The 142,005-nt window shown below is 48.3% G+C and overlaps 3 protein-coding genes and 1 pseudogene across 3 annotated transcripts; 3 read left to right on the top strand and 1 right to left on the bottom strand.

The window, feature by feature from the left end:
- Window positions 1-20,816: 20,816 nt before the first annotated feature.
- Window positions 20,817-43,567, top strand: TNS4 (tensin 4). The gene is made up of 12 exons (XM_024235536.3): window positions 20,817-21,361; window positions 28,383-28,806; window positions 29,889-30,313; window positions 32,356-32,442; window positions 32,755-32,880; window positions 34,932-35,024; window positions 35,141-35,218; window positions 36,571-36,639; window positions 37,494-37,662; window positions 38,711-38,779; window positions 39,026-39,052; window positions 39,629-43,567. The coding sequence occupies exons 1-12, from the start codon at window positions 20,923-20,925 to the stop codon at window positions 39,768-39,770; spliced, it is 2,148 nt and encodes a 715-aa protein (XP_024091304.3). The 5' UTR covers window positions 20,817-20,922; the 3' UTR covers window positions 39,771-43,567.
- A 16,279-nt stretch (window positions 43,568-59,846) lies between these two features.
- Window positions 59,847-74,611, bottom strand: IGFBP4 (insulin like growth factor binding protein 4). The gene is made up of 4 exons (XM_002827599.5): window positions 73,551-74,611; window positions 64,592-64,749; window positions 63,667-63,801; window positions 59,847-61,132 (listed from the first exon to the last, which is right to left on the bottom strand). Exons 1-4 carry the CDS (start codon window positions 73,897-73,899, stop codon window positions 60,998-61,000), a joined length of 777 nt encoding a protein of 258 aa, XP_002827645.3. The 5' UTR covers window positions 73,900-74,611; the 3' UTR covers window positions 59,847-60,997.
- A 1,798-nt stretch (window positions 74,612-76,409) lies between these two features.
- Window positions 76,410-78,243, top strand: LOC129054938 (large ribosomal subunit protein uL23-like; annotated as a pseudogene).
- A 23,885-nt stretch (window positions 78,244-102,128) lies between these two features.
- Window positions 102,129-131,522, top strand: TOP2A (DNA topoisomerase II alpha). The gene is made up of 35 exons (XM_024234885.3): window positions 102,129-102,304; window positions 103,181-103,336; window positions 103,563-103,653; window positions 104,008-104,071; window positions 106,451-106,596; window positions 106,785-106,882; window positions 107,108-107,320; window positions 108,239-108,412; window positions 108,603-108,704; window positions 108,810-108,947; window positions 111,423-111,561; window positions 111,932-112,089; window positions 112,384-112,509; window positions 113,114-113,224; window positions 113,368-113,473; window positions 113,564-113,673; window positions 115,162-115,254; window positions 115,552-115,666; window positions 115,770-115,891; window positions 116,991-117,139; window positions 118,956-119,187; window positions 119,380-119,514; window positions 119,634-119,834; window positions 119,976-120,171; window positions 120,941-121,032; window positions 121,135-121,299; window positions 121,426-121,509; window positions 123,588-123,770; window positions 124,510-124,600; window positions 127,317-127,469; window positions 127,710-127,833; window positions 127,941-127,984; window positions 128,411-128,545; window positions 129,891-130,090; window positions 130,400-131,522. Exons 1-35 carry the CDS (start codon window positions 102,284-102,286, stop codon window positions 130,526-130,528), a joined length of 4,596 nt encoding a protein of 1,531 aa, XP_024090653.1. The 5' UTR covers window positions 102,129-102,283; the 3' UTR covers window positions 130,529-131,522.
- Window positions 131,523-142,005: the final 10,483 nt, after the last annotated feature.

Raw genomic sequence — 142,005 nt, 5'->3', positions numbered from 1 at the left:
AGACACTGTGCAGTGCCCTGGGGGACAGCAGTGAGTACAAGTGAATTAAGTCCCTACTCTCCTGAATTTGCAGGCATCTACCTTGTTGTCTAGACCTTTTTCCCAACTGCCAGCCTATAGTCCATTTAGTGAGTCACAGCCAGCATTTTTTAAATGCGATACAGAATGGGATAGAAAATATCAGTGTAGCCCAAGCAGTGAGGATAAGCATTCAGTTATACATGTATTATGTGAACTGGGTCCTGGCATAAAATGTATTTCTTCCTGTGGTTCATAATCAGAAAAGTTTGAGAAACATCATTCTAAGCATTATTTAAATAATTTCAAGGCTGGGCATGGTGGCTCACACCTGTAATCCCAGCACTTTGGGAGGCCGAGGCAGGTGGATCACCTGAGGTCAGTAGTACGAGGCAAGCCTGACCAACATGGTGAAATCCCATCTCTACTAAAAATACAAAAAAAAAATTAGCCGGGCGTGGTGGCGCATGCTGGTAATCCCAGCTACTGAGGAGGCTGAGGTAGGAGAATCGCTTGAACCCAGGAGGCGGAAGTTGCAGTGAGCCAAGATCGCGCCACTGCATTCCAGCCTGGTCAACAAGAGCGAAACTCCGTCTCAAAAAAAAAAAAAAAAAAAAAAATTCATAACCGGAGTCAATGATAGGGAGCATGAATAAATATACAGAGTGCTACAGGAGGTTAGAACAGTAGGGCCCCAACTGGTCTGGGCTGGGGACGGTGGTCAGGGATATCTTTGCTGCGGAGACGATGCCTGAGCAAGAAGGGGGCAGGGAGGGGGAAATGGAGGCGTGCTAAAGGAAGGATCGAGGAGGAGGTGTGAACTAGTACTGTGTCAAGAGGATGGCTTGGCGAAGGAGCAGTCAGGCAGAGACCCACATGTGCTGCACGCGCCATCGGGGAGGAAAGCACATGGAAAATTGAAGAGGAAGAGGAGGAGAGACCTGAGTGACTGCAGTTCACAGGGTAGAGGGGAGGGTGGCGGGACGTGGAGGTGGAGAGGTGGGGAGGAGCCTTGTGAAGCTTATTGAACAGTTGGGTCTCGATCCTAAAAGCAATGAGAAGCCACTGGTGGGTTTATTCATTCGTATATCCAACAACCGCTTGCTGAGGAATCCCTTCCCCCGGCATCCTGGTGCTGAAGACACAGAGACGAAAACACCCTGAAGCCACTTCCAGGCCAGTTGAGAGTCAAGACATGCTGGAAACATGAAGAAGCAATCAAGACAGGAAGCAGTCAATGCAGATGCGCATCCTACTGAAGGAAACCAGTGTTTTAGAATGGGTTCCCCAGAAGCAGACTCTGAGACAAGGACGAGCATGAGATTCATTGACTTGGCAGGTGATCCCAGGAAGCACTGTAGGGAAATGGAAGAGTGACGTAGAAAAGGGGAGGAAGCCAATAGAGGAGGACTGACAAGCATCTGTGGGCAACAGGGAACTCAAACGCAATCCCACTGGAAGCCCCTGAGAGATGGCAGAACACACCTACGGGAGGGGAAGATGGAGTTTTCATCATCCAGTTCGCATCTGTCACTGGCTGAAGGCTGCTCCTGGCGTCATCAGCTCCACGGCACTCCTAACCTGTCCCATGCAGAGGACAGACAGCCTGCTTCTGTCTTCAGAGAAGGCCTCTGGCAGAACTGCAGGGATGCAGGCAGAAGCCTCAGCATGTGGGGGAATGGCGAATGTCAACAGTGGATGCACAGGGCACCAAAGTCATCCTGTGCAGCTTCCAGAGCATTCTGTGGCCCCTTAACTCAACTGTATTTGATGTAGGATGATGAGCCCCAAATATCAAACTACAGCCCTAACTTTTCTTTTGGCCTCCAAATCTTTATATCAACTCTTCCTCAGACATCTCACTTTGAATGTCCCATGAGCACCTCAAATCATCAGGTCCCCAAACTTAATGCATATGCATCTCCATCCTCACCATTAAACCTACACACCTCCCTTTTCCCTACTGGGATGGATGGTGCCCCAATTATCCAGTCACTCAAGCCCAAACCAGCTAAGCACAATCCCTCAATCCTGTTACTTCTCTCACTGCCCAGCCTTAGGGTGCCTCCCCTACCCCACCCCATCTCATCCAGATCACGGTATCAGCTTTCCAGATGTCCTCCCCACCCCCATCATGCCCTCGGTGGGGCAGCCCAGGCAGACTTTCCAACACACAGATCTGGTTGTGTCCGTCCCCTGCTTGAAATCTTTCATGCTTCCCAATGCCTCGCCAGCCTAACATCCCCGCACCATCATTGCCACCATGCCACTTTGTATTATCCAACTCTTCCAAATTATTCCACATTTCCCTGCCACATGTTCATTCCTTTGCACTTGCTGAGTCTGCTGCTTTTTGTTTGTTTATTCAGACAGGATCTCACTCTGTCACCCAGGCTTGAGTGTAGTGGCACCATCATAGCTCATTGCAGCCTCAAATTCCTGGGCTCAAGGGATCCTCCTACCTCAGCCTCCCAAGTAGCTAGGACTACAGATGTGCACCACGGCACCCAACCTGAACCCACTTTCTAAACTCAATGACCTCTGCTTTTGTCCACCTGGCAAATAACCCTTCTCGTTGTATCTCAGCCCTGCCTCCTCTAGCAAGTGGGAGCACGGAGGTCCTGATTCCCTCCGTGCTCACACTGTGCTGCTCACCTCCTCCTCTGCAGAGCAAGGACATCATGAAATAGTCATTGTTAAACTGCAGGTCTGCCTTCTCCACTAGACTGTGAGCTCCTCCTTCAGAACAGGGACATTATTTTATTTTTGTTTCCAAAGCACCTTAGCACAGAGCCTGCCCCCAGGAATCCCTCCATATATGAAGTGACTAGGCTAAGGTGACCCCACTGGACAGTGTCTGAACCATGATGGCACTCATTCCCACCTTCTCTCCTTCTGCTGGATAGAGCCACCCAGTACAGGTGACATGTGCCTGTTAAGGTGAGGGACAAAATAGAGCAGTGCTTCGTCTACCAACATGGCACTCCTAAACCCTCCCAGCAGGGTTGTAATAGGGGGGACAGGGTGCACCAAACCATCAGTGACCTCTCAGGTTGGACGCAGGGTCACACCAACAGACAGGTGTGGAACCTGGGCAGAGCGAGGAGATTCTGTCCCACTGGGCACTAAAGACAGCCTTGGCCTCGGGGACCCTGCATTCTATCCATGTGGGCCAAATGGCCAGAGAGCATCTGGAGCTAGATCTGCTATCTTCCTGGGTGATAAAAGTCAGGAAGATCTTCTAGATCTTCACTTCAGGAGCCTATTTTTCAGGGCAGTTTAATTCCACATTGTTTGTTCTCTGCTCTGCAGATACCTAGGAATTCTGTGCCAGGAACCAAGCTGAGAAACTCAGCTGAGGAAACCATGGGAATCCCATTTGAAGATTCAAATGGAAAAGCTGCTTCTCCTCTCTGAGCCTCAATTTCCCCATTTGTAAAATGGTAACTTGTACCCAAGTCCATTCCAGCTCAAAAATACTATGATTCCTTTCTTAACTAGGAGGAGTTAAGGAGAAGAAAACTATTATTTCAACTGTGATCTCACCAAGGAACAAGTCTGAGGACTGAGTCGGGGGCCAGTGGCATGGTGTGGAGCACTCAGCATTCGGGGATGACCACCCTCTGCCCAGCCTCTCCCCTGGTACCTGTTACTCTAGGGGAGTCCCCTTCTCCTTTCTTGGTTTCCTTGTCTGTAAAAGATAATGATGCCAGCCACACCAGAGGACCACCGTAAGGAGAAATGCAATGTATTATATAAAGTGCCTGGAGCGGGCCCGGCACGGTGGCTCATGCTTGTAATCCCAGCACTTTGGGAGGCCCAGGCAAGTGGATCACGAGGTCAGGAGATTGAGACCATCCTGGCTAGCATGGTGAAACCCTGTATCTACTAAAAATACAAAAAAAAATTATCCGGGCATGGTGGCGGGCGCCTGTAGTCTCAGCTACTTGGGAGGCTGAGGCAGGAGAATGGCGTGAAACCCAGGAGGCAGAGCTTGCAGTGAGCCGAGATTGCACCACTGCACTCCAGCCAGGGTGACAGAGCAAGACTCCGTCTCAAAAAAAAAGTGCCTGGAGCAGTCCTTGACCCATAGCTGATAAACCATTATCGACGTAGTTTCCTTTCCCTGGGTAACAAGTGCTGGGTGCCTCCCCTGCTCAGCCTGCAGAGCCTGGAGACCAGAACACTCTACTCTCACTCACCGTCTCCGTCCACCCCAATCCGTGGCTTCCCTCCCCGTCAAGCTCAGCTCCTTGCCCGAGTTGGTCCAAAGGCCAGAGTGGACAGATGAGCGTGGTTAGCCACAGGCATGACCACCCAAGACCCCATGACCCGAGTGGCAAGCCTGAATCCACACCGAGGCCTGATCCACACCGAGGCCTGGGGACCAAGTCCAGTGCTTTTGTCACAAAATAGCAGACCCCATGCGATGCAGGCCCAAGGGCTCACTGCCTACTTGCTGTCCAGCCATCTCCCTCTGTCCCCAGGTGACCCCATTGCATTCCTGTGGTTTGGGGTTTGCTGGTGTGGCGGCGGCGACTGAAGTTTTGGCACCCTCCAACCAGTGAGTGGGGATGGGGCTCCAGGGGCCAAATTCCTCTTCAAATGAGATTCCCGTGGTTTCCTCAGCTGAGTTCCTCAGCTCGGTTCCTGGCACAGAACTCTGAAGCGTCTGCAGAGCAGAGAACAAACAATGTGGAATTAAATTTCTCTGGAAAATAGGCTCCGCAAGTGAAGAGCTAAGCATCTCTTTGGGCTTGGGTCCGATTGCTCTGCCCCGTGCGAGGATGGACTCCCTCCGCCCTCCAGGCACGGCGGTTGAGCAAGTCCAACTCCTTCCCCCCACCCACCACCTCTCCCCACTGTCGGACCTCAGAGCTGTCACCAGAGACGGGCTTTGGCTTTTGCCAGACTCTGCTGAGGCACCCTGACCAGAGACAGCTGGGATCCCCAAAATAGGAGCATCCTCCTGGGATGGGGTCACACCAACTCCAGCTCTGTCTGATGTTGTCGCCACTGCCAGGCAGGATTCAGGATCAGGTTGCAAAGACTAGGGGACATGGTGAGACAGGCTGTCTCCCTGGGTCCCCAAGCCTCAGCGGCATATTCTAAAGTGACAAACCCCAAGAGGCATGGAGGAGAAAAAGACAAAGAGGTAAAGTCACCAGCTGACCTCTCCCAAGCCCCAGCCCAATACCATCTTAGATCCTGGCAGGAAAGGCCCCTGGACATATGGTTTATCCGTGCAATGGAATGTTATTCTGCCTTAAAAAGGAATGAGCTGCTGAAATGCGCTCCAGCATGGAGGAACCTGAAGTCATTATACTAAGTGAAAAAAGCCAGACACAAAAGGCTGCATCGTGTGTGACTCCATTTATATCAACTATCCAGAATAGGTAAAGACATAAAGACAGAATGCAGATTAGTGGTTGCCAGGGCCTGGAGGAGAGGGAGATGGGAGTGACTGCTTAATGGGTATAGAGTTTCCTTTTGGGGCTATAAAAATGTTCTGGACTGAAATAGAGGTGGTGGTTGCACAACATTGTGAATATATTAAATTCACAATGGTGAATTTGATGTCATACATATTTTACTACAATAAAAGGACAAAATGAAAGGCCCTTGGCCTGGGTCCCCGGCTGTAGAGGAATTCTCCTCTGGTCACCCCCATGGAATGAAGAATCTGTGGGTCCAAGTGGATGTCACCAGAACCACAGCCTCCCTTCTAGACCATGCATTGCCCAGGGAGGACCATGATATTCCTGCCCAAACAGCCCTGAAACTCTTCTCCAGGTTAATTTCCCCAAGGCAAGTCACAACCTGGGCCCAAGGGATAGCTGTTTGAAGGAGAGCAGTTAGAATTTGGCTTCTCAGGGCTCTTCTGTCCCCCAACTTCTGGTGCAGGATGAAGCCAGGAATGAGAAGACAAGAAGGACCAGACCACCAGCGAGGGACTGGGATCCAGGGGCCAGCCCTCCCCAGGCAGCTACCTCCTGGCACAGAACTCCTAGTTGTCAGAGAATTATGAATTTGATCCTGGCCTTCACAGTCATTATAAAAAAAAAAAATCAAGCTAGATGGATAGAACATATTTTATTAACAGTTTGTAAGCTTGACTTATGACTTTTGAATATTTAGACTTATAGTATGTATTCATCTTCTACTTCTATATAAAAAATGACCACAGATTTAGTGGCTTAAAACAACACCCATTTATTAACTCACAGTTAACACGTGGCTCCAGGGATGCCGTGTGCAAAAGGGCTGCCCCATGTTGTCAGTGACAGTAAGCCAAACCCCAGAAGGGAAGACAAGGGTGGGCATGCCGCGGTGGGGCCAGGGAGGTGTGAGAGCACAGCATGTCCTCTTACTCAGCCACCGGGCTCAGCAGGAGGCTTGACTCATCCCATGAGCTCACCTTGGGCCTAGGGCCATGCAGGATCGCACACGAGCTGGCCGGGGATGTCCTTCTCCTGTCCAATGTCTGGACAGACGGTCCCGCAGCTTGGGTTATTGCTGCACAGGTACCGATGCCTCCAAGAGCAGCCCTGCACTTCCCCTCCTCCAAGGACAGTGAGAGGTCCAGGAGGGTAAGCCCAAGGACGGTAGCGCCCAGCCCCCCGCCTATCTGTTTCTGGGCACAGATGGCTGATTTTCTTTTCAGATCTAACTGAGGTGTACAAATCAGCAAATTATGTCCCAAAGCCAAGAACAAATTCCTTGGTTCTGAGAGGCCCACATAACTTACCCCTGGTCACAGTGATCTAGACTTGGTCTGAGAGGCCTGGCTCTGACGTGAGGAAGGAAGGGAGTAGGAAAACAAAGAGGCATTCTAATCAGAACCACACCTGTTCTTGGGCTTACCCGGTGCTGCTCCCCAGAGAGCACAGAGCAGAGCAGATGTTGAGGTTCCGGCCCTGAGTCCAGGGAGACAGGTATTCCTAGGGCCACAGGACCCTATACAGGGGTGGGGCTTGCACAGGCTACCCTGCATCACTTCCACATCCACACTGTCAGGGTCCAGGGAGGATCGTGGAAGGCAAGCACCTGAGTTTCAGTCTGGCATTATCACCCCATTGGCAATGGGGCCCATAGGCAACCCCCACACTAAGCCTCAGCTCACCTGTCAGTCCAATGAGGTTACACATACATACTCCAAAAGTACCGCGGAATGCGGAAAGAAAATTTTAGAATTCATATACATGTATTTGTATCTAAAAGTAAGAAAGAGGAAGGGTGCAGTGGCTCATGCCTGTGATCCCAACACTTTGGGAGGCCAAGGCAGGAGAATTGTTTGAGTCCAGGAGTTCAAGACCAGCCTGGGCACCATAGTGAGACCCCCATCTCTACAAAAATAAAAAAAGAATAAATTTTTTTTTAAAGAAAGAAAGAGGTGGGGCATGGTGGCTCAAGCCTGTAATCCCAGCACTTTGGGAGGCCAAGGAGGGCGGATCACCTGAGGTCAGGAGTTCAAGACCAGCCTGGTCAACATGGCAAAACCACATCTACTAAAAAATACAAAAATTAGCCAGGCGTTGTGGCAGATGCCTGTAATCCCAGCTACTCAGGAAGCTGAGGCAGGGAGAATTGCTTAAACCTGGGAGCTGGAGGTTGCAGTGAGTCAAGATCACACCACTGCACTCCAGCCTGGGTGACAGAGTGAGACTCTGTCTCAAAAAACAAAAACAAAGAAAGAGGGAGAGAAGGAAGGAAGGAGAGAAAGAGGAAGAAGGAAGGAAGGAAGGAAGAAAGGGAGAAAGAGGCTGGGCGCAGTGGTTCACGCCTGTAATCCCAGCACTTTGGGAGGCCAAGGTGGGTGGATCACGAGGTCAGGAGATCGAGACCATCCTGGCTAACACGGTGAAACCCCGTCTCTACTAAAAATACAAAAAATTAGCCAGGCGTGGTGGCGGGCGCCTGTAGTCCCAGCTACTCAGGAGGCTGAGGCAGGAGAATGGCATGAACCCGGGAGGCTGAGCTTGCAGTGAGCCGAGATCGCGCCACTGCACTCCGGCCTGGGCGACAGAGCAAGACTCCGTCTCAAAAAAAAAAAAAGAAAAGAAAAGAAAGATAGAAATAAATAAATAAATAAATTCAGGTCAACTAATATTTAACATACAGATTGACCTAGGCACCCTCACTCGGTCTGTTTGTCGGCCAATTGTATCCCCTGAATTAGTCACTCCGTCAGGCAGAGAACTTGAGGGCCATACTCTCACTCTGTTGCTCACTTTCAATGTATTGTGACACATTGATGTCTGCATATCCCAGTTTATACTGCCTGATTCAAACTAAATTAGCCCTCCTTCAAAAAAAAAAAAAGGATAAATGGCCTAAAAAGATTTCTGCAAAGAAACCGCAAGAAAATAGCAGAAGATCGCCTCATTTGCCATATCACAAAGGAAGAACAAGTATTGCCTATTGAGTGCTACAGTAGAGATTTCCAAAAATGAAATCTCTTTTCATCAGGATAAAGGTGAAGTTCAGCCAAGTTATCAAGGAAGCAACTGTGGGGGAAGGAAAAGAATATGACAGAGCATTTGAAAATAAGGTTTGAAAGTGTTCCTATTGTTACATGATTTTGTGGCTGAAAACCTCATGTGTTCCCAAGATCTTTCATATCTGCCCTTCAAACAACGAACTAAAAAAGAAATGTTTAATTTGCTTAAAAATCTTCTAAATGAAGAGTTTGAGTGGGTTTAAAATCCATTTGCTGAAAGTATTAAAATGCAACATATTCCAATTTCTTTGCAAGAACAACTGATTGACATGAGAGAAGATGGAAATTTGCAAGCCAATTTTGAACAAAACCTTTGCATAATTGGTGGATGAAATTGAAAATTGAAAATTAATGTCATGATTTAATGAGCTGAGCCCACAATGCACCCCATCCGTCTGGATCTAGGTATCTTCGTGAGGCCTTCTTTTCAGCTGTGACAACCATTAAAACTGAATATTGAAATAAACTGAATTTAGAATGAGACATTCAAATCACTGTTCCACAAAGTGTTTTCAGATTTCACAAACCAGGATTTTCAAAAATAAACAAGCATATTCAATCATGTTGCTCTCATTGTGAGAACAAAAGGGTTTTAATTAAATGAAATGCCATAAAATTACTTTTAAATATATCATTGAAAAAGATTCAATGTATTTTTTCTTCATCTTTATTTAAAATTTTAGAATGTATATAATATAGTTTATACATATACGTATAATGAGCATAACATATTTTATAATGTACATATATTTTTATAATGTAAATACTAATATATTTATGTATATAATTTGTAAAGTTCCATGTACGTAATGTTTTTGGTTTTTTTTTTGAGATGGAGTCTCGCTCTGTCATCCAGGCTAGAGTGCAGTGGCGTGATCTTGGCTCACTGCAACCTCCACCTCCTGGGTTCAAGCAATCCTCCCACCTCAGTCTCCCAAGTAGCTGGGATTACAAGCGTGCACCACCACATCCAGCTAATTCTTATATCTTTAGAAGAGATGGGGTTTCACCGTATTGGCCAGGCTGGTCTTGAACTCCTGACCTCAAGTGATCCACCCACCTCAGTCTCCCAAAGTGCTGGGATTATAGGCGTGAGCCACCACACCTGGCCTGTATATCTGTAATTTATAAACAAATAGTTATTAGGGTGCCTGGTCAACATTTTTTACTGATGGGATGTGTGAACAACAGAGTTTGAGTCTGAGGATGTGGCAGTGCCTGAGGGGCCCTCCAGTCTGGGGTTGGAGAATGCATGGAGCCACCCTGACCTGGATGTAAGCCTTCATAATAAAGATGGTCCTGAATTGGGCTTTACCTGCCCTGCAGAGGCAAGCCATTGACTAGAGCTTCAGGCATGTGCATGTTATTATTATTATTATTTTGAAATAGGGACTCACTCTGTCACCCAGGCTGGAATGCAGTGGCACCATCATGGCTCACTGCAGCCTCAGCCTACCTGGGTTCAGGAGATTCTCCCACCTCAGCCTCCCAAGTAGCTGGGACTACAGACAGGCACCACCATTCCCAGCTAATTTTTTTTAAGAGATACGAGAGTTTCACCATGTTGCCCAGGCAGGTCTCAAACTCCTGAGCTCAGATCCATCTGCCTCAGCCTCCCCAAGTATTGGAATTACAGGTGTGAACCACTGCGCCTGGCCAGACATGTGCATTTTATAGCTAGGGGGGTCAGAGGTCCAAAAGCGTAAGACCTGAGAGCAGCCCCACTGGAAAGACCATCATCTCCTCCCCTGGAAAAAGAAGGACCTCTCTCTCCACTGCTCCTCACCCCTCCTACGCAACAGGAGAAGGAAAACTTTCCTCCAGCTCAGAGGGACTTCACAGGCCCTAAAAGGGTAACTCTCTTTCCTGGAGTATCACAGTAAATTGGCAATGGAGACTAAGTGTGAATTCAGACACTCAGAGCACCAGTGCTGAGCTTTTACCTGCTCTGTTCTCTCTTGATCCCGAGCCCGGTTTTTGGTTACCAAAATTCTCACTATCCTCTGTACTGTAAAGTCCTCCCTGCTATTCATTTTAGATTTGCATGTTGCAAATAAAGCCTAGAATGCTCAGGAGGCTAAACACTCAAAGTCAATTATCTGCTCCACTGAGGCAAAGAACGTCTCTGTCCAATCTTTTGGGTCTGTCTTAACCCCAAAGAAGAGGGACTCCCAGAGAGCAGTAAAGTCTGCACCTCTGCTACCTTCTCAGGGGGCTCAGCACCTCCCTGAAGCAACAGGACCTCCCTAAGGCACACATATGTTCATGTCATTCCCTCCCTGGCCTTGCCCTGCTTAAAGGCTCCCCGTGTATCTCCACGGCCCACCACAGAAAATTCCCACTGCTCAGGCCAATCTCTACCCTGGCCCCACCCATTCGCATCAGTCACCTGCAGGAAACAGAAGCCACACTAGCTAGTGTAAGCAGAGAGGAATTTCATGCAGTATTCTGTCCTTAGAAAATGATCAAAAGGGCTAGAGGAGCAAGCTGCACTGCAGGAAAAGCTCCCAGAACACAGAGGCCGAGCAACCCACCTGGGAGTCTTGCCCTCTGGTACCATCAGGAGAGTAAGGAATCAGGAGTGGCCGGGCACAGTGGCCCACGCCTGTAATCCCAGCACTTTGGGAGGCCGAGGCAGACGGATCACTCGAGGTCAGGAGTTCCAGACTAGCCTGGCAACATGGCGAAACCCCGTCTCTACTAAAAATATTTAAAAAAAAATCCGGGCATGGTGGCGCACACCTGTAGTCCCAGCTACTCGAGAGGCTTGAGGAGAATTGCTTGAACCCAGGAGGTGGAGGTTGCAGTGTGAGCTGAGATCGCGCCACTGCACTCCAGCCTGGGCAACAGAGTAAGACTCTATCTCAGAAAAAAAAAAAAAAAAGAATCAGGAGCCGCTCAGGGTCTGTGGACTTCAAGAACCATCATCGTAACTGATTCAGGAAGTTGTTTCAGCAACGAGCTCTTCATGTCCACAAAGCTGAACACTGGATGTTAGAAAACAGCTGCTAAAAAAAATACCCAGTGTCGAGCTGGGCGCAGCGGCTCAGGCCTGTCATCACTGCAACTCGAGAGGCTGAGGTGGGAAGATCAGTTGAGGCCAAGAGTTTGAGACCAACCTGGACAACATAGCGAGACTTCCATCTCTACAGAAAAATTAAAAGCTTAGCTGGGTGTGGTGGCATGTGCCTATAGTCCCAGCTACTCAGGAGGCTGAAGCAAGAGGATTGCTTGAGCCTGGGAGTTCGAGGCTGCAGTGAGCCATGATGGTACCACTGCACTTCAGCCTGAGAAACAAAGCAAGACCCTCTCCCAAAATAAAAAAAGAAAATAAAAGGGAGGCAAAGGGAGATTAGACAGACAGAAGAGGAGAAGGAGATGTGAACACAGAGACTGAGACTGGAGTGATGCGGCCACAAGCCCAGGAATTCCAGGACGGCCACCAGAAATTTGAAGAGGCAAGGAATGGATTCTCCCTTTCAGTCCCTGAAAGGAGCATGGCTCTGTCCAATTTCAGGCTCCAGACTGTGACAGAATAAATGTTTGTTGTTTTAAGGCATCAGGTTTGTGGTAATTTGTTACGATAGTCTTGGGAAACTAATAAAACACATCTTAAAAAGTAAAAAGAAGCAGAGGAAATTAATTTTAATAATATTTTTATTTAACCCAGTATCTACAAAACAGCATCATTTCCACGCACAATCAATATAAAAAATTACCGAGCCAGCATGGCGGCTCACACCTGTAATCCCAGCCTTTTGGGAGGCCGAGGTGGGAGAATAGCTTGAAGCCAGGAGTTTGAGACCAGCCTGGGCAACATAATGTTACTGCATTTCTAAAAAAAAAAAAATTATTCAATTACTATTGAGATACTTCATATAATTTTTCATACTGACTCTTTAAAATCTGAATTGTATTTTGCACCCACAGCACATCTTTGTTTAGACTAGCCACATTTCAGGCGCTCGGTATCCACACGCGACTAACGCTGACAGAAGGTGGCTCAGCTCCAGCCTTTTGTAGGCCTCTTGGTTGCACCAGGCTGAGATTTGGGGGCCTTTCTGTCTATGAGTCATACTCTGCCACGAACAGTGTGCTCCTTGCAGGCAGGAGCCTTGTCCCATTCATCTCTATATCCTAACATCTGAATGCAGGGGCACTTAATAAATTGTTGTTTTTTGTTTGTTTGTTTGTTTGTTTGAGATGGAGTCACTCTGACACCCAAGCTGGAGTACAGTGGTGTAATCCCAGCTCACTGCAACCTCCACCTCCCAGGTTCAGAAGATTCTCCTGCCTCAGCCTCCCGAGTAGCTGGGATTACAGGTGCCCACCACCATGCCTGGCTAGTTTTTGTGGTTTTAGTAGAGACGGGATTTCACCATGTTGGCCAGGCTGGTCTCAAACTCCTGATCTCAGGCGATCTGCCCACCTCAGCAGTGTGCCCTCCCAAAGTGCTGGGATTACAGGCGTGAGCCACCACACCCAGCCAAATAAATGTATTTTGAATGAATGAGTAATGTGGGTTCTCTACAAGAAAAAAACTCAGTCAAAAATTACATTTCTTAGTTTCTTTTTTTTTTTTTTTTTTTTTGAGATGGAGTCTTGCTCTGTCACCCAGGCTGGAGTGCAATGTTGCGATCTCGGCTCACTGCAAGCTCCGCCTCCTGGGTTCACGCCATTCTCCTGCCTCAGCCTCCTGAGTAGCTGGGACTACCCTGTCACCACGCCTGGCTAATTTTTTGTATTTTTAGTAGAGATGGGGTTTCACCGTGTTAGCCAGGATGGTCTCGATCTCCTGACCTCATGATCCACCCACCTCGGCCTCCCAAAGTGCTGGGATTACAGGCGTGAGCCACTGCACCCGGCCATTTCTTAGTTTCTTTAACTGATTTTCCCTCTCCCTTAGTGAGAGACATGCAGAATACATCAAAATATAGGCTGGACTTTTTTTTTTAAATCTACTTGGAATCCCTTCTCTCAGAAGAGTAGATATAGGACAAGGTGCCCCCGTCAACTAGGGAAATAGTGTATTTTGAGGTTGAAAAGAAATGCTGTGAATAGGCTTATATCTAGCAAAGAAATTGAATTAATGATTAATAACCTTCCAAAACAGAAAGCACCAGGACCAGACAGTTTTACTGGTGAAATCTACCAAACATTTGAGGAAGAAATAGGACCACTTCTCTACAACCTCTTTCAGAAGATACAAGCAGAAGGAACACTTCCCAACTCATTTTATGAGGCCAGCATTGCTGAAACCAGAGATATTACAAAAGAAAACTAGACACCAATATCACTCATGAACATAGATGCAAAAATCCTCAACAAAATGTTAGCAAATTGAACCCAACAATGTATTAGAAGAATTATACAGACCCAGGCATAGTGGTACATGTCTGTAATCCCAGCTACTCCAAAGTCTGAAGTGGGAAGATCACTTGAGTCCAGGAGGTTGAGACCAGCCTGGACAACACAGCAAGACCCCATCTCAAAAAAAAAAAAGAATTATATACCATGACCAGGGGGTTCATCCCAGGTATGCAAGGAGGGTTCAACATTCAAAAGTAAATTAATGTAATCTATCACATTCATAGGCTAAAGAAGAAATGTCATATCTATAGATGTATAAAGAAAAGTCATTCCATCCATCCCTTGATGATCATGGCAAAGGGCAGTGATGTGGTGTTGGGCAGGGTTTGTGAAGCAGCTGGGGCTAAAATCACTGTTCTGAGACCATCTTAAGCTAAAGGAAGCAGCTGGGTGTGAAACAAAACAGCCAATCTGCCAAGAAAGACCATAACCCCGAGGTATGGGTCTGTAAGGCTGGAGGGCCCCCTGGCCCTGAAGAACCACTGCAGAGGCTATCCATACCAGCCCCAGGGGAGATGGCCAGGGTTACCCCGGAGTTGCCTCAGTCTCAGCCCAACACTACGCCCTACCGTAACCTGCCCCTTCCACTCAAGAAACTCACCAGTTGCCCCGCCCACTCTCCCACAATCCTGAGCCTCAGCCTCATGGGGGAAGCCGCCATGTCCAGTGACATCCACTCCAGGGCAGGAGCACCACATTTTTCATCCAAAGACATAATTGCTCACCAAGCCATGTGCCAACAAGGCTGCATGGACACCTAGGGACACCTTTTATGTCACCATCAGGAAGGGGCACCTTATATAACTTTCCATAGCTTTGCTCACCGGCCTCCCATGCACTAGCTCACCACGCCTCAGTGAAACCCCAGGGCATCAAAAACTGTAAGGCCAGAAGCCCTTCCACTGGGCATAATGGGGGCATGGGGCAACCCACCCCTGAGATTAGCCTACTGGGATCACCATGAGTCCCTGGGCTGGAGACTTCGCCAGCTCCCTCACTTCAGACCAGCGCCCCCAGACCAGGCTCTGCCATCAACGCCCTCCCCTCACCATGTCTGAACACCCCCTTACAACATTCTAGGACCCCTGGCCCCTCTAGAACAGGGAGAGAGTTGGAACCATGGAGAAGGAGCTATTAGACCAGACTTCTGGGCTTCCTGGTCTCACCCTCCAATGTCCTCCCCTCAGGGAACTTCCACCCTGGGGCACAGACCAGACGAGGGACAGAGATAGCCCATGAGTGAAGGAACAGCTATAAGCCCCTTCTCAAAGCCCTCCAGACACTTCAGCCTCCTTTCCTTGAGTTAGAGGCCCCATCCCAGGCTAGAGTCATTACTGTAAAAGGAGAGAAAGAAGAAAAGACAAGCTCGTGCCTAGCCTTACTTCCAGTGGGCTCCTACCCTGTGTCTGTTGCAGCATGACCCAGCACAAAGGGGGGCTGCAGAGGGTCTCCTGCTCACTGGCATCCTGCTTTGTCAAGGCCCTCACTCTCTGCCAGCTCTGCCAACCCATGGCCTCTGCCCCAGCCAGCACCTGAGGAGTGCCCACTGCACACCTTGATCCTAGCTATGCCCTGTCCAAGCAAGGACTCCCTGGCCATGTGGTGCCACGAGAAGCCCAAGCAGGAACTTGGGAGCCCCTCACACACACCCAGACCCCAAACCCACCACCCATTGCTTCCCTTCCTGCTGCCTGTGCTAGCCCCACCTAAGCTCATTGGTCCCAGCAGGGGTGGGGCCTACTGCTGTCAGGGCCACGTGCAGGGCCCGCCCGGAGGGGAGGAGAGAGGGCGGGCAAGCTGCTTTTAAGGCAGGTCTGGAGGTGAACTGGCGCCTCTCCTGACTCTTCGCCTGGACTCTGAGTCATCTTGGTCCCAGGAGCCAGTAGTGAACGCAACAGTCTGCCCACCTGTGGACACCAGGTAGGTGCTTTTATTCTTTAAGAAAAGAGGAACACGGAGCACCTTTGCTGGCCCTGATTCATTTAACCATTTAATTTTTTTTTTTTTTTTTTTGAGACGGAGTCTTGCTCTGTCGCCCAGGCTGGAGTGCAGTGGCGCGATCTCAGCTCACTGCCAACATCTGCCTCCAGGGTTCAAGCGATTCTCCTGCCTCAGCCTCCCAAGTAACAGGGATTACAGGTGTTTGCCACCATGCCCAGCTAATTTTCTTATGTTTAGTAGAAACGGGGTTTCAACATGTTGGCCAGGCTGGTCTCGAACTCCTGACCTCAGGTGATCCTCCCACCTTAGCCTCCCAAAGTGCTGGAATTACAGGCGTTGAGCCTAGCCTCATTTAACCTTTTGTTCTCAGCTTCTCCATTTCTCAGGGCTCAGAGTGAAGGTGGGGAGAAATGGGGTGGAGAATATGGATGAGACAGAGATGGTCTCAGGATCACAGACCGCAGAGTTCAGCACTTCAAGGGAACTAAACCTGTGCCCCTCGGCGAATAGATGAGAGAGCTGATGGCCAGGGAGAAGAGGCTTGCCCGAGATCACGGAAAGGGACTGGACACAGAACCCAGGCCTCCTGCCTCCCAGCACTCTGGGAGCGCTCTGGGCACTTCAGAGATAGGCAGGAATGGGAGGTGGGGCGGCTGGCCTTCACTGGTCATGTGGGTCCCTGCCTGCGGTCCACGTCCTGCGTCACCGGGTCTGGGTGGAGGGATGGGAAGATCGGGAGCCAGTTTTCAAAAATAGGGGGTGCAGTGGAGATTCGGCTAATGAGGCAAAGTGCTTTGGGGGAGACTCAGGCTTTACCCTTGCCCCACCCTCTCCCTTCACTGACCTGGGCTGGTAGGGAGAGAGTAAGTCAGGAGAAGAGGTTGGCAATGACATGGAAGAGGGGATTTGCCAAGGCGCCAGGACTCCCCAGAGTCCTTGGGAACAAAGAAAGAGATCTGAGTCAGAATCAGAAGTGGGAGCGGGTAGGGGGCACCTACAAACAGGGCAGAGGTGGCTGGAGCCCTCCTTGCCCCCGCCCCGTGCCTCCCAACCACACAGAGCCCCGGGCCCAGGGACTCTCCCCACCACTTACAGCAAAAAAGAGCAAGTTAGAGGAGTGTGCAGGGCCGCGAAGGGGGCAGCATTCAGGAATACAGGAGTAAGATGGAGCCCTGCCCTGGGATATCCAAGGGCGACGCAGAGCCTTAAAAGTGAGGGGAGGCTGAAGAGGAGCGTAGGGGCTGCCTGCCCTTTGCTCAGCTCCAGGTCTGTCCCTCTTGGTTCCAGAATCCCAGAAGGGGCAGTGGTGGACAGGGTTCTTAAATATGCGAAGCAGCAGCAGAGGCTGAAAGTGTGGGACCGTGGAGCAAGACCACCTGGGTTTAAACCCCAATTCACAGTTGGGGTTGTATGACCTTGGGCAAATTCCTCAACCTCTCCAGCCCTGCAGCAATAGCACCCTCCTCAGAGAACTGTTGAGAAAATGCAAGGTGTTCAGTGTCTGTTATTATCATATCCCCATCACACAGATGGGACAACTGAGGTCTGCCCAGAGAGGAAAGGACGCTTGCCCAGTGTGGCACAAAAGCTGTGTCCAAATTAGTAAGCAGGTATACTGGGTCCTGTTTGCGAGGGGACACCCAGCCCTCCTTGAGCTCTGCAAAGTCAGCAGCCCCAGCCTCCTCTGCAGGACACAGCCAGAAAACCCTGCAGGGAGCACCCAGATCCTGTCCCAACAAACCCAGTCCACTTGGAGCCTGTGTGGAAAAAGCCACGGTTCCGGCTCTGTGTCCTCAGCTGTCCCGGGAGGGCGGGAGCGCAGAGGCCGGCTCCCTTCCACTTCCATTTATAGAAAGCTTCCCGTGCCCGGGATGCCCCGCCCCCTGCAGGACCTGGCCAAGGAAAAGTCTGGCATCAGACCTACTGGAGCTGCGGGGGTCGGGGGAGGCGGGAGAGGGGAAGGGGCCCTGGCTTTTCTCATGAAACCTGTGCGACCTTCAGCCAATCATGCCCCCTCTCTAGATCCCAGGTGTCCCTCTGCACTTGAATTCCATGTGGCCATTGTAGCAAGACAAGCTGCAGACAAAACTCCTCAGACACCGAGTTAAAGAAGGAAGGGGTTTATTCGGCTGGGGGCATCAGCAAGACTCCTGTCTCAAGAGCCGGGCTCCCCGAGTGAGCAATTCCTGTCCCTTTTAAGGGCTCACAACTCTAAGGGGGTGCGCGTGAGAGGGTTGTGATCCATTGAGCAAGCAGGGGGTACGTGACTAGGGGCTGCATGCACTGGTAATTAGATCGGAACAAAACAGGATAGGGATTTTCACAGTGCTTTTCTATACAATGTCTGTAATCTATAGATAACATAACCGATTAAGTCAAGGGTCGATCTTTAACTACCAGGCCCAGGGTGTGGCGCTGGGCTGTCTGCTTGTGGATTTCATTTCTGCCTTTTAGTTTTTACTTTTTCTTTCTTTGGAGGCAGAAATTGTGCATAAGACAATATGAAGGGTGGTCTCCTCCCTTAGCATAAGGAATTAAGATTCCAAAATCCCACACCTGGGTTTGAATTCCAGCTCCACCATTTTTCTGGATGTGAAGCGTGTTTCTTGACCTTTCCGAGTCTCAGTATCTTCATCTGTAAAATGGACTGACAACTCAAAATAAATAAATAAGGCCAGGCACAGCGGCCCACACCTGTAATCCTAGCACTTTGGGAGGCCAAGGAAGGAGGAGCACTTGAGCCCAGGAGTTCAAGACCAGCCTGGGCAACAAAGTGAGACTCTCTTTCTACAAAAAATTTGCTGGGTATAGGGCACAAGCCTGTAGTCCCAGCTACTCGGGAGGGTGAGCTGGGAGAATCGCTTGAGCCCCAGGAGGTCAAGGCTGCAGTAAGCCATGACTGTGCCACTGCACTCTAGCCTGGGCAACAGAGCGACACCTTGTCTCAAGAAAAAAAAACAAGAGGACTGACAATAGGGTGCAGTACTTCCTAGAGCTGTGAGAGGATTGAGTTACCAATGTGATTCGTATGTAAACTACTTGGCACATGGTCAGCGCTCAATAAATGGAAGCTACTATTATGAGGCTGTTATACTCCATAAGTCCTTATTTCTAAGTACTATTTAGAATTGCCTAACTACCTTCACAAGGACCACCTCACTGGTTCCATAACACTCTCTGGGAGGGTGCAGGAATTCTCATTCCCATCTCACAGATGAGGAAACTCAGGGTCAGAGTCACACCATAAGGAGCTATTTGAACTAGAAGTCAAATCTAAACCTTCGGATCCCAGAGTCCACTTTCTCTTCTCCCAGGCTAGTCTCAGATAACCTTTTCCAGTGCTAAGGTCTGACTCCAAAGCAGGACATAAAGGAGGCGTCTTGGCAATGAGAAGAAAGAGAGTTGGGGGTGTTGGTGGGGGCTGGGGACTGGCAGCAAAGCTCAGAGCAGGCAATGGGAGTGCAACCAGCACATTGCAGTTCTGTACAGTTTTCTCGGCAGCCTCAGTCCCAGAACCTCTTACCTCCTTACCAAGCCCCACCTACAAGAAATTAGCATGTGGCATTAAGGTTAGACAATGGAAAGGACTTTTCACAGTAAGCAAAATGAGGAGGTTGGGACATCTCTTTCCCAAATGAGCCCCAAGGAAATGAATATCATCTGATGATGTCACTCCCCAGCTCAAAACTTTTCAGAGCCTCCCTGTTGCCCTCAGGGTTGAGCTGGCAGTCCTGAGCCCAGCCTGCAAGGCCCTACGGGATCTGGCCAGCCTGCCACCCCCGCCCCATCTCCTCCACCCACCCCAGGTGCTCTGTTACTCAGGTGCTCAATAGTGTCTTGTGAGCTTCCCTGCCGGCCAGACTTTTGCACAAATGGTCCCCTCTACTTTGTTTATTTATTTGTTTATTTGTTTATTTAGAGCCAGAGTCTTGCTCTGTCGTCCAGGCTGCAGTGCATTGGCTCGATCTCGGCTCACTGCAACCTCTGCCTCCCAGCTTCAGGCAATTCTCCTGCCCCAGCCTCCTGAGTAGCTGGAATTACAGGCACATGCCATCATGCCAGCTAATTTTTATATTTTTAGTAAAGATGGGGTTTCACCGTGTTCGCCAGGCTGGTCTTGAACTCCTGACCTCAAGGGATCAGCCCACCTCAGACTCCCAAAGTGCTGGGATTACAGGTGTGAGCCATCACGCCCAGCCCATCCCCTCTAACTTAAACCTTCCTCTATGCCTCCTCATCCCTACCCACCTTGCGCAGCTACCTCTTGCTTTTCCTTCTTATCTCCCTTTGCATGTCCCTTCCTCCAGGAAGACCTCCCTAACCTCCCCACTAAACTAGAAAAGTCCACTGTCCCTTCCCCTCCTCCCTCATGACACTGCTTATAGTTGTTCACCCACTTACTTGTCTGTTTCACCAACCGGCCCAAGTGCAGGTGCTCGGACATCAGGCAGCCGGGGGCCCAGTCCTCTACACTTGTTGGCAGTGTGACCCTTGGGCAAGTTACCTACCTCTCTGTGCCTCAGTTCTCTCCCTATAAAATGGGATAATAATACCTACCTTATACAGTTGTTATAAGGATTTTTAAAGGCTTTATGTAAAAATACCAGAGCTTATGTGGATAATAATTACTCAGTAAACATTAGGTAGTATTTACTTAATAAACACACCTGGGATGTAGTAGATATTCAATAAACATCTACTAAAGTTATTTTATTGAATGATCACTTACTTAATGCTTATTATGTGCCAGGCACTGTTCTAAGCACATTACAATGATTAACTTGTTTTATAGACAAGGGAACTGAGGCACAGAGAAGTCAATTAACTTGCCCAAGGTTATACAGCTAGTAGGTGGTGGAGCCAGGCTGCACACCCAGGTGGTCTGGCTCCAGCATCCATGCTTTTAAATGAATGAATAAATTAGCCCTTTTATGGAGGGTGGGAGGCAGGGGCTTCACCTACAGAAGTTACTCCGTTCCCACTCTTGGACTCTTTCAGATCCTGGGAGCTCCTGGTTGGCAAGTGAGATCTCTGGGATGTCAGTGAGGCTGGTTGAAAACCAGAGGTAAACTGCAGAGGTCACCACCCCCACCATGTCCCAGGTGATGTCCAGCCCACTGCTGGCAGGAGGCCATGCTGTCAGCTTGGTGCCTTGTGATGAGCCCAGGAGGACCCTGCACCCAGCACCCACCCCCAGCCTGCCACCCCAGTGTTCTTACTACACCACGGAAGGCTGGGGAGCCCAGGCCCTGATGGCCCCCGTGCCCTGCATGGGGCCCCCTGGCCGACTCCAGCAAGCCCCACAGGCGGAGGCCAAAGCCACCTGCTTCCTGCCGTCCCCTGGTGAGCAGGCCTTGGGGACCCCAGAGGACCTTGACTCCTACATTGACTTCTCACTGGAGAGCCTCAATCAGATGATCCTGGAACTGGACCCCACCTTCCAGCTGCTTCCCCCAGGGACTGGGGGCTCCCAGGCTGAGCCGGCCCAGAGCACCATGTCAATGAGAAAGAAGGAGGAACCTGAAGCCTTGGGTAAGGATTTGGGGCACAGTACCAGGAGGGGGGCTTGGTGCCAGACCTCATGAGGAAGAACGATTTTCCTATGTACAGAGAAGGGGACCCTGTCCTGTTGGGAGATGCTGTGCAAATCTAACCAAGTTACTAACCCCTCTGTTTTCTGTGCTACACAAAGGGGATAAATACAAGTTTCCCTCACTAGCCAATTCTATTTGGTTCCTGAGTTTGGAAAGTGATAGATACCGATTTTCTATGATCTTATGAGGACTTAAATAAGCTCCTATAGAAAGTGTTTTGTGCAGTGCCATGCCCATAAGGAAGAGCTCAATAAATGTGGATCCCTGACCCCCACTGTCCTAGGGTGTCTCACTTCAGAGCCTAACCTGGGCCCCCCTGAAATTTTGGTAGGATTGCTATCGGGACCTCTGTCCTTGTTTAGGGGAGTATCTTTTTGGAGAGGCCCACGCTGGAAATGGTAGGATTGGGGCATCTGTTTAGGATAAGGACCCAGTAGTGTTCAAGCAGTGGTATGCTGGTGAATGTTTACCTGGCTCTCTGGTTGGGGAGCAGGGGCAGCGGGAGCTGATTTGAAGCTTCTGCCTATTTCCACAGTGTAAATTCTCCCACCATGGCCAGTTTCAAGCTACCAACATGATGTCACTGAATGAGGAGCTGGAGACATGTGGAGTAGCAGGCTGTTACACAGCGTTGCCACCACACCGACACAATAGATGTAAATAACCCTGAGAGCACAGATAATAGTATGGAGGGTGGGGAGACACTGTCGTAAAATAATTGGGATGTGACGAATTTTGAGTATTATTACCTTTGTTTTTAATGTAAGTTATTTCATTGTAAGCGTACATAATGTAATTATTCATAATGGCTGGGTTTAGTAACTAGCTGGACAAAATCCTGAAAATTTAACAATCAGCTCTTAACCAGCTGATACAAGCCAATTCCAGGGCAACGCCGAGTCCAAAGGGACCTGGAAATTCCTACATCTGGCTTCAGTTTCCTGAACAAAGAGTTTCAAGTATGCTCTTGATGAGGATCAAGGAGCAGCCCCATTAGACAGGTTGGAAGACTGAGGCCTCCAAAGCTTTAAACTACCAGCAAGGGTGAAGAGGTTCATGATTAGGATTAGAGATAGGAGCCATAAGATATTACACTTACTGGACACATATCAGGCACTGTGCTGAGCACTTTATGTAGAATCTTCAATCCTCTCAATCCACTCCCTGAGCTGAATTTTCTTTTTTTTTTTTTTTTTTTTTTTGCAATGGAGTCTCACTGTCACCCAGGCTGGAGTGCAACAGCATGATCTCAGCTCACTGCAACCTCCACCTCCCAGGTTCAAGTGATTCTCCTGCCTCAGCCTCCCCAGTAGCTGAAATTACAGGCATCTGCCACCATGCCCAGCTAATTTTTGTATTTTCAGGAGAGACAGGGTTTCACCATGTTGGCCAGGCTGGTCTCGAACTCCTGAGCTCAAGTGATCCACCCACCTCGGCCTCCCAAAGTGCTGAGATTACAGGCGTGAGCCACCACGCCCGGCCGAATATTTTATCTCCGTTTTGCAAATGAGAAAGCTGGGGTTGCTGGGGTTGAGTAAGGAGCCAGTCTAGCCTAATGGCTGGCGTCAGGCAGAGCTTTCACAAGCTGCTTGCTTTACTGCTATGTGTCACAGATTCCCCATCTGAGAAATGGAGATAATGAGAGTTCTTACCTCAAAGGGTGTTATGGGGATTGAAAGAAATTACATTTTTTGGCTGCTTATCACAAATCCTGGCACACTATATGCCACTCTAAATGGTAGCTGTTTTTATTAAACATTGGGGTTGCACGTTGGGCTAGCCCCAGGTTTGGGCTCTGAGGTAGAGGCCAGCCCAGCACCCAGGCCCTCTGGCACCCCGGGTTCCTGGGCTCCTGGGCTCCTGCCTGCTCTGTCCCCTCTCACCAAGCATTGCCTGCCAGGCCTGTTAAAGAAACTGTCCCTCAAGGGTCTTCCTATTTCTTCAGGCCAGTCATGGGCATGTCACTGCAGGAAAGGCGTCTTGGGCCTAATTACTGTTGGCAGGAGCAAGCCCAGGGTTTTACCGTTCATGCCCCAGGACTGGATTTCCACATGTCCAAGGCCAGCTGGGGCAAAACCAGTCCCTGTGGAATGTCCTCAAATGTTGGGTGGGGTTTGGTGACAACTAGGCCCTTCCTCCACGGAAGGGGCTCATGATCAGCTTAGGGCTGATGGCATGGGTCCACATCCACAGATGCCCTGGGCACCACATGCCATTGTGAACATGTGTCCACCCACCTCTGGGGAACAGGGAATGTAAGGCAGGCAGTGGCCAGAGGGTCCTGAGGAAGCTGCCTCTCTGTGCCCTGGCCCCTTCTGATGGAGAAAAAAAATCTCTTCCTCTAACATCTGCCTGGACACCTGCAATGCCTGGGAGCTCACTACCTCCTAAGACAGCCCAGCCAGGTCAGCTCCCCACTGGGAAGTTCTCCACCATCACTAAGAATAGCAGACACCTGCACCCAAAATCCTCCCCGCAGACCCTACTGCTGGTGACAAAGCTCTCACTGGCCCATAGAAGTGTACAACTCTGAGCGTTGTGGTGAGTTCTCTTACCTCGAAATGTATTCAGAGTGGAGGATCCCCTGCCATTTTACAATCTCATCCTTCCTACTTTTGGACTGTTCAAGGAAAGACACTCTGACATTACCGTGCTAGGAGATATTTACTGTTCCTCTTTGTCCTAACTTGGCAAAATTTAAAAATTAAACATTGGCAATTCTATATTGACATTTCCCCTAAATGTACATACATTTTTTTTGAGACAGGGTCTCGTTGTGTTGCCCAGCCTGGAGTGCAGCCTTGAATGCCTGGGCTCAAGCAATCCTCCCACCTCAGCATCCCCAGTAGCTGGGACTACAGGCACATGTCACCACGCCCAGCTAATTTCTTTCTTTTTTTTTTTTTCTTTGGTGGGTGATGGAGTTTTGTCTCCCAGGTTCAAGCAATTCTCATACCTCAGACTCCTGAGTAGCAGGGATTACAGGTGCCCACCACCATGCCCAGCTAATTTTTTTTGTATTTTGTAGAGATGGGGTTTCACCATGTTGGCCAGGCTGGTCTTGAACTCTTGACCTCGCCCACCTCGGTGATTCGCCCACCTTGGCCTCCCAAAGTGCTGGGATTACAGGTGTGAGCCACCATGCCCTGCCAACCCGGCTAATTTTTAAACTTTTTGTAGAGACGGAGTCTCGCCATGTTTCCCAGGCTACCTCAAGCAATCCTCCTTCCTCAGCCTCCCAAAGTTCTGGGATTACAGGCGTGAGCCATATCACCCAGCCCAGGCTTAAAAACAAAACAAAAAAACAAAAAAAAAAAACAGTCCATGTACCAGCCTGGCCAACATGGCAAAAACCCATCTCTACTAAAAATACAAAAATTAGTTGGGTGTGATGGTACGAACCTGTAGTCTCAACTATTGGGAGGCTGAGGTGGGAGAATCACTTGAGCCTTGGAGGTGGAGTCTGCAGTGAGCCGAGATCCCGCCACTGCAATCCAGCCTGGGCAACAGAGTGAGACCCTGTCTCAAAAAAAAAAAATAAGAGTCCATGTAATCCATGATCCCAGTGTCTGGCTTTTGAAGGAAATAGTGGAAACCTCCTTTCACAGATGAGGAAACTGAGGCTCGGGGTGAGTATGTGATGGCTCACAGTCACACAGCCAGGGAGAGATAGGTCAGGCCTCAAATCCCAGGTTCTGGGCTCCATAGGCCACTGTCCTTTCTCTCTTTCTAAAGTCTAGTCTTCTGCCCTCTGGGGCATCACGGAATGCATCCTTTTGGAGGCAGCCTGCAGGCTCCACTTCTGAGACTTGACCTCCTGGGCACTTCACAAACCTTCCCCAGGTTCCCTGCCCCTGCCTTCCTTTAAACTTGCCCTGGGGGCCCCCATCCCACAGGGAATGTGGTTCCTAGAAGCAAACACCATATCCCTTTCTTTATCCTCTCCAACACCCCCCACCCCATCTTTGGAACAAGCCCCCCACTTTCATTTTCCAACAATGTCTGCCAGGCAAGGCTGTTTACCAGCCCCAAGTGAAGGGTGTTTAATAACTGTCTCTCCACCCCTCACCCACACGCCCTCCCTCCACTCACCCGCCTGCCTGGGGCTGGCGCCGGCACCCACCCAACACTGCTCAGACTTGCCCCACAGGCCAGTAAACAGCGACTGCACCCCTGCAATGGGTAGAGGCCCCAACCCCAACCCCCAGCCACACCCACCTTGAGGTGAGCATGGGGCTCCTCCCTCCCCTCCCGCTCTCCTTACTCAGCGCCCCCAGCAAGGTCCCTGGTGGATGTTTCAATGGCCCAGTGAGTAGGGAGCCAAGAGCTTCACCGTGCCAAGAGACCCTCCCCAAAGCAGCCAAGCACCTTCTCACAGGGCAAGGCCTTGGAGCAGGGTCCCAAGGCGCCCCTCCTCATCCTGGAAGAAGCAGTCCCTAAACAGAGCTCAACAACACTCCCTGGCTGTGCAGCATTGGATAACTCACTTCACCTTTCTGAGCCTTCCAGATTTCCCATCTGTTATATGGGCATTAATAATATCCCCTGCTTCCATAGAGTTGTCATGAGGGTTAAAGGAGCTAATACAAGCAACATGTTCGTGGTGGTCCTGGCACATTGCACTCAATAAAGACCAGTCTCTATGAAACATCGTTGTACACTAAGTGTTAGCTCCATCCCCACTCTTCTCCAAGCCTCAGTTTCCTCCTCTGTAAAAAAATAATGCCTGCCCTGCTCAAGGGCTATTATAAGGTTCAGAGGAGATTATGGGTGTAAACACTATAAAGTCCTATAAAAATTGAAGTTGTGCTTTCCAGCCTTCCAGAAGAATCCAACCTATTTCAAGATCTCTTTTCTTCCAGAGCCCACAATACAGTGCCCCAAAGACTCTCATCTTGCAGTCATCTTTCTAAGCAGAGAGATCCCCACCTTAGCCAGAAAAGGGCTCCATTTGGCCAATACTGCCCCCAAAAAGCAGGCAGGTAGGAAATGCTCCTCTCTGGAGCCTCACCACGGGCCAGGCTCCAGGCTATTGTATTTCATCCTCATCACAACCTTGGAAGACTGGTTTCAGATCCTCACTTTGCAGATAAGGAAACTGAGGCTCAGAGACGTTAGGAAAGTTATACAATGCCCTTGGCTGAAAAGCAGCAAAGCCAGGACTCACCCCAGGTTTGTTTTGCCACAAAGCCAGGCTCTTCCTCCACCCACTGAGCAGCAAGCCCCAGTCAGCTGCCAGCCCTTGCTCATCTGCTGTAACTCCCCACCCCCACCGTGGCCCAAGCAGGCTCAGACAGAGGCAGTAACCGTGAGCAGGGCCAGATGGCCCTACCCAGGAGCGGGCTGGGGCAGGCTGGGGCTCCACAGTCATAATGGGGAGGAACAGTGCATGTGCCAGGGCCCCAGGCAGGTGGGAGCTGAGGGTGCACGTTCTCCCCAATTTCCCCAGCCTCCATCCCAGGAAGCCAGAGGCAAGACTCACACTCTTCAGAAAGGAGCAGCTCATTAACCCCCGCCTTCCTCCAGCTTTGCTGGAACAGCACCAAGGACAATTCCCTTCCCCCAGGTCAGGAGGAAGGGTGTTCATCCTCACCATGGGGAGAACCTCAGAGCAGCCCACTCCAAGGCCGACCTCAGGAGAGGAACAAGGCCTCAGAATCCCAAGAGTCCTGGGTGCCCCGACCGGGGAGTGAAAAGAGCGCTGGAGCGCGTCGGCAGCCTGGGGTGTGTTGGGTGACCCCTGTGTACCAGCTACGATCCCCAGGAGATCCATAGCTCAAGAATGCAGCAAGCCCTGTGCTCAGGGAGTGCCTGCTCCAAAGCAGGGTTCTCAGACTCCACAGCATATTCACATGCCCTGGGTGGCCTCGCTAAAATGCAGTTTATGTTTCTGTAGGGGTGGAGCCCAGGTGATATGGTCCTGCTGGGCCATTCATGTTCTACTGGACTCACCTGAAAAACTGGAAAACAAACAAAACTGAGGCCTGGGTTCACCCCCTGGAGAGTTTAATCTAATTGGCATGAGGCGCAGCCTGGGGTGAGTCTAATGTGTAACCAAGCTTGAGAATCCCTGCTTTCATTGCAGGTACAGAGAAAACACTTCCTTTTTTTTTTTTTTTTTTTTTTGGAGATAGGGCTTCACTCTTGTCACCCAGGCTGGAGTGCAGTGGTGCAATCTCGGCTCACTGCAACCTCTGCCTCCCGGGTTCAAGCGATTCTCGTACCTCAGCCTCCCAAGTAGCTGGGATTACAGGTGCCTGGCTAATTTTTGTATTTTTGGTAGAGATGGGGTTTGCCATGTTGGCCAGGCTGGTCTTGAACTCCTGACCTCAGGTGATCCACCCGCCTAGGCCTCCCAAAGTGCTGGGATTCCAGGTGTGAGCCACCACGCCCAGCCTCAGAGAAACCACTTTCACACTTCCTGAGTAGCAGAGGCATCAGAAAGTGTCACTGGTACAACCCATCAAGTGGCCATTTCAACCTAGGAACAGGGCACAGACAAAGGAGAGGGTTGCCCAGTTTTTAAGCACCTGCTCTGTGCCGGGAACAGTGCTGTGCTGCCTACATGAGTTTTACTTCATCCTTTTTGTAACACCAAGAGGCTGGATGCAGTTGCCCCACTTTACAGGTGTGGAATCTGAGGCCCTAGGTGGTGAAGTCTTTTGGCCAAACTCTCTCAGAAAATAAGTGGCAGAGCCAGATCTGAAGCCTGGGTCTGTCTGATTCCAAGGCCTGGGTCCTCTACTGCATCTCCTCATCCAAGGGAAGTTGTCACAGGGAGGGAGGGTGACTTTGGAACTGGGCCCTGAAGATGGAGTTGGGCTCTCCTCTCTGGGCCTTGGTTTCCTCATCTCTATAAAAGAGGGGGGACAGAATGGCCTTGAGGACACTTCCAGCCTCTCTGTTCTATGAGTCCAGGCTCCTGCATTTCACCAATGCTCTGCTTTTCTCCCCCAAAGACATAAAGTACATCGAGGTGACCTCCGCCAGATCAAGGTGCCACAATGGCCCCCAGTGCTGCTCCAGCCCCTCTGTCACCCCGCCCTTCGGCTCCCCTCGCAGTGGTGGCCTCCTCCTTTCCAGAGACGTCCCCCGAGAGACACGAAGCAGCAGTGAGAGCCTCATCTTCTCTGGGAACCAGGGCAGGGGGCACCAGCGCCCTCTGCCCCCCTCAGAGGGTCTCTCCCCTCAACCCCCAAATTCCCCCAGCATCTCAATCCCTTGCATGGGGAGCAAGGCTTTGAGCCCCCATGGCTTGGGCTCCCCGCTGGTGGCTTCTCCAAGACTGGAGAAGCGGCTGGGAGGCCTGGCCCCACAGCGGGGCAGCAGGATCTCTGTGCTGTCAGCCAGCCCAGTGTCTGATGTCAGCTATATGTTTGGAAGGTAGGTTCTGTAGCTTCTAACATTGCACACACACACACACACACACACACAGGCACACGCACACACGCACCCCCTAAAATCATTGAAAGGGACCCTGCTCTGTCTGAGCAAAATCTGGGCATGCAGAATGTTTGCTTTTACAGCCATTCAGATCTCCAGCTGTCCTCAAGCATTTAGAATACAATTCAATATAAAAAGTCTTGACTTACATCTACCTTTTGGGAAAAGAGCTCTTGCCTTAATGAGGCTCATCTATATCCTTTCCAGCCCTCATACAACCCATCTCAAGGAAGGTTTTTTAAAACCCCAAAACACAGGGCTATAAATAGAATTGGGGGGCCTGAGATGAACTATTTAGGAATAAAAAGGTTCCTTCCTCTGTTGCTGGCAAAACCTAGCAAAGGAGGGAGGCAGCCCTGCCTGGGAATCACAATCATCCCAGCTCAGTTCTCTATAGACCTCACAGCAGAACTGCAGGCACATGCACACCCATTCTGCCCCAGGAAGACCGAACCGCAGGACTCTGCTTCCCACTCCAACTCCAAAGCCACTGGCCAAGGCAGTCCCTGGCACAGAGGCTGGGGATTCCACAGCCGTGCCCACTGGCACAGGCCCCTGAGCTCAGGGAGAAGTCTGGCTGGATGTGAAGCTGGCCTTCTCCTGCAGCTGGGGAGTTCCCTCTGCTTCAGCCATGGTGTGGTCCAGGGTAGGTCCAGCCCATCTGCAGGGCTCCTGGGAGTCATGGGGGCCTGAGGGGGTCCTGATCTGACAGCTCAGTCAGAACAGCCTGGCTGGGAAGGCAGACGGAATGTGGGCCAGCCTATGCCCAAAGCCTGCAGGGGTCTGCTCGTTGGCTACTTTAAGTGACCAAAGACCCTACCATCCAAGGACATTTCTGTATCCTTACCATCCCTTGAGGATTAGGCGGGCGTGCACTTTGCTGTGGGCTATAGGGGGTGGGGTATGCAGTGTTCTATTTGGCCAAAGCCACGGGAACCCAGATCACCAGATCTGGAGCCTGGCTCTAGCCCCTGAGCCACCTGTTGCCCTAACACCCTGTCTGACTCTCTCTCCCGCTGCAGCAGCCAGTCCCTCCTGCACTCCAGCAACTCCAGCCATCAGTCATCTTCCAGATCCTTGGAAAGTCCAGCCAGCTCTTCCTCCAGCCTCCACAGCCTTGGCTCAGTGTCCCTGTGTACAAGACCCAGTGACTTCCAGGCTCCCAGAAACCCCACCCTAACCATGGGCCAACCCAGAGCACCCCACTCTCCACCACTGGCCAAAGAACATGCCAGCAGCTGCCCCCCATCCATCACCAACTCCATGGTGGACATACCTATTGTGCTGATCAACGGCTGCCCAGAACCAGGGTCTTCTCCACTCCAGCGGACCCCAGGACACCAGAACTCTGTTCAACCTGGAGCTGCTTCTCCCAGCAACCCCTATCCAGCCACCAGGAGCCACAGCCAGACCCTGTCAGATGCCCCCTTCACCACATGCCCAGAGGGTATGTCGTAAACCAATATTTGAAGCAATGTAAGGTTTGGCTCGGGGGAATAGACAAAGTGCCAGTGGGTTTCTACAACAGCTAGTCAACACATTTATTGAGCAATTATTGTGTGTCCGGCACTATGCCAGGTAGTGAGGACACACAGAGGGACACAGTTTAGAAAGAGACAAAAACAAATCATCATGGTAGGGTAGGATAAATGCGGAAGTAAAGAGATATTCTCAATCATATGGGCCAAAGCTGAAGGAATGATTCTTTCAGTCTGGAGAATAGAGGAAGCGACATCCGAGCTGGATCTGGGAAGTGGATCAGAAGTTTGTGGCCAGAGAAGGAGAGGAAAGGCATTCCCAGCAGAGAAAGCAGGGGGTCCACAGTCATGAAGGTGTGGAAGCGCATGGCATGTTCAGAAAATGCCGGAATGTTGGGTGCAGGTTCAAGTCATTGAGAGTAATTTGAAACCAGATTGTGAAAGGCCTTAAATGCCAAGCTAAAAAAAAAAAAAAAATGGAATTTGCCTTTTAAGCAATAGGGTACCATCAGAGAGCTTCACACAGGAGAGTGATGGGGTCAGAGGTGCACGCTCAATGGATCACCCTGGCAGCTCAACAGATAGCAGGAGCCTGAACCGGGGTGGGGCAGTGGGGGTGGAGGAGAGAGGACAGAACCAGGCGACCCTCAGGACGTGCTTGATGACTAACTCAAGGAGAGCAAGAGGGCGAGTCAGTTCTGACTCTGACGTTCGTGGATGATGAGAACACAGAGGGGGTGGATGGGGTAATAGAGACAATGCATTCCAGTTCAGACAGCTGAAAACCACAAAACAGCAAACACCCTCCTTCCCGGAGTCTGAGACCACAGGCGTCCAAGGAGAACAAAATCAACCAGAATCTACAGCAGTAAACCCAGAAGCTAAGCTCTAGCACCCTGTGGATGCCTCTCCCATGAGCAGAGTCCCCTGCCAACCCCCTGTTCCCCCTCCCTCGGCCATCGGGGGGCTTCTCAGCCCCCACTTGGCCATGACACTCACAGGCATCAAGGCGACTCCAGAGTGGGTGGGGGTGGAATGTTTACTATAGCCCACTGCTCACTCCCACTCACGAAGCCATGTGGAGGTAAGCAGGAGAAAATGACACTTCTGGCGTGCCTTTGCATCTGCCCTGATCGCTTTCCTAGGACAAATCATTTGCAGATTTCAGTACTTTTTTTGAATGAGTTACTTGGGAGTAACTGGTCACAACACTCCTTTTCAAGTCGCCAAGGTTGACAGCTACTGCTGTCTGCCTTAGGGACCCAGGGAAATGGCCATTTTGGCATCCCAAAGAGCACATTTACTTAGCCTAGTGATATTCCCATCCTGCTTTGGTCCCATAATATCACTAAGTATACCCCCAGATCTTATCAAATCCTGCAAAATATTCCTAAAACAAAATTCATTTTAATTCCATAGACTACTGGAACATTAAAGACCCTCAGAAGTTGTTTAGTCCTCTTGGTCCCCTCTGAGCTTCAGTTATCCCATATCAGAGTCAAGACCCAGGCTCCCACCTCCCAGGGGCATGTTTTTCTGCCCAGATCTGCTATTTTCCTCTCCTTCACATTTTCTGCCATTTTCTTTTCCAAGCTCAATATTCCCCTAAGGAATTCTTAGGATTCTGAAGACGGAGGAGAATGTGATATCAAACATGATGCATTTGAGAATTCCTTGTTTATCTCTTATTTCAGTCCTCACCAGGGGACTCAACACTAGATTTGAGAAACCATTTCTACTTAAACTGAGGTTGTATCTATTCATTTTTTATTCATTACCAAGGATACAAGGGCACTTCTGAGTTCTAGATGCACCAAATCCTGGCATCCTTCTGTTTGATTTTCCCTCATTGTAGGCAGTTTGGAGATACAATGGGGTTAGGGTCTGGGATGGTGGTTGAATGAAACCTTGGGGCAATAGAGTAGGGAACGGTCTCCAGCCTTCTCTGGTGAACATCCCTCAGCTCCCATCTGTCCAGCCTACAGGGTCCCCCTTCTCTGTCTGTCTCCAGGTCCCGCCAGGGACATGCAGCCCACCATGAAGTTCGTGATGGACACATCTAAATACTGGTTTAAGCCAAACATCACCCGAGAGCAAGGTAAAAGGAAGCACGAGTGACCCCAGAATAGGGTCTGCGTCTTGCACTTTGCGTCAGGCAGGGCCCTGGGTTACAGTTAAGGAATGGCAAATAGTGGGTCCTGGGAAGCAGGGGAGGGGGGTGTCCTGCTCACCTCATAAGCTCCCGAGGAAGTAGGGACCACAGCAAGAATGGTGGAGATTTGACAGTAGAAAGAACTTCCTGGGGACAAAAGGTGACTCTGTAACATCTGCTCTGTGAAGACCTACGGGGCTGGGGACAGAGGGTGTCCAGGTGGGGTGGTGTCCATCTCTGACTCAAGGATTGTTCCAGCAATCGAGCTGCTGAGGAAGGAGGAGCCAGGAACTTTTGTCATAAGGGACAGCTCTTCATACCGAGGCTCTTTCGGCCTGGCCCTGAAGGTGCAGGAGGTTCCTGCATCTGCCCAGAATCGACCAGGTATGCGTCTGTCTCTGTGCTCACTCAAGGTCTCACTGAGGCAGCAGGGTGTGGTAGGTTCCAGTCCTGGCTCTGGCACTAGCTTTCAGGGTGACATGGCGCCAGTCTTATAACAGCTCCTAGGAGGAGCGTCCACCCCAGTGTTCTCCCCAATGCCCTCCAGCCCCAAGGCACCCTGAAAAACGCTTTTCACAGCAAGCCTGCATGCTTCTGCCTTCCCGAGCCCCACCCCCACTTCCCTGCTTTTTCCTGGTGGTAGGAGAGAAGGAGGAGGGTCCTAGCCCCCTCTAGGCTGCTCTCTTTGGAGTCAAACTGGACTCATTTCCAGGGAACCTAATGTGTGATTACACACGTAGCTAGCTTATCTCACGGGTGATAGCTTACCACGTGTGTGTACTAGCTCAGCACGTGTGTGTGTAATAGTTTATATGCTTCCCCGTGGTCTCCCACGCTCATTTGATAGCAAACATCTATGGAGCATCACCACACACCAGGCACTGTGTGAGGCAGCAGAGATCCAGAGGCATCAGACACAGACGCCACCTCACTAGGGAGACAGATGAAAACAGATGATTACAGTACAAGGTACCTGGGTCATAGGCCTCACTCAGATCCCAGGATTGCACCCTCTTATTTAACGGATGAGGTAACGGAGGCTCCCAGAGTTACTTAATGACCCCAGAGCAATTAAGTGATGAAGGGAGGATGAAACACCCAGCCTTGTGTTCTTGACAGTATGCCTCACTGCCACAATAAGAAAGTGACCTCTGGGGAGGGTGTTACTTATAAAGGATGCCTTGCAAGAGGCAATGAGCCCAGACTGAGGAGGACACTGTGGACTGGTGGAAAGGAGTCAGAAGGTCATTTTTTACCTCCCCACCCCCGGGGCCAGCGTGGCTCCAGCAGAGATGACCTGGTGGGCAGGGGGAGACAGAAACCAGACCAAAGAGTCGACATTTATCTAAATAATTAAGAAGTGTCCTTGCCAGGCACAGTAGCTCACGCCAGTAATCCCAGAACTTTGGGAGGCCGAGGCAGGAGGATTGCTTGAGCCCAGGAATCTGAGACCAGCTTGAGCAACATGGCAAAACCCCGTCTCTACAAAAATTACCCAGGTGTGGTGGAGCACACCTATAGTCCCAGGTGCTTGGGAGCCTGAGGCAGGAGAATCACTTGAACCCAGGAGGTCTTTGAGGCTGCAGGGAGCCATGATCACACCACTGCACTCCTTCCTGGACCAAAGAATCAGACCCTGTCTAAAAAAAATAAAATAAAATAATCCCTAGGCCGAAGCAGGAGAACTGCTTGAGCTCAGGAGTTTGAGACCAGCCTGAGCAAAATAGTGAGACCTTGTCTCTACAAAAGAATTAGCCCGACATGATGGGGCACGCCTGTAGTCTCAGCAACTCAGGAAGCTGAGGTGGGAGGATTCCTTAAGCCCAGGAGGTTGAGGCCGCAGTAAGCCGAGATCATGCCGCTGCACTCCAGTCTAAGAGACAGAGCAAGACTCTGTCTAAAAAAAAAAAAAAAAAAAAAATCCCTGATAACTCTTGACCAACAGAAAATTTTCCCCACCCTACCCCCAAAAAAAGAAGAAGAGAAAGGTTTCCTGAAGAGGGTGTAGCTGGAGCCATTGAGCAGATGTGTTGGCACCTCCTCTGTGGGAGGGAGATGCAGGGGGATGGACAAGGTGGAATTTTTTTTTTTCTGGCGAGACAGAGTCTCACTCTGTCACCCAGGCTGGAGTGCAGTGGCACAATCTCGGCTCACTGCAACCTCTGCCTCCCAGGTTCAAGCGCTTCTCCTGCCTCAGCCTCCCGGGTAGCTGGGACTACAGACATGTGAACCACACCTGGCTTTTTTTTTTTTTTTTTTGTATCTTTAGTAGAGACCGGATTTTACCATGTCAGTCAGGCTGATCTCGAACTCCTGACTTCAAGTGATCTGCCCGCCTCGGCCTCCCAAAGTGCTGGGATTACAGGCGTGAGCCACCGTGCCCGGCCACGAGGTGGAATTCTATCCAAATGCACTCTTTCTTCTTCTCTGTCCAGGCGAGGACAGCAATGACCTTATCCGACACTTCCTCATCGAGTCGTCTGCCAAAGGAGTGCATGTCAAAGGAGCAGATGAGGAGCCCTACTTTGGTGAGACTCCCCAGCCTCCAGGCTCCCCCGGGATGGGGGCCAGCGAAGTCTCCGTTCTGAGCTCAGGGGTGGGCTAGGGAAGCTCTGCTCATGCAGGGCTGCTTGCTACCTTTCAGGAAGCCTCTCTGCCTTCGTGTGCCAGCATTCCATCATGGCCCTGGCCCTGCCCTGCAAACTCACCATCCCACAGAGAGGTGGGTCTGGGCCCCAAAGAGGCAATGCCAAGGTGGGGGACCTGTTTGTTCTCACTAGAAATGGGGTTCACTCCTACCCTGTTGGTGGATTATTTTAGTGTCATGTTTAAAACTGCCTGCACTGGAGTCGCTCAACATCTCCACCTCCTAGCTGTGAAAATTTGAGAATGTTGACCTCTCTGAGCCTCAGTTTCCTCATCGTACCTACTTATAGGATTGCTGTGCAGACTGAATGAGATAGCTCGGGCAAGGCTCTTAGCGCAATGCCTGGCATAGAATGGATGTTGGATACATAGCAGCCTGCTTTGAGAGGATGAAAGAGCCTAAATCAAATAGTTTGGAGAGGTTTTCTCTTTCCAGGTCCAGCATTTGTTGAGCACTCACTCACCATTCATGCTTCACTACAAGCTTGTGAAGTAGACTTTACTGTTATCATCCCCATTTCACAGATAAGAAAATAAGGGCTGGGTGCGGTGACTCACACCTGTAATCCCAGCACTTCGAGAGGCTGAGGTGGGCGGATCACTTGAGGTCAGGAGTTCGAGACCAGCCTGGCCAACATGGTGAAACCCCATCTCTACTAAAAATACAAAAATTTAGCCAGGCGTGGTGGTGGGCACCTGTAATCCCAGCTACTCAGGAGGCTGAGGCAGGAGAATCACTTGAGCCGGGGAGGCAGAGGTGGCAGTGAGCTAAGATCGCATTACTGTACTCTAGCCTGGGTGACAGAGCGACAGAGCGAGACTTCATCTAAGAAAGAAAGAAAGAGAGAAAGAAGGAAGGAAAGGAAGGAAAAGAAAATGAGCGTTCTAGATGTTAAGTAATTTGCCCAAAGGCCCACAGAGTCAGACCTTGAACCCAGATCAGCATGCCCTATCCAGAGCATACAGCCAGGTAGGGGGGCAGCTCAGATGGAATAGATCATCTCAGGGGTGTGCAGGAGAAGCTCGAGAAGGGCTGTTTCTGGGAAGGGCATCAGGGCAAGGGAGCCTCAGAGGAGCGATGGTGAGAGCCTCCTCGCTTTCTGCAAAGACAGGTCAGGGGTTGGGACAGGGTCCAAAAGAAGTGAGGAGGTCAGGGGCCTGTGAGGACAAGATCATGGCAGCCATCTAGGAGGTGGGGGGACGAGGAGGGGATGAAGAGATCAAAAGGGTTGCAAACTAAGCATTTAGGGAGCCCAAAGTGGCCTGTTTGCCTAATTACGGTAATCACACCTGGTTTGAGTCACTTCCTGGAGATGGGGGTGGAGGTGGGAGATCTTCAAAGGGATTCATGAGGCCTGTTCCTGTGAGAGGGGTCCATTCACTCCACCCCCGCCCCTTTGGGGGACCTGTTTCTTTGCCTTGGCTCAGAACTGGGAGGTGCAGATGGGGCCTCAGACTCTACAGACAGCCCAGCCTCCTGCCAGAAGAAATCTGCGGGTGAGTGGTACAGGAAGGGAGGCGCCAAGCTTGGCTGTGCCCCAAGAGGGCACCTCCCAACCCTGCACACACGCATGCATGCACGCACACACACACAGGCCCGCACGTGTTTCCCATCTCAGCTTTGTTTCTGCATCTTTAACAAGGTGCCACACCCCCTCCCCATCACCCCTGTAAAACAGAAGATGAGAGGCCAGCAGGGAAGTGGGGCGGGGTGGGGGGTGGGGGGAGCAGCAGAACTTACAGTCCCTCCTGCACACACACGGGCACATGCACACGTGCTAGGGTCTCTCTGGGTCTGAGAAACCTGCCCTGGAGGTGGTTCTGGGTCTGGGATCCTCTATGGGGTGTCAGGTCTGAGTCCTGGAGCCTTCACCAGAGGAAAGGTCCCTGACCCACACTCCCAGAGGCCAGCACACATCAGCACTTGTCTCAGTGACTGTTCCTGCTCTATGCCTTGAGCACGAATAATTTCCCTCCCCATTCTTGTCTTCTGTCCCTACCGTTGCCAATGAACCAAGACCTTGAAGGTGGAGGTGTGGGGAGGAGGGCAGCCGTTAAGTGTGGACAGAAGGACGTTTTCCTGGGCACCTCTACACACAGGGCAACTTCCCCTCCCCTGCCCCATGCTGGAGGGCCAGGGGCCAGGGCGATGCAAAGCCACAGAAGATCCCAAAGCCCTCTGGGGTTGGCCTCAAACTGTGATCACCCACACACCCACTTTCTGTTGGATGGCTCTAAGAGGAGCTCTACTGGATTCCTAAACAGGAGACTCACCCCCTCCCCTGGCCCTGGGCAGAGGGAGAACCTGGGCCCTGGGTCAGTGGCCCCAGCGCAATGTCTGCCTCCCACAGGCTGCCACACCCTGTATCTGAGCTCAGTGAGCGTGGAGACCCTGACCGGAACCCTCGCCGTGCAGAAGGCCATCTCCACCACCTTTGAGAGGGACGTCCTCCCCACACCCACCGTGGTCCACTTCAAAGTCACAGAGCAGGGCATCACCCTGACTGATGTCCAGAGGAAGTAAGGGCCTTCCCTTGCCCTGGGGCTGTGGGGATGGCGGAGTAGAGCTGGAAGGGATAGCCGAGACAGCCATGGATCAGGGATGAAGGTCGAGTTCAGGGTTCTGGATGACCCAGTGGGGCCAGTGATGTGCTGAGTGACTCCAGGCAGCTTCCCTGCCTCCTCCAGGCCTCACTCCACTGCCAAAGCCCCTGTTCATCGTGACTGATGAAAATAGAGTTAACGGGGGCCTGGTGTGGTGGCTCATGCCTGTAATCCCAGCACTTTGGGAGGCCAAGGCGGGCAGATCACCTGAGGTCAGGAGTTTGAGACCAGCCTGGTCAACATGGTGAAACCCCGTCTCTACTAAAAATACAAAATTAGCCGGGCATGGTGGCACGCACCTGTAATCCCAGCTACTTGGGGGGCTGAGGCAGGAGAATTGCTTGAACCCAGGAGGCGGAGGTTGTAGTGAGCTGAGATCACGCCATTGCACTCCAGCCTGGGTGACAGAGTGAAACTCCATCTCAAAAAAGAAAGGAAGGAAGGAAGGGAGGAAGGAAGGAAGGAAGGGAATGGAGTTAACTAGTATTCATGGGTGCTGATTATTCCCGCACCCATTGATGGAACATCTTCCCTAGGCCAGACTCTGGCTGACCACTGGGACCCAGAGAGGAATGAGATCATTCCTTCCCCAGGCTCGGATCTCACAGTCTAACAGGAGCCTGATCCAGGGCTGAGCACTTCACAGGGAGAAACAAGAGATGACCAAGACGTAATTCGTGTCCTCAGAAAGTTAGGGGCCAAAAAAAAGTTAAATGGCGTGGTAGGGATGTGATAGAAAACCCCAGAGTGTAAGACACAGGCAGACAAGCCCCATGAAAGGAGAAAGGCAGGAGCGGGGCGCCAGGGCCCCCAGTGGGAAAGGCCATAGCGGTCATCGAGGTCTAACCCAGAGACTTCTTGGAGGACAGGGCACCTGAGCTTGGGGGGAACGAGAGATGCTGGAGGCAGGGTGACACTGGGACAGGCTCTCATCGCTTCTCTTCTCTCCCCCCCCTCCTCCTAGGATGTTTTTCCGGCGCCATTACCCACTCACCACCCTCCGCTTCTGTGGTATGGACCCTGAGCAACGGAAGTAAGTTCAAGGCTGGGCTAAACTAAGAAGGCCGTCCAGGGCCCAGCTGCCCACCAAGGTGTCCTGCTGACTCTGGGACTGGGATCCCAGAGGGAGCCTGTGAACCTCAAGGGGTCAGGGTGACAGAATGAGGGTAGGGTGGGGCGTGGTGGGGCGGGGACGCAGCTGGCCAGTCCTGCTGCTCCTCCAGGGTCCTGTGGCACGGAGCGAAGCCTCATTACTCAGTATCATGTTCTTTTCCTACAGGTGGCAGAAGTACTGCAAACCCTCCTGGTAAGGCCTTCCTGTCTCAGGGCCCCAAACCCAACATGGGGAGGGAACTGCAGAAGGAAAGAGGCACCATTCTGACTTTAATAGTCCAAAGTGTTGATGAGGACACAGGCCCTGGTCCTCAGGGAGCTCCCATCTGATGGGAAAGACTTTGACTGCCCTCAGAGCCTCTGGGCTGATGGGGGTGACATGAGCCTGGGATCCCTCAATCTTCTGCAAGAGGCACAGGCTCTAACTTCAGGGAGCCTCAGGCTATTGGAATGTCCCAGTCTGATGATCAAGATGCATCCTTGCCCTCAGGGAGCTTCCACTCTAATGGGGAATGCACAGGTCCTGTCCTCAAGGAGCCCCCACTCAAAACAAAGGAAACCCAGAGCTTGAACTCGGAAATCTCCCAGTCTGATGGGAGAGGCATCTCCTTCCTCAGGGAGCCCCATCATAAGGAGGTGCTGGAGTCAACTGGCTAAGGGAGGGCAGGGAGGAATGAGGTGCAGGCTGAGGGCCTCCCACCACCCCATTCCCACCAGCCTGATGCCTCCCTGGGTCCCACCCCTTACTCAGACTGCCCTCCCCCACCAGGATCTTTGGGTTTGTGGCCAAGAGCCAGACAGAGCCTCAGGAGAACGTGTGCCACCTCTTTGCGGAGTATGACACGGTCCAGCCAGCCTCGCAGGTCATCAGCCTGGTGACTGCTCTGCTGCAGGACGCAGAAAGGATGTAGGGGAGAGACTGCCTGTGCACCTAACCAACACCTCCAGGGGCTCGCCAAGGAGCCCCCCTCCACCCCCTGAATGGGTGTGGCTTGTGGCCATATTGACAGACCAATCTATGAGACTAGGGGGATTGGCATCAAGCTGACACCCTTGAACCTGCTATGGCCTTCAGCAGTCACCATCATCCAGAGCCCCCGGGCCTCAGTTTGCTCAACCATAGAAGGAGACCAATAGACAAGATCAGCTGTTCTCAGATGCTGGTGGGCATTTGAACATGCTCCTCCATGATTCTGAAGCATGCACACCTCTGAAGACCCCTGCATGAAAATAACTTCCAAGGACCCTCTGACCCCATCGACCTGGGCTCTGCTGACACAACAGTCTGAGCGAGAGACCTGCAGCCCCTGCTTCATGGCAGACAGCAGGTGCCTGGCGGTGACCCACGGGGCTCCTGGCTTGCAGCTGGTGATGGTCAAGAATTGACTACAAAACGGGAATGGATAGACTCTATTTCCTTCCATATCTGTTCCTCTGTTCCTTTTCCCACTTTCTGGGTGGCTTTTTGGGTCCACCCAGCCAGGATGCTGCAGGCCAAGCTGGGTGTGGCATTTAGGGCAGCTCAGCAGGGGGAACTTGTCCCCATGGTCAGAGGAGACCCAGCTGTCCTGCACCCCTCTGCAGATGAGTATCACCCCATCTTTTCTTCCCACTTCTTTTTTATTTTTTATTTTTTTGAGATGGAGTCTCACTGTCACCCAGGCTGAACTGCAGTGGTGTGATCTAGGCTCACTGCAACCTCCACCTCCCAGGTTCAAGCAATTATCCTGCCTCAGGCTCCCGAGTAGCTGGGATTACAGGCATGTGCCACTCACCCAGCTAATTTTGTATTTTTAGTAGTGACAGGGTTTCACCATATTGGCCAGGCTGGTCTTGAACTCCTGACCTCAGGTAATCCACCTGCTTCAGCCTCCCAAAGTGCTGGGATTACAGGCGCAAGCCACCGGGCCCAGCTTCTTTCCATTCCTTGATAGGTGAGTATTCCAAAGCTGGTATCGTAGCTGCCCTAATGTTGCATATTAGGCGGTGGGGGCAGAGATAAGGGCCATCCCTCTGTGATTCTGCCTCAGCTCTTGTCTTGCTGAGCCCTCCCCCAACCCACGCTCCAACACACACACACACACACACACACACACACACACACACACACACACACACACACACACACACACACACACACACACACACACACACACACACACACACACACACACACGCCCCTCTACTGCTATGTGGCTTCAACCAGCCTCACAGCCACACGGGGGCAGCAGAGAGTCAAGAATGCAAAGAGGCCGCTTCCCTAAGAGGCTTGGAGGAGCTGGGCTCTATCCCACCCCCACCCCCACCCCCACCCAGCCTCCAGAAGCTGGAATCTTTTCTCCCGCAGGCCTGAGTTCCTAAGGAAACCACACTACCGGGGTGGAAGGGAGGGTCAGGGAAGAAACCCACTCTTGCTCTACGAGGAGCAAGTGCCTGCCCCCTCCCAGCAGCCAGCCCTGCCAAAGTTGCATTATCTTTGGCCAAGGCTGGGCCTGATGGTTATGATTTCAGCCCTGGGCCTGCGGGAGAGGCTGAGACCAGCCCTCCCAGCCGGTGGTCGAGCACTGCCCCGCCGCCAAAGTCTGCAGAATGTGAGATGAGGTTCTCAAGGTCACAGGCCCCAGTCCCAGCCTGGGGGCTGGCAGAGGCCCCCATATACTCCGCTACAGCTCCTATCATGAAAAATAAAATGTTTGTCTTTGCGAAACAGTCAGTTCTGAGGCAGTCAGGGCTGTGCCCTCGGAGATGCAGACCTGAACAGAGAAGGGGGCCTGACTTGGGAGGGCGTGACTGTGTCTTAGGGGAGACCAGGTGTGCCACACTCCCTCCCACACCCCTGGCCACGGCACTATGGGCTCAGCAGGCTTCCACTTTGTAAACCATTGCTTAAACCACTCTGTGTCCCCCACACGCCCAACATGCTTGTTCTTCTTTCTTCATCATCTCTTTCCTGCCACTCTGCCAGGGAAACAGAAGGATTGTGATTTCCCAGGGCCCAAAGTGAGTGTGTACGGTGCCCCTGACGGATTCCAAGGTCTCACTCAGCCCCCACTGAGAGGCAAGGAGAGGCGGGCAAAACATGAACTCCTCAAGAGGAGTCCGGAAGAGTCCCCGAACCCAGATGGCCCCAGAGCTGCCAGCTCCGCCCTGAAGAACTGGACTGTGGTCGGGTGTGGTGGCTCGCACCTGTAATCCCAGCACTTTGGGAGGCCAAAGTGGGAGGATGGATTGAGCCCAGGAGTTCGAGACCAGCCTGCGCAACATAGGGATACCCTGTCTCTGCAAAAAAATACAAAAAGTTAGCCAGACGTGGTGGCACATACCTGTAGCCCCAGCTACTCGGGAGGCTGAGGTGAGAGGATCCCTTGAGGCTGGGGGGTCAAGGCTGCAGTGAGCTGTGGTTGCGCCACTGTACTCCAGCCTGAGTGACAGAGTGAGACCCTGTCTCAAAAAAAAAAAAGAAAAGTAAAAGAACTGGACCATGGCCTCTTGATCCCACCCTGGGCCTGGGGAGTTCTACCCCTAGCTCCTTCCAGTGGCAGTCCTCCCCTAAACCAGTCCCAGAGGAATGCCCCCCTCCCAGACCTGCTCCAGACTTCACTGCAACGAGGGAGCCAAGGCTAGCATGCCCTGAGAAGGCCTCAGCAAGCGATGCAAGAGAGGCTATGGCACTTCTGTTCTCCTAAAGAGTTTTGGGAATGGGAGAGCCCCTCCTTCTCTCTGGGCTGAGCTATGTGACCCAGTGGCAGGGGCCTTGAACCACCACCGGTTAGCCCTTGCCTCCCTTTCCACCGCCCCAGTGCGGTTCCAGATGGAGACTCCTCTCAGTCTCCTCTCAGTCTCCTGCTGTGGCCCCGCTTGGCCCAGCATGGAACAGAGTTCGTGGAAGGCGATCATTTCTGCTGCATTTGCCACAGCTCATGTTTCCCCTAAGAAGATTTAGCGGAGAACTTGACTTAAGACTTTGCTCAGGGCAAAGCAGCCAGCCCGGCAGGGGTGGGAGGGCTGAACGGCAGAGGGGAGGCAGGATAACCACTGAGCCAGGAACCAGGAGGGGAGGAGCCATCGTATCCACCCAGGGACACCAGAGGAGTGTTCTCTCCAGGAGGCTCCAGGCCTTATAGCCCTGGGTCTTAACCCCTGCCACAGCCCCCGCTCCAGTGTCTCTCTCCCCAGTCTTTTCATCCCTCCCCATCCCTTTCTTGATCTCCGTACACACGCATACCTCCCACCCTCCCTCCCTCTCTTCTCCCACTTCTCCTCTCTCCTTTCTCATCATCTCTCCTCATTATGGCTTCTCTACTCGATCACCCCTTTGCAGAGAAACCTTTCCTCCTTCTTGCTCTTTTCCAGTTGAATTTCCTTGCCCCTTTGTCCCAGGTGGCTGGACATGCAGCAGAGTCCAGCTGCTGCTGGAGCTCATGAGAAGGGAAGTGGGGAGCCTCTCGCACTGCCAATCATTTCTCAAAACTCAGGTTCCAGTTTGAGACCCGCCTGGCCAACATGGTGAAACCCCATCTCTACAAAAAATACAAAAATTAGCCAGGCAAGGTAGCGCACCTGTAGTCCCAGGTACTCGGGAGACTGAGGCATGAGAATCCCTTGAACCTGGGAGGCGGAAGTTGCAGTGAGCTGTGATCGTGCCACTGCACTCCAGCCTGGTTGACAGAGCAAGATGCTGTCTCTAAAACAAACAAACAAACAAAAAAAAAAACTCAGGTTCCCACACCCACTAAACCCTGCCTCCTCTCAGGCTACAGGGACCTCTCCAGGAGGCTGAAGTGCCCTTACCCCGACCATCTGACCAGCCACCGCCCCATGCCTGTGCCCCACCGAGGGCTGAGGCTGCTTACTGCTCTGTTTTATCTCTGGCCTCTGATCCTTCACTCTTGTGCCAGGGCTTAGACCCAGGGCAGGGGTAGGGCTAAACGCTTTCAACCCAGGGGCCAATGCCTTAATTCATGCAACAAATATTTTCTGGCTGTGTGCTTTATTCATGTGAACCAGGAAAACAGAAAAATATGACAGTGTTTCTAACAGAGGTTTATAAGTGCTATGCAGGGCTGGTGGAAAGAGTAGAAACTGAGAAAGATAAACTTTACCCACTTGAAGAGAAGGAGGGCAATGTTACCAAGAAGGTAACATTTGAGTTGGGTCTTCAAGGATGAATAGGAGTTCAGCATGCAAAGAGAGAAACCAACTTTTAGGAGGGGGAGGGGCTCTCATGTGCTACATACAATCTGAGGCACATTATGTATGCCTAATCCCATTTTACAGATTAGAAAACTGGGGCTCAGAGGGTTAACTTGCCCACATTCACCTAACTGTAAATGGCAGAGAAACAGGATTTCAAGTCCATGCCCATTCTATTGCCCCAGCATTCACAAAAAGCAGATGGAGACGTTCGTGTGTGAAGCACACAGGTACGAAAAGAGGTACCGTGTTCGGTGTGGCTCAAGTACATGGTACCTAAGGGAGCAGGTGAGAGAGAAAGCAGAAGAAAAAGACAGCAACAGGACCCTCAAGACCCTTGGGTGCCAGCTGAGAATCGCTGGAGATTGAACACTTGCTGAATGAAGGAGATGGGACTCAGGCCTGCTGTGTATGATTTTGTGGGCTATGCAGTGCACGGTCATACATGGCACCCTGCTTGGGCTTTATCCCATAGGTAATGAGGATGAGGCAGGAAGCAGGACTGGATTCCAGAGGCAGGGCTTGGACACAGGTCCAAACTGAGGACTAGCTAAAACAGGGATGGGGTGGGAGGAGCTTTCCATAAGACACACCCACCAGTGTGACATGTCAGTTTACCATTGCCATGGCAACACCCAGAAATTACCACCCCTTTCCATGGCAGCAACAACCTAATGACCTAGAAGTTACCACCCTTTTTCTACAAATCTTTGCATAATCTGCCCCTTAATTTGCATGTGTTTAAAAGTGGGTGCAGGCCGGGTGCAGTGGCTCTCACCTGTAATCCCAGCACTTTGGGAGGCCGAGGCGGACGGATCATGAGGTCAGGAGATCAAGATCATCCTGGCTAACACGATGAAACCCTGTCTCTACTAAAAATGCAAAAAATTAGCCGGGCGTGGTGGCCGGCACCTGTAGTCCCAGCTACTCGGGAGGCTGAGCCGGAGAATAGTGTGAACCCCAGAGGTGGAGCTTGCAGTGAGCCGAGATCACACCACTGTACTCCAGCCTGGGTGACAGAGCAAGACTCCGTCTCAAAAAAAAAAAAAAAAAAAAAAAGTGGGTGCAAGTATGAGTGCGGAAGCTACTGAGCTGCAGCTCTCAGCACACTGGGGTAGCCCTGCTCTGCAGGAGCAGTCACGGGGCTGTGACACTGCCACCTCTAGAAAGCTGCTTTCTTCTACCACCGCTTGCCCTTGAATTATTCCCTGAATGAAGCCAAGAACCCTCCCAGGCTAAGCCCCAATGTGGGGCTTGCCTGCCCTGCATCAGGGAGACACTTCAGCTGAGGAGTAATTGACCAGATTTATGCTTTAGAAATATGGCAGTGGAGGCAGGAGACGGCATCTGAGGCCCAGGCTGGGGAGAAGGGTGCTGGGATGAGAACCTGGAGTTCAGACCAGGGAAGGGATGACAGCCTAAGAAGAGGAGCTCTCACCCTGAGACAGGCTGGTGCAGGAGCCTGCTCGATCCAGGCCTGGGTCCCTGGTTTTCTCTGAGCTTGGGAGGACTATGTGAGACAGAGCAGGACCAGGGGCCTGCATTCCCCCTTGTATTATTCATCTTCTCGGGCTGCCATAACAAAATACCATAGACTGGGCAGCTTACACAACAGAAATTTATTTTCTCATAGTTCTGGGGGCTGGAAGTCCAGGATCAGGGTGCCATGATGGCCAGGTATGGGTAAAGACTCTCTTCCTGGCTTGCAGATGGGCCGCCTTCTCCCTGTGTGCTCACATGGTCTTTCCTCAGTGTGTGTGCATGGAGAAAGAGATCTCTCTCCCTCTCTTCCCTTTCTTATAAAGCCACCATCCTGCCGGGTGCAGTGGCTCATGCCTGTAATCCCAGCACTTTGGGAGGCTGAGGCGGGTGGATCATGCGCTCCAGCCTGGGCAACAGAGAGAGACTCCATCTCAAAAAAAAAATAAATAAAATACAATAAAATAAAGCCACCATCCTATCTGGTTAGAATCTCACCCTTGTGGCCTCACTGAACCTTAATTACCTCAGAAAAGCCTTATTTCCAAATATAGTCACATTGGGAGTGAGAGCTTCAGCATGCGAATTTGACAGGACACAGCTCAATCCACAGCACCCATCCAGGCAGAGTCCTGCCCAGTCATGTTCCCCATCCCCACCAAGCTGCAGTCCTGGCCAGGCTGGAGCCCTCAGCCCCAGGAAAGGAGACCCTCGATTTCCCAGGCTCCCAGGGCCAGCCAGGGGCTTCTTTTGTAACTGTTTCCTGGAAGGCTTTTCAGTGTTCTCCTCTCCCCATCTGGACTAGCCAAGAAAGGCAAGTAGAGCTTGGCTGGAGCAGGCCTGGGGGTCAGGGAGACAAGCCGGGAAGGAGGGAACCACAGAGGAAGAATGAGGGGGGGTTAGGAGGGCGAGCAACACACACTCATTCATTCATGCATTCAAAAAATATGCGCTGCACTCCCAGTGCGGACGCAGAGCCAGGCGGACAGGGTTGGCCAGGAGCTGGGGGAGGGGCCTACATGTGCCCCAGGAAGCGATGTTCTCTCCTCCAAGAATTCAGACTTGACCCCCTGTGAACACTGACAAGGACATATCCTTAGTTCACTCCACTCCCATCTATGCATGCACACACACACACACACAGACACACACACACTTGCTTCTTCTGCATCAAGAACTGGAAGCCGGCCGGGTGTGATGGCTCGTGCCTGTAATCCCAGCACTTTGGGAGGCTGAGGCGGGCACATCACTTGAGGTCAGGAGTTCGAGACCAGCCTGGGAAACAAGGAAAAACCCCGTCTCTACCAAAAATACAAAAAGTATCCAGGGGCGGTGGTGCATGCCTCAGCTATTTGGGAGGCTGAGGCAGGAGAATTGCTTGAACCCAGAAGGCAGAGGCTGCAGTAAGCTGAGATCATGCCACTGCACTCCAGCCTGGGCAACACAGTGAGACTCTGTCTTAAAAAAGAAAAAAAAAAAAAGAAATGGAAACCTGGGTGGTCAGGCAGATCTGGTGGCAGGTCCCTTCTGCCACTGGTTAGCTGCACAGTTTGGGGCAAGTCACTTCTCTGGGCATTGAGCCTCAGTTTCCTCAACTGTAATACCCACCTCACAGAATGAAGGTTGTGGGAAGCCTTATAAATGCACCAGCCATGAATGCACTTCAGAGTCTCTGGGGTGCTGTATAAATGCTCCTTATGGGAAGGGCAGCATATCTGCAGCTCTCTCACTGAGCACTCAATGTGTGCTGAGTGCTGGGCCATGAGGAAAGAGACTCGTCTAGTTCACCACTGAATCCCCAGCGTCTAGAACAGTGCCTGGCACATGGTAGGTCTGTAGTATCTGTTAGAAGCTTTGCCATATGTTAGCTCATTTAATCTTGACAACAACACTACCTAAGTACTATTATTTATCCTCATTTGATGGACATGAAACTGTGGATTCAAAAATTAGGTAAATTTCCCAAGGCTCAACCATAAGTGGCAGAGTGGGATGTGAACACAGGCAATCTGGTCCCATGGGTGCTGATGATAATGATGACGATGGTGATGGAGATGAAAGCAGACATTTGGAGCTTATTGAGCCCAAGGTCATCAAATCCAATACCCTGCCTTCAGGCACACCAGGACAGGGTTGTCTGTCCCTCCTGGTGTCTCTGCCAAATGCCTCTGCTTCCACTGGGGGTTAGGCTCCCCCTCCCACCTTGATCCTTAGCCCCAGGCTACTCAGGAAATTGAAAAAGTCATGCCTCTCTCTTTCTGCCTGGAAGCCAGCACATCTCCCCTGTAATCCCCCACCCAGAACCTTCCATCAGGACCAAGGATCCAAACCAAATGCTACAAGCAAATTTACCTCCTCCTGCAGTGCTTGAAACCCACTCCTGCCAGAGCAAGTCTCCTTCGTGGATGCCCCATATGAGACCCAAGGATCCTGGCTGGGAAAGACAGAGACCCCCAGGAAACCACTCTACCCCCAGCTATTTGTGAGTAGATGGGATGGGGAGAAGGGAGGGAAGACAAGCAAAGAGAGAGGGAGACAAAAATAAAAAGACAGGGCCAGGCATGGTGGCTCACGCCTGTAATCCCAGCACGTTGGGAGGCTGAGGGGGATGGATCACCTGAGGTCAGAAATTCGAGACCAGCCTGGCCAACATGGTGAAACCCCATCTCTACAAAAATACAAAAATTAGCCTGGCGTGGTGGTACACACCTGTAATCCTAGCTACTCAGGAGGCTGAGGCAGGAGAATCGTTTGAACCAGGGAGGCAGAGGTTGCAGTGATCACGTCACTGCCCTCCAGCCTGGACAACAGAGAGAAACTCCTTTTTCAAGAAAATAAAAGACAGGAAAAAAAGAGAAATGGAGAAAGAGGAAAAAAAAAAAGAGGGCATGGAGAAACAGACCAGGAGGAGGGCAATCCGAAAAGAAGGAAACCCCAGAGCCAACAGGGCCAGAAGACAGGAGACCCAAATCAAGGCAATCTACAGAGACACATTCCCTCTTACAAAATGGAGAAATAAGTCAGGCCCAGTGGCTCACACCTATAATCCCAGCTCTTTGGAAGGCCAAGGAAGGCAGATCACTTGAGGTCAGGAGTTTGGGACCAGCCTGGCCAACATGGTGAAACCCCATCTCCACAAAAAAGTACAAAAATTAGCCAGGCGTGGTAGCACACGTCTGTAATCCCAGCTACTCAGGAGACTGAGGTGGGAGAATCCCTTGAACCCGGGAGGTGAGAGTTGCAGTGAGCTGAGGTCACACCACTGCACTTCAGCTTGTGACAAAGTGAGGGAGACTCCATCTGAAAAAAAAAAAATGAAGAAATAGGGCTACTAGGTGCCAAGGGTACAGAGCACAGGAGAAAAGCATCTATGGGCAGTAGGCATTGAAGAGACAGGCAGAAAGCCCCTTGCTACATTTATTCAGTAATCATTCAGTATCTGCCTCAGGCCTCCTGTGTATCTGGCACTGTGCTTAGCCCTTACAGATGGGGTTGAGACACACTTACGCTAAAAAATTATTTGTTCTTTATCTGAAATTCACACAGAACTAGATGGCCTGTGTTTTTTATTTTCTAAATATGTAGCCTGGAGCGACAGTGATGAATGAGGTTCCTGACCTCATGGAGCTTATAAAAATGAAGGATAGCCGGGCACGGTGGCTCATGCCTGTAATCCCAGCACTTTGGGAGGCTGAGGCGGGCAGATCATGAGGTCAGGAGTTCAAGACCAGCCTGACCAACATGGTGAAACCCCATCTCTACTAAAAATACAAAAATTAGCCGGGTGTGGTGGCGGGCGCCTGTAATCTCAGCTACTCAGGAGGCTAAGGCAGGAGAATCTCTTGAACTCGGGAGGCGGAGGTTGCAGTGAGCCAAGATAGCACCACTGCACTCCAGCCTGGGCAACAAAGCAAGACTCCGTCTCAAAAAAATAAAAAGAAGGCCAGGCGCGGTGGCTCACACCTGTAATCCCAGCACTTTGGGAGGCCAAGGCGGGTGGATCACGAGGTCAGGAGATCGAGACCATCCTGGCTAACACAGTGAAATCCCGTCTCTACTGAAAATACAAAAAAAACAGCTGGGTGTGGTGGAGGGCGCCTGTAGTCCCAGCTACTCAGGAGGCTGAGGCAGGAGAATGGCGTGAACCCGGGAGGCAGAACTTGCAGTGAGCCAAGATTGCACCACTGCACTCCAGCCTGGGCGACAGAGCAAGACTCCATCTCAAAAAATAGATAAATAAAATAAAAAATAAATAAATAAAAAGAAAAAGAAAAGAGGGACAAAGATGCAGAGTAATTGCACTGTGAATGCCTAACTAAATATTCTTCTGTTGAGAAGACGCGCAAGGTGCTCTGAAATGAATACTCGGGAGAATTGACTTGCTCAGGGAAGTCAGGGAGGGCTTCCCTGAGGAGGTGATGATGGCTGAGATGAGAGCTGAAAAAAATCCATTGTCAGGGGGTGTGGAGGAGGGGGCATTGGGAGCATTGAAAGCAGAGGGACCAGCATGTGCAAAGACCCTGTGGTGGAAGGGAATGCAATACAGCCAGTCTGGCTAGCAGCCCCAGAGAGCAAGGGGATGTGAGGGGCAGGGGGCCTGGTGAGGTGGGCAGGGGGCCTGGTGAGGTTGGCAGGGGCTAGGCCAAGCAGGACCTCCAGCCCATGTTAGGGGCTTTGGTCTTGACCCTTCCCTGAGAGTCCAGGGAAGCAAGAGGCTGACAGGACTCAATTTCCTGGTATTGTAGGAAGAACTGATTGGGGGCCAGGTGTGGTGGCTCATGCCTGCAATTTCAGCACTTTGGGAGGCCAAGATGGGTGGATCACCTGAGGTCAGGTGTTCAAGACCAGCCTGGCCAATATGGTGAAACCCCATCTGTAGTAAAAATATAAAAATTAGCCAGGCGTGGTGGCATACGCCTGTAATCCCAGCTACTTGGGAGGCTGAGGCAGGAGAATTGCCTGAACCCAGGAAGTGGAGGTTGCAGTGAGCCGAGATTGCACCACTGCACTCCAGCCTAGGCAACAGAGCGAGACTGTCAAAAAAAAAAAAAAAAAAAAAAACCTGGGGATTAATAAGCTGAGAATGGCTGTGGAGTAAGCAAGGGAAGCAATGGTGGAGGCTACGTCAAGGACCTGGATGGAGGCAGGACAGCAGGGATAGAGCAGAGAGATACTGAGAGTTAAAATCCACAGGACTTCAAGATGGAACAGGAGTGAGAAGTAGGGGAGGGGGTTATCTAGAAGGACTCCCAGGGTTCCAGCCTACAGGAATAACGATGGAACGCTCTCCTGAAATGGGAAGGGCCAGGAGGATCCAGCTTAAGATAGGGATGAAAACCTGAATTCTGAGTCAGAGCCCCGTCCCACCCCTCCCATCAGCCAGGCAGGACTCTCTGAGATACCCCCATGAGGACCATCCTCCCAGACAGGGCAGCCAATCTTTCTCCCAAATTGCCAAGATGGAAACCAATGCATGGTGGAGGAGAGGAGGAAGATGAACAGAGAACCACCCACTTTGCCCTGCCTGAAGGGTGGGGGCCGCCTGAGCCCTCAGACAATGTGTTTGGGGGCAGGTGTGTGGGGAGATCCCTGGCGCCTCACCCTCACTTCCTCCATCCACCTCCCCTCCCAAAAGCCGGGCAGCCTTGGCGTTATGAGAGAGCCTATCTCGCACTGAGGAGGGTCTTTTGTGGTGGCAGGAGAGGGCATGCCTCGGTTCCGGGCAGACCACGGAGTAGTGTTGGGGAGCGAGACGCAGAAAAACCCAGTGATGGGGCAGATTTAAGAGGTAGGGGGAGGCCAGGTGTGGTGGCTGATGCCTGTAATCCCAGCTCTTTGGGAGGCTGAGGCAGGTGGATCACCTGAGGTCAGGAATTCGAGACCAGCCTGGGCAACACAGTGAAACTCCATCTCTACTAAAAATACAAAAATTAGCCAGGTGTGGTGGCGTGTGCCTGTAATCTCAGCTACTCAGGAGGCTGAGGCAGGAGAATCACTTGAACAAGGGAGGAGGAGGATGCAGTGAGCTGAGATCACGCCACTGTACTCCAGCCTGGGTGACAAAGTGAGACTCCATCTCACAAACAAGCAAACAAAAAAAGAGGCAGTGGGAAAGGGAGATGGAGAGGGAGAAAAGGGACAGGAGCACAGGACAGCAAGACATGGAAAATGGAAAGATAAGAACCAAATAAGAGAACCAGGACCAGAGGCAAAGGAACCCACAGAAAGACAGAGGCATAGATAGAAAGACGGCTAGCTGGCTGGGGTGGCTCACGCCTGTTATCCCAAAACTTTGGGATGCCGAAGCAGGAGGATGGCTTGAGCCCAGGAGTTTGAGACCAGCCTGGGCAACATGTCGAAGCCCTGTCTCTACAAAAAAAATACAGAAATTAGTTGGGCGTGGTGGTGTACACCTGTGGTCCCAGCTATTCAAGAGGTGGGAGGATCTCTTGATCCCAGAGGTTGAGGCTGCAGTGAGCCATAATCACACCACTGTACTCTAGCCTGGGCGACAGAGTAAAACCCTGTCTCAAAACAAAAACAACAACAAAAAGAAAGATTTCCAAGTGCCAGCTTTCTTTTTTTTTTTTTTGAGACAGAGTTTTGCTCTTGTTGCCCAGGCTGGAGTGCAATGGTGCGATCTCAGCTCACCGCAACCTCCACCTCCCAGGTTCAAGCAATTCTCCTGCCTCAGCCTCCCGAGTAGCTGGGATTACAGGCATACGCCACCACGCCCAGCTAATTTTGTATTTTTAGTAGAGACAGGGTTTCTCCATGTTGGTCAGGCTGATCTCGAACTCCCGACCTCAGGTGATTCGCCCACCTCGGCCTCCCAAAGTCCTGGGATTACAGGCATGAGCCACCATGCCTGGCCTCAAGTGCCAGCTTTCTTGTTGCACTGAGCTCTCCTGTCCCAGGAAGGCTTCTGCCACCTGGGCTGTCCTTAAGGACCCCACGGGGCTAGGGCAGGAAGAGTGAAGAGAAAGGCAGAACTGAGCAGAGGACCCTGGTCCCTTTATAAGAAGCCTTCAGCCCTGCAGCCACCCAGGACTGCTTCCTGTTTCCTTTTTTATTCATTTATTCATTCAATAAGCATTCGTTGAGCACCTACTGTGCACCCAGCTCTGGAGATTCAAGTGTAATTAAATAAGACCAGCATGTGTTTTAGCAAAACAGGGGAACCCAAGGAACAATTGTGAAAAACATCATGCAGGAAATAAACAAGATGGTAGAAAAGTAAGGTTGAGGGAGATTCTTTATCTAGGATGGTCAGGGAAGGACTCTGACGGGAGGTGACATTTGGCTGAAGGCTGGAGGTAGAGGAGCCAGCCTTGTGAAGAGCAGGGGTTAGAGTGATTCGGCAGTGGGAACAGCACGTGCAAAGGCCCTGAGGCTGGCAGCGTCACACTAAAGGGGCTGGAGAAACTCAGAGAGAGCTGTACAGGCCAAGGAAGGTATTCAACAGGAGGCCTCTGGAGGGTGTTACACAGGGTCCTAACCAGATGCCTCTCCACTGCCTTCCTCTGCCCCTGAGCTCAGGTACATAAGGCCACCACATAAGTAGGACCTCACACACATCCGTCCCCCTCATGTAGGATCATGGCTCTTCTGCCCAGAAACTGCACCCCCTTCCTTCCTCCCAAATGAAAGCCCTAGCTTCACCTCTCTGGTGCCCGAAGTGCCCCTTCTTATTTAGGTTCCCCTTTCTATCCCACCAGGAGACACTGGGGGAAAGAATACTGCCCTGAGTTCTAATCTGCTTCCACCACCAGTTCATTTACACCTTCCGACAAGCGAGTTCAGGCCCATCGAGGCCTTGGTTTCCCATCTTCATTATAGACCTGCCAGAGAGGAACGTGCTGGTCCCAATCCTGCTCTTCTTGGGGATGACCTTTCTCAGCCACAAGATAGAGCCATCCCTTCCCTTCCCCCGACCATGTGCGCACATGCACGCGCGCACACGCACAGACACACACACGCACACACACCCCCTGCTCTCTCCTCTCCAGCCGTGACCCTGCCCTGCTCTCCCCAAAGCCTCCTGTGTGGTCTGCCCCCTCTCCTACCTCCCACCCCAGAACCTTGAGATCTGCCTCCTGGCAGCCTCTGCTGGTCCCCCTTTTACCCCCTCCCTGCCCACCTGCCACTTAGGATTGCACCGACCCTCCTGTCCTCTGCCAGTGTCCCAGGGCTGCTGACTGCAGACAGTGCAACTGGAGGCTGGCCCTTCCCTGGCCTGCAGGGCCTTCCCCACTCATTAGAGCCCTAAGAATATCCCCGTGGAGGGGTTTACAAGGCCCATTTGCATTCTTTTTTTTTTTTTTTTTTTTGAGACGGAGTCTCGCTCTGTCGCCCAGGCTGGAGTGCAGTGGCACGTTGTCAGCTCCCTGCAGCCTCCGCCTTCCAGGTTCAAGCGATTCTCCTGCCTCAGCCTCCCGAGTAGCTGGGAATACAGGTACGCACCGCCACACCCAGCTAATTTTTGTATTTTTAATGGAGACGGGGTTTCACCATGTTGGCCGGGATAGTCTTGATCTCCTGACCTCGTGATCCACCCACCTCGGCCTCCCAAAGTGCTGGGATTACAGGCGTGAGCCACTGTGCCCTGCCCCATTTGCATTCTTAAGACAACCTCCACTCCCAGCCCCAACCCTAAAAATAAGAAACTGTCTCAAAGTTGTTAAGGCCCCAGTTTACATTGTAACATAAATCCCTGTGGGCCTGGGCCTGGGCTGTAGGAATCACCCGCCCCTAAACTCTCCTCTCTTTTAGAGGCAGGTTTCTGTTTCCACCACAGCCCCTCCCTCGTTGTGAGGCGCTGGGGCTGCCCAGATCTGGTCCTGCGGGCCTTGTGTCCAGAACAGACCTCGGAGGGGTTTTGGGAGTGGGGGTGGTCACAGATTCTGGGAGCTCAAGTTCTGTGCTGGCCTGGCCTGACCCCTCACAGGGCCGGCGGCCGCGGCCGAGCGGACCAGGGTCACAGAGCAGTCACATGTCACTTTGAATGAGAAGTTTTGAACTGTGGCTGAGAAATGAAGTTGGAAAACAGCTCAGCCAAAGGCAACTGGAGTTTTTTTTTTTTTTTTGGGGGGGGAGGGGGGGAAATCCTCTATTGTCCGACTAGCCTTCCATGATGCTGGAAAATTGAATTTATTTCCTGGGCAGTCTGGTCTAATTTCCCCTGGGTGGGGTGGAGGCTGAGCTCCCCTCCCTGCTGCTCCAACTTAGAAGTTTCTGGTTCTGCTCAAGAGACCAGGACCCAGGAGGGAAGCAGAGACCCTGAGCTTTGGCCTTGCCAGGCAGCCCCTGCTCCCCGTCATCCTGCCTCGGGAAGCCCCCATCCCAACCCTTGCAAGTAGGGGAGGCTGTTTCAAGAACTTGGAGATTCCTCATCATTCTCACTCTCCCAGCAGCCTGGGTCTGCTGGGCGGCTCTCTGGGCTTGTCACCCACCCACCCTGGCTATCTACTTGTGCCCTCTGTCTCCTGGACTCCCCGCCTCTGTCTCAAGGCTCTCCAGGGCAAGCTGACCGAGGGACAGCTGCAAAACAATTGTGCTGGGGAGCCATTTGCAGCCGGGTAGCTGCCAGGCCTGAAATGATGGGAACCCTGGGCCCTAGCCCAGCCCCAGCCCTTCCACTCGAGGCCCAGTGCAGGAACCTCTCTGTCTGCCAAGACCAAGGAAGCCGAGGCGAAGGAAATGACCTTGAGGCTACTCCAGGAGACCAGGGGTCAGGCATGGTCAGCCCCCACTTGACAATCTGCAGCTGAGCTGAGCTCTGAGAATGGGAGGCAGGGCAGGGAGGCAAAGGCAGTGGGTACTGCTCCTAGAGGATGGCATCAGGCAAGGTAGCAAACTGCCCACCCACGCCTCAGTGAGAGGCTGTCCACAGCTGGCCACCCTCTGTGGGCTAATAGAAAGGTTTCCAGGCCACAAGAGAGACGGAGAAGGGAAGAAGGGCTCTCCCCCCCAGCCCCTGCGAAGAGGAACCCCACACACACCTCCACCACTTGCCCTTGGTCTACGCCCACCTCCTCTCCTGGGGGAGGACACGGAGTGAGTAGACAGCTTAGGCCTCCAGCCGCAGCAGACCCATCTGGTTCCAATCAGGAGAACAGGTTCCCAGATCATAGAGGACACATGGGGAGGGAGGCCACAGACAACGAGCAGCCCGCCCTTGCTGCAGGACCCCCAAGCCCCTCCCCGAGTGCAGCCCCTGTCGCATTTGGTCTCCTTTCACCCTCCAGATGGGCCTCACACACAGCCACCGGAGGGCCACGTGGGGCAGGGAAACCTTAGGGGGTGCAGACCTCCCTTTCCTACCCAATCGTCTGACCACAGACCCAGACTTCTGTCCATAGTTAGACATTCAACCCACAGAAGAAAGAAGGAAAGGGAAGGAAAGAAAGGAGCTAGAGGGAGGAAGAAGGGCTGCCAACATAAAAAGAGCAAGCGAAGCTTCTAAAAGCCATCAGATCCCAGCTGGATCTTGTTATAAATGAGGAAACTGAAGTCCAGAGAAGGAAGTCTAACAGAACTTAGTGAGCTCAGCCCCAAGCCTGTTCATGCATCATGCCCATATAACGGTCTCCACAACTCTAGATAGGAATTACTATTCCCATTTGACAGATGGGAAAACGGAGGCTCACAGGAGCAAAAGGTCTTACCTGCCCAACCTCAGCTGGTCAGCAGCCAGATCTGCCTGATTCCAGAGTCTGGGCTCCAGGCCGCCCACCAGAAGTGATGGCCGCCTCGACAGCCCAAACCCCAGGGCCATTTTCCCTTCCCCACTGTCTCCAGACTTTGACCAGGTGGGAATCTAGTTCTGGAGAAGTCTGCCCTCCCCATCCAGGGTCTGCCTTTGTTCTCACCCCTTATCCATGCAGCCCCAACCTCAACCTCTGTCTTCAGGCCCAAGGTCAAAGGACACAAGCGTGAGGGAAAAAAGCAGCCTCTCTAGTTATGGCTTAGTGCCAGAGTTTTAATCCTGGCTCTGAACGACCTTGGTGTCTGGGCCTTGACTTCCCCATCAGTAAATGTACTGGGTTCTCTAAAACTCGGTTGAACAGTGATTCTGTGATTCCCCAACCCTCTATTCCTATCCTCCTGAACAAACCTAGAGGCTTCCCCTTGGCTTGGGTGGTCTTCAGAAAAAGGGTTCTGACCCCAATTTCAGAATTTAGAGCTGGCAAGGGGACCAAGAGAAGGAGGGGACCCAGCCAGCCATGGAAGCCGCTAATCTCCATCTTTCCCTGGGGGACTGTACTGCCGCCTCCACTGAAAGCAATTTGTCATGCCCTGAATTAAGTGATTCCAACAAGGGTTTAATTTCAGTTTAATGGCTCTGTTTTTATGTGTAATTAAATACTATTGCATAGCAAAAATATGTTGTTTGCACTTTAGAGACTGTGTAAGGGCCTAGGAAGCCAATCCCACCGAGTTGCTGCTCCCAGGCTCCACCAGCGCCTCCCCCAGTTTGGCTGGAATTGTCCAGGTAGAAGGGAAGGGGGCTGGGGACCTAAGGAAAAGAGGTTGGGGGGTGGGGGTGAGGGGAGGGGTGGTCCTGGTGGCGCCTGCTCACTCAGTAGAGCATGTTTCTAATTATCTGCAGCTACTCCCTCCACGTATACTCCCTGACCCCACCCTCCCCAATCCTGGAGCTTCAGACATAAGAGGGGACAGGTCACTCTGGAAGTGAGGATCTAATTAGACCCTTGGTTGGCTGCAGCAGTGTCTGCTCCTCCACGAGTGTGCCCAAAAGTCTGCCCCACGGTCCTGACCCAACATCCCAGCGGCCAGCCTGCCTCCCAGCTCCATTCCACCACATCACCTTGACTTTCTCTTTCGAGGTCAGAGAGGCCTGGAATACAGGGGGAACCTCTGTCAGGGAACGTCTCAGGCCATTTACCATACAGCCACATAACAGACCCCCACACTGGGAAAGAAGAGTGAGCAGTCACCCCAAATCCTGCATGCCTCATAACATTCCTGGAGCAGCTTGGTGGCAAATGTGGCTCAGGGTACAGTGGGGTTAGGACAACCAGCCTTTTCCTGGAAAGAGGTGGGAGTCGGCAGTGGCTGGAACTTCAGGGCCTGAAGAGCAAGCAGGGCCCGGAGGCTTGGCCAGCTCTCCAGAGATTCCCCAACCTGAATCCAAGGCTGGAATCAGTTCAAGTCTCCATTTTTCCTCCCTACTCCCACCCCACCTTCTTGCCAGTGGAAAACCCAGCCCCCAACCCCCAGCCGACATCAGGGCTTGATCTCTACTAGTGAGCTGGGAAATGGAAACCAAATGCTTGATGTAGATCAGCTAGGGGTTGCTGGCAGGCGGGATGTCCCATCCCCTGCTCCAAGTCAGTGGGAGGGAATGACATGTCTCCAGGAGGCAGGGCAGAGCACTCAAGGACTTCAGTTCTCAAGTCCATCCAAGTTTAGTGGTGCCACCAGGACCTCCCTCCCACATCTCCCAGAGGTGCTGACACCCCTGTGGCAACTAGAGAGACCATTTGGGTATTCCCACCATTTCAAGGGTGGGAGGGCCTAGCTGCAAACACGAAGCTGCTTTTATTTGCTTTTTGGTACTTAGGACCTGGCTCCAGGATCCTGTGGACACGAAGCCTGGACAGGGCAGTGTTTCTGCGGGATGTGAAAGTCCTCTCCCAAAAGTACATGTTCACTCTCTAGTGGCAGACATCTCCCCACAAACCCTGAGGCGGGATCACCTAATGAGCGAGAGTCCAGTCATCCACAGCCAGGAGGGACATGTGTGCTCCGTGAATGTCTCACTCCCTCTCTCCTCACATCGCACACATATTCACATGCCACATATACACACCACACAAATGCACATGCCACATATACACACTACACAAATGGCACACCTTGCCTTCACACATCAAACAGGCATGCATACCACCAAAAAGCCCATACACTCACGTTTCAGGTGTCACTGTGTCGTACTCACTTACATGCATGCACACACCCATACTCCACAAATGCATGTATGTCACGAAGGTACACCCAGGACATGCACACAGCTACTTCCAAGCCGACTTGGCTTTTTTGGGAGGCCCATGAAAGAAAAAGGACCTCCTACCACCACTGCCAAGGGTGCAAGGCTAGAGCATCGGGAAGGGGACTAGAGACAAGGGGGGTTGAAAAAGATGCCTTAGGGAAAGAGATACTTTCCCTAAACTTGAAACCTAAAACTTAATCTTCAGCCTACACCACCTCCCATCCCCACAGGCCTTGGCCTGGGCTCCAGAAGGAGGGGACTCTGTGAAGAGTGGCTGGGGCTGAGGGGGCAACCCTCAACGCCACTTTGTTCTTTATCTCCTGCTGCTGGCAGCCGCCATGGTGCCTCAGGGAGACCAGATGGCTGCAGGACTTTGCTGCTGGGGCAGAGCTAGAGAGACAGAACTGCAGACCCAGCCTCAAGATGCAGACCGGACAGGTGCCAACAAAGTCGGGGCCCAGTGAAATCAGAAGCCTGGGAGCGCCTCTGGAGCTGGGGAGGGGGCTGCGAATCCAGGACACAGCTAGAAAAGAGGGAGCCCACGCAGTGGGCGGCAGGCTCAATGCAGCGTCTCCAGACTGCCTGCAACCTCCTGGAAAAAGGCCTCCACCGAGAGATCAGCTTCTGCTCCCGGACCCTCCACCCCCTGCCACACACATGCGTGCACACACACACACAAGGCACAGAGGTGTGGGAGGGGAGGGGCTTTTGGAGGATGGCCAAGAGTCCAGGCATACCATGTGAGCACAAACTCTGACGCTGTGGCTAGCACCGAGTCTACAGCAAAGTCAACCCTTCCCAACCTCAGAATCCAATCTCAGCACAATGCCCGAGTCAGAGATCTTGGCAGTCAGAGCTGTGGAATGTGCTGAAGCTTCTACCCCCTTTCCTCAAATGCAGGGCAGTGTCCCTGCCCCTCCCCAACAAATTAATAAATAAATCCAGATGCAAGCCCAGTCCACCCGATGCCCTAGGAAATGCCCCAGCTCCACATGCCAGCTGATCCCAGAGACAGCTCTGCCCCCACAGGGCTGTCCTTGGTCACGCCCCCCTTTCAGGAGCCATTGTTTGCCCACCAGGAGTCTAATTAAGACAGTGCAGACTTTGAAGCCAAGGAGTTCCCTAGGAAACTTCCCTTGCAGGGAAGAAGAAGGTGGATTGGCCGTCCTTCTGCAGTCCCTTACCATACAGGCAGGTCTGGGGACCACACAATGCTCACCTCCCAAAATCTGTCCCCCTCTCTCCACCCCTGGTGCATCCCTGTGTCTAACTGAGAATAAATCAATCAAACACAATCATCTGGACGTTTTTTGGTTTTGTTCTGTTTTGTTAAAAAAAAAAAAAGAAAAAGAAAAAGAAGAAAAGACATCACGGCCCACTGGTAGGTTCCTAAGTCTCCTTTCAACCAGTCAAGCCAGAAGATGCCCAGGGGAGTAGGGAGGAGTGGGGAGGGAGGTGTAGGGGAAGGAGATATGGAGAGGGAGGCAGAGCCACAGGGAGCGAGCCACTGGAAGGATAGGGTCATCCCAGTGACTTCATGGCTGTGACCACAAATGGGGCAGGGAACAGGACCCAGGAAGCCCCTCATCCCCTAGCACGTGGGTCTTCTCCATCAGGCACATTCAGTCCACTCTTGCATTCTTTCTTCGCACCCTGACTGCTCAGAGAAACGTACCCCACCTCCCTAGCCCTCTGTGCTTCAAGTCTTCCTTTGACCCCCTTCGCTCCCCCACAGCAGGGCTCTCAGCTGCCAGCCAACCAAGCAGATGGCGCAACAACCGGACCTAAAGGAAGGACCTGGGGAAGAAGAGAAAGGGAGCCTGGCAAGTCTGAGCTTTGGGAGTGGGTCTGGACCTCGTGACCATTACTCCATCTGCTACCCCACGCTTCCTTAGGCTCCCACCCTCTGGCTAGCTTGAGAGGAGGGACGATGGTCAAGGTACATGTCTCTTCTCCTCTGACTCTGGGAATGAGATTTTTCTTCTCCCACAGGCTTGAGCTCTCCTTATAGGAGTGTCTCCACATGCCATAATCAGAGGAAGTCAGAATAAAACCTCCCAAGGCTGAAAACTAGAGCTGGCACGTAGTACGTGGTCAGTAAATGTTTTTAGGTGGCTGGATGAATGAAGGAATGAGTGAGTGAGTGAATCCAGGATCGATCTGGAAACACACCAGGGCTCAGACCTCTTGGGCTAAGTGCCACTCTCAGTCCTCTTGGGCTGTGTAATACCAAAGAGAACACCCCAGGCTCTGGCTTACCCCAAGGGCACACCCATGCTCACAAACACACACACGCACGCACACGCACACGTGCACACACGCATTTGAGGGAAACTTCTGGGCCGCAGGCAGAGACAGGACTCAGACTCAGACTCCACTCCGGGTCAGCTCTGCAGCTTCCAGAGCACGGGAGTAGCAGGGGACGCTGAGCCCCTGGCCTGCTGGCAGGCCTCACTCTCGAAAGCTGTCAGCCAGCTGGTGGCAATCCAGCTCCCCCTTTGGCTCCAGGCCCCCCGGAAGCTTCACCCCCGTCTTCCGGTCCACACACCAGCACTTGCCACGCTGCCCATCCAGAGCTGGGTGACACTGCCAAGAGAAGGGCATGAGGGGTCAGTTCCGATGCAGGAAAAGAGACCCCAAGTGACCCACCCCAATCCCAGCCCAGCCCCCAAGTCAGACAGTCGCTGCTTCAAGATGGCCTCTGAGGGTGGTGACTCTTTTTTGAGCATGGGTCTTCTGAGCTCACTGGAGCAGGGAGAACATGGTCAAGAAGGAAAGGTCGAGAGAGTTCTGGAAGGCAGGACCTTAAGAAGGCCCGCGGGTTTAAAGGCACAGCTGGATTTGAAAGGCTGGGTTCAGGCTGGAGATGTTTTGGGTACATATTCTGATTGGGTTGGGACTTTAAGAATGGGATGATAGTTATGAGTAGGATCCAAGTTGGGATTAAGGTAGGACCAGGATAAGAGTTGCAGCTGAATTAGGAAATATGACTAAAAGTTGGGTTGGAAGAGTTGGGTGAGGGTTAAAGCCCAGGTAAAAACACAATTGGGATAAAGACAGAGGTCAAGGTCAGAATAACTAAAGTTAAGCTAAAGTTTGGGTCAAAATTAGATAGTAGGAGGTTCAGGGGGCGCAAATGTATATTTCAGTGTGAGAATTAAACTTGGAGTAAAGGATGGCTTAAGGATCAGAATTGGTCTGGGGATAAAGTTCAAGTGCCAGAACTTTCAGTGGGATAAAAATAAGAGGAAGAAGCTAGTGGCTCAAGCTGTAATCCCAGCACTTTGGGAGCCAGAGGCAGTGGATCGCTTGAACTCAGGAGTTCGAGACCAGCGTGGGCAACATAGAGAGACCCTTCCATCTCTACAAAAAAATTTTTTTTTAATTAGCCTGGCATGCAGGCATGGTGGCACATGCCTGTAATCCCAGCACTTTGGGAGGCCGAGGTGGGTGGATCACCTTAGGTCCAGAGTTCGAGACCAGCCTGGCCAACATGGCAAAACCCCATCTCTCCTAAAAATACAAAAAATTAGCCAGGCGTGGTGACAGGCACCTGTAATCCCAGCTACTCAGGAGCTGAGGCAGGAGAATCGCTTGAACCCGGGAGATGGAGGTTGCAGTGAGCTGAGATCCCGCCATTGCACTCCAGCCTTGGCAACAAGAGCCAAACTCTGTCTCAAAAAAAAAAAAATTAGCCTGACATAGTTGTGTGCCTGTGGTCCCAGCTACTCAGGAGACTGAGGTAGGAGGATCATGTGAGCCCAGGATGTGGAGGTTGCAGTGAGCTGTGATTGCACCCCTGCACTCCAGCCTGGGAGACTGAGATCCTGCCTTAAAAAAAAAAAAATCAGGAGAAGAAAATGCATAGAATTTTACAACACGAAAAGTGGACCCTAATATAAACCACTAATTAATAATAATATACTAATAATATTGGTTCATCAATTGCAACAAATGTAAGATGTTAATAATGAGGAAACTGGGGTGAGGATAGTATATTGAAACTCTGTACTCCTGCTCAAGTTTTCTGTAAACCTAAAACTACTCTAAAAAATATAGCTATTAATTGTTTTTTTTTAATTAAGAGAAAACGTTTTTTAAATTGGGACAAGGATAAAATTCGTGTTAGGATAAAGGTTAGAAATAGGCTGGGCATTGGTATTGGGGTGCCCTCTCTGGCCCTTCACTCATACCCTTTTCATGCCATCCTGGGATGCACAGACTCAGGGCAACCTTTGTCCTTCTATCTAGGCCTCCGCTGGCAGAGTGGCAGCTCGGATTGTGGATTTGTCTATAGCTCATGGAGCAGGGAAATGGGTCTGTCTACACCCACAAAGAGCTCCAGGCTAGGGTTCCCCAGGCAACACCCAGCAGGAGGCACACCAGAGCCCTGCCCAGACAGGTCACCCATTCTGATGGGCCAGAGGTAGGCTGGAAGAGGCTAACCCTGCTGACCATCCCAGCCTCCTGGAGGCTTGTCAGAGGACCCCAGCTTCCAAGGGCAGGAAGGAATAGGGAAGTTGCTGCCTTTATGTCTTCTCTCCTGCCCCACTCCTTCCTCTGCTTCTACCCAAAGTGCCTGTCTCCAACTGTCCAGTCTGGCTTTACCTCCACCCTTGCTGTATCCCACGTGGTTTTGCTGCTCGCCTTGCAGGGAGGGGTAGGCTGAGTTTCCTCCCTGACTCCTCATGACTTTGGCCCTCCATTCCCAGATGAAACCTCACTCAGTGGCAGGAGGAATTACTCATAGGAATAGAGTAGAGTGAATGAGAGAGTGTTGGGAGCCAGAGGTTGTCAGGGTTGCTAGGTCTGCACCACAGATGGTGAAATCCAGGGGTGAGGGAAATTGCCCTGGATAGGGAGGCAAGATCTGCTGTTAACTTGCTCTGTGACTCTGAACTAGCCCGGGTGCTTTTACTCCTCTCTGGATCACAGTCTCCTCGTCTCCAAAATGAGTGAGGTTCTGACGCTGAGGTAGGGTTTAGGGAGGCTCCAAGGGGTTGGGTTGGGGTTGAGGAGTTTCCCCTTCCTGAGATCTCCATCCTGGGCCATCCTGTGGAGAGGTCGGGAATGCCCCAGAGCTGAGTCCAGGGCCGAGCCAGTGGGAGACAGAGACCCACCTGCTTGGGGTGGAAGTTGCCGTTGCGGTCGCAGTTGGGGATAGGGATGATGTAGAGGTCCTCGTGGGTGCGGCTCTGTGAAGCGGCCAGCCGCTCCAGGGCCCGGTGCAGCTCGCTCTGGCAGGAGCCCTGGGGCTGGAGGAGGGGAAGACAAAATTGCTCAGCAGAAGGAAGAGAGGCAGGAGGCCCAGGCCTGGGGTCAGAGCTAAGTGGGAACTGAAGGCCCCGAAAGGAGGCCTGAGCCCCAGGGGCTGGGCAGGACCCAGTGAGGTGAAGAGAGAGGCCTGGGTCCAGAGGACACAGTGGGGAGGGTAGAGATGTGGAGGAAAGGGTCTCGAGCCAAAGAGCTTCTTCAAAGGAGGGGTGGGAAGTGAGGGGACACTGTGGGGAAAGGGGCTGTGGGAACCTATGCAGAAAGCCAGGGAGGGGGTGATTTCTATGCAGAAGGGACAGATAAAACTTCCAACTGACAACTTGTAAGACCTTCAGAAGGGACATTAGCCAGACCCTGGAGCAGGGTCCCCAGGCCCCGTGCTATGGCCAGCATTTACCCTTTGGTTACTGAGAAGGTCTGGGGTGGGGAATCCAAAAAAGGCCAAGAAACCCCAGGGCGCTTTGGGCAACTGCTTTTTACCAATCGGTATAGAAGTTTTTCAGTATTTAATAATCACTTAAGCTGCCCCAATGTACATAACTGATGGGCAGGAAAGGAATCCCAAGGAAGGGAATGAGTGCTTTCTCTGGGTCCTGACGATTCACACTAGTTGCACCTTGCACACAGTAGTCACCCTAGAATGTGTGCTGAATGAACACGCCCCAGATCTGGTGGTAATGGTGTGTGTGTGTGTGCGTGCATGTGGGGGGTGGGGGGCGTGTGTGTGTGTGTGTCTATGCGCATGCACATCTGTGCACTGGAGGTCCTTACCACAGGCCGAGCATCCTCCCGGGGCGCCCCATTGACCTTCATCTTGCCCCCACTGGTGCTCCGGTCTCGAATTTTGGCGAAGTGCTTCTGCAGGCACCTGCGGTCATGGGCACTACAGGGGCTGAAGCTGTTGTTGGGGTGGTCGCCCTCATCCTTGTCTGCATTCAGGTAGTGATAAGGAGAGGTCAGCACCGGAAGAGGTCAGAGCGTCACACCAACCCAGCCTCCCACCCACGTTCTCCTTCCTGGGGATTCTTCGGCTTGGCGCTGGAGAAGAGCAGGGGGCCTGGGGAGCGGGAAGAAACAAGAGCAGCCCCCCACCTCCTCCCGTCTCCCCTGGATCTCTCAGGAGAATATTCCTCTTGAAGTCCTTGACTTGTCCCTCACCCTACCCAGGCCAGCACTCAGATGAGTCACCAGCTGCAGCTGCCCAGATGGCAGGAGGGTCCCCTGGGCCCTGCAGGGAGGTCTGAGGCAGGCAGGGGGACCCCCTGCTGGATCCTGTCCCCTTTCCATTCAGCTCCTCCCACCATTCCCCTCTCCATCTGATCATTCTCCCTGTCGCCTTTCCTGATTTTTTCGGTGTCTGGCTGAGCCAGTCAGGGGATCCCCAGGGCTGTGGACTCTGCTCGCCCTCTTCCAAATGGCCTGAATCAGAGTTTCCATGAGCAATGAGAACTCTAGCCCAAAAGGCTCTCCCCATTGGCTGGGTGGGAGAGAAGTGGGAGTTAGTGTATCCGCCTGCATGAGGAAGAGTGAGTGTGTGTCTGTGTGAGTGTGTAACACAATCTGTGTGGCCCCAGGACCATAAGAACAGCCTCACACATTCCTTCAGTCCCCCACCTCGAAGTTTCCCATTCTTAGACTTCAGACACCATCCAGAGTCCATAGGGGTTGCCCAGAACCAGGGCACCAGGGATCTGGAGACGGGAGTGATGAGGCTGGACCTTCAACCCCTCTGTGGGATCTCCTGAAGGCTCTATCGGAGCTCAAGAAAAACTCCATCCAAATGGGGCATTGTGGCTCACGCCTGTAATCCCAACACTTTGGGAGGCCGAGGAGGGAAGATTACTTAAGGCCAGGAGTTCGAGACCAGCCTAGGCAACATGGCAAGACCCCATCTTCACAAAAAATTTAAAAATTAACCGGGTATGGTGGCATGTGCCTGTAGTCCTAGCTACTCAGGAGGCTGAGGCGGGAGCATCACTTGAACCCAGGAATTCGAGGTTAACAGTGAGCTATGATCACACCACTGCACTCCAGCCTGGGTGACAGAGCAAGACCCTGTCTCTAAAAAAATAAAATACAATACATTTTTTAAAAAAGAAAAACCCCATGCTCGAGTCCCAGAACTGTAACCACTGCTCTTCCCTCCAGGCAGTCAAAACCGGAATGCTGAGCTGGAGAAAGAGGTTGGAAGACCTCTCTGCAGATCAGAGCCACCTCTGAAATGCTCAGGCTTGGCAGCTCGCTGCCGGCCTGAGTGCAAAGCCCCTGCCAGCATTCCAGATGTTGGCAGCCGGACAGGAGGTTACATCTGGTTCGCGTCAGGGTTTTTTTTCCTGAGGAGTTAGCAGGTTCCTCCATGCGTGGCAGCGATCCCAGAGCTGCCTCTGGGTCAAATGGTATTTTTCTGCCTAGCCAAAGCTGGGGGGTTGGTTCTCTTTTTGTTCTCCTGGTTTGGGGGGTGTGGGGAGAAATAGGTGGATAAAGGCAAACCAGGCAAGGAGGAATCTAACCAGAAAGTCTTTGTCAATAAACTTCCACACCAAAGGTTATTAATAAAACTCACCAAGGATGGAAGAAGATTTTGTTACGGTGGAGGGCTGGCTTAGAAGGAGGAATAAAAGGGAAGAAATAAATAGAGTAGACAGATATAATCCATCCTTCTGCACATTTAAAATCCCAAGAAGGACAGTCCAGAGGGGACTCCAGTCCTACATCAAGTTCCTAAGGGTCAACCAAAGAGAAGACACTATAGCAAGACCCCCTGGCCAAGGTAGGCAGCAAAAGAAGAAACATAAACTTCAGAAGACGAGGACTGTGCCAAGGGGACCATAAGGAGATGGATCCTGAGCCCTCGGTTAGGAACCAGAGAAAGATCTGGGATCCAGGCCCTTCCTTTGAGACCCTCCCAAGGAATTCCTCCAGCCAAAGAAACCTAAGCTGGCCCAGTGATCACCTCCCTACACACCCCCACCTTGCACAAAGCCATAAGGCTTGAGGATGGAGTCACCGTGTTTCAGGGGTGTAAGCTGGAACTGGGGAGTGGAGAGAAAGAGGAAATGGAAGACCTCAAAGAATTAGAACCAGGCTGGGTGCTCACGCCTGTAATCCCAGTGCTTTGAGAGGCTGACGCGGGAGGATCACTTGAGGCCAGGAGTTCAAGACTAACCTGGGCAACATAGCAAGACCCTGTCTCTACCAAAAAAAAAAAATTAGTCAGATGTGGTGGCACATGCCTGTGGTCCTAACTTAGAAGACTAAGGTGGGAGGATTGCTTGACCCCAGTACATCAAGGCTACAGTGAGCTATGATTGTGCCACTGCACTCCAGCGTGGGTAACAGAACGAGACCCTGTCTCTTAAAACAAAAACAAAATTCAAGAATTAAAGAATTAGAACCAAATGTCAGAAGGACAGAGGCTGAGCTGAGATGTGGACGAAGGCCCCACCCTGTTACTTAGGTAGAGCTGGAGGAGATCACCTGGACTTGTTTGCCACAGCCCAGGACACTAACACCAGGGGGCACCCTTCCAACCTGGAAAGCCTTTGTTTTTCCTGAGTTTGCTTTCTTCTAATGACCATAAAAGAAAGTACTAGGGGCCAGCCAGAGTGGCTGACACCTGTAATCCCAACACTTTGGAAGGCCGAGATAGGTGGATTGCTTGAGCCCAGGAATTCAAGACCAGCCTAGGAAACATAGTGAAACCCTATCTCTACAAAAAATTAGCCTGGTGTGGTGACGCACACGTTTAGTCCCACTTACTTGGGAGGCTGAGGTGGGAGGATCACCTAAACCCAGGAGGTCGAGGCTGCAGTGAGCAGTGATCACACCACTGCACTCCAGCCTGTGCAACAAGTGAGACCCTGTCTCAAAATTTTAAAAAAGCAAGCACTATTTTGTACAATGATTCATTCCTCTCAGTAAATGAGTAGAATATTCTTTGGTTCAAGGAGTGAGGAAGGTTTTTCAGGAGTTCAAGGAGTGGGGAAGAGTTTTCAGGAGGTAGTGAGCTCCCACCCTGGAAGTGTGGAGAATTAGGGTGGTAGCAGCCTCAAAAATCTCAAGAGATATGGAATAGAAGCATGACCACAACTATGCTTTCCATGTTGAGTTTCTTTTTCTCTCTCTCTCTCTCTTTTTTTTTTTTTGAGACGGAGTCTCGCTCTGTCGCCCAGGCTGGAATGCAGTGGCGCGATCTCGGCTCAATGCAAGCTCCACCTCCCAGGTTCACGCCACTCTCCTGCCTCAGCCTCCCAAGTAGCTGGGACTACAGGCACCCGCTACCATGCCCGGCTAATTGTTTTGTATTTTTAGTAGAGACGAGGTTTCACCGTGTTAGCCAGGATGGTCTCGATCTCCTGACCTCATGATCTACCCGCCTCGGCCTCCCAAAGTGCTGGGATTACAGGCATGAGCCACCGCGCCCGGCTTTTTCTCTTTTTTTAAGAGACAGGGTCTCACTATGTTACCCAGGCTGGTCTCAAACTCCTGGCCTCAAGTGATCCACCTGCCTAGACTTCCCAAAGTGCTAGGATTACAGGCATGAGCCACAGTGCTGAGCTTTTATGAGTCAAAGTTCACAAACAACTAACCCTCAGAGGATTACTAATGGATATTTGGGATGTTTACCATTAAGGAGGATTAGGTATGCTCACTGAAGCCTAGGGCTGCATGGGGCACAGGGTGAGCCCAGAGGCATGGCTCATGCTCTTGGGTTGGTATGGCCCCATGTCACATCGGGGGGTTACCTAGGAAAAGCTAAGCCAGCAACCTGCCTGGCTTCTCCCTTGTTAGGTTCCCCACTAGCCATCCTACTTATCCCCAGTTCATGTCTACACGGAGTAGCACCCACCAGATAGGGAGAGTAGCTCCCTCCTTAGTCTCATGGGGACACAGGGTAAATCCGTATTTGCCTACTCACACAGACAGGCTCGGGCTCAAGAATCGCAAGTGTATACAAACAATCACGTGTCCAGACACACACTCATCCACATGTGCCTTACCCACATGCAATTGGGCACTCTGACCCTGCCCTGGTCAAAGACACAGAGCCAGGGCAGGGCACACTGACTTCAACAGCTTCTCTGCACCGCGGTTTGTTGACTTTCCATGTAATCTGTAACTTTTCCTTGCCCAACCCTGCTTAACTGGCAGACTGAAGAGCCACCCCAGGATCCACCCCTAAGCACCAGGTTTTTGTGGGGGTAAGGGTTATAGCATTGAGTCTCTTGATAACGTTAACCTTCTTATCTCCAAAACTGGCTTAATACTTGCTATTTCCCTGCTCACACAAGAGTTCCAGCCACCTGGTGCTACTCATCCTGGTAGTGCCCTCTGGAGAAATTCCAATGCCTGTGGGTTCCCCTCTGAGCAGGAGTGGAGTCAGACCTATTCCCCTGAAAAGTCTGACCTCCAAAAAGCTTGTTTGGGAGATGGGACTTCCAAGTAGGCTTGGTCCTCCTACAGCCCCCAGCTTGGAGCTAAGCTAGCTGACATCTGACTATAGGGGAAACCTCAGTCTTTGCTCCAGCAGCAGAGGAAGGGAAGGCGCCAGAGAGAGAAGAGGCCATACGGCTTTGGCACCACCGGCTGCAAAGTTTGTGGTGAAAGCCAGAGGATTTCCTCTTTCCTGTTGCCTGATTTCACCCTCACAATTTCTCCCCAATGCCAGCCCCTGGCCTTTGAGAGACACCTAGGCTATGAACTGAGTGGGCCCAGCCATCCCGACCAGAAGTTTCAGCTGTGATCCAGAGGGTCACCCACCTGTCCTGCTAGAAAGGTCTTTTCCCTCTTCCCCTAGACTCTGGCTGGAGAAGCCAAGACCACTGGTGCTGGGTACCAGGCCCTTTCTCTGAGGTCTGGCTCAAGGGGTATCACCCCCAACAGCTGTGTCATGCTGCCAGCCTCAGAATAGAAAACAGATAAGGCAACTTGGCCTGTTCTTCCCATGTTGACAGCAGCAAAATGCACCAAAGGCCACCCCACCCCTCTCAACTCCTCTGAATATTGCCCCAAATTTGCTTCCTTGTCCTACCATTTCCCTAAGTCCTAGCATCAGCTTCTTCATCACCGTCTTCATCATCACTTCAATTTATTGAGCTCTTACCCCATGCCAGACGCCCCAACCCTGTGAGGCAGGTCCTGTTGCTCTCCCCACTTTACAAATTAGGAAAATGAAGTAGACTGGGTGAAAGGGAAGGAGGAGAGACTTAGCTCTGCAGCACTCTGTCTTTAAGTGGAAAGACTCCTGATACCCGAGGCACCAATACTGCTAGCTTTGCCAGTACTAAACTAAAAATGGGAAGCGGCCATGCTCCTCCCTCCCCCTCCCCACAAGGCACAGAATTTCTGGGAATGCCCTTGTTCCCATGACATAACTGGATTCCCAGTACTGAAGTAGGGGGGCAGTATTTGCTGCATTGACTAAAAATTAACCCAGCCTGCCTGTTCCCTAACCCTGTCCCAAAGGGACTGAGAGCCCAGCTTAGGAACTCCCCGTCCAAATGCTGATCTTTCTGCTGTCCACTCCCCCAGATTCCATGAGTCTAGGATCAGTACCAGGATGCAGAGGTGTGGATTTTTGACGCACATGCCCCGCCTCATCTCTGGTGGCCTCAGTGGTGTTAAGCCACAACCTGGCCAGCTCATGGAAAGCTGTGACAGGAGGGCAGGCAGGGGTGGCTGGAGACAGAAAGGGGAGATCTGCCCCTGGGGCAAACAGGAGGCAGCTGGACCACAGCAGCCAAAGAAGGGGGCATGCCAAGTGGCCACCCTCCCCCAGCCATCTGCTGACACTCAGCCCTAAAAGGAAAAGGCAGAAAAAATAGACAGGTACCCTTGACCAAGCTATTTGCGGGCCAGTGGGCCCAAGCCTTGGGACCTAAAGCAGACAGTGGCCTACTGGCTGTGTAAGGCTAAAAAGATGGGTGGGTAGGGGCTTGGTTGTCTCTTCTCACCCACAGACCCCGCAGGGCTACAGCAGAACTCTAGAGAGTGCCTTTTACACGGTGCCATGTGGCCCAGGTCACAGCAAGGGATTACTTCTGTGATGAATAGGAGGTGTGGGAGGGCACAGGCATAGCTTGCTCAGTAGGTACCTCCAGGCTTCCCTTACCTCTCTCCAGATACCTGCATCCATTGCATGGCTGGAGGCTGGAGGACAAGGCAAGGAGGAAAGGGGAAGGGGCATTACAGACCTCGGCTGTGTCATCCAAAGGGGACCTAAAGCCGCCCCATTCCAAGACACCGTTTTTTGTTTTTTTTGTTTATTTGTTTTGTTTTTTTTTAGACAGAGTCTTGCTCTGTCACCCAGGCTAAAGCACAGTGGCACAATCTTGGTTCACTGCAACCTCCACCTCCCGGATTCAAGTGATTCTCCTGCCTCAGCCTCCCCAGTAGCTGGGACTACAGACGCGCACCACCACGCCCAGCTAATTTTTGTATTTTTAGTAGAGACGAGACGAGGTTTCACCATGTTGACCAGGCTGGTCTCAAACTCCTGACCTCAGGTGATTCACCCTCCTCAGCCTCCCAAAGTACTGAGATTACAGGCGTGAGCCACTGTGCCCAGCCCACTTTTTTTTTTTTTTTTTTTTTTACGAAATAGAGTCGCCCAGGCTGGAGTGCAATCATGTGATCATAGCTCATTGTAACCTTGAGTTTCTCATCTCAGACTCCCAAATAGCTGGGACTACAGGCATGACCCACTGCAGTGGCTAATTTTTTTTTTTTTTTTTTTTTTTTTTTTTTTTGTAGAGACGGGGGTCTGGCTATATTGCTCAGGCTGGTCTCGAACTCCTGGCCTCAAGCAACCCTCCCAAAGTACTGGGATTACAAGCATGAACCTCCACACCCAGCCCCTAGACACTCCTGGAGGCCAGTTTGCATTATATCCAGAGGACAACCACAAACTTTTCATGCCATGCCCTCCCCAAACCCCTAGGGGATCTTATTTTCCTCCACTACAGGATGGAGTATTCCTACCCAACCAGAGGATGAGGTATTCCTACCCAGCCCTTTGAGGGCTCTTCTGTCTTGCATTCAAAGTGCTGAGAGAGGAGGAGGCTACCAGCCATCCTTATCTGGTGCCAGATACCCTCTGACTGGTGGAGGATGGAGATTCAAAGGGAACGTGACTCTGTTGTACCCTGAGAACCCAAGGGCTCGGCCCTTGCTCCCTCCCAGTCTCAGTACCCCTCCTCTACCATTGCCACTGGCATCTCCACCCCAAGATTAGCGACTTTCTCCCCCAGGACCCCCCTTCCCAGATATGCTGGGTGCCAGGCTGGCATTTCTCCTAGAATGTTTTCTGCTGACCCATCTCTCCCTACCCAGGGGCAGGAAGGGCAGAGAGGCCCAAGGCCCAGACCCCTGGGGTCCACCTCCTTCCTGTTTTCCCTGCATCCTGCTCTCCTCCGCTGACAAGCTGCAGAGGATTGAGGAAGTGGAGGGTTTGGGACCCAGGACAGGAAGCTTGGGGCTGGAGTCCCAGCATCCGGACTGCAACAATGGAAGCTTCAAGCACCAGGAAAAGAGACAGAGACAGACAGAGGCACAGGAGAGCAAAACAGGGTCGGAGATGGAATGAGAAACAGAGGCATAAATACAGAAAGGCAGACAGAGAGATTCCCAAAGTAACAGAGAAAGACGAACAGTGACAGAGACACAGAGAAAGAGCAACAGAAAGAGAGGGAGAGAAGCAGAGCAACTGAAACAGAAACACAGAATAAGGTGGAGAAAGAAAGGCATCATGGGCAGAAGACACTGAGGAAAACAACTCGAGAGCATGACTAGTGAAACTAGAGGTTGAGAAACAAATCAGGAAGAACAAAAGAGCAAGAGAAAGAAGGAAAAGAGACTGAGAGTCTAAGGAGAAACTGAGAAACAAAAAAAGAAAGTGTAAAAATGAGGTTAGGGCAAGGGCCTTCTCAGAGTCTCTCTCTCTCTCTCTCTCTCTCTCTGTGTCTCTCCCCTGGCCCCCCCATCCCCTTCTCTATTCCCTATCCCACACACGAGGCTCCTGAAGCTCTGGGCTAGGAGCCAAGACTTTTCTGCCACCTCAAATCATACCTGCCTGGAGAAAAGAACAGGGGGCCTGTATACCAGGGCAGGCAGAGGTGTCCAGGCCTGGCAGAGGGATCCCTGTCTTCCCACTGCCTCTCAAACAACAAGGTGACCTGGCTCCGGGCTTTGGGGAAGGGCAAGTCTAATGCCCCTCACAGCCAAAGTCCCTCTAATTTGTATGTCCCACTCCACCACTGGACCATGTAAAAAAAAGTTCAGGCCCTGGCTCCTCAGACCACTGGGATTTCACCCTCGGCCTGGATCAGGAACAGAAAGCTTTCCCCCCTCCTCCATCCTCCCCAACACACACCCCCACCACCATCCTCCAGTTCTCTGGCCCCAGACAGCTGACTTAACTGGACCTTAATCTGCTACTCTTGCACCAGCAGCCAGGCCTCCCACCGGGACCCCCTTATCAAATAGACAACCTTTGGAGGTTTGAGATGGAGCGATGGGACGGTCTCCCTTGGTGGTGGCAACAGGCTGCTAGGGACTCGGTAGCAGTTTCCTTGGTGAGCCTGTCCCATGCCAGTCGGGCCCTGCCACGTACCTGCCTTCTCTTCAACTCACAGGGGATTTTTAAGGGCCTTCCAGGGCGGCTGGAATGGGGAAGAAGCCGCTGGGAAGGGAGCACACTCAGGAGGGAATTGGGAGGCCAGGGGTACCTTACCAGAGGGCTGCAGGCTTTCCTGGATGGCCTCGATCTCCGCCAGCTCCATGCACACGCCTTGCCCGTGCATCAGTGTGTGCAGGGGCTTCTCCACCCCCCGGGGCGGGTAGCAGCGCAGGCCCGAGCCGCAACGGGGGGTGTACACCCCGCAGGGCATCCCCAAACCCAGGGCGCAAGTGGCGCAACAGCCGCAGCCGGGCTCTCGCACCAGCTCCTCGCAGCCCACGGGGGGGCGGCAGCGCGCCAGCTTCTCCTCGGAGCAGGGCGGGCAGTGGATGGCTTCGTCGCCCAGGCTCGGCCCGGGCCCGGCGGCCAGCAGCAGGGCGGCCACGAGGCAGAGGGGCAGCATGACCGCGCGAGGACTGGGCGCGGGCGCGGGGCGCTGGGCGCAGGCGGGGAGCGCGGGCGCGCGGGCGGGCAGCGGAGGGCACACGGCGGCAGCGCCCGGCGCGCCTGGAGGACCCGACCCGGAGGACGCGGGGAGACGGGGCGGCCCGGCGGGCGAACGGGGACGGAGCGGGGGAAGTTAGCAGGCGGGCCGGAGGGGAGCAAGCCTGGCCGCCGAGGCGCTGCGCCGCATCCTCGGCCCGGCCCAGGCAGGCAGCGGGCGGCCAGGGGGCAGGGGGCTGAGCGGCTGCCCGGGACCGGCTCCCCCGGACTTTATACCGGTCCCTGGCCACACCCCCAGCGCCTTCCCAGAGGTGGGGGAGCCGGGGCGGGCGAGGGGGAGAGGGAGAGGCGGCCGTTAGGGGGAGGGGGCGCTGTCCTGAGTCGCCGCCGCCGCCGCCGCCGCCGCTACATCTGAAAGTCTTTTTCTGCCGAAGAAGGAAGCGGCGCAGTTTGGAAGCCGTGGCAGGCGCCCAAGATTGCCTCTGAACCGGAGCCCCGGAGGGGTGGCAAGGGAGAAGGGAAGCCAAGGGGCTGCTGCGGGGCCCCCTCTCCCGACCGCGGAGGAGCCTTGTCCCGCCCCGCCAAGGCGGCCTCAGTCTCCCACCGAGAAAGGGACCTCCTAGCCCGGACTCCCGGCTCTGCGGATCCGGTCTTCCTGGACAGAACCCTTTCCACCGCACCCCGGTGCTTCCAACCTCAACCGCTGGAGACCAAGCCTCCTGAGGTGGGGTAAAGCGTACAGGCACTTAGCCAGGGGCACAGAAAGGCCTGGTGGCCCTAAGACGTTAACAGGCTTCTTGCCACTTGCCCCTTGCAACCTCTCCCTCTCCCGCAATCTCCCCAGGGCTCATTTGGGCCCTGGTCCACCCTGCTTCCCCAAGATGGAATCAGCAGAACTCCCGGGGAGGGAGGTGCCGCCGAGCCTCTTCCTCCTTCTTGGATGTTTGCCTCTCAGGCCCATTCAGATCCACTCGTGGAGGGAGGCAGGCCTGGGAGATTACCACTTGCAATGTGCAAGTTTTGCGTTGAACAACTCCAGTGGAGCACCATTCCTTGTAGTCACTGTGTATTTGTAGAGCTGTTGTGATCATTTCCCAGATGGCAGTGAAGGATTTTGAGGGGCCTGCAGCAGTGGCTCACACCTGTAATGCCAGCACTTTTGGAGGCTGAGGTGGGAGGATCACTTGAGCCCAGGAGTTCAAGACCAGTCTGAGCAACATAGTGAGATCTTGTCTCTACAAAAAATTTTTAAAATTAGCCAGGTGTGGTGGCGTTCGCCTGTGGTCCCAGGTACTCGGGAGCCTGAGGCAAGAGGATCACTTGAGCCCAGGAGCTGAAGGCTGCAGTGAGCTAGAATTGTACCACTGCACACCAGCCTAGGTGAAAGAAGGAAACTCTGTCTCTAAGAAAGAAAGAAAGAAAGAAGGCAGGGCGCGGTGGCTCACGCCTGTAATCCCAGCACTTTGGGAGGCCGAGGCAGGCAGGTTATGAGGTCAGGAGATCGAGACCATCCTGGCTAGCACGGTGAAACCCCCTCTCTACTAAAAATACAAAAAATTAGCCGGGCGTGATGGTGGGTGCCTGTAGTCCCAGCTACTAGGGAGCCTGAGGAAGGAGAATGGCATGATCCCGGGAGGTGGAGCTTGCAGTGAGCTGAGATTGCGCCACTGCACTCCAACTTGGGCGACAGAGCGAGACTCCATCTCAAAAAAAGAAAAGAAAGAAAGAAAGAGAAAAAAGAAGGCCGGGCGTAGTGGCTCATGCCTGTAATCCTAGCACTTTGGGAGGCCAGGGTGGGCAGATCACCTGAGGTCAGGGGTTTGAGACCAGTCTGGCCAACATGGTGAAACCCCATCTCTACTAAAAATACAAAAATTAGCCGGGCGTGGTGGCGCATGCCGGTAATCCCAGCTACTTGGGAGGCTGAGGCAGAAGAATCACTTGAACCCCAGGAGGAGGAGGTTATAGTGATCCGAGATCATACCACTGCACTCCAGTCCAGGCAACAGAGCAAGACTCCGACTCAAAAAAAAAAAAAAAAAAAAAAAAGAACTTTAAGGAAGGGATGCTTTTTAAATTCACCCAGTGTTGCTACCTGGGCTAGTGTTGGGCCTGGCTTGACCCTCTGTGAAATCCTATTGATGCCCCTATTCCCCCAGCCTTGCCCAATCCTGCCCAAATTGAGAAGAGCCCTGGAGTGGCATTTGGAGCAAAGATCCATCTCCTAGGTTCCCTCTCAGGCCCCCTCTAATTCCCACGCATCCTCCCCTACAAAGGCTTCTGCTGTACTGGAGCTGGTTTCAGGTTAAGGGTACCTGTCCAGGAATAATCAGTAACCCACTGTGGATTTTTTGTTTGTTTGTTTGTTTCGGCCTAGAAAGCTGCAGGTCAGCCAAGCTGAAATGCAGTTCAGAGACCCTCTTCCTGCTTCTTCCCCCAGGACAGGGGTCTTTCAGCCTCACGGGGGTTGGGCTACCTCCTACTTACTGAGAGATGATTGCAGGGAGATTGGGACTGGCAGCCGGACCTGCAGGACAGACCAAAAAGTTGCAAACTGACGGCACCTACTGGCAACCATCAAGACTGCAGAAGGGCTGGAAAGTGATGGCTGGGGCCAAGATTCTGGGATTCTCTCCATTCCATCTCATAGATGAAGTGGGCACCCTTCTGCCCCATATGCCTTGGAGAAGGGCAAACAGAACCAGCTTCCTCAAGTCCCTGGGAAAGCCCAGCCTGTGCCTGATTCAGAAAACTGCCCCCAGGCTGGGCATGGTGGCTCACGCCTGTAATTCCAGCACTTTGGGAGGCTGAGGCAGGTGGATCATGAGGTCAGGAGATCGAGACCATCATGGCTAACACGGGGAAACCTCGTCTCTACTAAAAATAAAAAAAATTAGTCAGGCGTGGTGGCATGCGCCTGTAGTCCCAGCTACTCGGGAGGCTGAGGCCGGAGAATCACTTGAACCCGGGAGATGGAGGTTGTAGTGAGCCGAGATCGCACCACTGCACTCCAGCCTGGGCAACAGAGCAAGACTCAGTCTCAAAAAGAAAAAGAAAAAAAAAACAGAAAAGAAAACTGCCCCCACCCCATCTCCCTCCTTGATCATCACTGGACTCTGTTCTGCCACCAACTTGTGTGAACTTGGAGTTTGACTGACCTTAGCTGTAACATGGAGGTAGATCATCTCCACCCATCCTACCTCTTGAAGCTCTTGTGAGAATAAAATGGAATGGAGAAGAATAGTTCTGCTCCCAATGCCAGACATGTCCCCTGTTCAGCAAACCCAAGAGGAGAAAAGGTGCCAGGACACAGAGGCAGGAGTGCAGGAGAGGCCGGACAATGCCACGCAATATGCCTGGGATGAAGCATGAGTGCAGGTGAGTGTGGGAATCTGCAAAGTTTGCCAGACGAGACAGATTCCCACACCTCAATGCCAGCCCCTCAGTCCATCCTCTGGTGTCCCTCCACCCCTCATCATTGGGTTAATTCCAAGGAGGCAGGAAGATGCACAGGAAAGAGGCCTTCCAAGCACCTCCTACCATTCATGTAACACAGATTTACTGAACGCCTAATATGCGCAGGCTTTATGCTACATACCAGGGATGCAGAGATGACTAAGATCACCCCTGCCCTCAAGGAGCTCACTGCCTAATGAGGAAGGATAGTATGTAAATAAAATAAATCTGAGAAGTGTGCAGGTGCCCTGGAAGATGTTCATATGGGGCACAATGGGGATCCAGAGCCACAGGTGGTCAGTTTTACATTCAGGGCATACAGGCTGAAAGTCTTCATTAGAGATGATCCTTTTTCACAAGATGGTGCCAAAGGCAAAGAAGGAATCTCCTGCCCCTCTTAAAGCCGAACTCAAGAAGGCAGTGTTGAAAGGTGTCCACAGCCGCAAAAAAAAAAGATCCGCAGGTTACCCACCTTCCGGCGGCCCAAGACACTGCGACTCCAGAGGCAGCCCAAATATCCTCAGAAGAGCACCCCCAGGAGACACAAGCTTGACCACTATGCTATCACTAAGTTTCCACTGACCACTGAGTCTGCCATGAAGAAGATAGAAGACAACAACACACTTGTGTTCATTGTGAATGTTAAAGCCAACAAGCACCAGATCAAACAGGCTGCGAAGAAGCTCTATGACATTGATGTGGCCAAGGTCAACACCCTGATTCAGCCTGATGGAAAGAAGAAGGCATATGTTGGACTGGCTCCTGATTACGATGGTTTGGATGTTGCCAACAAAATTGGGATCATCTAAACTGAGTCCAGCTGGCTAATTCTAAATATATGTATATCTTTTCACTATAAAAAATAAAAAGAGAGAGATGATCCTTGAGCCAATGGCCTTCCATGCTACAACAATCAGCACAATGTAAGCGTCATGATGACCTGGATTCTGACCCCAGCCGTGTCACTGGGCTCACTAGGAAACCTAAAACAAGTTACTTGAGCTCTCTGAGCTTCAGGCCTTATCTGGAAAACGGGACTTTGCAGCAAGAAAGAGAGAGAGACCTATCCAAATTGCCTGGCACATAGTAAGCACCAAGTGTTTGCTCCCTCCTACCCCTCTCCTGCTGGGAACTGTAACTTCTCCGCATGGCTGAGACCCCCTGGTGGCAAGACCTGTGTCTCCCCCACTGAACTAGAAGCTCTCAGAAGACTGGGTTTAGTGTCCCCCTTCAGCCTGCAAGTGTCGTGTCTGGGAGAGGCTGTATAAAGAGCATGGGGCCAGGCATGGTGGCTCGCGTCTGTAATCCCAGCACTTTGGGAGGCCAAGGCAGGTGGATCGCTTGAGCGCAGGAGTTCAAGACCAGCCTGGGCAACATGGCAAAACATTGTCTCTGCAAAAAAAAATATAAAAACTAGTCAGGCGTGGTGGCATGCACCTGTGGTCCTAGCTACTTGTGAGGCTGAGGTAGCAGAATCACTTGAGCCCAGGAAGTCGAGGTTGCAGTGAGCCAAGATAGCTCACTGCACTCCAGCTTGGGCAACTGAGTGAAACCCTGTCTCAAAAAAAAAAAAAAATAGCCAGATATGGTAGCATGTGCCTATAGTCCTAGCTATTCAGGAGGCTGAAGCAGGAGGGTCCCTTGAGCCCAAGGGTTCAAGGCTGCAGTGAACTATGGAGTGCCACTGCACTCCAGCCTGGGTAACAGAGACAGACCTGGTCTCCTAAAAATAAAAAATAAAATTGTTTCTAAAAAGAGCAGGCCGGGCGCGGTGGCTCACACCTGTAATCCCAGCACTTTGGGCGGCCAAGGCACTTTAGGATCACAAGGTCAAGAGATCGAGACCATCGTGGCCAACATGGTGAAACCCCCTCTCTACTAAAAATACAAAAATTAGCCAGGCGTGGTGGCGTGCACCTGCAGTCCCAGCTACTCGGGAGCCTGAGGCAGGAGAATTGCTTGAACCTGGGAGGCAGAGGTTGCAGTGAGCCAAGATCGTGCCACTGCACTCCAGCCTGGCGACAGAGCAAGACTCCATCTAAAAAAATAATAATAATAGAATAAAAAGAGCATGGATTTGGAGTCAGAGGACTTGGGTTCAAGTTGCAACACAGCCTCTTAAGAGCTGTGTGACCTTAGACCTGTCACTTAACATCTTGGAGGATCATTTCCACCCTCTGTAAAAAAAAATTTCATCCGGGCGCAGTGGCTCATGCCAGTAATCCCAGGACTTTGGGAGGCCAAGGCAGGTGGATCAGTTGAGGTTCAGGGGCTTGAGACCAGCCTAACCAACATAGTGAAACCTTATCTCTACTAAAAATACAAAAATTAGCTAGGCGTGGTGACATGCACCTGTAATCTCAACTACTCAGGAGGCTGAGGCAGGAGGATCACTTGAACCCAGGAGGCAGAGGCTGTAGTGAGCCAATATTGCACCACTGCACTCCAGCCTGGGTGACAGAGAAAGACTCCCTCTCAAAAAAAATTATTTAATTAATTAATTTAAAAATTTTCATATATATATGTAGAGAGAGAGAGAGAGAGAGAAGAAATGGGCTTATCTTCCACAGAATGGTTGGAAGAAAAAACAAGATAATGAATGAGAAGAGGCTCTGGAACACAAGGAGAAGGTGCAGGTGCTGGTCGTCGGTTTCTTCCACCTGGCTTCTGTCTCCTCGTGGACTGGGAGCTCCGACTAGGACCCTCTCCAAGGCAGATATCTGGCCCGCCTTCCCTGACATTTTTCTCAGCCCAGGGCTCTACCAGAAAATGAAACCTCCTCTCCCACAGCATCATTGTCTGTCCCTGCCTCCTGGGTACCCTAAGGACTGGGAAGACACTCCTCCTGATGAATGGATGAAGAAAATGCCTACTCCTTCCTAGCCTCCTCCACCTCCCACCCTAGCTGGCTTGTTACTTAGAAAGTCTCACTGGCTTCCTTGTTGGTACAATTTCCAACCTCTGCAGGGTTCAGGCTGGGCATCTTAGAGAATAGATAGGAAGAGGCCGGGTGCGGTGGCTCACGCCTGTAATCCCAACACTTTGGGAGGCCGAGGCGGGTGGATCATTTGAGGTTAGAGGTTCGAGACCAGCCTGGCCAATATGGCGAAATCCCATCTCTACTAAAAATACAAAAATTAGCCAAGCGTGGTGGCAGGTGCCTGTAATCTCAGCTACTTGAGAGGCTGAGGCACGAAAATCGCTTGAACCCGGGAGGCAGAGGTTGCAGTGAGCAGAGATAGCACCACTACACTGCAGTCTGGGCGACAGAGCAAGACTCTGTCTCAAAAAAAAAAAAAAAAAGAGAGAGAGAGAATAGATAGGAAAAAAGCAAGCTCAGTTCTCAGTGGAAAAGACACAGTTCTGCCCTGAGGGAACCTCTGAGTTGATGGGCTTGCCCTAGGGATCATCTTGTCTGATGGAGTAGACAAACTATACGTAATAATGAAAGTTAGGCCAGGCGTGGTGGCTCACACCTGTAATCCCAGCACTTTGGGAGGCCAAGGCAGGTGGATCACCTGAGGTCAGGAATTCAAGACCAGACTGACCAACATGGTGAAACCCTGTCTCTACTAAAAACACAAAAAGTTAGCCAGGCACGGTGGCGTGTGCCTGTAATCCCAGCTACTAGGGAGGCTGAGGCAGGAGAATCGCTTGAACCTGGGAGGCGGAGGTTGCGGTGAGCCAAGATTGCCCCATTGCACTCCAGCCTGGGCTACAGGAGTGAAACTCTGTCTCAAAAAAAAAAAAGTTAACACAGTAGCCACAGACTACATGCAGGACAGGGATCTAAGTGCTTCACTCATGAGCACTTCACAGCAATCTCATGAAGTAGGCGCTATCACCATCCCCTTTTTAAGACAAGGAAACAGAGGCATGGAGAGGTTTGTAACTTACTCAGAGTCACACAGCAAGTAAGTGGAAGAACAGGGATATGAACCCAGGCAGTCTGGCTCCAGAGTCTGTACTATTAGCCCCTATGCTTTACTGCCTTTCAAAACAGCTGTCAGAGCACTCTAATGCCAACAAGGGCAAGAGTCTGACACAGAGTACAAGTTGGGTGGGGAGATCAGGGCAGAGGTGGCATTGGTAGGGGACTGGGCCCCAGGCCTCCTTATAACTTTGGCCTCCCAGCCCCTCTCCTGATTGCCCTGGAATGTCCACTGTGCCCACACTGAGTAGGGGAGCTTAGCTCCCCTCCATGTCAGCTGACATCCAGGTCCCAGACAGGGCACCCCCACAGTCACCGCAGATGTGGGCTGAGCAATGGTGTATCAGTACAGCTGCCTTCCTGCCCACCAGGACCGCATACTTGGAGAGACCAGATCAAAAGAGCCAGGATCTCCAGAGACAACACAGTGCAGAGGGAGGCCTGGTCCAGCCCAGTTCCAGGCTATGGAGCCTAGGTCCTTCCCTGGGAACACATGGTTCCAGAGGTGAACACTCAGGCAAGAGAGGGGGAGGGGAGGGGAGAGGAGAGCCATCCACAGTTGGGCTGGCCAGGATCCGGTTTCATATCTCCAGGCCATCCTGCTCAGCTGCTTACCAGCTTTGTGACCACTTCCTGTTCCTCAGCTTCAGTTTGGCCATCTGTAAAATGGGGGAAGGCAACTCATTGAATTGTAAAGGCCCTTCCAGCTCTGGCCATCTAGGAATCTAGGACCTCTGGATTCCTTTTGCATGGTCCAAGGCCCCATGCTGGCATGGCTTCCAACGCTCCAGAGCCTGCGACGCTTCCAGGCCAATTGGCACCAACAGGAGCGCTTTCTCATTGTCCAAAGCCTAAGCAGGAGACAAGCCAAGTGAATGATGTTGGGCCCTGTGAGAGTTCTGTCACCATCCTGAGAAGTGATGAGGCTAACCCAAGAGTATACAGCTAGCAAGTAATTGAGCCAAGACTTGTGCCAAATACATTTACTGCCTGCTACAATCTTAGCCTTCTTTGACCGTGAGCTATGGGCTCAGAACTCGAGAAAGATGGGGGTAGGAGCAGAAGAAGAAAGTGCAACCTGGGAAAATCTTGCAGAGGACACTTGCAAAAACAATGACACACAGAGGACTTTGAGCAGAGAGAGCCAGAGGTTGGGCTGGGAAATCGTTTGCCCTGCTTCCCATAATGCTTGTTGAGTCAAAGGGCAGGTGGCCTGACAGATCAGAGGCCCAGAATCAGAGCAGACACCCTGTCCACATTCCCTAGAGGGCCTCCAGGCCCTTACTGCTGCTTCCCCAACCCTGGGGAACAAAGTGCCCCCTTCCCCTTAGGAAATCCTAAAGAGACCAAGGGACCTCTGAACCCAGAGAGTCCTCCAAAAGGGCTTTAGGCTTAGAGACGCCCCCACAGAGGGGGCATAAGACTTTAGACTCGGTAAGCCCCCAGAGTTTGCTGGACCTTCAGAGTGATCTCCAACACCCATGCACACAGGGCCCTTACTCCCCAGCTGCATGCCTCCCCCTTTCCCCACCAGCAGTAGGAGCTTACAGATAGCACCAGTCATGCCTTCTGCATATGCCCAGACTCTCTTCTGGCCCCATCATTCCATAGCCAGAGCCAGGATCCTTCATGCCAGCGTCTATGCCTCACCCTTTCTCTCCTCCTTACCCCTGTCCACTTCATCCCAACCTTCCTCTTCTCCCTTCCCAAAAGAACATCCTGGCCTGAGGGGCCTCTCAAGATTGGTGGTGACCAGACATCCCAATCCCACTTGGAAAAGTAGGGAAGGGCCTCCAGGAAAGGTGAGGGGACTACAAGAGATGAAAGGGAGTAATGGCGTGCCTCCATTTCCTCATCTGCGAAATACGCAGTGCATGGGATTGTTAGGAGAAACTGTACAGAGTGGGTGGTAAGAGTGCCTGATTCCAGTTATGCCTCATTTAATAAATACATATGGAAAAACATAATGGGAAACCACTCCATACCCACCAGATGGGTAAAAAAATAAAATACTGACAATACCAGAATGTGGAGTAAGGGGATTCTTATATAATGCTGGTAAGAAAACAAATTTGTACAACCACTGAGAAGCAACCAGTAATTCCACCCCTAGATATATACCCAGTAGAAATGTGTATGTGTGTGTGTGTGTGTGTGTTCCAAAACACATGTTCAAGAGTATCATAGCAGCACTCTTCAGAATAGCCAAAAATGGAACCAATAGTACAATAGTTAAGTCTCGACTTGAATATGCTGTTGATACATCCAACAATATAGACAAATCATATGTTAGCAAAAGATTACTACTGTATCACTCTATATAAACTCAAAAACAGGCAAAACTAATGCTAAGGTTTGAATGCCTCCTCCAAAACTCGTGTTGAAATGTAATCACCGTTGTGACAGTATTAAGAAGTGGAACCTTTAAGAGATGATTAGGTCATGGGGGCTCTACTCTCATAAATGGATTCATATTGTTATCACAGGAGTGGGCTAGTTATCACAGGAGTGGGATCCTGATAAAAGGATGAAGTTTACACCATAATCTCAGCACTTTGGGAGGCCAAGACAGGAGGATCACTTGAGCCCAAGAGCTTGAGACCATCCTGGCCAACATGGCGAAACCCAGTCCCTACGAAAAATATAAAAATTAGCTGGGTGTGGTGGTGTGCACCTGTAGTCCTAGCTACTCAGGAGGCTAAGGTGGGGGAATCACCACCTGAATCTGAGGAGGTGGAGGCTGTAGTGAGCTGTGATTGCACCACTGCACTCCAGCCTGGGCAACAGAGTAAGACCCCATCTCAAAAAAAAAAAAAAACACAGTGCCGGGCACAGTGGCTTACACCTGTAATCCCAGCACTTTGGGAGGCTGAGGCAAGTAGATCACCTGAGGTCAGGAGTTCGAGACCAGCCTGGCCAACATGGTGAAACCCCGTCTCTACTAAAAATACAAAAATTAGCCAGGCATGGTGGCACACACCTGTAGTCCCAGCTACTCGGGAGGCTGAGGCAGGAGGATCACTTGAATCCTAGAGATGGAGGTTGCAGTGAGCCGAGATCATGCCACTGCACTCCAGCCTGGGTGACAGAGCAAGACTCTGTCTCAAAAAAAAAAAAGGGGGTGAAGTTTGGCCTCCTTCTGTGTCTCACACACTTGCTTCTGCCCTTCTGCCTTCCACTATGGGAGGACCTTTGCCAGATCCCAGTGCAATGCTCTTAGACTTTGCAGCCTCCAAAACCATGTGCCAAATAAACTTTTATTGTTTATAAATTATCCAGTCTGTGGTATTCTGCTATAGCAGCAAAAAACAGACTAAGACAACTAATCTATGTTTTTAGAAATCAGGATAAAGTTTACATGTGGGGAGAGGAGTGAAGGTAGCCTTATGGGATACAGGTAATATTATTTAGTTACAACCTCACTAAGTGAATATTTATTGAGCTAGACATTTCTCATTTCTGCACTTTTCTGTATGCATGTTATACTTCCATTTTTACTGAAAAAAAAAAAAAAAGGCTTTTCCTGTTTATTTTTTTAAAGAGTGCTGGCTCTCAAGTCAGCCTGCCTGGGCTGGATTCCTGGCAGCAGAAACCAGGATAAGTTAGCCTGTGCCTCAGTGTCCTCATCCTTCATATTAAATGAATATTATTATAGTGTGGCTATGATGACTAAATGAATGAATCTGCATAAAACACTGAGAATGCCGCCTGCCAAACATTAAGTGCCCAGTGAGTGTTAGTTATTAGCCATGACCAGCCAAGTGAGTGAGATTAAGAGCCTGGAGCCAAAAGGCCTGCACTGAATCCTGGATTTGCCATTTACTAGCTCTGTGACTTTGGCAAAGTGGCATCCTCCCTCTTATCCTCAAATGCCCTCAGTTGTAAGAGAGATAATGCCAGCCCAGCCTGATAGGGCTGTGCAGAAACCTATTGAGGCAATTTGTGTAAAGCACTAAACACAGTGCCTGGCATGGAGTAAGGCTCAATGCCTGTGATTATGATCATTGATTACCATGGTAATCGTATAAACCCATTTTATAGATGGGGCTCCAGGTAGTAAAAACATGGGCTTAAGGTCACATGCAACTAAATGTCATTCAAACTCATTTTGGGGACAACAGAGCCTGTGTTCCATTCACACCCAGCCTCCAATTGGCACCTCCTGCTCCCCACCTCCAGAGGCAGCACAGCCTTGGAGACTTTTCCCCAAACCCAATCAGCACCTTTTCCTCCTGCCCAGTGGCCCTGCTACCACTGAAGCCCTTGTCTTTCCAACTCCAGTTGTCAGATTCTGTGTGCCCAGAGGGGATTGTGTCTTCCCTGCTGGCCCAGCTCTAGCACTAACCTGAGAATTCTGGTGCCCTCAGTCAGGGTGCATCCCGGGCCCCAGATCTAACCTCAGCTGCACGAAGAGAGGGTCTCAGAGAGAAGCCACAGAGCCCAGCAGGCTTTCCATGCCAGGGACCTCTTTCACTGCAGTCTCCTTTTGTCTTTGGCCTGAGAGAGGTAAAGATGACTGGTTGATGGCTGGAGAGAACTTGACGGCAGAGGAACAGGGCTGGGTAGGCCCAGCAACAAGGCCTATTACGCCTGGAACTCCTAATCCACAGAGCCTCTGTCTCCTCTCCTGAAGCCTGGATTCACTCCCTTGGCCTGCACCATTTTCAGAGACTTGATGTTTGGAGCCAGTAATCTTTGAGATCTGTGCAGGCTGTTCCTTACCCCCACCCAGTCATGATGATCTAAAGAGCAGCAGAAGCTGGGCCCCAAGCCAGGGGAAAGCCAGACAGCCTGAAATGGAAAAGAGCTTTACTCCCAGCTTAGGATGCACAAACTGTGGGGCAGTCTGCACTGGTCCTGCAGTCCGAGCCAAGGGTTCAGATCTCAGCTCTGTCCTTATTAGCTGTGGGCTTGTCTCTTCACCACTGTGAACCTCAGTTTCCTTATCTGTAAACTGGGGATGCTATTCCCTACTTCACTCTGGCAGGCTGTTAAGGAGGATCAAATGAGGCTGTCTATAAAAATGACAGGCTTGTATACCAGAAAGCAGGTTACAAATTGATGGTGTCCTTATTATGACCCTCTTGGGTCTCTTTTGATGCTAAGATTCTATGATGATTTGGAGTGAAAGGATAGAGAGAAGAGGAGGGAGTACTAGCAAGGGAAAAACTAAGAGAGGGAGGGGCTGAAACAGGGAACAGGACAGAGAGATGGAAAGGCAGAGACGGGTGAATAGATGTGATGAAATGAAAAACTTGGAGAGGTGGGAGAGATTTAGAAACAGATATGAAATCAAATATCAGTAGATATGAGTAGGTGGTGGGTGGATGACAGATGGTGGCATTATTTGGGTAGAAGAGTGGTTGAAGGTCCTGTGAATTAAGGGTCTGGGGTAAACTCTCCCTCTTCATTCATTTGTTCACTCTTCAGAGGAAAGAATGAGGTAGTAGCTGTCAAGCTAGACCAAGTCTCAGAGCCCACATCTACCCATCAGGCTTGCTCCCAGCAGCACCCAAGAGCCCTCTGAGGGCAATGGACTGGAGCATGGGTTTCTGCAGTTCCTCAAGTCAGACCCCTGGGTTCTGAGTCCACAGTCCGAGGTGGGGGGTCAGCTACCTGGAATGCTGGTCCCCTGCCCCCACTCCCCACCGTGACTTCCACTAATGAATGGGAGTTTCATTAGGCTCTTTCAGGCCACACTGACCTGTACCCCTCAGTACCTGGCTCCTACACAGGCAAACAAGTAAGCAGGCATGGGATAGGGGAGGGATAGAAGGTGTAGAGCCTGAAAAGGTGAGATGGTCAGGGAAACAGATGGATGCTGGGTAGAGGCACACAGCACTCCACCCCCTCCTACTCCTCTCTTCTTGGGCCCCACCCTATTGCCTCCCAAGGACCTTATGTGCAATGTCAGAGCTAGGGAGAAAGTGACAGGTTCAGGTGACCCTATTCCCCACCACATTAGGAGGCATCATTGGTTTTCTCACTCCATCTCCCAGGTCAGCTTGCTGCCCTGTTGCAGTCATCTATGGTTACAGCTCTCTCTGGGCCTTAGTCTTCCCATTTGTACAATGGGGAGGTGGGACTTAGTAATCTAAAAGCCAGCCCGATTCTAACCTCTCTTCCAAGCCTATCTCATCCTGCTCCCAACTCACCTTCTGGATGTGCCTGCCCTGCTGGGCCCCCTGAATGTCAGATAAGTGCCACCTTGGGTGAGAAATCTCTGGGCCTTTGGGATCCTGTGGGATGGCAGTGGAGGGGAAGTGGGTGAACAAAAGGAAGACTAAGGAGCTGGAGTGAGACAGAAAACCCTCTCCTCCCTGCTTCCATCTCTACTGCACGTCGCGTTTGTTCCAGCAGGGAAAGCAGGGGCAGAGGAGTGCCCCAGGACAGAATGGGCCTCTGGCTTTCCTGGTGAAAGGGAGCTTTAGGGAGCCCAAGATCCCCGCTCCTTAGGAACTCCCCAAGGGACCCCCAGACCCTCCTCAGAGACACTAGCCTCCCAGCACCATCTGTGGCTCCCGATTAGCACTGCTTTTGGAAGGAGCAGCTAGACCAGGAGTGAGGGTGGATGGTATGCAGTTGGTAGGAAGTGGGTGGTGAGTTGATGGTAGGCAGACAAATGGGTGGATGGTGAGTGGGTGGGGAGGAGAGTGAATGGTGGATGGGGCTGAATGGATGGTGGGTGGGTAATGAGTAGGTGGTGGGTGGATGACAGGTGTTGGCATTATTTGGGTAGAAGTGTGGTTGAAGATCCTGTGAATTAAGGGTCTGGGGTAAAGATGATGACAGGAGTCTCAAGCTAAGAAACTATATTGTCTCTAACTGTAGAGACAATCTCTATATTTACACCCGAGTGCTGGGATAGGACCTGGAACTCAGTAGCCCCACACCCAGGACCATCTTGGATTTCCCTAAGTGATCTCAGGGCCGTGGGCACTTTCCTATGTGCACGCTCTCCTCCCAGCAGGGTTCCCAGGCTTGGCCCCACTGACTGCCCCTGTAAGAGACTCCCGCCTTCGAATACACACCCCGACTTCTGTGGTTCACATCCACGGCTCCAGCCTCTTCTTCCAGTTGCAGGGTGGAATTGGGCCTCTGCACCTCCTGGTAGCCTAGGATCTCTATGACCCCTAGGACCTTAGGTCTACTCTGGCCATGAAGGGCCCCAGTACCACCCTGGATGCCTAGGAGTTTCTGGGCTGCCAGGAACTCTGTGGACACTGGGCCTTTCAGGGTTGCCCAGCCCAGACAAGCTCCTGGGAATCCATGGAGCTCAAGAACCAGTAAAGCCTCTGGGCCAGGGTCTCCTCGAGGACAACCAGGCCAGCCAGGTCTACAGGTGAGAAGAAGCCACCTACCCTGCCAGCCCACTCCTCTGTCCCAAGCCCTCCTGAAACCTTCCTTGACACCCCCCTTTTAACTTCTCTCAGGTGACTGCTCACTTATCACTGAGCTTTTTAGCCACCCTTTCTCTGGATGTCCAATTGCCACAACTAGAGTATGAGTTAAGAGACATTGACGGTGGGGCCAGGTGCAGTGGCTCACACCTGTAATCCCAACACTTTGGGAGGCCGAGATGAGAGGATCACGAGGTCAGGAGATTGAGACCATCCTGGCTAACACGATGAAACCCCGTCTCTACTAAAAATACAAAAAATTAGCCGGGCGTGGTGGCAGGCGCCTGTAGTCCCAGCTACTCAGGAGGCTGAGGCAGGAGAATGGCGTGAACCTGGGAGGCGGAGCTTGCAGTGAGCCGAGATGGCGCCACTGCACTCCAGCCTGGGCGACAGAGCGAGACTCCGTCTCAAAAAAAAAAAAAAAAAAAAAAAAAGAGACATTGACGGCCAGGTGCAGTACCTCACACCTGTAATCCCAGCACTTTGGGAGGCCAAGGACGGAGGATCACGAGGTCAGGAGATCGAGTTCATCCTGGCTAACATGGTGAAACCCCATCTCTACTAAAAATACAAAAAATTGGCTGGGCATGGTAGCACGTACCTGTAGTCCCAGCTATTTGGGAGGCTGAGACATGAGAATAGCTTGAACTTGGGAGGCAGAGGTTGCAGTGAGCCAAGATCGTGCCACTGCACTCCAGCCTGGGCGACAGAGCGAGACTCCATCTCAAAAAAAAAAAAAAAAAAAAGAGAGAGAATTGACAAATTGACAACTGCGTCTTTCTTTCTTCCCCTTCCCCTTGTTTCTTCAGTCTCTTCCTTCCTTCTCTTTCTTTAGGACCCCCTCCCCTATCCTTCCCTACATCTTTTCCTACAACAAATGCTGCTTACATGGATGACACCATGTCCTGCACATCTCTGTGTGTTCGGAAACTGACGCTTAATAGATGCTCAGTAATGCCTATTGGCTCACTAACCCTGTACCTCACTCCCCTAGGATCTCCCCATGGGGGGCTCCCCAGGGGCTGGAGGGCTCATCTTATCCTGTATTCTACCCCACTTCCCAATACAGGGTAGAAGAGAGAGCGAGGCTTGCATAGTGGGAGAGCCTTGGAGGGGCCTCCTGGAGCCTCTAGTCCACCTGGAAAGGTGATCTATGCTCAGGTGGGTCTCCCTGAGAGAACAGAAGAGGCCTGTGTCCTCAGGCCAGGGCTCCCTTTCTTTATGGCTGCCCTTTCCTCTTTCTCTTTTACCTCCTTGTGATGGTTAGTACTGAGTGTCAACTTGATTGGATTGAAAGATGCAAAGTATTGATCCTGGGTGTGTCTGTGAGGGTGTTGCCAAAGGAGATTAACATCTGAGTCAGTGGGCTGGGAAAGGCAGACCCACCCTTAATCTGGATGGACACAACCTAATCAGCTGCCAGCATGGCTAGGATAAAAGCACGCAGAAGAATGTGAAAATACTAGAATGGCTTAGCCTCCCAGCCTACATCTTTCTCCCATGCTGGATGCTTCCTGCCCTCGAACATCAGACTCCAAGTTCTTCAGCTTTGGGACTCGAACTGGCTTCCTTGCTCCTCAGCTTGCAGATGGACTATTGTGGGACCTTGTGATCATGTGAGTTTAATATTCCTTAATAAACTCATATATATATATAAACTCAGATGTATATATAAACTCAGATATATATATATATGAACTCATATATATATAATATCCTATTAGTTCTGTCCCTCTAGAGAACCCTAACTAATACACTCCTCTTCCTCCTCAAAGCAACATCCTCAAATATTCCTCTCAGATATCACCTCCTACCATTAAGGATTAATTCCCTTGGCTTCGAGGAAGCAGTGTGTACAGTAGAACATCCAATAGACCAGGAATTGTGATCTTACACATGTCAATTTTTTTTTTTTTTTTTTTTGAGACGGAGTCTTGCTCTGTCACCCAGGCTGGAGTGCAGTGGTGCGATCTCGGCTCACTGCAAGCTCTGCCTCCCGGGTTCATGCCATTCTCCTGCCTCAGCCTCCTGAGTAGCTGGGACTACAGGTGCCCGCCACCACGCCTGGCTAATTTTTTGTATTTTTAGTAGAGACGGGGTTTCACCACGTTAGCCAGAATGATCTCCATCTCCTGACCTCGTGATCCACCTGCCTCAGGCTCCCAAAGTGCTAGGATTACAGGCGTGAGCCACGGCGCCCAGCCACACGTGTCAATTCTTATATGTCAGTGAAGCCTATGAAAGTGTCTTTCTCGGCCGGACGCAGTGGTTCACGCCTGTAATCCCAGCACTCTGGGAGGTCGAGGGTGAGCGGATCATGAGGTCAGGAGATCGAGACCATCCTGGCTAACACGGTGAAATCCCGTCTCTACTGAAAAATTAGCAGGGTGTGGTAGCAGGCACTTGTAGTCCCAGCTACTTGGGAGGCTGAGGCAGGAGAATGGCATGAACCTGGGAGGCAGAGCTTACAGTGAGCCGAGATTGCACCACCGCACTTCAGCCTGGGCGACAGAGCAACTCCATCTCAAAAAAAAAAAAAAAAAAAAAAGAAGAAGAAAATGTCTTTCTCTTCTCAGAATAAATAATTCCAGATGCCTCCCCTGCCCTCTCTTCTCTCACCTATCTGCTCATAATTTAAGCCATTGGCAATACCCTGCCACTCCCCCTCATTGTTTCATCTGCTCCCCTTCTCTCAAAGTTCTCTGGCAGAAATGGATGCTCTCCCTCCTCCCTACTGTCTCTAATGCCACCATCATTACCCCTAGCACCTTCTGCCTCCAGGTGTTCCCCCAGTAACAGAAGAAGGAAGGTGTCTACAGAGACACTCTGTGACTGTCCCCTGTGAGTGTTTTGCCTCCACTTCCAGAGGACAGACATAACCTGGTTCCTCAATCAGACCCCTGCTGACACTTTATTCACTTCCCAGGTAGGAGCAGGGTTCATTAGCCCTAGTGGAGAATTCCTCTCCCCTTTTACCTATGAGATGCAGCCCTACTCAAGAGAAGCTTTCTCTGAGACCCTTGCAACTGACCCCTTCTGCCCCTTCTGGGTTTTCTTTCCTGCAGCTTCCTCACTGGGTGTCTTAGTCTGTTTCATGCTGCTATAACAGAATACCTGAGATTAGATTATTTATTTAAAGCATGGATTTATTTCTTACAGTTCTAGAGACTGGGAAGTCCAAGATCAGGGGGCCTGCATCTGGTGAGGGCCTTCACGCTGTGTCATCCCATGGCAGAAGGCAAAAGGACAAAAGAGCAAGAGATCAAACTTACAGCCTCAGCCTCAAGTCCTTTTATAATTGTCATTAATCCATTCATGAGGGCGGAGTTCATGACCTACAAACCTCTCGTCAGGCCCCACCTTCCAACACTGTTGTGTTGGGGATTAAGTTTCCACACATGCTTTTTGAGGGACACATTCAAACTGTAGCACTGGGTCTTTGAGTCCAAGATAGAGATGTTCCTGCATAGCCCCAGTGTCCCCAAGGACAGCCCAGCTGATACCAGCAATGAGTACTGTACCTTCCACTGAATCCGAAGAGGATGGAGCCAACTACTGGTACAGTCATCCCTGGCTTCCATGGGGGCATAAGCAGAGGCTTCTGTGGACATTTCCCTTCATTTAGGGGTTTGACAGCCCAGGCACCTGGTCAGAGACCTGGCTGTCCTGCACAAGGTGTCTGTAGCTGGGTGTGCTGCCTCCAAGTGGACAATGATAGTGCTAATAATACTATATACATAATACATTCACAGAAGGCCTCCAGTGGGTGGGCATTGTACTAGGTGAGGGTACTAAAGAAGTAAGTAAATCCCTGCCTTTAGAAGAGCTTGTGGTTTGAAGTGGGAGACCTGTGGGTAAACACACAGTGCTGTGTAATAGAGAGAAATGCACAGGAAGCCAAGAAAACAAAGACAAACCAAGGGTGGTTAGAGCAAGCTTCAAAAGAAGGTGATATTGGGTTGGGTGTGTTGGGTGGCAGAATCCCAGCTTACTCTGGAGGCTGAGGCAGGAGGATCCTTGAGCCCAGGAGTTTGAGGTAATCTTGAGCAACATAAGAAGACCCCATCTCATAAATAAGTAAATAAATTTTTTTTAAAGGAAGTGACATTGGACCTGTGTCTTGAAAGATCAGTAGAAATTCACAATCTTGGCGACATTGCCTAATGCTTGCAAGCCTGAGTTGCCTTAGTTTAAAGGATTGTTGTAAAGATTAGGGGGGAAGTTATGTGAAGTGCTTATAATTGGCATTCAACAAACTATAATCAGCAAAACTATTGTTGGAAATAGAGTGTATATCAGTCAGGATTCCCATCTTCCTGCTCCTGTAGCTTCTCTTCTTTCATGATCAGGAAGGAAGACAGAAAACCACATAAGCAGCACTTAACTCCAGGCCTTTGGGAAACACCATTATTTTCTTCAACCCTAAACAGAAGGATCTAACTTTCTATTTTCTTCAGGTGAATAATTTGCTCCTAGCACCACTCCACCCCTTTCCAACCTGCCTGGTGTCTCAGATCATCATTGAAGGGGCCCCTATAGACATAAACTGGCCTTGATTGCCTTGGAGATAGCAGCGGGGGGGACAACTGTCAGATAATGTTGGAGGGAAGACACTCCAGAGACGTACTTTATTATTCCTCTTCCGAGGTAGAGGATTCCAATGCAGAAGTTCCTCAGTGATGACCTTTCATGTTCCACAGTGACCAAGTAAAACATACTGAGGGTGATCATTCAAGTAGCCTGAGGACTATCAAGATACTCAGGCTCCCTTTCCAGGTTCTGCCTCCCTTTCCTAGTGTGAAAAGCTGAGAGAACAGAGAGGCCCAGCCCTGGCCTCTGCTGTCAGATGGGAGGGCTACTTTACCACTTCCATTCTGTGGGCTACAGAGGAAGGATGTGGGGAGCTGGAGAGTTTAGGGGTGAGGAAGCAGCAAGGGGCTGATTATGTTTGCCCAGATCTTGCTGATCAAGTCTCCAGTAGGCATGAAACTAAGGCCAAGCTTCCAGTTCCAGCAGCTGCCATCAGCAGGCACTGGTGCCAGAGAGGGGCAATTGGGGATGTCTTAGGGAGCTGGCAGAGCCCCAGCCATACCACTGGGCCACGAGATGGGGGAAAGGATGTCATATAAAGAGTGAAAAGGATCCGTGGCCCTCCTCTGCCTCCCCATACACCAGGGTTCAGCCCCAATGGGCTTGAGCTCCTCTGCAGCCCTGGCTGGGCTCTGTGGGGGGAAAGGAAGACAAAGCTGCAGGCATACCCTGATTTAAACCAACTCAATAAATGAAAAGTCATATTTGGAATTACAGTGTCAGAACTTGAAGAGCCCTTAACAGTAATTTACCCATGAATTTTTAAAATCTAAGCAGTGGAGCCCTGGGTTTAATGAAGTTTTACACCGAACCCAAAATATGAAAAGATGAAAGTGGGACTGTTCTGGATTGGTTAACTGGGCCTCACCTCCTCCAAGTGCTTTCACTATCACCTCTCTCTTTTTTTTTTTTTTTTTTTTTTGAGACGAAGTCTCACTCTGTCACCCAGGCTGGAGTGCAATGGCGCGATCTCGGCTCACTGTAAACTCCGCCTCCTGGGTTCGCGCCATTCTCCTGCCTCAGCCTCCCGCATAGCTGGGACTGCAGGTGCTCGCTACCATGCCTGGCAAATTTTTTTTTTTTTTTTTTGTATTTTTAGTAGAGACAGGGTTTCACTGTGTTAGCCAGGATGGTCTCCATCTCCTGACCTAGTGATCCGCCTGCCTCGGCCTCCCAAAGTGCTGGGATTACAGACAGGAGCCACAGTGCCCAGCCTCACTATCATCTCTCTGAGACTGTGAGGAAGGCATTTTGCAACCCACTCCTCTAGCTGGGGTACCTCAACTTCAGTTTACAGGTGGGGAAACTGAAAACTAGAGACAGAAGGGGATTTACCCAAGCTCATGCAACTAGGGACAGCAGAGCTGGTCTGGGACGTCTCACCACAGCACGGTGTCCCTTACTTTGGTCCAAAGGTTTAATTTTTCAGCAGAGTTCTTACCACTAAGTTCCCAAGTCTACTGATAATCTATCTTTATCTATAAAAATTACATTCTCACACAAACTTGTATAGACAGGTATACCAGCCTTCAATGAGGTGGGGGAAAGTGACAGGGGTGAGAAGGGTGACCATACTTTTAAATTTTCAAATAGGAGGAAAAATGTAAAAAGCAACTCTTGGCTGGGTGCAGTGGCTCACGCCTGTAATCCCAACACCTTGGGAGGCTGAATTGGGAGGACCACTTCAGCCCAGGAGTTGGAGACCAGCCTGGCAAACATAGCAAGACCTCGTCTCTACAAAAAAAAATTTTTTTTAATCAGACAGGCTTGCTGGCACAGGCCTGTAGTCCCGGCTACTTGGGAGGCTGAGACAGGAGAATCACTTGAGCCCAGGAGTTTGAGGCCGCAATGAGTCATGATGGTGCCACTACACTCCAGCCTGGGCAACAGAGCTGAAACTGTGTCTCAAAAAGAAAGAAGAAAGGAAGTCTTCCTTTCCCTCCACCTGCTTACAATTCCTTCCAGATATTCTCAATCCATATATATATACATATACATATATATGCATATATATGTATATACGTGTATATATACACGTATATACGTATACGTATATACGTATATACGTATACACGTATATACGTATATATACACATATGTATATACATATTTACATATGTATACATATACACATATGTATATACATATTTACATATGTATACATATACACATATGTATATACGTATTTACATATGTATACATATACACATATATACATATGTACATATATGTATACATATACACATATGTATACGTATACATATATACTCATGTATACATATATACATATATACTCAATCCATATATGTACACATATATACACATATATACACATATATGTATATACACATATATGTATATATAATATATACACATATATACACATATATGTATATATAATATATACACATATATACACATATATGTATATATAATATATACACATATATACACATATATGTATATATAATATATACACATATATGTATATATAATATATACACATATATGTATATATAATATATACACATATATGTATATATAATATATACACATATATGTATATATAATATATACACATATATACACATATATGTATATATAATATATACACATATATACACATATATGTATATATAATATATACACATATATACACATATATGTATATATAATATATACACATATATACACATATATGTATATATAATATATACACATATATACACATATATGTATATATAATATATACACATATATACACATATATGTATATACAAATATATGTATATATAATGTATATAATTTTATTTACCCAAATGGAATTATGCTCTGTACAGTATTTGCCTCACTTTTTAAAAAACTTTTTAAAAAACTTAACAGTATATCTTAGAGATACCTCCATATCAGTACACTTAGACCAACGTCCATCTCTTTAATAGCTGTATATCATTTCATTCCATTAGCTTGCTGCCAGTTATTTTCTATTAAAAACAATATTGCAATAAATAGGCTGGGTGCAGTGGCTCACACCTGTAATCCCAGCACTTTGAGAGGCCGAGGCAGGTGGATCACTTGAGGTCAGGAGTTTGAGACCAGCCTGGCCAACATGGTGAAACCTTATCTCTTCTAAAAATACAAAAATTAGCTGGGCATGGTGTCATGTGCCTGTAGTCCCAGCTACTCAGGAAGCTGAGCCAGGAAAAATCACTTGAACCCGGGAGGCGGAGGTTGCAGTGAGCCGAGATTGCACCACTGCACTCCAGCCTGGGCGACACAGGGAGACTCTGTCTCAAAAAAGAAAAAAGAAAAGAAAAAGAAAACTACCAACATTGCAATAATCCTATACATACATACATACATCTTTGCACAATTCCACAACTGAATTGAATTGATTGAATTCAGTATTCCTAGAATTTAAACTGCTGAGTTACAAGGTGTGTACATTTTTAAATTTTTGATGGATAGGGAACTTCTGTGCAGACTTAGGGATTACTCATCTCTGGTCCTGAGCTGCTCCCCTCTGTAACCTCCCTTGCTCTCCTCCCAACTTTGTCCACATTTCTTTGCCAGGGGCCACCTAGAGGCTGGGCTCTATGGGACATTTTGGGTTTTCTTGGCCTCCTCCAACCGGAGGCTGGTATCCCTGGTAAAAAAATAAATAAATAAATAAACTGACCAGGCTCTGCCAGTTGTCAACCTCAAGGTAAACAGAGCTTCTTGGCCCAGCCCTAACCACCTGAGTACTCTGGCGCTGGCCCAGCCTCATCCAGGAATTCCCAGTGGGCTCCAGCCTAGCCAGTTCCAAACCCCAAATCCAGAGCCACACTTTCAGTCCAGCCTCCTTCTGCTGGGAAAGCCTGCAAAAGAGAAGAAATGCTGCTCTTTCTAGGGGACCTTCCAGATCCATGAAGGGGACACTATGCCTCCAGGACCTTCCCTCCCCTTGCCAAAGAGCAGAAAGAACGGAAGCACACAACCCAGGAGAAAACAACCAAAGAATACTTATAAAAGGAATTCATCTGCATATGCAAATATACCTCAAAAGACTTGAGGAGGTTCAATGAAAAAGACTGTCAGAGAAGGCTCCCTGGGTAGGAGAATTTTGAGCTGGTTTTGGAGAAGGAATTGGTGGGACTAGCAGGGAAGGAAGATCCTGGAAAGGAGCAGAGGTAGTCATTGCTAACATGTCTTGAGCACTTATTACTTGCCAGACAATGCACTAAGAATTTTGTGTAAGAATTTTGCAGAGTGGGGTAGGGTGGGTGGATAATGAGGATAGCTCACCCTGTGAGGAGCAGGAGAAGATACTCCCGTTATCCCCATTTTAGATTGTTAAAAATTATAGGCCGGGCACGGTGGCTCACGCCTATAATCCCAGCACTTTGGGAGGCCGAGGCGGGTGGATCACGAGGTCAGGGGTTCGAGACTAGCCTGACCAACATGGTGAAACCCCATCTCTACTAAAAATACAAAAATTAGCTGGGCGTGGTGGTGGGCACCTGTAATCCCAGCTACTCAGGAAGCTGAGGCAGGAGAATTGCTTGAACCCAGGAGGTAGAGGTTGCAGTGAGCCGAGATTGCACCACCGCACTCCAGCCTGGGCGACAGAGTGAGACTCCGTCTCAAAAAAAAAAAAAAAAAAATATGGGAGGTTGGCTGGGCGCCGTGGCTCACGCCTGTAATCTTAGCACTTTGGGAGGCCAAGGCAGGCGGATCACTTGAGGTCAGGAGTTCAAGACCAGCCTGGCCAACATGGCGAAACCCCGCCTCTACAAAAATTAGCTGGGTGTGGTGGTGCACGCCAGTAATCTCAGCTGCTGCAGAGGCTGAAGCAGGAGAATTGCTTGAGCCCAGGAGACGGAGGTTGCAGTGAGCCAAGATCGCACCCCTGCACTCCAGCCTGGGCAATAGAGTGAGACTCCGTCTAAAAAAAAAAGTTATGGAGGCCATTGTTTTCAACTGAGCTCCTACACTAGGCCCCAAAAGACTAGACCAAACCAAGATGGAGTCATTCACGCTAAATGCCATGTAATCCAACTGAAACCTTAAAGAAGCAGATAGATTCCAAAACAGACCACTTTTTCCTGAAAACAGGAGAGTCCAATCTACCTAAGTCAGTTTAATAAGGAAGTCCCCTCTGCTTTAACTCCACAAAAAAGTAACCTGAAGTACCTGATGTTAACCAATCAGGTTTTTTCCTGTTGCTGTTTCCTGGTTCCCACCTTACAAAACCCACTGTTCTGCTATTGCCCAGTAGAAGCTTTCATTCTATTTTGTAGAATGGGGGCTGCCCCAATTCATGAATCACAAATAAAAGTCAATTTGATCTACAACTGAACTTGTAAGGGAGACTGAGTGACTTGCCCAAAGTCATATACGCAGCAAATACCCCAGTCAGGGGTCTGCCTTAAGTACTCAACCACATATTCAAGTACAGGTTGGGGGAGGGAGGGGGTAATGTCCAGGTAGCTACTTTGGGCCCCTGCAGAGTGGGGGCAGGGTGGGTGGATAATGAGGATGGCATATTTCCCCTCCCCCCACCACAGCTCCCTGGAACTACCCCCAACCCCTTCTTGCCTCCCAGGACTGGCAGGCACCTGCAGTTCCCTCTTTGTGTGCAATGCCTTCCAGGCCCAACCATCTCAGACCCCCACCCACTTCTTTCTTCAATAGTCCCCACAAGTCCTGCAGGGCCCCCTGCAGTAGGCTCTGGGAAGAGGGAGGGACTGGCAGAGAAATAGCTTGTACCCAGAAGAGAAGGGGGGTGGGCCAGAGCAAGACCACCTTGTGCTAGAGAGCTGGAAAAGGATTGTCCCAGACACTTGCATATCTCATTTTGCCCTCTGTGTCTTTGATAAAGGATAATGGCATGGGGAAACCAAGAGACCCAGGAAGAATTCTAACTTAGGTGTGTGTGGCCCCAAAGTCCTTTTGTGTTTTTGTTGTTGTTGTTGTTTGTTTTTTTGAGACGGGGTCTTGCTCTGTCACCCAGGCTGGAGTGCAATGGCACAATCTCGGCTCACTGCAACCTCCGTCTCCCGGATTCAAGCTATTCTCCCACCTCAGCCTCCTGAGCAGCTGGGATTACAGGCACCCGCCATCAGGCATGACTAATTTTTTTTTGTATTTTTGTAGAGACAAGGTTTCACCAAGTTGGCCAGGCTGGTCTCAAACTCCTGAACTCAGGTGATCCACCCACCTCAGCCTCCCAAAGTGCTGGGATTACAGGCATGAGCCACCATGCCCGGCCCCCAAAGTCCTTTTGACTCCACAGTACTGCTTCTGGGTTTTTGGAACAAAGACACACAGGATCAGGCTAAACTGCAGGACAGATTTAAAGCTGGGCCCCTAAAAAATAGGGCTGGAGCTGCTTGTTAAATTCCTGTTGCCTCATTGCCCAGTGGGTCACTGCAGGCTGGGATGAGCTACAGGGTGGAGGCCGGGAGCTGCAGAAACTGAGCTGCCATCCTTGGGGAAGCATGCCCACCATCCCCACTACCTTGGAGGTAGTGTGTTCCAGGAGGTAGAAGCCAGCATGGCTGGTTTCTGTCAGGGCCCTCGGGTGTCCTGCAGAGAGTGGCATGCTGGCCCTGGATCCCAGGGCCTGGTCAGCCTTCTGGCTGAGCAGAGGCTACTGGCCAAGCTTCCCTACCACTGCTCTGAGCCCCTGGTGGTCCTGTGCTCTCTAGCACATGTGGTGAGCAGAGCACAGCTGGGAACACGCAGAGACTGCTGGAGGCCAGGGGGCCAAAGGTCAAGAGAGCAGAACAATGCCGAAGCACCATGCCTATGGTTTCCGAGTGCCCCTAGCCCATGGGCAACTTCCATCCTTGGCTTCCTTCCACATCATACGGCTCCCCGTTGGCCCTCCCTTGACACACTGTGGTTATGTAACAATGGTTGACCTCTGGTTTCTTTTAGAAGAAGAAAAAAAAATTACATCCACAATTGTCACACCAGCCTAAGGAAAATTCCTGCTACCTAATACTGTCAGCCCACTGTTTACCTTACACTTCTCTCATGTAACTCTCACACTACTCTGAGATCATAGTTAATTATTCTCCTTTTTAGGAGAGGAAACGGAAGCACCGAGAGGCTTCCTCCATCGAAATGACACGAATGGCAAATTGCTGAGCTGGGACTGAAACCCAGGTAGAGGAAGGAAGCAATGAATGGAAAGAGGTGGCTCAGCTGGAATTAGTAGGCACTCAAATTGTGCAGTTTTTTGGTTTTTTTTCTGGCTTCTTGTAAGGGCAATAACTTTGTTTAATCCACTCAAACATTTATATGTAAGAGTAATTTAAAAACTTCAGTCTTCGCCAGGCACAGTGACTCATACCTGTAATCCCAGCACTTTGAGAGGCTGAGGCGGGCAGATCACTTGAGGTCAGAAGTTTGAAACCAACCTGGTCAACATGGCAAAACCCTGTCTCTACTAAAAAATACAAAAATTAGCCAGGCGTGGTGGCGGGCGCCTGTAATTCTAGCTACACGGGAGGCTGAGGCAGGAGAATCGCTTGAACCCGCGAGGTGAAGGTTGCAGTGAGCCTAGATCGCGCCATTGCACTCCAGCCTGGGCGACAGAGTGAGACTCCATCTCAAAAAAAAAAAAAAAAAAAAGCAACAACGAAAAAACAAACAAACAAAAAAGCTTCAGTCTTGGCATTTCCTTGTCAAATTGGAACAGCTGTTCTGGACTGCAGGGTTCACGGAGGTGAACGAAAGTAGCCAGTCGGAGGGCATCTGGCCAGCTGGCTGCGGAAAAGGTTTCAGCCCCGGATGGCTGAGCCCACCCTCAGCTCAAGAGGCTACAACCACAAGTTATCCCTTTCGATTTACCAGTTGCAGTCCAGCGCTGCTCTACTGGGGACCTGAATGCTGCCCTCCATTTTGCAAAGCCTGTCTACATCTTTCCATTATATGGAACCCCCAAACCACAACTGTAGCACTTTTAATTATTTTTATTATTTATTTATATATGTATTTATCTCTTGAGGTGGCCTCGCTCTGTCACTCAGGCTGGAGTGCATTGGAGCGATCACGGTTCAAGGCGCCTCGATCTCTGATCTCCAGGGCTCAAGTGATCCTCCCTCCTCAGCCTCCAGAGCTGGAGTTACAGGCGTGTGACGCCTCGCCCGGCTATTTTTTTTTCCTTTTTGGGTAGAGACGGGGTCTCGCTATGTTGCCCAGGCTGGTCTCCAACTCCTAGGCTCCAGCGATCCTCCCGCCTCGGCCTCCCAATGTGCTGCGAATACAGACTCCAGCCACCGCACACAGCCTACTTTTATTTCTTTGAAAAATAAATTCGAGGGTAAAGGGGGCGGGGTTGAGGCCAGAATCTGTTCGCTTCAACCAAGCAGCCAGGCTTCCTGTCCAGAAAGCCAGCACTCAGTTTCCTCAGGAAAACGAAGCTAAGGCTCCTATTCCCCTCGCTAACAACGTCAGAACAGAGGACAGTTTTCAGATTTCAGGGATCTTAAATAGATTGGCAGTTCCTGGAAAATAAACATCCTTTGCTTTTCACCTGCACACCTTTGCCTCAGGCAACCCCTTCCCGCTCCCAAAGCCCATCTCTTCCAAGCTTTCCGCAAGAGAAAACAAGTGAGCCCTTTTCATTGGCCAGACTCCCTGTCAATCTCTCAGCTATGACGCCGAGTGGTGCCTTTTGAAACCCCTCTAGTCCCGCCTCCCTAGTCTGATTGGTTTATTCAAACAAACCCCGGCCAACTCAGCCGTTCATAGGTGGATATAAAAGACAAGCTACGATTGGTTCTTCTGGACGGGGACGGTGAGAGCGAGTCAGGGATTGGCTGGTCTGCTTCGGGCGGGCTAAAGGAAGGTTCAAGTGGAGCTCTCCTAACCGACGCGCGTCTGTGGAGAAGCGGCTTGGTCGGGGGTGGTCTCGTGGGGTCCTGCCTGTTTAGTCGCTTTCAGGGTTCTCGAGCCCCTTCACGACCGTCACCATGGAAGTGTCACCATTGCAGGTACGGCTCGCGGGAGGGACTGGAGGTGGAGCCTCAGCGCGGCCCGGGCATCTCTGGCCGCCCGTGACGGGTGAAGCTCCGGGGCTGCGGTCAGGCCGGCGACCGGCTTGGGAGCCCATATTCTCCATTTCCCGGTTCCAGGGTAATCGTGGAGAGGCGGAAGCCCCTTCTGGTGCTAGTAGTGAAGTATGACCCGGCTTCCAGGGTGTCGTGCGTCGTTGCCCTGTTTCTAGGGGCAGGAGTCCGTTGGTCCCGTAGTGGATCCATGTTACAGCGGCGCGGGTGCGACGTTATTGAGTCGCGCGTACAGATGCTTTCGCCTCCTGCCCTCTGCTTGAAAACGGTCTTGAATGTCCCCGATCTTGGAAAGGGCAGAGCCTGGCACAGTGTTTCTCTAGAGCAGCTGGCCAGCTTCCAAAAGCGCCCTCTTCCTGAGTTCACAACGCTCAGGTGGCCAAGGGATTGAACGGATAGCCGCCCAAACTGCTGCTGCCCAACTAGAATTATTTACGGTGTCGTGTGCTCGGGACACCGTAAATAATTTATAATAATAGGCACTCGGTAAATAATGTATGCAGGAACTGAAAGAAGTGGGTGTATTTTATTGATGACATCTACCACGTTGCTCAAGAAAAGAGGTTTCCAGACAGACCCACTTGGTGAGATAATATGTGTCTGTTTAACCTGACACCTGGGGACCTGGCCGCAGCGAATTTAAATTGTCCTGTTTGTACAAAACTGTCAACTCCACCACTGCCTACTAACAGATTGCAATGTGTGTTGACATCTCACTATGTTAGGCATTTTGTTCCTAGTTTGGGGTAAACTTATGATTAAAAACCCCCTTTCTTTCTCTCTTTTTTTTTTAATTGCTAGCCTGTAAATGAAAATATGCAAGTCAACAAAATAAAGAAAAATGAAGATGCTAAGAAAAGACTGTCTGTTGAAAGAATCTATCAAAAGAAAACACAATTGGAACATATTTTGCTCCGCCCAGACACCTACATTGGTTCTGTGGAATTAGTGACCCAGGTAAAATCAAGCTCATCAAAGGCAGTTACCTAGTAGTTGAAATGGATACTCTTCTTTCTGTACCTTTCATGTACTGAGTGTGACCTTTCTGTACCTCTCATGTACTTAGTGTCACTGGAACTGGCCTAAATATGGAAATACTTAATATGAAGACTTTACGGTAATCATGATAACAGAACGATGAATAGAGAGTAAAAATAACAGTATTTCTTTGCCTTATTTCTAGCAAATGTGGGTTTACGATGAAGATGTTGGCATTAACTATAGGGAAGTCACTTTTGTTCCTGGTTTGTACAAAATCTTTGATGAGATTCTAGGTGAGTAAATCCTTTAATATAAAGATCTGGTCAAATCTTTCGTAAGAAGTATCATTCCAAATAAAAATTAAAAGAATATAAAAGTAAAAACAAAAAGTATCATTTCTACCAAACCTGCTGTAGCCAGGGCTCCTGTCATTTCAATTAGTTGATAAAGGTGAGGTCGTTTCCTGGAGCCCAGGAGGTTGAGCTTTCTCCTAGAAACAGTACTATGGACAAAAATTGCTAAATTAACACCTTGTTAATGCCACTCCTGTGCTGTTTGAGGACTTTTTTTTCTATATCTTACTTAGAGTTACAGAATGTTTTTTAAAACACTAATTTCTTACAAATGTATATTTTATTTTCTTTCAGTTAATGCTGCGGACAACAAACAAAGGGACCCAAAAATGTCTTGTATTAGAGTCACAATTGATCCGTATGTCTTTTGCTTAGTTTTTGTTATGTAGCTCGTTGCTATTGTTAGTTGCATGTATTTTGATTACTGGTGAAGTTGGCTTTTCCTAAACAGAAGTTCACAAAAGTACACAAAAGCAGAATGCTAAAATGAAAAACCTATGGATACCCACCACCTGGATCCAACAGTTGCCAACATTTTTCCATATTTTCTCCATCTTTTTTTTAATTAGTTAATATTTTTAGAGGAAGGGGTCTCACTATTTTGCCTGGGCTGGTCTTAGAACTCCTGGCCTGAAGCAATCCTCCAGTGTTGGCATTATGGGTGTGTGCCATGGCACACGGCCTATTTGCTCTGGATCATTTCAAAATAAATTACAGGACTTATGACACCTAATCCCTAAATATTTGAGCAAGCACCTTCAGTAATTGCTTTAAGTATTCTGGCATCTGGAGTTTTAACTTTTTCTCATGATGCTATTCAAACAGTAAACCAGTAGGTGGTGGTAGAGAATAATTTGATCTGACATTTCTGTTTATAAATGCGGGGTGTCCCTTTGTGGGTGATCAGGGTGCTTATTTCGCTTTTTTGTTAGTCTGATTGATTATGACAAAGTATAACTGGATTTTCCTAAGGACTCAATATCATAGTCTTTAAAAAATGTTGAGCTAGGGCCAGGCACAGTGGCTCACACCTGGAATCCCAGCACTTTGGGAGGCCGAGGTGGGCGGATCACAAGGTCAGGAGATCAAGACCATCCTGGCTAACACGGTGAAACCCTGTCTCCACTAAAAATACAAAAAATTAGCCGGGTGTAGTGTTGGGCACCTGTAGTCCCAGCTACTCGAGAGGCTGAGGCAGAAGAATGGCGTGAACCCGGGAGGTGGAGCTTGCGGTGAGCCGAGATTGCACCACTGCACTCCAGCCTGGGTGACACAGCAAGACTCAAAAAAAAAAAAGTTGAGCTAATTTTAATTAGTTTTTTTATAGATAATAAGTACTATGTAGAATAAGAACCATAATGTATATCTAGTTATTAACTAAAATATATTACCATCCAAGAATTAACTTAAAATAACTGAAATAAGTTCAAATAAGTTTTCAGCATTTTATTTGAGAGCAAGGCAGTTTATGATTGATATTGTTTTTCTTTTTTTTTTTGGAGTTTTGCTCTTGTTGCCCAGTCTGGAGTTCAGTGGCATAGTGGCATGATCTCGGCTCACCGCAACATCCACCTCCTGGGTTCAAGCAATTCTCCTGCCTCAGCCTCCAGAGTAGCTGGGATTACAGGCGCACACCACCATGCCTGGCTAATTTTGTATTTTTTTTAGTAGAGATGGGGTTTCTGCATGTTGGTCAGGCTAGTCTCAAACTCCTGACCTCAAGTGATCTGCCGGCCTTAGCCTTCCAAAGTGCTGGGATTGCTGGGATTACAGGCGTGAACCACTGCGCCCAGCCTGTTTTTATGTACTTTGTTGAGTGGGAACAAGAGATGTATAGATGATCCTCTTGAAAGGGGTATAATAGGCATGATGGCTCACTCCTGTAATCCCAGCACTTTGGGAGGCCAAGGTGGGAGGATCAGTTGAGCCCAGTAGTAGTTTGAGACCAGCCTGGGCAACATAGTGAGACCCTCAACTCTACAAAAAATTTAAAAATTAGCCAGGTGTGGTGATGGACGCCTGTAGTCCCAGCTATTCAGGAGGCTGAAATGGGAGGATTGCTTGAGCCCAGGAGGTCAAGACTGCAGTAAGCTGTGATCCTGCCATTGCACTACCGCCTGGGTGACAGAGCGAGATGCTGTCTCAAAAAAGGAGTGGGAGTGGTGTATAATAATGTTTCCAGATTGTCCTTTTCTTTCCATTGGGCATAAATCATTTCCCTCTGTTTATCCTAACATTTTAAAATTTTGTATTTTTTCAACATTATCAGTGTCTATTCAGGTGTTGGAAAAGGTTTTTTTTTCCTCTTGACTCCTATTTCAGGAATGTCAGGAACTAAGCATGGTGGGAAATGTTGTTCCTGCTGAATTTCAGAAGGTATATATGAAAAGTGCCAAAAAAATTGAGGGCTGGGCGTGGTGGCTCACATCTATAATCCCAACACTTTGAGCAATTCTCCTGCCTCAGCCTCCCAAGTAGCTGGAATCACAGGCATGCGCTACCATGCCTGGCTAATTTTTTTTATTTTTAGTAGAGACGGTTTCAACATGTTGGCCAGAACTCCTGGCCTCAAGTGATCCTCCCTCCTCAGCCTCCCAAAGTGCTGGGATTACAGGCACAGGCCACCGCGCCCAGCCTGAGTATACATATTTTAGAAATAATAGTATTTAAATATTTTTAAATGTTAAGCATTTGTTTAATCTGTTGTACAATACAATTTTCAATCTTGTTTTCTTAGGGAAAACAATTTAATTAGTATATGGAATAATGGAAAAGGTATTCCTGTTGTTGAACATAAAGTTGAAAAGATGTATGTCCCAGCTCTCATATTTGGACAGCTCCTAACTTCTAGTAACTATGATGATGATGAAAAGAAAGTGACAGGTAGAGTATTGAGGGGAAATAACATATTTGTTACTAAAAATATATGTATTTTAAATGACTGTCTGTGGCATGAGGGTTAAAGATATGGAAATAAATCTCTATAATTGAATAGCTCTGCCAGTGATTAAGAAATAAAGCTGTCAATGAGATAGTAACAATAAAATAGTGTTCCATATTTATTTGCCCAGGTGGTCGAAATGGCTATGGAGCCAAATTGTGTAACATATTCAGTACCAAATTTACGGTGGAAACAGCCAGTAGAGAATACAAGAAAATGTTCAAACAGGCAAGTAAATAAGTGTCTTGTACCTTAATGATAAATGGTAGTAGTATAGCCATTTATAATGGCATTAATGATCAGTTTAATTTAACATAATTTATAAGCTATTGAAGTATGGAAAATTATTCATAAGCATATATTAGGTTATTAGGACTCATAAATTTATGTTATTTACTTCCAGTTTGTGAGATGACTTGAATTTTTCATCTTTCCTATTCTTTACTTTCATAGACATGGATGGATAATATGGGGAGAGCTGGTGAGATGGAACTCAAGCCCTTCAATGGAGAAGATTATACATGTATCACCTTTCAGCCTGATTTGTCTAAGTTTAAAATGCAAAGCCTGGACAAAGATATTGTTGCACTAATGGTCAGAAGAGCATATGATATTGCTGGATCCACCAAAGATGTCAAAGTCTTTCTTAATGGAAATAAACTGCCAGTGAGTATTTTCCTGGATGTTAAGGATACTAAGGGATTTTGTAATCATCGTCAAGTGCAAAATTGAATTTTTTTCCCTTCCCATATTTTTTTTTTTTTTTTGAGACAGAGTCTCACTGTTGCCCGGGCTGGAGTGCAGTGGCACGATCTCGGCTCACTGCAACCTCCGCCTCCCAGGTTCACGCAATTCTCCTGCCTCAGCCTCCCAAGTAGCTGGGATTACAGGTGCCTGCCACCACGCCTGGCTAATTTTTTGTATTTTTAGTAGAGACAGGGTTTCACTATGTTGGCCAGGCTGGTCTCGAACACCTGACCTCATGATCCATCCGTCTTGGCCTCCCAAAGTGCTGGGATTACAGGCATGAGCCACCACACCTGGCCCAACCATATGTATTTTCTTACCACTTCTCACATATGTTCTTGAGAATGGTATGCCACATTTTTTAATCAGCTCATTTTAAACTTACTGAAGGAATTTCTTTCTCAAAGAAACACCTAAAATAAATATTTCATGTCCTTTTTTTATTTTACTTTTTTTTTTTCTTTTCTTGATAACCTCTCGTGTCACCCAGGCTGGAGTACAGTGATGCAATCACGGCTCACTACAGCCTGGACCTCCCAGGCTCAAGCAATCATCCCACCTCAGCTTCTGGAGTAGCTGGAAATGCAGGCAGCACCACCATGCCCAGCTAATTTTTTTTTTCTTTTTAATAGAGGTGGGGATCTCACTATGTTGCCCAGGCTGGTCTTGAACTCCTGGGCTCAAGTGATCCACCCACCTCGGCCTGTCCTTTAATGACCATTCCCTTATGCCTATCAGTGAACACCATTGCATTGGTTTTGGAAAGTTCTCATAGTCTATCATTGAACCTATTTTTTAATAACTTTCTTAATACTATTACCTGTAATTCCTGTACAGGTAAAAGGATTTCGTAGTTATGTGGACATGTATTTGAAGGACAAGTTGGATGAAACTGGTAACTCCTTGAAAGTAATACATGAACAAGTAAACCACAGGTGGGAAGTGTGTTTAACTATGAGTGAAAAAGGCTTTCAGCAAATTAGCTTTGTCAACAGCATTGCTACATCCAAGGTAATTTTATTCTTAAATTATTAATCATGATTTATCTTTACATATATGTGTTCTTATTGTTTTTAATATATAAAGTGGACTTGAATATTGGGCTAGCTTAGTATAAAGGAGGTTAAATTAGTTTTTTAATGTTTGATTATTATAATTTTGAGGATACTGAGTTTTACGGTTTGGTATTTTTCCTTATTAGGGTGGCAGACATGTTGATTATGTAGCTGATCAGATTGTGACTAAACTTGTTGATGTTGTGAAGAAGAAGAACAAGGGTGGTGTTGCAGTAAAAGCACATCAGGTATGTGCTTTTGGCAGTTTTCTTTTTCTAAAGTCAAGGAAGAAGAGAGGCTATAAATAAAGCATGAGTACATTTTTAGTGACTTAATATCAACTTTTATTGCAGGTGAAAAATCACATGTGGATTTTTGTAAATGCCTTAATTGAAAACCCAACCTTTGACTCTCAGACAAAAGAAAACATGACTTTACAACCCAAGAGCTTTGGATCAACATGCCAATTGAGTGAAAAATTTATCAAAGCTGTGAGTACTTAGAGGGAAGTAAAAATAGAAACACCTGACTTTATTTTCCATTGCGCTTCTCAGCTCTGCAGAAACAATGATTCTTCTCATAGTGCGCTTCTCCAAGTCTTCCCAATCTGAAAAGGAAGTAAAAAGGGCTTTTCTTTAACTGATTTACCAAAGACTTAATTACCGTCTATATTTCAGTATTTCCCAATTACATTTCACCATTAAGCTTAGATCACTTTTGAATTAATCTAGCTGTTTAACAAACACCCTCACTTAAATGCCTAAGACTTGCTCTCAATCAACACATCCAAAATTGAATTCGTTACCTCCATACTCACTGATTTGCCCATACAAGCAGCCCCCCACTCTCCAACAAAAAAACAACTTCCTATCTTAGTAAAAAGCCCCAACCAACCTCTAGGTTGTATAAACAAGAAAGCTGGGAGCCTTCCTTTATTTCCCCTCCTCTCTAATCCAATCAATAAGAATCATCTCTTGGATGCCACAGTAGCTTCTCACCATTATCTCTTTTTTGGTTTACTGCAATAGGTTCTTAACCTTCATACTGGTTAAGTCCTTTCCTTGCAATGCTTTTGAGTGACTTTTGTGTTAAAACACATTTTTGTCTTCACTCTCATTTGAAATCTTTCAATGACTTCCACTCAGGGAAAGTCCAAATTCCATAATTTGGCCAACAAGAAAGATCTGCTGTAATCTAATTACACCTACTTCTCCAACTCATCTCAGTGCCAGTTTTTCCTATATTGTCCTGTTGCTTTTAAATTACTGAAAAGCACAGTGCTCTTCCCCTCCTCAGAGTTTATTCACATGCTAATCCCTCTGCATGAAATACATCCTTTTCACCTGGCTACTTTAGGTCTTGTCCTTTCCTCAGGAAAGCCTTTACTTTCTACCCTTCCCCCCACCTAAGCTGGTTCCAATATAATATTGAACATACCTTATTAGCAAACTTTTTGCTTATCCATAACACTTATAACACTGTAACTTATTTTATTTCTGTCTTTTTTTTTAGGCGGAGTCTCGCTCTGTTGCCCAGGCTGGAATGCAGTGGCACGATCTCAGCTCACTGCAACCTCCACCTCCTGGGTTTCAGTGATTCTCTTGCCTCAGCCTCCAGAGTAGCTGAGATTACAGGCGTGCATCACCATGCCTGGCTAATTTGTTTGTTGTTGTATTTTCAGTAGAGACAGGGTTTCATCATGTTGATCAGGCTGGTCTCAAACTCCTGATCTCAAATGATCCACCCATCTCAGCCTTCCAAAGTGTTGGGATTACAGCCATGAGCCACTGTGCCTGGTCTTTTTTTTTTTTTTTTTTTTGAGACAGAGTCTTGCTGTGTTGCCCAGGCTACAGTGCAGTAACGTAATTCCGGCTCGTTGCAACCTCTGCCTCCCAGGTTCAAGCGATTCTCCTTGCCTCCTGAGTAGCTGGGATTCTCCAGCCTCCTGAGTAGCTGGGATTACAGACATGCACCATCACATCCAGCTAATTTTTGTATTTTTAATAGAGATGGGGTTTTACCATGTTGGCCAGGCTGGTCTTGAACTCCTGGCCTCACTTGATCCACCATCCTCGGCCTCCTAAAGTGCTTTGATTACAGGCGTGAGCCACTGCACCCAGCTATGTCTGTCTTCTATGTTGTGTCTTAAACTTGATGAGGACAAGTGTCTCAGTTTGTTTTATTTGTGTCTAATTTTATTTATTTATTTATTTTTAATTTTTTTTTTTTTTGAGACAGCTTCTCACTGTTTCCCAGGCTGGAGTGCCGTGGCTTGATCTCAGTTCACTGCAACCCCCGCCTCCCAGGTTAAAGCAATTCTCCTGCTTCAGCCTCCCAAGCAGCTGGGATTACAGCCATCTCACCACCACCATTCCTGGCTACCTTTTGTTTGTTTTTTTTTTGAGACGGAGTTTCACTTTTGTCACCCAGGCTGGAGTGCAGTGGTGCGATCTTGGCTCGCTGCAACCTCTACCTCCTGGGTTCAAGCGATTCTCCTGCCTCAGCCTCCCGAGTAGCTGGAATTACAGGTGCCTGCCACCACGCCAGCTAATTTTTGTATTTTTAGTAGAGATGGGGTTTCGCCATGTTGGCCAGGCTGGTCTCAAACTCCTGACCTCAGGTGTTCTGCCCACCTTGGCCTCCTAAAGTGCTGGGATTATAGGCGTGAGCCACCGTGCCTGGCCTAATTTGTTTTAACCACTATATCTCCAACAAGTAGCTCAGTGCTAGCACAATATAAGTATATAGTAAATATTTATTGAACGAATGAACCAAAAGGAGCAGCTCCCTCAGTGGTGATACCCTGACATGGGAAGATGTGCCACCCTCTATCCAGAAATTATTGTTCTACATCTTTTTAATTTTTGAATCATTTTTATTTTTATTAAGCCTCATTTGTATTCTAGATTTCTGATAGATCCCTTCTTCCCTAATATGATCCCTAATATGAATCTTCTCGTTTTCAGGCAATTGGCTGTGGTATTGTAGAAAGCATACTAAACTGGGTGAAGTTTAAGGCCCAAGTCCAGTTAAACAAGAAGTGTTCAGCTGTAAAACATAATAGAATCAAGGGAATTCCCAAACTCGATGATGCCAATGATGCAGGTATATATTTAATAATGTTTCCAAACTTTAAGTCTTATAGTTGTTATTTTATTCATTAATGGCATATCACGGATATTTATTTTTCCCTTGACAGAATAACTATATTCAACAGAATAACTTGTTAAAAATCGACCCGTTTCCTATTATGGAACATTTAGGTCGTTTCCATGTTATAAATAATATTGAGGTGATTATTTTGGAGTATAAAACAAGAATGTTTATATTATGATCTGTTACCTAACAAATAATTTTACTTGTTATATAGTAAATTCTTTGTGTTTTATCACAAGGCTATAAACAGCATGTTCAAGTTAGTATATTTGAGGTTGAACTAAATGTGCTAATATTAATTTGTATATTTTTATTTTAGGGAGCCGAAACTCCACTGAGTGTACGCTTATCCTGACTGAGGGAGATTCAGCCAAAACTTTGGCTGTTTCAGGCCTTGGTGTGGTTGGGAGAGACAAATATGGGGTTTTCCCTCTTAGAGGAAAAATACTCAATGTTCGAGAAGCTTCTCATAAGCAGGTAGAATATAAAACTATCTTCAGAATCTAAATCTAATTTATAATACAAGACTTTATGCTTATATTTAATTCCCTCATTAGGCATTTTAAAATATATTTTAGACAATTTGTGCTTATTTTGAGAAATTAGGTACATTGTAGCCTATTTTAACAGACCTTTCTGATGTAGTAAATTATAAGCTAATAGCTCAAAATACTGGAGCTCAAGAAAATCCAAGCAACATATACTGTTAAATTTCTTTGTTCTTTTCAAATTTATAAACAAGACACTTTTTTTGGTATATGTCCATTTCAGATCATGGAAAATGCTGAGATTAACAATATCATCAAGATTGTGGGTCTTCAGTATAAGAAAAACTATGAAGATGAAGATTCATTGAAGACTCTTCGTTATGGGAAGATAATGATTATGACAGATCAGGTCAGATTTTTTATTAAATTTTTAGATTGTTCAACTAAATTAAGCATGTCTTAATTTCATTGTTTTCTTGCCATGAAAATAAATTACTTAAATAGAAGCTTTATTCATCATCTCTAATCAACATCTAATCAGATATGCTTATATCATATGTATGTTGCAAATACGGGTTAAATGAGTCTGGATTTGAACAGACCTTTTTTGATTCCCATAGAAAATTTGGCAAATTGCCAGTAGGTCAGTCATAATTTTTTTTTTTATTTCTAAACAATTCTTTGTTTGTTTGAGATGGAGTTTTGCCCTTGTCACCCAGGCTGGAGTGCAATGGTGCAATCTTGGCTCACTGCAACCTCCGCCTCATGGGTTCAAGCAATTCTCCTGCCTTAGCCTCCCGAGTAGCTGGGATTGCAGGCGGATGCCACCACACCCAACTAATTTTTGTATTTTTAGTAGAGACAGGGTTTCACCATGTTGGCCAGGCTGGTCTCGAACGCCTGACCTCAGGTGATCCGCCCACCTCGGCCTCCTAAAGTTGTGGGATTACAGGTGTTAGCTACCACGCCCAGCCTAACAATTCTTTTGAACTTTGGCTTTCAAATCTTTCTAGGACCAAGATGGTTCCCACATCAAAGGCTTGCTGATTAATTTTATCCATCACAACTGGCCCTCTCTTCTGCGACATCGTTTTCTGGAGGAATTTATCACTCCCATTGTAAAGGTACGCTAATTTCTAAGATACCGTCATGGATATTTTAAGACCCTACTCCTCAAACCTGGATATACATATAAACCCAGTCACATGTAGTGGTATACAGGGGACCCCACAGTGTACAAAGCCACAGTCATTGTTTTTTATCACAGGTGTCTAAAAACAAGCAAGAAATGGCATTTTATAGCCTTCCTGAATTTGAAGAATGGAAGAGTTCTACTCCAAATCATAAAAAATGGAAAGTCAAATATTACAAAGGTTTGTAATGAAACCCATACAGAACTTCTCATTTTATTATACACCCTGTACAAGACTATATGAGGGAACTTGGTATTTTTGGTTTTATAGGTTTGGGCACCAGCACATCAAAGGAAGCTAAAGAATACTTTGCAGATATGAAAAGACATCGTATCCAGTTCAAATATTCTGGTCCTGAAGATGATGCTGCTATCAGCCTGGTAGGTTTGAGTTGTATTTTATATATACATTCTAATTTTAGAAATCACTACTTTAGTCAGTTGAAACATTTACATTTTTGTATAAGACTCCGTATCAAAACAAAAAGAATGTTTTATAGAATAGAATGTTTCCAGTAAGCATATCCCAGAAAAGGAATCAGATATTTTAGAAAATTTTGATTTTTGGCTGGGCTTGGTGGCTCATGCCTATAATTCTAGGACTTTGGGAGGCCAAGGCGGATGGATCACCTGAGGTCAAGAGTTGGAGACCAACCTGTCCAACATGGTGAAACCCCCTCTGTACTAAAAATACAAAAATTGGCCGAGCGTAGTGGCTCATGCCTGTGATCACAGCACTTTGAGAGGCTGAGGCGGGCGGATCACAAGGTCAGGAGATCAAAACCATCCTGGCTAACAAGGTGAAACCCCATCTCTGCTAAAAAATAACAGGGCGTGGTGGCACACGGCTGTAGTCCCAGCTACTTGGGAAGCTGAGGCAGGAGAATCGCTTGAACCTGAGAGGCAGAGGTTGCAGTGAGCTGAGATCAGGCCACTGCTCTCCAGCCTGGGCAACAGAGTGAAACTCCATCTCAAAAAAAAAAAGAAAAAGGCCAGGCATGGTGGCTCACGCCTGTAATGCCAGCACTTTGGAAGACTAAGTTGGGCAGATCACAACATCAGAAGATGGAGACCATCCTGGCTAACACGGTGAAACCCCGTCTCTACTAAAAATACAAAAAAAAAAAAAAAAAAAATTAGCCGGGCGTGGTGACATGCGCCTGTAATCCTAGCTACTCCGGAGGCTGAGGCAGGAGAATGGCGTGAACCCGGGAGGCGGAGCTTGCAGTGAGCCGAGATGGTGCCACTGCACTCCAACCTGGGCGACAGAGCGAGACTCTGTCTCAAAAAAAAAAAAAAAAAAGAAAAAAGGTCGGGCGCAGTGGCTCACACCAGTAATCACAGCACTTTGGGAGGCCGAGGCGGGTGGATCACCTGAGCTCGGGAGTTCAAGACCAGCCTGACCAACATGGTGAAACTCCGTCTCTACTAAAAATACAAAATATTAGCCGGGCGTGGTGGCGCGTGCCTGTAATCCCAGTTACACGGGAGGCTGAGGCAGGAGAATCACTTGAACTTGGGAAGTGGAGGTTGTGGGAGCCGAAATCGTGCCATCGCATTCCACAAGAGTGAAACTCCATTTCAAAAAAAAAAAATACAAAAATTAGCTGGGCGTGGTGGCGGGCGCCTTTAATCCCAGGGGCTCGGGAGGCTGAGGCAGGAGAATCGCTTGAACCTAGGAGGCAGAGGTTGCAGTGTGCCAAGATGACACCATTGCACTCCAGGCTGGGCAAGAGAGCAGTAACTCCCGTCTCAAAAAAAAAGAAGGAAAACAGGATTTTTGTTGTTTTTCTGTTGTTTGTTCTTTGTAGGAGGATATTTTGGAACCTATTAGTACCAGTGACATCTTTTTCATCCTTTAATTTATAGGCCTTTAGCAAAAAACAGATAGATGATCGAAAGGAATGGTTAACCAATTTCATGGAGGATAGAAGACAACGAAAGTTACTTGGGCTTCCTGAGGTAAAAGTTTTAAATATATCCCACAAAATGGATTGTTAGACTGACCTTTTGGTATTGATACTATAGCAAATTAAACATACTGAATAGTTATTTTAGTAAAAAATTTGATATGATAGAGTTGTGCAGCAGTTAAATTTGCTTTATCTTTAAAACATAAAATATTTCTGTATTATCCAATATTTTTTAAAGACTTAAGAATTACAGAAATAATTCTTAGTTCTGAAAGGTTTGTGTTTGATTTTTGTGTTGAGCATTGTGTAGACCGGTAGTCTCATGTAATACTATTTGGTCCTTCAGGATTACTTGTATGGACAAACTACCACATATCTGACATATAATGACTTCATCAACAAGGAACTTATCTTGTTCTCAAATTCTGATAACGAGAGATCTATCCCTTCTATGGTGGATGGTGAGTTCCAATTTGTTAGTCTGTTTTCATTGTAAGATGGAAATCAAATTCCAAAAATGGTTAAATTGAGGATACTTATGTTTGCTCTTATTTCATTTTAAAGGTTTGAAACCAGGTCAGAGAAAGGTTTTGTTTACTTGCTTCAAACGGAATGACAAGCGAGAGGTAAAGGTTGCCCAATTAGCTGGATCAGTGGCTGAAATGTCTTCTTATCATCATGGTGAGGTAAACATACAATCCATGTTTCCAGAAAGCATTATATCAGAAATCCCTGCAGAGTCATTCTCAAAACAGATTTGGTGAAAGTATAAGCTCATATATTCATAGTAAAGAACAAGTTGGTAAAACCTGTGAAAGAATAAAACTGCTTGCCCTTTGATTTCTGAAAGTAATATTCCTGCAGGGATACTCATAAGTCTGCAAAGGTCTACATTAAAAAATACTTAGTATGTTTATTATAACTTTGTGATGTCAAAATTTAGACCTCCACTGATTTGAAAATTGTTATAATAAATTGTGACACATGTATGCATGGAATCAGTGCTGTAACTTCAGTAAAACTGTGTGCACTGACACTGAAGAATATCCAGGATCTATTCTCAGGTGAGGAAAAAAAGAGACAGAACAATAACTAAAAATGTCTACAAGGATATGTTCCAAACTGTTCACTTTAGTTACCCCTGAGAATTGGAAAGGGCAACTTTCACTTTTTATATGTGTCTGAATTGTTTGACTTTACACCAATGTTTTGTGATTGCTTTTTGCATTAATTATGTAAAACAGTTTTAAAGAACTAGATTGCCTACAGGTTTCTAGAATTTTAAATATAATGGTCGTCTTGTTGCTTTCAATCAAAATATAGTAGGGGTACAATAAATTTTCACCCAACGAACATTTGTTGCATGCTTACCAGGTACCAGGTATACAAAAATAAATAAAAATATGTTCCTTATCCCCAAGAAATAATAACAATTTAGCCAGAGGGCCAATACACACACAGCTATAGAATAAAGTGATACATGCTAGAATAGAAATGAACACAGCACTGTAACACAAAGGAGGAAATGTTTCATTTTGCTGAGGATAAGGAGAGGACCTATGCCTTCAAAGTTGAGTGGGATTTAATAGAAATTGTTGGACGGCAGCCCTAAACTTGGAGCCAGAAGTTGTAGGTTCAAGTACTATTTCTGCCATCTATTAATCTAAGGAAAGTCACTAAACAACTAAACCTCACAAAATGTTATAGGATTATAGTGAGGTTAAGTCATAATAATGTATTTGTATTAGTAAAAGCCTCAGCTTAATGAATCTTTTTTCCCCACAGATGTCACTAATGATGACCATTATCAATTTGGCTCAGAATTTTGTGGGTAGCAATAATCTGAACCTCTTGCAGCCCATTGGTCAGTTTGGTACCAGGCTACATGGTGGCAAGGATTCCGCTAGTCCACGATACATCTTTACAATGCTCAGGTAGGTATGCTTTGACTTTCTAGTGACTTGCCATTTCCAGTTTTGAAACAATGTGAGATTTAGTTGACCAAAAATACAAAAACTCAGTTAATCAGAAGATACTGGCATCTAGTGGCAGAGGCCAGGGGTGAGGCTTATACAGGAAAGCCCCCCCATAACAATTATCCAGTGCAACATGTCAATTATGCTAAGGTTGAGAAATCCTGATGTAGAGCTTAGGACTGAGTAAAGGAGACTTTGATTCTTCCTAAATATCACAATTGAAATTTTACTCCTTTTACAAGCCTATGGAAAGTATATTATGAATTGTCAATTTTCAGCTGTCATCCCAGTCACCCTTTCAGTGGCATTCAAACAGTTACTAATTGCTCCATCCTTCTTGAAACTCTTTATTTGGCCTCTATGACTGTAGACTCTTCTGGTTCTCTTCTACCTTATTAGCTTTCTCTGCTGGGTCCTTCTCACCTTCCCAACCTCTAAATACTGGCCCATTCCAGGGCTCCTTCATCAGATCTCTTTCCAATGCCTACACTCAATTCCCAAATGATCTCCCATTCATCCGTTCTATACCTTTAAATCTCCAGTCTTGGTCTCTCCCCTGAACTTCCAACTTTTATGCCTGACTGCCATCTCAACATTTCCCACTTGGATATCTAGTTAAGTATCTCAAACATAAGTCTAAAACCAAATCCTTAGTTTTCCTGTCTCAGTAAATGGAATGCCATCCTTCTAATTGCTCAGGCTAAAAACCTTGTCACCCTTGACTCCTTTGCTTCATACTTAACATCCAGTTCCTCAGCCAATCCTATAGGATCTGCCTTGGAAAAATACTAAGCCACCCCAATCTCATCTAAACTATTGTAACATAATATGTCATCTTTTCTTAAAGCAGCCAATTATTTTTTAAAAAATAAGTCACCCTGATTCAGAACCTTCAACTGCTCAGAGTAAAATCTAAAGACCTATTTTAGCTAGCCAGACATTATGTGATCCGTGTCCCCACCTTCCATATCTTTTGATTCCTTCTCATACCATCTCCTCTCCAGCCACACTGTCCTCGACCTATACTCAAATATACCGAGCACATTTCCTCTTCAGGGCCTTTTACTTACTGGTTCTTTTGCCTGCAACACTCTTTCTCTAGATATCCACGTGGCTCAGTCCCTCAGTTTTGTTTTTTTTTCTTTTGAGATGGAGTTTCGCTCTTTTTGCCCAGGCTGGAGTGCAGTGGCACAATTTCAGCTCACTGCAACCTCTGCCTCCTGGGTTCAAGTGATTCTCCTGCCTCAGCCTCCCGTGTTGCTGGTATTACAGGCACGCGCCACCATGCTCGGCTAATTTTATATTTTTAGTAGAGATGAGGTTTCACCATGTTGGCCAGGCTGGTCTTGAACTCCTGACCTCAGGTGATCTGCCTGCCTCAGCCTCCCAAAGTGCTGGGATTACAGGCGCGAGTTACTGCACCTGGCGCCCTCAGTGTCTTTTCTCTGCTCAAATATTATCCTATCAGAAACGGCTTAACTTTCCTTAGCACCTCTTCAGTCACTTTCCTACTTTTTCTTCTCTTGTTTATCCCACCACCTAACAAAATGTGTGTTAATTGCAAACCTCTTCTGGAATGTGAGCTCCTTGAGGATTGAGACTTTATGTCCATGTGCGTGACACATAGAAAGTGCTCAATAAATATTGTTAAATGAATATTAGTCAGCAAGTAAAACCAAGATAATTTTCATGTATAACACATGTCCTTTCCATAAAAGTTAAGTGTCAAATTCAGTATTTTTGTAAAATAACATTCTTTGTTTCTTTTCTTTAGCTCTTTGGCTCGATTGTTATTTCCACCAAAAGATGATCACACATTGAAGTTTTTATATGATGACAACCAGCGTGTTGAGCCTGAATGGTACATTCCTATTATTCCCATGGTGCTGATAAATGGTGCTGAAGGAATTGGTACTGGGTGGTCCTGCAAAATCCCCAACTTTGATGTGCGTGAAATTGTAAATAACATCAGGCGTTTGATGGATGGAGAAGAACCTTTGCCAATGGTAAGTATTCTGTGTGTGTTAAGAGCCTTAACTTTTCCTTGGGTTTCAGTTGAATAGATTGTATGATTAAAGATGATGCAAACATAAAATTTAATTTCATACTTTATATTTAGATTTATTGTTAAACGCTATTGTGATTTCCGTCTAGTATCACATTTAGAAAACATACTGTTTTTTAAAATGCCAATTTAGCTTCCAAGTTACAAGAACTTCAAGGGTACTATTGAAGAACTGGCTCCAAATCAATATGTGATTAGTGGTGAAGTAGCTATTCTTAATTCTACAACCATTGAAATCTCAGAGCTTCCCATCAGAACATGGACCCAGGTAAATAATTGTGGATTTCTTTTTTAGTTTTGTGATCAAAAGAAACACTTTTTGTACTATTGCTGTTGACTATTCAGAAGCCTATATTTTAGAAACTTCAGGATTATTTCTTTCTTTAGACATACAAAGAACAAGTTCTAGAACCCATGTTAAATGGCACCGAGAAGACACCTCCTCTCATAACAGACTATAGGGAATACCATACAGATACCACTGTGAAATTTGTTGTGAAGATGACTGAAGAAAAACTGGCAGAGGCAGAGAGAGTTGGACTACACAAAGTCTTCAAACTCCAAACTAGTCTCACATGCAACTCTATGGTATGTATTTGTTTTGTGAGATGTACACGTTTCAATTTATATTAAAGATTAATATCAATTTTAAAAGTATATCTTAGTCTACCTTTATAAAGTTTAGCCAATTTGTCTATTCTTGGCTCTAATCTTGTTTTCCTTTTTCAGGTGCTTTTTGACCACGTAGGCTGTTTAAAGAAATATGACACGGTGTTGGATATTCTAAGAGACTTTTTTGAACTCAGACTTAAATATTATGGATTAAGAAAAGAATGGCTCCTAGGAATGCTTGGTGCTGAATCTGCTAAATTGAATAATCAGGCTCGCTTTATCTTAGAGAAAATAGATGGCAAAATAATCATTGGTATGTTTTGGGAATAATAACTGCTTACTAAAACTCTAGTTACGCCAAACTTTCTTTAAACATTTTTGGTGAGAGTGGTGGTGGAGAAAGAGGCAAAATCATTTAATTCACCTGGTCACTTATACACGCATTTCTTTAAAATATCTGATTAGGTATTTATAGTTTGAAAGAGATGATGTTTCCTTGACTGAGGATCTTGAGAAATCAAGATTTAGTAGACAATTAGACATGAGGAGAATAAAGAGCTAGAAGACCTTGCATAAACTGATTGACCAAGAGAATAGATACACTAATCATGTCTACAGGAACAGAAAATAAAAGAGACAGAGAAGAGATAATAAATCTGATGGTTAAAAAAAAAAAAAAGGCAGGAAGATTACAAATGGCTTATACTGTCTGGGTGCGGTGATGCATGCCTGTAATCCCAGCACTTGAGCTGGGGAGGTCAAGGCTGCAGTGAGCCTAGGTAGTGCCACTGCACTCCAGCCTGGACGCAAGAGTGAGAGAGACCCTGTCTCCAAAAAAAATAATAATAATAAATGATTTGATCATAGCCTCATATATGATTTGACTGCCCCCTTGTGGTAATTTACATTTGTCAATGGTTTAGGGAGACTTGCGACTTGCCTGTATACTGGGATATACAAATTTATGCAAGCACCAAGACAGTTTAATTTCCAGTTTTAAACTTTCGACTTGTGGTAAAACCTTATCCCTTTCCTAAAATATTACTCAAAATCATTATCTCTGTTTACTTTTTTAAAAATAGAAAATAAGCCTAAGAAAGAATTAATTAAAGTTCTGATTCAGAGGGGATATGATTCGGATCCTGTGAAGGCCTGGAAAGAAGCCCAGCAAAAGGTAATCTTGGGTGGCACTTTTCTATATTGTTAAAGACTATGTATTGTATAATGTTTATGTTTCACATTTTCTAATAAAACTAGATTTTAATTAATCCTTTAGGTTCCAGATGAAGAAGAAAATGAAGAGAGTGACAATGAAAAGGAAACTGAAAAGAGTGACTCCGTAACAGATTCTGGACCAACCTTCAACTATCTTCTTGATATGCCCCTTTGGTATTTAACCAAGGAAAAGAAAGATGAACTCTGCAGGCTAAGAAATGAAAAAGTGAGTTGATGGTAGGATGGTACACGCTGCTTAGTTTTGTTCTATTCTAATGGTAAAAGTAAAATTGTGTGTTGCATGAAAATGCTGCTTGTATACATATATTAACTCAATTTTGTAATTATGAAGGAACAAGAGCTGGACACATTAAAGAGAAAGAGTCCATCAGATTTGTGGAAAGAAGACTTGGCTACATTTATTGAAGAATTGGAGGTTTGTAGTTTATAATGCCCATGTTAGAATTTTTATTAAATAATATATTCCAGCAGTATACCTTTGTCAAGATAGTTCACAATTGGCAATAAAAAGAAAATAAGAGGCATAAGGATAAATTCAAAATAGCGTATAAAAGAACAGATTATTAGCCAGGTGCAGTGGCTCACGCTGGTAATCCCAGCATTTTGGAAGGCTGAGTTGGGTGGATCACTTGAGGTCAGGGGTTCAAGACCAGCCTGGCCAACATGGTGAAACCCCATTTCTACTAAAAACAAAAATTAGCCAGGCGTGATGGCGCATACCAGTTACTCAGGAGGCTGAGGCAGGAGAATTGCTTGAACCGGGAGGCAGAGGTTGCAGTGAACCGAGATCACACCACTGCACTCCAGCCTAGGCAACACAGCAAGACTCCGTCTCAAAAAAAAAAAAAAGGGACAGATTATTAAATACTACTTAGAATACAAGGCCAGGTGCGGTGGCTCACACCTACAATCCCAGCACTTTGGGAGGCCAAAGCGGGCAGATCACCTGAAGTTGGGAGTTCGAGACCCGCCTGACCAACATGGAGAAACCCTGTCTCTACTAAAATTGCAAAATTAGCCAGGCGTAGTGGCACAGGCCTGTAATCGCAGCTACTTGGGAGGCTGAGGCAGGAGAATCACTTGAACTCAGGAGGCAGATGTTGCTGTGAGCTGAGATCACACCATTGCACCCCAGCCTGGGCAACAAGAGTGGAACTCTGTCTCAAAAAAAAAAAAAAAAAAAAAAAAAATACTATTTAGAATACAGTAAATGATACCAGGAGACTGCCCAGACATTCAGACATTTTTGGACAAAAAAAGAAAAGAGCAGGAGTTGATTTTTGATAAAGGGAAGAACATATTAGGACTGAGAAGATAAAAAGAGCTTAAATGTGGAAGAAGACCACCAACCCAGTCCCCCAAGTCAACTTAAAAGGACAAAGCCACAGGGCATGGTGTCTCATGCCTGTAATCCCAGCACTCTGGGAGGCTGAGGTGGGCAGATAACTTGAGGTCAGGAGTTCGAGACCAGCCTGGACAACATGGTGAAACCCTGTCTCTACTAAAAATACAAAAATTAGTTGGGTGTGGTGGCATCCGCCTGTAATCCCAGCTACTCAGGAGGTTGAGGCACGAAAATTGCTTGAACCCAGAAGACAGAAGTTGCAGTGAGCCGAGATCACGCCACTGTACTCCAGCCTGGGTGACAGAGCAAGACTCCATCTAAAAAAAAAGGAGAAAGCAGGGCTATCCAGATGGTTTCAGAAGGTTATTTGTTACGTAAATCTTCCTAATAACATTTGTTTCTCAACATTATTTTAACATAAGAAAAAAGGCCAGCACTGTGGCTCACACCTGTAATCCCAATGTGCTTTGGGAGGCTGAGGCAGGAGGATCACTTGAGATTAGGAGTTCAAAACCAGCTTGGGTAACATAGCAAGACCTCATCTCTACAAAATGTTTTTTTTAAATAGCCAGGCATGGTGGTGTGGGCCTATAGTCTCAGCTACTCCGGAGGCCAAGGTGGGAGGATCACTTGAGACCAGGAGTTCAAGGCTGCAGTGAACTATGATCTTGTACCATTGTACTCAGCCTGGGTGTCTCTTAAAAAAACAACAACAACAACAAAAAACACCAAAAGCTTTATTTCTTAAATTTAACATGCAAATTTGTATTACTGCACTTCAGTATAGATGCCTAGCTCATTGTAATCAGTCGGTTGGATAAGTGTGCATCACTTCCTTTCATATTTTGTATGTGAGTTTACAAATACATATGTATATACATGTTTTATTTTTAGTTTCTCCCTTGTTTTCCTCAAAAAGATTAAGTGGTAGAATCAGGAATAAAACCCAGTCTTCTGTCTCCACACCTTCCTTTTCAAGGTGTGTTTTAATTACATCTTCACTATTGTTGATAGTATACTAGGTTATGGAGCAATTTATCACGAGTTTTTAAGATGTAACAAAATGAAATCAGTTTAACTGTTGGGTGTTTAGATATTGTAATGTTTTTGTTAACATTTAAACTTGCTTTCTTATATCCCTTCTGTAGGCTGTTGAAGCCAAGGAAAAACAAGATGAACAAGTCGGACTTCCTGGGAAAGGAGGGAAGGCCAAGGGGAAAAAAACACAAATGGCTGAAGTTTTGCCTTCTCCATGTGGTCAAAGAGTCATTCCACGAATAACCATAGAAATGAAAGCAGAGGCAGAAAAGAAAAATAAAAAGAAAATTAAGGTAATACTCTTGTGGTGGCTCACGCCTGTAATCCCAGCACTTTGGGGGCCAAGGTGGGTGGATCACTTGAGGTCAGTGGTTCAAGACCAGCCTGGCCAACATGGTGAAACCCTGTCTCTACTAAAAATTTAAAAAATTAGGCGGGCATGGTGGCGGGCACCTGTAATCCCAGCTACTCGGTAGACTGAGGCAGGAGAATCGCTTGAACCTGGGAGGCAGAGGTTGCAGTGAGCCAAGGTCACACCACTGCACTCCAGCCTGGCCAACAGAGCAAAACTCCATCTCAAAAAAAAAAGAGGTAATACTCTTAAAAATATTATGCATAAAATATTGATGCATATCTCCACTTAAAATTGAAGAAAAAAATGTATAAAATTTTGTTGTTGTTGTTGAGATGGAGTCTCGCTGTGTTACCCAGGCTGGAGTGCAATGGCAGGATCTCAGCTCACAGCAACCTCCGCCTCCTGTATTCAAGCGATTCTCGTGCCTCAGCCTCCCAAGTAGTTGGGGGCACATCATCACACCCAGCTAATTTTTGTATTTTTAGTAGAGATGGGGTTTCACCATCTTGGCCAGGCTGGTCTCGAACTCCTGACCTCAAGAGATCCGCCCACCACGGCCTCCCAAAGTGCTGGGATTACAGGCATGAGCCACCACTCCCGGCCAAAAATGTATAAAATCTCTAATCCCATAGTTCAGAATTTATTCTATATCCAACCTTAACTTTGCTGTCTTTTAGAATGAAAATACTGAAGGAAGCCCTCAAGAAGATGGTATGGAACTAGAAGGCCTAAAACAAAGATTAGAAAAGAAACAGAAAAGAGAACCAGGTATTACAACATTTTTAGGAAAGTGGTATAAAGTGAAGATTAAATTGTGTTTGTTACCTAGTGTATTCCACATAGATGTTCAAAACCTCTTTGTTGAATTGAGAAACGTGAAAGAGGACTGTATCTGAATTCTACTTGGACCTCTTTTTTTTTTTTTGAGACAGAGTTTCACTCTTGTTGCCCAGGCTGGAGTGCAATAGCACAATCCCGGCTCACTGCAACCTTCACCTCCTGGGTTCAAGCGATTCTCCTGCCTCAGCCTCCTGAGTAGCTGGGATTACAGGTGCATGCCACCATGCCTGGCTGATTTTTGTATTTTTAGTAGAGACGGGGTTTCACCATGTTACTCAGGCTGGTCTCAAACTCCTGACCTTGTGATTTGCCCGCCTTGGCCTCCCAAAGTGCTGGGATTACAGGCGTGAGCCACTGCCCCCGGCCTGGACCTCTTTAATATTGTCCTTGGGATTTGATTCATTATAGAAAATATTTTGTAATGAAGTAGTTTGTTAATCCGAATTCCTTAATTGGGATCTAAGAAAATACCCAGTTTATTAGATTTCATTTTCTAACCACTTAACGAGGTTCTAGTATACAAAGTTTCTTAAGAAAGGTGACCACATATTAGTCATGTTTGTATTATCTCTATAGTTCAACATCATGCTTCGGATATAGGTAATGTCCACTCAATGAACTAAATAGAATTAATAATTCTGTTAATCATTTGATAATGCCTTTACTGTCTACTTTTTTTGAAACTTCTTTATTGAGATATTCACATGCCAAATTTGCCCATTTAACGTATACCATTTGGCTGGGCGCCATGGCTTATGCCTGTAATCCCAGCACTTTGGGAGGGTGAGGCTGTAGGATCACTTGAGGTCAGGAGTTCAAGACCAGCCTGGCCAACATGGTGAAGCCCCATCTCTACTAAAAATACAAAAATTAGTTGAGTGTGGTGGTGTGTGCCTGTAGTCCCAGCTACTCGAGAGACTGAGGCACGAGTATCGCTTGAACCCAGGAGGCAGAGGTTGCAGAGAGCCAAGACTGTGCCATTGCACTCCAGCCTGGGTGACAGAGCAAGACTCCAACTCAAAAATAAAAATAAAGTATGCCATTCAGTGGTTTTAGTATAGACAAACAGTTTTAATACAATTTATTACCCCCAAGAAAACTGAACTCATTAACAATCATTTGCCATTTGCCACCAACTCCTCTCCACTAGGCAACCACTAAAAAATCTACTGTCTCTAGATTTTCCTGTTCGGGGCATTTCCTATAAATTGAATCATATAATATGTGGTCTTTTGGAGCTGACTTCTTTACTTAACATATTTTCAAGGGTAACCCAGGTAGCAGCCCATGTATTAGTACTTCATTTTTTTTGTTTGTTTTTTTTTGAGGCAGAGTTTCGCTCTGTCGCCCAGGCTGGCATGCAGTATGCAGTAGTAGTGAGATCTCGGCTCACTGCAACTTCCGCCTGCTAGGTTCAGGCAATTCTCCTGCCTCAGCCTCCCGAGTAGCTGGGATTACAGGCACGCACCACCATGCCCAACTAATTTTTGTATTTTTAGTAGAAACAGCGTTTCACCATGTTGGCCAGGATGGTCTCAAACTCCTGACCTCAAGCGATCTGCCCACCTCAGCCTCCCATTTTGCTAAGCCTATGAAAGTAGGCCTCTGTGTTTTCTTCTAAGCATTTTATAGTTTTAGCTCTTACATTTAGGTCTGTGATCCACTTTGAATTAGGTTTTGTATATGGTGTAAGGAAGGTGTCCAACCTGATTCTTTGCAGGTAGATATCCAATTATTTCAGTACCATATGTTAAAAAGATTTCTTTCCACAATGTTTGTCTTCACCCTTGTCAAAAATCAATTGACTATAAATGTTAAGGTTTATGTATGGACTCTCAGTTCTGTTCCACTGATTGAGCTATATATCTGTCCTTGAGTATCTACTTTTTTTGAGACAGGGTTTCACTCTGTTGCCCAGGCTGGTCTTGAAATCCTGGCTCAAGCAATCCTTCTATCTCAGCCTCCCAAGTAGCTGGGACTATAGGCACTCGCCACCATGACTGGCTAATTTCTAAAAGTTTTTTGTATTTTGTAGAGACAGTCCTTTTTTCTTCTTTTGAGACAAGATCTCACTCTGTCTCCCAGGCTGGAGTATAGTGGCATGATCACAGCCCACTGCAGCCTTGACCTCCTAGGCTCAAACAATCCTCCCGCCTCTGCCTCCCTAGTGGCTGGAACCACAGATGCACTCCACCATGCCCATTAATTTCTGTATTTTTTGTAGAGATGGGGTTTTGCCATGTTGTCCAGGCTGGTCTTTAGTTCCTGAGCTCAAGCAATCCGCCTACCTCACCCTCCCAAAGTGCTGAGATTACAGGTGTGAGCCACCGCACCCAGCCAAGACAGGGTCTTATATCTTACCCCAGCTGATCTCAAACCCCTGGGCTCAAGTAATCCTCCTGCCCCAGCCTCCCAAAGTGCTGGGATTACAGGCATGAGCCACTGTGCCCGGCCACATTTATTTATGAGATTAAGTGACCAAGCTATATGCACCACAAAAACAGGGACCATATCTGTCTCTTTTCACGATTGTATTCTCAGAACTATCACAGAAGTTAATAAATTTGAAGGATGGATGGATGATAGATGGAGAAAAGTGGGTCTAAGAATATATACAGGTGGTTAATTTCTATCTCCCCTCTAGGTACGAAGACAAAGAAACAAACTACATTGCCATTTAAGCCAATCAAAAAAGGAAAGAAGAGAAATCCCTGGTCTGATTCAGAATCAGATAGGAGCAGTGACGAAAGTAATTTTGATGTCCCTCCACGAGAAACAGAGCCACGGAGAGCAGCAAGTAAGGAAAACTAAAGAACATTATAGATAAGCTGTAAGAGTGGAATGGCCAGTATACTTCAGGGTACTTTGCCCCAGAAATTACTGTGTCTTAATAGAGCAGTAAATTATGTTAAAGCTTTGAAACTGAAGCATCTTTCAGGAGATTAAAAACTAAAATATTCATGAAATGTTACGTCAACCTATGAATTGTTTCTCCTACTACCCTCTTTGATTTTTTTGTATGTGGTTTTTTTACTAGCAAAAACCAAATTCACAATGGATTTGGATTCAGATGAAGATTTCTCAGATTTTGATGAAAAAACTGATGATGAAGATTTTGTCCCATCAGATGCTAGTCCACCTAAGACCAAAACTTCCCCAAAGCAAGTATCTTATCTAATATGGGTTTTGTCATGATTGTTTCTAATATATTCTTTTTTGCTTAACACATTTAGAATTGGTTGTCAGGATATTTTTTTTTTAATTCTAGACTTACCAACAAAGAACTGAAACCACAGAAAAGTGCTGTGTCAGGTATGTATTTAAGTAAAAGTAGTGAGACATCTGCCTTACTGGGACACTCAGATCCAACTGGGTTCTAATCCTGGCTACATTATCCAAGTACTTCCTTTGGAAATAAATTTGAGTTCTTATTAACATTACGTTGATACTGTTCACTGGGTTTAGTTTCACATGTAAATAGGTACTGCATTCAGTATACTCAAAGTAATCATAGTGCTTGCCAGGTACTTTGCTAGGTGCTAGAGATACAAAAAATAAAAACTGTTCTTGCTGATAAAAAAAATCAAAAATTAGAACAAAGTTTTAAGAGTGTTTTAAATATTCCAGAAAAGTCACATATTTGGTGTTTAAATAGGAATTCATACCAGGGACAAAGCAGAAAATGGATTTTCATGTGTTGCTTAAATGTACTATTTTCCTTTCCATTTCAAATAATAGACCTTGAAGCTGATGATGCTAAGGACAGTATACCACTGTCTTCAAGCCCTCCTGCTACACGTTTCCCAGATGAAACTGAAATTACAAACCCAGTTCCTAAAAAGAATGTGACAGTGAAGAAGACAGCAGCAAAAAGTAAGCCTAAATCTTTGAGATGAGTTAATGTTGCAATTAACTAACTGGTTTCCACGTGTCAATTTCAATTTTTTATTGCCAAAACTTACTATTGATATTCAAATTAAACGTTTTCCAATTGGAAGCAATTTCTTCTAGATCTTTATAATCAAAATTAGTAGTCAAGGCTGTTCCAAAACAGTAAGTTATCTCTATTGATTGTTCAGTTACAGATCAAACTCCTTGTTCTACTCTTTTCCCTCCTTCTCACTACTGCACTTGACTAATCAAAAAACAAAACAAAAGCCAGGCAGAGTGGCTCATGCCTGTAATCCCAGCACTTTGGGAGGCTAAAACAAGAGGATTGCTTGAGGCCAGGAGTTCAAGGCTGCAGTGAGCTATGATCAAGCCACTGCACTCCAACCTGAGTTGAGAGAGCAAGACCCTGTCTCCAAAAATAAGGTAGTCCAAATGTTTAAAATCAGTGTGTTTCTCTCAGTACCAGGCTTCATCTAGTTCATTTCTATGACAAGGATAGGATTTATAAGCAATTGCAAATGTTCAACGTAAAACGTATTCTTGAAATTGAATTAAGTTTAAGGCTGGGTGCAGTGGCTCATGCCTGTAATCCCAGCACTTTGGGAGGCCAAGGTGGGTGGATCACCTGAGGTCAGGAGTTCGAGACTAGCCTGGCCAACATAGTGAAACCTCATCTCTACTAAAAATACAAAATTAGCCAGGTGTGGTGGCACATGCCTGTCGTCAGCTACTCGGGAGGCTGAAACGGGAGAATCACTTGAACCCAGGAGGCAGAGGCTACAGTGAGCCGAGATCGTGCCACTGCACTCCAGCCTGGGCGAGATACAACAAGATGCTGTCTCAAAAAAAAAAAAAGAAAAAAAAATGGAATGTTTAAGAATACTTTGATTCTCTATTTTCACCTCTCTTAGATTGTCTTTTCCTATGTTAAATATACATAGTCATCACATTGCTGAAGAAAGTTTGCAATGAGAACAATTCATCTAAGAGTAGCTGTGACTAGGTCACGCGCGGTTGCTCATGCCTGTAATCCCAGCACTTTGGGAGGCCGAGGCGAGTGGATCACCTGAGGTCAGGAGTCTGAGACCAGCTTGACCAACATGGTGGAATCTCATCTCTACTAAAAATACAAAAAATTAGCCGAGTGTGGTGGCACGCGCCTGTAATCCCAGCTACTCAGGAGGCTGAGGCAGGAGAATCGCTTGAACCCAGGAGGCAGAGGTTGCAGTGAGCCAAGATAACGCCACTGCACTCCAGCCTGGGCGATAGAGTGAGACCCCATCTCAAAAAAAGAGCAGCTGTGACAAATGCCTGTATTGAATTGCAGGTCAGTCTTCCACCTCCACTACCGGTGCCAAAAAAAGGGCTGCCCCAAAAGGAACTAAAAGGGATCCAGCTTTGAATTCTGGTGTCTCTCAAAAGCCTGATCCTGCCAAAACCAAGAATCGCCGCAAAAGGAAGCCATCCACTTCTGATGATTCTGACTCTAATTTTGAGAAAATTGTTTCAAAAGCAGTCACAAGCAAGGTGAGTGTTGATCCTAGTCAGTCCTTTTGCTGTAGATGTTCTGAAACATGTAACTAAGCCATTGCTCTTAAAAATTTGGCATATCTTTATTAACTCATAATCTGTTAGCTTTTACTGTACATATTTAGTTTTAACAAAGTTAAATATGCCACTTATTTGGGCAATGGAAGAGTTGGCCTTAGATCTGCTGCTTATTACTTGGTAGAAAGCAGAAAACTCCTTGAATATAGTGTCTTGATACATTTTTTTACATTACAATTATGTTGTCAGATTTACAATGTGCAAGTTACCTGGGCTTTTCTCTTTTAGAAATCCAAGGGGGAGAGTGATGACTTCCATATGGACTTTGACTCAGCTGTGGCTCCTCGGGCAAAATCTGTACGGGCAAAGAAACCTATAAAGTACCTGGAAGAGTCAGATGAAGATGATCTGTTTTAAAATGTGAGGTGATTATTTTAAGTAATTATCATACCAAGCCCAAGACTGGTTTTAAAGTTAACCTGAAGCTCTTAACTTCCTCCCCTCTGAATTTAGTTTGGGGAAGGTGTTTTTAGTACAAGACCATCGAAGTGAAGTAAAGCCCAAGTGTTCTTTAGCTTTTTATAATACTGTCTAAATAGTGACCATCTCATGGGCATTGTTTTCTTCTCTGCTTTGTCTGTGTTTTGAGTCTGCATTCTTTTGTCTTTAAAACCTGATTTTTAAGTTCTTCTGAACTGTAGAAATAGCTATCTGGTCACTTCAGCATAAAGCAGTGTGTTTATTAACCATCCACTAAGCTAAAACTAGAGCAGTTTGATTTAAAAGTGTCACTCTTCCTCCTTTCCTACTTTCAGTAAATATGAGATAGAGCATAATTATCTGTTTTATCTTAGTTTTATACATAATTTACCATCAGATAGAACTTTATGGTTCTAGTACAGATACTCTACACTCAGCCTCTTATGTGCTAAGTTTTTCTTTAAGCAATGAGAAATTACTCATGTTCTTCATCTTCTCAAATCATCAGAGGCTGAAGAAAAACACTTTGGCTGTGTCTATAACTTGACACAGTCAATAGAATGAAGAAAATTAGACTAGTTATGTGATTATTTCAGCTCTTGACCTGTCCCCTCTGGCTGCCTCTGAGTCTGAATCTCCCAAAGAGAGAAACCAATTTCTAAGAGGCACTGGATTGCAGAAGACTCGGGGACAACATTTGATCCAAGATCTTAAATGTTATATTGATAACCTCGCTCAGCAATGAGCTATTAGATTCATTTTGGGAAATCTCCATAATTTCAATTTGTAAACTTTGTTAAGACCTGTCTACATTGTTATATGTGTGTGACTTGAGTAATGTTATCAACGTTTTTGTAAATATTTACTATGTTTTTCTATTAGCTAAATTCCAACAATTTTGTACTTTAATAAAATGTTCTAAACATTGCAACCCATAGAATGCCTCTTTTAAAACACACACTACACCCTTTTCCTTATTCTAAAATATAGTCTTCACTTCCCTTTCAGAAGCATTCCAATCATATTCTGACAGACTTTATAGCCTCTGGCTAAGGTGATAGGTCCAAGAGATAGGCATTATGACCTAATTAAGGCCAAAGGCTCTTTATTGAGATTTTATACATGAGGACTAAGTTCTTCATCTCCACCACACTTGATCAGTAAATATGCATGTATCTTTTTTTTTTTAATGATACCTTCCTTTAACAACTATTTTGATAACCTAGTCAACTACTTGATGGTATCAGTAAGATATATTGAGGCAACTGGCTAATCCATTTAGAAAAAAAATCAGATAAATCTCTTTCTTCACACCTTACACCAAAATTAAGTTCAAATAGATGAAATATTTAAATGTCAAAAACTATTTAAAAAGTAACTATAAGAAAAGTAATCTTGAGTTACAGAGGGATAAACTGAACAAAACCCAAAAGTAGTGCTGACAAAGATATGGAGGAATTAGCCCTTTCAAAGAAATCTGGGCCAGGCGTAGTGGCTCACACCCGTAATCCCAGCAGTTTGGGAGGCCAAGGAGGGAAGATTGCTTGAGCCCAGGAGGCAGAGGTTACAGTGACCAGAGATTGTGCCACTGCACTCTAGCCTGGGCAACAGAGCAAGTCCCTGTCTCCAAAAAAAAAAAAAAAAAGGAATTTCATTTGACAGAAGAATCAGATGTGCAAAAAACTATGTAAACACACACAAATATGAGTACAAGTAAATCTGAGTAAGATCAATGGGTTGTTTCAATGTAAATATTCTGGTTACTATATAATTTTGCAAAATTGGGAAATGGGCAAAGTATACGATGGATCTCCATTCTTTTTTTTTCCTTTCAGAAAGAGTCCTTGTTTCTGATCCATTTCTTTTTTTTTTTTTTTTTCTGAGACAGAGTCTTGCTCTGTCACCCAGGCTGGAGTGCAACGGGGCCATCTTGACTCATTGCAACTTCTGCCTCCCGGGTGCAAACGATTCTCCTGCCTCAGCCTCCTGAGTAGCTGGCATTATAGGTGCATGCCACCACACCCAGCTAATTTTTTTATTTTTAGTAGAGACAGAGTTTCACCATGTTGGCCAGGCTGGTCTCAAACTCCTGACCTCATGATCCACCCGCCTCAGCCTCCCAAAGTGCTGGGATTACAGGCGTGAGCCACCATGCCCGGCCTGATCCATTTCTTAAAACTATGTGAATGTACAATTATATCAAAACAAAGCCACATGTAAAGATGCTTATTGAAGTTGCTGTAATAATAAAATGGAAAATAACCTAAATGTCCAAAAGGTTAAAATGGTAAATATGGAATACCAGGTGCCTATTAGGAATGATCATGTAGGCCAGGCGCAGTGGGTCATGCCTGTAATCCCAGCACTTTGGGAGCCCAAGGCAAGCAGACCATGAGGTCAGGAGTTCGAGACCAGCCTGACCAACATGGTGAAACCCCGTCTATACTAAAAATACAAAAATTAGCCAGGTGTGGTGGCGTGCACCTGTAATCCCAACTACTCAGGAGGCTGAGGCAGGAGAATCACTTGAACCCAGGAGGTGGAGGTTGCAGTGAGCCAAGATCGTGCTATTGCACTCCATCCTGGGCAACAAAAGTGAAACTCCATCAAGAAAAAAAAAATGATCAGGTAGGCCAGGCACAGTGGCTCATACCTGTATTCCCAGCACTTTGGGAGGCTGAAGTGGGAAGATTGCTTGAGCCCAGGAGTTTGAGACCAGCCTGGGCAACGTAGTGAGACCCCCATCTCTACAAAAAAAAAAATAAAAATCAGCTGGACATGGTGGTGTGTGCCTGTGGTCCCAGCTACTTGGAAGGCTGAGGCAAGAGTATTGCTTGACCCCAGGAGGCTGCAATGAGCCATGATGGCACTGCACTCCAGCCTGGGCAACAGAGCAAGACTGTCTCAAAAAAAAAAAAAAAAGGATGATCATCTATACTATTTATTGACATGAAAAGATAGATAGATGTTCACGACATTGCCAAGTGGAAAAAAGCAGATTACAAATCAAAGATGAAATCCCCATCTGGTAAATATGCATTTGTTTACAAAATAGATAGTGGGAGGAAAGTATGTAAACCCTTTTTAGAAAGTTAAAGAATCAAATATTTTTCCTTTTTTTTTTTTTTTTTTTGGAGATAGACTCTCGTTTTGTCACCCAGGCTGGAGTGCAGTGGTACGATCTTGGCTCACTGCAATTCTCTGCTTTCTGCCTCCCAAGGTCAAGCAATTCTCATGCCTCAGCCTCCCAAGTAGCTGGGACTACAGGCGCCTACCGCCATGCCTGGCTAATTCTTTGTGTTTTTATTTGTGGGATTTTCTGGGGTTTTTTGTTTTTGGGGGGATAAAGTCTTGTCTTGCTCTATCACCCAGGCTGGAGTGCAGTGGCACGATCTTGGCTCACTATAACCTCTGCCTGCCTGGTTCAAGTGATTCTCATGCCTCAGCCTCCCAAGTGGCTGGGATTACAGGGAATACAAAAACTACAGTTATTTTTTGTATTTTTAGTAGAGATGGGGTTTCACCATGTTGTCTAGGCTGGTCTCGAATTCCTGACCTCAAGTGATGGTCCTACTTCAGACACCCAAAGTGCTGGGATTACAGGCATGAGCCACCACACCCAGCTTAAATTTTTTGTATTTTTAGTAGAGATGGGGTTTCACCATGTTGCCCAGGCTGGTCTCCTGAGCTCAGGCAATCCGCCTGCCTCAGCGTCCCAAAGTGCTGGGATTACAGGCCTGAGCCACCGCGCCCGGCCAATAGTTCTTTTTTAAAAGTAGAAATTTTACATTTCCTGATGAGTAAAGACCTTGCTAACTGAAAACGGATAACGTTTCCTTGACTCTATTTTTTTTTCTTTTTTTGAGACAAGGTCTCACTCTACCGTCCAGGCTGGAGTGCAGTGGCTCGATCTCGGCCCACTGCAACCTCTGCCTCCTGGGCTCAAGCGATCCTCCTGCCTCAGCCTCCCAAATAGCTGGGACCACAGGTATGCACCACCACACCTGGCTAATTTTTGTATTTTTTGTAGAGACAGGGTCTCACTATGTTGCCCAGGCTGTTCTGGAACTCCTGGGCTCAAGTGATCCACCTGCCTCAACCTCCCAAAGAGCTGGGATTACAGGCGTGAGCCACCATGCCAGGCCTATTCATTATTCCTTTTTTTTTTTTTAATGGAATCTGACTCTGCCACCCAGGCTGGAGTGCAGTGGCACAATCTCAGCTCACTGCAACCTCTGCCTCCAGGTTCAAGTGACTCTCATCCCTCAGCCTCCCGAGTAGCTGAGATTACAGGCACACGCGACCATGTCCTAATTTTTGTATTTTTAGGAAAAACAGGTTTCACCATGTTGGCCAGGCTGGTCTGAAACTCCTGACCTCAAGACATCTGCCCGCCTCAGCCTACCAAAGGGCTCAGATTACAGGTGTGAGCCGCCGTGTCCAGCCTTCATTATTTCTTTCTTTTTTTTTTTTTTTTGAGACAGAGTCTTGCTCTCTTGCCCAGGCTGGAGTGCAGTGGCGTGATCTCAGCTGACTGCAACCTCCGCCTCCCAGGTTCAAGCGATTCTCCTGCCTCAGCCTCCCGAGTACCTGGGATTACAGGCACGCGCCACCACATTTTTTTTTTTTTTTTTTTTTTTTTTTTTTTAGTATTTTTAGTAGAGGCAGAGTTTTACCAGTTTGGCCAGGCTGGTCTCGAACTCCTGACCTCAGGTGATCCACCCATCTCAGCCTCCCAAAGTGCTGGGATTACAGGCGTGAGCCACTGTGCCCAGCCTGACCCTTTTTGTTTTTAAGATACAGTGCATCCCACTGTTTCTGCTGCAATGGACTTTTTTTTAATGATTTCTAGCCATTTTTCCTGAAACCCAAACAGAAAAATTTAATTCATTAACTTTTTATTCTTGAGTAATGGATACCTGTTCTTGCCTGTCCAGTACCCTTTCCTCAGTAATTTAGCTGTGGAAAAATATGTTAAAGTCCAAATGAAAACATTTAAGTCCAAAAGCATTCATTGAAGCATTATTTACACTGGTGAGAAATTGGGAACAACATAGATGTCTCACAATAGAAGAACTGGTTAAACTGGGCCTGGCACAGTGGCTCACGCCTGTAATCCCAGCACTTTGGGAGGCCTAGGCAGGCAGATTGCCTGAGCTTAGGAGACCAGCCTAGGCAACATGTCGAAACCCTGTCTCTACTGAAAATACAAAAATTACCTGAGTGTGGTGGTGCACACCTGTAATCTCAGCTACTTGGGAGGCTGAGACACAAGAATCGCTTGAACCCAGGAAGTGGAGGTTGCAGTGAGCCAAGACTGCGCCACTATATAGTCCAGCCTGGGCGACGGCAAGAGACTCCGTCTCAAAAATAAATAAATAAATAAAAGAAGAATTGGTTAAACTGGAACATCCTTACCTACAATGTATTGTACAGCCATTAGAAGTCATGTTTTTCCAAAACATCTAATACTACAGGAAAGTCCTCATTATGTTGGGTAGAGAGACAAAAGGATATAAAACTATTTAGTATCATTTTGTCAAAACTCATCAAATTATACATTATAAAATGATGCACTATGGTAAATTCTACCTCAATATGGTGGGGGGAGTAACTGTTATATACTATGAGGCTTAAAATATAAACCAATCCTTCTCAAACCTGTGCTTAAAATTTGTTTGTTTGTTTGTTTGTTTTTTGAGATGGAATCTCGCTCTGTCACCTAGGTTGGAATACGGTGGTGCGATCTCGGCTAACTGCAACCTCTGCCTCCCAGGTTCAAGCAGTTCTCTGCCTCAGCCTCCCGAGTAGCTGGGATTACAGGCACCCACCACCACACCTGGCTAATTTTTGTATTTTTAGTAGAGACGGGGTTTTACCATCTTGGCCAGGCTGGTCTTGAACTCCTGACCTCATGATCCACCCGCCTTGGCCTCCCAAAGTGCTGGGATTACAGGCATGAGCCACCGTGCCTGGTGCTTAAAAATTTTTTAGGGATCTTATTAAATTACAGATTATGATTCAGTAGGTCTGGGCTGGGGCCTGAGATTCTGCATTACAAGTTCCCAAAATGATGTCAATGCCTCTGGTTGCAGACCCTACTTGGAACAGCCAAGGTGCACATATCCAGTGTTTCTCAATGTATGATACCTGGACCAACAGTGTCAGGGACACCTGGGAGCTTCTTAGAAATTCAAATTATCAGCTGGATGTGGTGGCTCGTGCCTGTAATCCCAGCACTTTAGGAGGCTGAGATGGGTGGATTGCCTGAGGTCAGGAGTTCAAGACCAGCCTGGCCAACAGTGAAACCCTGTCTCTACTAGAAATACAAAAAAATTAGCTGGGCATGGTGGCGGACACCTGTAATCCCAGCTACTCGAGAGGCTGAGGCAGGAGAATTGCTTGAACCTGGGAGGTGGGGGTTGCAGTGAGCCAAGATTGTGCCATTGCACTCCAGCCTGGGAAACAAGAGCGAAACTCTGTCTCAAAAAGAAAGAAAGAAAGAAAGATTCAAATTATCAGCTCCACTCCAAAACTTCTGACTCAGAAGCACTGTTTTAACAAGCCCTCCAGTTAATTCTGATGCACCCTAAAGTTTCAGAACCACTGTTATCTGAATCCAAAGGCATTTTGCAAGTCGCAGCAAAATGTCAGCTGCTTTTATCTGGAGAATTAGATTTCGATGATTTTTGTTTTCTTTGTGCTTTCCTATAGTTTATAAAAATAAATAGGTGTTTTCTTGGCTGGGTGCGGTAGTTCACACCTGTAATCCCAACATTTTGGGAGGCCAAGACAGGTGGAACACTTGAGGTCAAGAGTTCGAGACCAGCCTGGCCAACATGGTTAAACCCCGTCTCCACTAAAAATACAAAAATTAGTTGGGTGTGGTGGCACATGGCTGTAATACCAGCTACTCGGGCAGCTGAGACAGGAGAATCATTTGAACCCAGGAGGTGGAGGTTGCAGTGAGCCGAGATCACACCACTGTACTCCAGCCTGGGTGACAGACAGCGAAACTCCGTCTTAAAAAAAAAAAAAAAGTTAATAGGGCATGGTGGCTTGCACCTGTGGTCCCAGCTACTCAGGAGGCTGAGGTGGGAGAATCCCTTAAACCCATGAGGTCCAGGCTGCAATGAGCCATGATCGTGCCACTGCACATCAGCCTGGGTGATAGGGCAAGACCTTGTCTCAAAAATACATAATAAATACAGAGAATTGTTGAGTTTTGCCAGTCTCTTCTGTTGTGAGGAATTAAAATGCTAAAAAATTAGTGGGCACAAACTCACTTCTGGGTACCCGCAGGAAGGCCTCACAAAGCTGCTCTCTGACCTACTGATAGGTGTCCTCAGTAGGACAAGTCATCTGTGGGAAATCAGGACAGTTTGCAAAACAACTGAGCTGCATGGCTAGAGGTCAACACAGAGTTACACCTTCACAATATTTAGCTTGAGTTCCCAACCACATCAAACTGATGCTCTTGGGGTGACTAAGAAATGATGATTTTCATTAAAGCATCTTCGGAAGAGCCTTGTTTTTTGTTTTGAGACAGTCTCACTCTGTCACCCAGGGTGGAGTGCAGTGGCACAATCTCAGCTCACTGCAACCTCCACCTCCCAGGTTCAAGCAATTCTGTCTCAGCCTCCCGAGTAGCTGGGACTACAGGCGAGTGCCACCATGCCCAGCTAATTTTTGTATTTTAGTACAGACGGGGTTTCACCATGCTGGCCATGCTGGTCTCGAACTCCTGGTTTCAAGTGATCCTCCCACCTTGACCTCCCAAAGTGCTGGGATTACAGGCATGAGCGGCCATGCCTGGCCCAACCCTTGTATTCTTTATTTTTCTGTTTGTACAACCCCCAGTGCAAAAAGTTCACAAGCTTTGCAGCCCACCAGCCAATTTGCATAAGATTGGATAATTGTAACTCCTGATAACACTTCTAGAGCTGGTGATCAAGCAGCTCTTTCTGAAAAACACAAATAGGAATCAGTAAAAATAAGCCAAAGGCAAGCTGTCTTCAGATCTGGAATTACTTTTACTGGTCCAATGCACAGCAAAATTTCCAAAGACCCAGATGCTTCTTGTCCACTGGTTTGCTGTTAAGGCTACAACTATCACCTGGAGGAGAGTGTAGGCAGAGAACTCAATCAGAAGACAGCAGAAAGGTATGACACTGAGGAGGGTGAATAGACTGCTTGTGCTCAGCAGTTGCTGGTCCACACTGCAGTTATGTGATAACACTGAGCCTCATATCACTTTCCAAGGTCTGAAGCGGTGGCCATGAGGCAGATTAGCAGGTCCTTTACTTGGGTTGCAGCTTTTGGTAGTAACACCTTGTACAGTGCATAAGACTCCCTTCTGACACAGTAGATATGGTCTTCAATAATCGAAAAATAACAGTGTGAAGAAAGAAGACTGGCCAGGTGTGGTGGCTCACGCCTGTAATCCCAGCACTTTGGGAGGTAGAGGCGGGCAGATCACGATGTCAAGAGATCGAGACCACCCTGGCTAACATGGTGAAATCCCGTCTCTACTAAAAATGCAAAACTTAGCCGGGCACGGTGGCGGGCGCCTGTAGTCCCAGCTATTCAGGAGGCTGAAGCAGCAGAATGGTGTGAAGCCAGGAGGCGGAGCTTGCAGTGAGCTGAGATCGCATCACTGCACTCCAGCCTGGACGATAGAGCGAGACTCTGCCTCAAAAAAAAAGAAAGAAAAAAAAAAGAAAGACTGGGAAATGATGGCCAATATTCCTACTAAGTGATACTCTGGCCAGAGGCAGTGGCTCACACCTGTAATCCCAGCACTTTGGGAGGTAGAGGCGGGCAGATCACGAGGTCAGGAGACTGAGACCACCCTGGCTAACATGGTGAAACCCCGTCTCTACTAAAAATACAAAAGTTAGCTGGGCATGGTGGCGCACACCTATAATCCCAGCTACTGGGGAGGCTGAGGCAGAAGAATCGCTTGAACCCAGGAGGCGGAAGTTGCAGTGAGCTGGGATTACGCCACTGCACTCCACTCCAGCCTGGGCAGCAGAGCGAGACTCCATCTCAAAAAAAAAAGAAAAAAGAAAAGAAAAAGGAGTTTTGGCCAGGCACAGTGGTTTATGCCTGTAATCCCAGCACTTTGGAAGGCCAAGGCGGGCGGATCACTTGAGGTCAAAAGTTGGAAACCAGCCTGGCCAAGATGGTGAAACCCTGTCTCTACTAAACATACAAAAACCACCAATGTGACGGGCGCGGTGGCTCACGCCTGTAATCCCAGCACTTCGGGAGGCTGAGGTGGGCGGATCACGAGGTCAGGAGCTCAAGACCAGCCTGGCCAATATGGTGAAACCCCGTCTCTACTAAAAATACAAAAATTAGCTGGGCATGGTGGCACATGCCTGTAGTCCCAGCTACTTGGGAGGCTGAGGCAGAAGAATCGCTTGGACCCGGGAGGTGGAAGTTGCAGTGAGCTAAGATTGCGCCACTGCACTTGAGCCTAGGCAACAGAGGGAGACTCCGTCTCAAAAAAAAAAAAAAGAAAGAAAGAAAGAAAACCACTAATGTATCTTTTCTTGCTGGATGAAACAGAGGAGTTTGAGCTGGATGGAAAAATGGTTGCCTTACCATCTGTGTGGTTGTAGAATCCAGGGAGTGCAAACTCAAATTATGTGCTTTATAATTGTCTCTGTTAGACAAGAGAGTCTATGAAAAGACTAAAAATGAGAACATAAAAACTCATCTTTGATAAATTACAAAGCGAAAAGGTGGAGCGCTCTGGCAGACACCACATTAACTAAGTGATCAAACTTGGCACACCAGTATTGAGACCAAATGCCATAATGTGCTCCTGATGTGATGCAATGGGAAGCGTACATCATCACTCATGGAGTATCCTTGCCAAAAAGACTTAACTTGAACCTAATCATGAGCGAACAATTAGACAAAGTGACTTATAAAACAAATTCCCACTGAAAGGGGTGAACTTAGGGACTGCTGCTGATAAAACAGACAGGCTCAACTACAAGAAAAGCAGCAACCTGGGCCGGGTGCAGTGGCTCACGCCTGTAATCCCAGTGCTTTAGGAGGCTGAGGTGGGCGGATCACGAGGTCAGGAGTCCAAGACCAGCCTGGCCAATATGGTGAAAACTCATCTCTACTGAAAAAAAAAATTAGCCAGCCGTGGTGGCGCACGCCTGTAATCCCAGTTACTCAGGAGGCTGAGGCAGGAGAATCACTTGAACCCAAGAAGCGGAGGTTGCAGTGAACCAAGATCGCACCATTGCACTCCAGCCTGGGCAACAGAGCAAGACTCTTGTCTCAAAAAAAAAAAAAAAGCAGCAACCTGGTCCCAAATCTCAGCCTTGAATCACTAACCCTAAATCTCAATCTTCATTTATTTTTAATGTAGAAATCCTCAGTCCACCTGACATGGTCAAACTGTTCAGAGTGGGGTAGATGACTTTACATCCTTGAGGATAAAGAAATAATATGGAAATGACAAGGTAATCAAACCCATAGTATTTATAATTTAGTGTTAAAAGTCATCCGGATAATGTGTCTGTATTGCATATTTTAAATGTCTCTAATGTTTAAGAGAATGTAACATTCTTTCAACCTGTCACATTAGAGAATCTTTCAGATTTGCCTTGTAATTTCAATTTTTTTTTAACAGACAGAGTCTTGCTCTGTCACCCGGGCTGGAATGCAATGGCACGACTATGGCTCACTGCAGCCTCTACTACCTGGGCTCAAATGATCCTCTCATCTAGGCCTCTTGTGTAGCTGGGACTACAGACACTTGCCACCACGCCTACACCCAGCTGTTTGTTTTGGTTTTGGTTTTTACTCTCCCTCAAATCTTGGAACCCAGCTGTTTTTTTCAATTTAAATGCACAATATTTTAGGTATGATTTTACATTGAAAGGCTTAAGGAACTTGATTAAATTTGTAAACATTATAACATTACTGTAAAATTTAAAAGAACCTGAATTAGGGCTGGGTGCGGAGGCTCACGCCTGTAATTCCAGCAGTTCGGGAGGCCAAGGTGGGAGGATTACTTGAGGTCAGGAGTTCGAGACCAGCCTCACCAATACGATGAAACCCTGTCTCTACCAAAATTACAAAAATTAGCTGGGCATGTTGGCACAAGCCTGTAGTCCCAGCTACTCGGGAGGATGAGGCAGGAGAACCACTTGAACCTGGGTGGTGGAGGTTGCAGTGAGCTGAGATCATGCCACTGGACTCCAGCCTGGACGACAGAGCAAGACTACTCCAACCCCAAAAAAAAAAAAAAAAAAAAAAAGCAGCACATGAATTACCACATTTGTAAATTTGGTTTACGCTTACAAGAGTTGTTTTAATGCATAGGAAGATACTATTTTGTTAGAGTTTGTCTGCCCCAGAAGGCATTAGAAGTGTTTAGAAATGTA

This window comes from Pongo abelii, chromosome 19, assembly GCF_028885655.2.
Source record: "Pongo abelii isolate AG06213 chromosome 19, NHGRI_mPonAbe1-v2.0_pri, whole genome shotgun sequence".
In the NCBI taxonomy this organism is placed as follows: Eukaryota; Metazoa; Chordata; class Mammalia; order Primates; family Hominidae; genus Pongo; species Pongo abelii.
This window is presented reverse-complemented; position numbering and strand designations above follow the sequence as displayed.

What these genes read in the sequence shown, in the direction of transcription:
- TNS4 (XM_024235536.3), top strand. Translation starts at nt 20,923, where the DNA reads ATGTCCCAGGTGATGTCCAGCCCACTGCTGGCAGGAGGCCATGCTGTC. An exon ending in GGAGGAACCTGAAGCCTTGG is followed by an intron (nt 21,362 to 28,382) that starts GTAAGGATTTGG and finishes TCTCCCCCAAAG; the next exon opens with ACATAAAGTACATCGAGGTG. An exon ending in ATGGACCCTGAGCAACGGAA is followed by an intron (nt 38,780 to 39,025) that starts GTAAGTTCAAGG and finishes CTTTTCCTACAG; the next exon opens with GTGGCAGAAGTACTGCAAAC.
- IGFBP4 (XM_002827599.5), bottom strand. Translation starts at nt 73,899, where the DNA reads ATGCTGCCCCTCTGCCTCGTGGCCGCCCTGCTGCTGGCCGCCGGGCCC. An exon ending in GGAAAGCCTGCAGCCCTCTG is followed by an intron (nt 64,750 to 73,550) that starts GTAAGGTACCCC and finishes ACCTGAATGCAG; the next exon opens with ACAAGGATGAGGGCGACCAC. An exon ending in GCAACTTCCACCCCAAGCAG is followed by an intron (nt 61,133 to 63,666) that starts GTGGGTCTCTGT and finishes TTCTCTTGGCAG; the next exon opens with TGTCACCCAGCTCTGGATGG.
- TOP2A (XM_024234885.3), top strand. Translation starts at nt 102,284, where the DNA reads ATGGAAGTGTCACCATTGCAG. An exon ending in AGTTACTTGGGCTTCCTGAG is followed by an intron (nt 115,255 to 115,551) that starts GTAAAAGTTTTA and finishes TTGGTCCTTCAG; the next exon opens with GATTACTTGTATGGACAAAC. An exon ending in CATTTATTGAAGAATTGGAG is followed by an intron (nt 121,510 to 123,587) that starts GTTTGTAGTTTA and finishes TCCCTTCTGTAG; the next exon opens with GCTGTTGAAGCCAAGGAAAA.